General features: G+C 37.0%; 1 protein-coding gene across 5 annotated transcripts; it reads left to right on the top strand.

Annotated features, from left to right (window-relative positions):
- The first annotated feature begins 46580 nt into the window (after positions 1–46580).
- Positions 46581–132114, top strand: LOC131041574 (histone-lysine N-methyltransferase ASHR1). 5 transcript variants are annotated; one of them, XM_057974699.2, is made up of 13 exons: positions 46918–47053; positions 64788–65564; positions 71815–71910; positions 76788–76947; positions 78307–78465; positions 78664–78732; positions 78996–79125; positions 79262–79388; positions 80009–80084; positions 114140–114274; positions 114362–114655; positions 131335–131574; positions 131654–132114. In XM_057974699.2, the coding sequence occupies exons 2-13, from the start codon at positions 65527–65529 to the stop codon at positions 131723–131725; spliced, it is 1596 nt and encodes a 531-aa protein (XP_057830682.2). In that variant the 5' UTR covers positions 46918–47053; positions 64788–65526; the 3' UTR covers positions 131726–132114. The 5 variants fall into 5 exon arrangements, with proteins under 5 accessions (XP_057830681.1, XP_057830682.2, XP_057830683.1 ...); XM_057974700.2 differs by lacking the exon at positions 71815–71910; XM_057974698.2 differs by lacking the exons at positions 64788–65564; positions 71815–71910 and having other exon boundaries at positions 46581–47053.
- Positions 132115–144179: the final 12065 nt, after the last annotated feature.

Below are 144179 nucleotides of genomic sequence, written 5' to 3'. Positions count from 1 at the left end.
TAACGATGAACTGTTTGCCCATATGTAGTGAAGGAATCATATGGCGTCTTGAAGTTGTTGATGTATGCTTGGAACTCCAATTGGAGTTTATCTTTCTGTTTGAGCACATCATCACAGAATAGATGGGGTTGGCAGATTTTACTCAATAGTAATTTGCCCTCATCCATAGCAACACTTATATCCTTCTGTTGTTTCAGAAGTTGTGACCGAAGCTCATTCAATTTCTTAACTAAGGCAGTGTTGAGTGCCTTATCATGCTTCTTCTTGGCATTTGCTTCAGCAACTTCTTCCAGGCATTGTACCTGGTCTTCTACAATGGTACATAGAAGTTTAAGTTTAGACAAAGAGGAATTGGTACTAGGGAGGTTAGTACCGGGAATCAAACTAGTAAGGGTGTCAACCGCAGTTTGAATGACATTGTATTCCTTCTTCCTCCTCAATGCTTCCAATCTTTCCTGTGCAAGCTCTATACTTTGAAGCAGCTCCAATTCATCTGCAGATTGGAGATCAATAGGACTGGTAATGTCCACTGGTTTGGCTTGACCACCAGTTGCCTTGGGAGTCTTCGCTTGTTTGGATTTCTCTACTTCCTTCTCCTCTGTTGCTCTTTTCTTTTCTTCTTCTTGCTTCTTCTTCTTCTTGCTTCTTCTTTTTCTCCTCTTCTTTCTTTTTCTCCTCTTCTTTTCTCTTCTCCTCTTCTTTTCTCTTCTCTTCTTCTTGTTTCCTCTTGTCTTCCTCTTTCTTTTTCTCTTCCTCTTTCTCCACTTTCTCTTTGTCAACCTTTTCCTTGTCCTGTTTCTCCTTCTCTGCTTTTTCCTTGCCTCGTTTCTCCTTCTCTATGTTTTCCTTATCCTATTTCTCCTTCTTTGCTTTTTCCTTATCCTGTTTCTCCTTCTCTGTGTCTAGAGTGACATCCTCAACATCCAATGCATCTACATCAATAGTGCCAACTTGTTCTGTAACTCTTTCTCCTTCACCATCAAATACCTCATCCGATTTGGCTGAGGATAGGTCAGGTTCTTGTTCAGCCTTTATATTGGCCTCAGACACTTGATGTAATCTAACAGCACCTTTTGCATGTAGATGGGTGTCCTTCTCCACTTCAGAAGTTCTACCTTCAAGCAGCCTGAGTCTTCTGCTTCTCATGAAGAAGAGACCTTTATTCTTATCAATTATCTCAAACAATTCTGAATTAGAGGCATCGGGAAAGTATTGTGCAAAGACTTTCTCCCTCATTTCTTGTTCTTTCTTAATGGCAATGCGCCATTTATTGTCCAAAGAATTGTATAAAGAATCAGGTGTCACTGATCTTAACACACAAATATTTGATCATTTCTTGCTCTACTTCTTCTTTCTCATTATCAGAAAAATCATCAAAATATTTTGTTAAGTCATCAAGCACCTTCCTCTTAATATTCTTTAAAGTCCTCTAACAATGTGTCATTGGCTTATAAGAAGAGATGTCTATATTTACCAGTGTTGACATTGTAGGTGCATTACCGGTAGATTTTGCTCTCTTGCTTGTTTGCCTGGTCTTTTTAGGTTGTACTTCCAATTCAGTATCCTCTGACTCCGATGAGTTGTTTTTGGTCTTCCGCTTCCTTTCAAATACTTTAGCGGGAGCAACTTCCTGTTTCTTCTTGGTAGGTGACTACTTGGTCACTTTTGGACTTGCTAAGGTAACCGGTGTCGATACCAATGGCACTGCCTTGCCCTTTTTCAGTGTAGGATCTTCAACCAGCATTACCCTCTCCAAGTAGGTGTTGGTTCACTTTTTCTTAGCATCTAGAGGTGAGGCAAGTAGGGTAGAGGTATACCCATCCAACATGTCATACATCACTTCATACCCCATAGGTTCTACTGCTTCCTTTCTTGGCTCTTCCGGTTCCATTATGCATTCATCTACCTTTATGATAAAGCATATGTCATCTTCATATTTCTTTACAATATCTCCAAAAATCCTCATCCTCTGGCTCATTTTTCGCTTGAATTCATCAAAATATTTATTCAAAACCTCAGGATATCTGGTTCCCACCGCTTGGAGACTTTCCCTGATTTGCTTAGTGACTGATTGGTCAGCGGACCATTGAATATCACTTACTCCCAGGAAATAGCCTTGAAAGTAGAAAAATAGGCCGACCAAAAGTTGTCCAAACCTGAACCTTAGAGCATTGTCCTATTTGATGGACTTCGAGTTCAATAGCAGTTGTTTCTGCAAACAGGTACATAAATCAAAAGAGGCGTCTTCCTTAATCATTTTGTAGGTGACATTCACCGTAGCAGCAGGGACAAAGTTTATTATGCTGGCATAAAACACCCGATAGCCAATCACCATGCAAGCATACTTAACCAAATCATCTTTGATGGTGTTGACAGTCATTCCCCATTGGTCACTCAAAGAACCAGTGAGTTTTGTCATTTCAGTTTTAATGACCTTCCTTAGAGCTGGCACCTCTCCAATGTTACAGAAGCCAGTGACGGCATGAATTGCTTCCGGTGTGATATCATGCAACCTCTCGAGATACATTTTATCACCGTGCACTCTGCTCAAGTTGATGCGGATGTGATCTTCAATGAATTCTTCCATAAAATAAACAACATCGTGCAGTTTCTTCCTCTCAAGGATGTTATATTCAAGTTTGATTTTCTTGTCATCCCCACAGAACAGACCTAGCTGGGAATGGATTACTAGGGATCCTAGGTCTTTCAATTTACAATCAATATAACCTAAAATATCTTCCTCAACTATGACTCCATCAAGTATCTGGGATAGGGCATTGTATTTCATCTTCTTTTGAATAAAATCCATTGAGTCTACAGGCACACTAGAACTAGAGTGTGATGCAGAAGCCATGATTAAATGATAGACAAAAATTTTGATAAATACCTTCACACTTCAAAATTTAGGGTTTTGCAATGTCGCTCACAACACACCACTTTGGTTGCTAGATTACCGCTTGGTGTTCTTCACTTGATTGATTGAAAATGATCTCTGGATTCTTCTACAAGATTTTGAATTCACTTTGAATCGCTAGACGAATCGCTCTTGTCTCTCTGCACTTGAAAATTCTTTGCTCGAAAACAGATAAGTGAAAGTGATGACCAAAATCCTTTTAAACAGATTTTTCACCTACCATAATAAATGCTCCACTGCTAGGGTACAAACCCTAGTTTTGCCTTTTACCGCTTCAAAATCTTCTACCAATTGATAGGTAACATATACCGGTTAAGGTCTTTACCGATATAAACTGGGGGTTCAAATATTTCACCGATATGCTCCCCCTAAGCTTTTATGAAGCTCAGTTTGTCAGTTCGGAGACTTCCACACTAGGTGCAGAAACCGGTTCATCTTGTGACGCTTCTTCAGATTTCTTCTTCCATGTTTTATTCATTCCCGCTTGAATGGTTTCAACATCAATCTTCCCTTCTGGAGTGATCGGTATATCATCCGATAGGTTCTTTCTCATTCTGCAAGTTCTTGCAGTGTGTCTTGGTTTGTTGCAATGATAGCACACCATTCCAGGTGTTTTCCATGGTCCATTATTCATACTACCACTCTTCCTTCTGCATGTTGCAGTAGTGTGACCGCTACCATGATAGATTAAACAGGTTGCTCTCCAACCATTTGCCACTTGATACCCACCTGACCGATGGTCATAGGTATTATACTAAGAGGGGGGGTGAATTACTATACCAAAAATTGTTGTAAACAAACTCTTAAACAATTTAGCAGATAACCGGTACAACAAATTCACTAATAAACTGGTTAAGATAAATGCAAACCAAATAACAAACAAAGCATTCACCCATAAGAGCACAATCACCATAACACAAGATATTTGACGTGGAAACCCAAATGGGAAAAACCACGGTGAGCAGAAACTCACAAGTAACTATCTATAGAATAGAAACCAGACTGGTTAAGGTCAGACCGGTTAAGGTCATACAATGTTCTTCACCAGAACAGATTCTATTAGGAATCTAGATCTCTGTTAGGAGATAAGTCCTGTTAAAGACTACCTTGTGAGAGGATTTCAAATTCACAGTTGTGAACCACCTTGTTAGAGGATTTACAAAGGCTTTGCTAGGCCTACCCGGTTAAGGGTTTCAGACTTGTCGAAGATGTGAGTAATCAACAAGTGAGTGATCTAGATACTAGCATAGTATGCTTGGTTAGATCCTTGATAGCTCACTGCTAATGCATTTATGCATTACTTCAGTCTTCAATATCTCCACACTCTTACTCTTCACACAAACCTAATCTTCTATTCTATGATCGCACATACAAAACCCTCATCATCATATAAAACCCTAGACATGATGTCCTTATAAAGGAGTCTGATTTCATGTCAATCCAATAGGATTAAATTAAAAGTTCCTAGGTTTAGTGCATCTAGACACATTTGGTAACACGGCACAAAATCACCGCCAAAGTGTCGGTGGATGATAACTCATCACAGAAATACCATTTGGTAACTCATCACAGAGTAATACTGATTCATACAATTTTACCAATTACCAATTGTCAAAAATGAAGACTGGAAAAATGTTAACTAGCACTTTGTTCCTTCGTACCGCTTGAGATCCTCGAACCGCTTGAGGTCTTCAGTCAATTTGTGACCGGTAAACATCTTCCGCAAAACACCGATAGTCTAAAGACTATAATACATAATACCGGTTGGAACAATTACCGGTTGAGCATAACGCATACATTAAGAAAGTGTTCATAAAGAAAGTGTGTGTCCATTAATGACAATCACAACATCATCAAAATGCCAACACTATCCACAACCTCTTTTATTTCCTCTTGTGTGCAACTACAAGTGCCCGACAAAGCCAGGAGACCCAAAAAAGCTTCAAGAGCCTGGTACAGACTTGCTCCTAGATTTTGGACCTAATTTTCAGGGACCAAGGTGGTAGGGTGGCTCTATCCTAGGACCAAGGGGCTGGGGTGCCTTGGTCCTCATAATTCTACATCAATTTTCAATGATGCCACTCAGATAATCATAGGATCTAGATCTTTCGATAGCAGCTCAACCTTAGAGGACCAAGGCATTTGGCACCCTGGTCCTACCAAATTAACATTAGATTTCAATCATAGGTGCACAATCAAATTTCTTGCTCATTTTTGTGTCTATCACAACATTTTTTTATTATTTGTCAATCATTTATAACAAAAGTATTTACTTTCTTCATACCTTAGTCATATTTTTGCATCACTTCAACATATCTCTATAGTTCATTCAATTTCCATAGCAGCGAAGGAATAGAAGCCTTAGAAATGTCATTTAACTCTCCTTTACAAGAGTTAGTCAAATATGATCACCCCTCTAAGTGATTTTGTATTCCAATGTTGGTATGAAAGTGGATCTTGGTCTTATGTTCAACCTAGTTCCACTTTTCATACTATATATATACATATATACATACACATATATATACATATATGTATATGTATACGTATATATGTATATATATGTGTATATATATGTGTATGTATATATGTATATATGTATATGTACATATGTAAATCTACATATGTACATATACATATACATAGATATATTTCTATGTATATGTATATATGTATATGTATGTATATGTATATACATGTATATGTGTGTGTGTGTGTGTGTGTGTGTGTGTGTGTGTGTGTGTGTGTGTGTGTGTGTGTATACATGATCAGAAATAAGTCAGAGTATTCAATAAAATGAAATATTTAATATTTAATCAATTTTTGTCTTTATATAAATGTAAGATCCTTTCAATACTGGATTGTCTTTTCGACTTTCGATAAGGACATAAATGTAGTGGTTGTTCAGCTTCTTTGAAAGCTTATAAATAAGCTCAATTTGAATCCAATTGCAAGGAGTTGGAGAGTTATAGAGTTACAAAGTTATAGGCATACAACTCTTAGGATGAATTTGCAAAGCTATGACATGCATCTCGTCTATTGAGTTAGCCAATTTGTATCAGCTCTCATGAAGTCCATAGGCATACACTCCTTCACAAGATTGCCTAAATTGTACAGGCTCAGGCATACAACTCTCTTTTACAAAGTTTGCTCAAATTGGATAGATTCCAGGCATACAACTCTCTTTTACAGAGTTTGCCCAAATTGGATAGATTCAAGGGCACACAACTCTCTTTCACAGAGTTTGCCAAAAATTGTATGGTTCTTACATATTTTCAATGAAATGAAATTTTATATGATTTGTTATGTGTTTACAATACCACAAATTTTGCTTTGGGTATTGTCCTCTGAATTGACAAAATAATTTAGATCAATACGTCTATAATAATATCATGTTATGATTTATTTATTTAGTTATTTCCAATGCAAATTTGAATCTACATGACTTTCAATGCATAATGAACATGATATTTCTTTTTTTTTTTCTTTTCCAAATGCAATTTTAATGAAAATAATAATGTAGATTTTTATAATAGTAGTTTAAATGATTATGCAATATTAATTTTAAAAAGGTATATATATACACACACACACATGTGTGTGTGTGTATATATATATATATATAGATACACACACACACATATACACATATATATACATACATATATATGTATATATACATATACACACACATATATATACATATATACACATATATATGTATACACATATATACATATATACATTTACACATATATACATATACACATATACATATATGCACATATATACATATACACATTTACACATATATACATATACACATATATACATTTATACATATGCACATATATACATACATGTAATACATATGTATATGTATATGTGTATATATATGTATGTATATATACATACATGTAATACATATGTATATGTATATGTGTATATATATGTATGTATATATACATACATGTAATACATATGTATGTCTATGTATATATATATATATATATGTATGTATGTATGTATGTATGTATGATGTATGTATGTATGTATGTATGTGTATATATATATGTATGTATGTATATATATGTGTGTATACATGTATGTATGTATGTATATATGTATATACGTGTATGTATATATATGTATATATATACATACATATATATGTGTATACATGTATGTATGTATATATATGTGTATAAATGTATGTATATATACATATGTATGTATATACATGTACATATATATACATAGATATACATGTACACATATATATATACATAGATATACATGTACATAGATATGCATATACATAGATATGCATATACATATGTGTGTGTGTGCGTGCATGCACACCCACGCACATGCGCGCGCGCACACACACACATATACATACATGTGATATACATTTTTAAAAATAATATTGCATAATCATTTAAACTACTATTATAAAAATCTACATTATTATTTTCATTAAAATTGCACTTGGAAAAGAAAAAAAATAATGTTCATTATGAATTGAAAGTCGTGTAGATTCAAATTTGTATTGGAAATAACAAACAAATAAATCATAACATGATATTGTTATAGGTGAATATTGCATTAGTGTGTACATGAGCATGATGAAAGAAATCATTAACCTCATTAGGCATATGTATGATTGGTTGCATTTTAAAATAGATTAAATTCTCCATGTATGTTTGGAATATGATTCTAGGAAAGGGTACTGAATATGGGTAAATAGAGAAGGATAATCCTTTTTTTGAGAAAATTAGTTATTTTTAAGTGCTTTGGCCAAACCCATGTTCATTGAATTAGATGAATTAGCCCAACAAAATTTATTGATATTTATCTATGTCATATCCTAATAATAGGGCATTGCATTATCATGTTTTATATATGCCTGTAGATATATCAAGTTGCATCAAGGTTTTCACCCTGTCATTGTTTCTAGGTAGCTAGGCTCTTCGGGCAAGGTTGGGTTTTCTTCGAAGCATAAATAACTCCAAGGAAGCATTGCTTTGTGGTTGGACAGAAAAGCATCTGGGCAAAGTTCATATCCTCGACTTGCAAATGACCATGTGGGTTGATGGCAACCAAGGACATTGTTTATAAAAATTTATTTATCATTATTGTAATTTGTATTTATTGATTGATTATTGATGTATGCATGGCATGAAAGCCAATTTTGTAAAATTGAACTTCAGATCTATAAGTGTTATTATTTGGAATAAGCTCTTAAACTTTAACATTGTATTTTGTCATTTTATTAATTATAAAGTTAATTCTCTATTTCTCCTTAATTATGTGGAAAATGAGTAATTAATTAATTTGAGATATAATTAGGGTCTAGAACCTTATAGAAAATATATCCACTAGTGGATCTTATGCTATCAATATATCTAGCCCAATTTGAATCCTTAGATCCTCACATGCAAATAGAATGTCTATCCCCTATAAGATAACCATTATAACATGAAGAATACTCATAGATACCCTACAAATGTGTGAAGACGCTCATCACTGCATCTTAATGCACTTGTCCAAGATTATCAATAAATTAGCTAAGGACTTCCATTACTTAGGAATTTTTTTTTATCTTGTATAGACCATAATATACATCAAACTCTTGATTGCACTATAATATTGACCATAATATTCTCCATTATAACAAGAATACATAATGTCCGACAATATGGTATATTAAACCTCTTGAACATTGAGTTCACATATTTAATCTAGCCCAACCAAATTTTTATGCTCACTCTATCTCTTATGATCTCCATACTCAAGATGTACCTATTAGCCCCTAAGTCATTTATCTCAAATTGTGATGAAACTTGATACTTCAAATCACAAATCAAATATTTCCCAATGTTGAAAAATACTATATCATCAACATATTACACAATAACGAGAATACGATCATCATCCATCTTATTGTAGATATAACAATCTAATTTAGATCTCAAAAAAATTTAAACATAATATAAAACAATCAAACTTTTGATACCACATCCTAGGAGATTAAAATTAAGACCATAGAAATATTTCTTCAACTTACAAGCCAAAAGTTATTTACCTTTCTCATTATAGTGTCCCAGTTCTATTATATAAATTATTGGGAAATATACAAGTTCAATACCATAGATTGTCAAGATAAATCTATATCCAACAAACCAATCAAAAGATGAAATACAGGGTTTGGAAAACTAAAACATGAAAATCTAAAACTTATATGCAATTATGAAGATTAAGTTGCCTTCATGTGGTAAACCATGCTTGGATCCTTCTTCTTAATGATGCCAAAAAATAGCCTACATATCATTCTTAATAATGCATCATGTGAACTTATAATAGCAAAGAATAAAGAATAATATCACCATAAGATAGCAGCAATGCGGCACAAATAAACAACATAAGAACACCACATAACATAGGATTTACATAGAGAAACCCTTGCAACAAATAAAAAAACCAAGAAAAGAGGCCAAGTATGCATTATCAATAATAAATGTTATTGCAATACAATCACTTCCATTCTCCTCTTTACCTCCAACATAACAATACTTTTGTTCCTATGAGCAACCTCCTTATGCCTCCCACATTTCCTTATTCCTACATATTAAACTCTACATTCAATTGTTCCTCATTTCATATATTTTACATCCAAATAGCTATATTTATAGAATGGAAAGAGCTCCCAAACCACCAATAAAGGTGTCCAATTAATGATCTTCATTCTAAATGATCAAAACCCTTGGATTACCTATAAGGAAGCCAAAAGGACACCAATTTTGGTTCCAATACTTTCCCTCCAACTTGTGTGACCATTCTTGCAAGATAAGCATTACATTAAATGTAATGAATGACAAAATACTAGGAGACATGTGTTTCCTCTTCCAAGTTCCCATTTGGAGAAGCCCAAAGGTCACACATTCATCCACTTCCTAAGTCATTAATTATCTTGTTGTAGGCATCCACATGAGGGGAAAATAATATTAAATAATTGTGTTCACAACCCACTTAATTGTTGATAATGGAACCTATCATCCCTTATGAATGTATTAAAAATAATAGTGAGAATATATATTACAAAATATATTTTCCCAATACAACCTAAGTGCCTTAGGACACTTTCCAAGGATGTTGGTACCATTTCATAGGATCTACAAGGTAGATGGAACATTAATCCTAACACAAACCACTTCCTCTAAATCAACATGAAGGAATGTTGTCTTCACATATATCTACTTAGTCTCAAGATCACGTGCTATGGCAAGAGAATAAAAATTGTATGGATGAAAGGTACCAGTTTGGGCATGTGTTATTTTTCTCAAAGAAACCATCTCTTCATACATGACCACCTTCTGATACTCTACATCATCCATACCTATAGCCTCCTTTAGAGTCTTAGGCTCATCAATGTTAGTAATCAAAGCAAAAACACTTCTCCAATTAGAGGGAGTATACCTTTCTAGTCATTGTTTTTCAAGTGACCTTCCTCAAAGACTAAGGTGAAGGTTATATCTCTTCTTCAAAAATATATGAACTCTATTTTTATTTAGGTCCTTCATGGGCTTTAATTTCAACCTTCTCAATTTTTGGTTTTAGTTCAACCACATCTTTATTTTAATCCTTCTCTACTTGCAATACTATGAATGAAGACTTCATTTCTTTAAAGATAACACTTTTTCTATACAAAACTCTCTAATCCATAGGATCCCAAAGTTTGTATCCTTTCGCACCAACACCATACCCAATAAAGATACATTCTATAGCCTTGTTCTTTAATTTTGGTTGCTTCTCCCCAGGCATATGTGAATATGCCTCACAACCAAATACTTGAAGATGTCTCAATGAGAGATCTTTTAATGACCAAACCTCCACAAGTGTCTTATTAACAAGAGTTGATGTAGGAGACCTATTAATTAGGTAACAAGTTGCGACAATTTATTAAGCCCAAAACCTTTGTTCTAAGTGAACCCCACTCAACATACTTTTAGCCTTCTCCATCAACATCCTATTTATTTTGTATGCAACTCCATTCTATTGAGAGGTGTAAAAAGTTTTCTCACGTCTTTCCATCCCATCGTCCTTATAGAATCTATCAAAATCCACCAAACAAAACTCATCACATTATCACTCAAAATATTAATTTTCCTACAAGTCTAATTCTCTACAATAACTTTAAGCTCTTTAAAAGGATTGAAAACTTCATATTTAATTACAAGGAAATATACCCATGTCCTTCTACTATAATCATTAACGAAAGAAACATAATATATAAATGTGGAGGTCAAAAAGAAAATTAATAGGACCAAATACATCATAATAGATTAAATCCAACACCTTTGAAGATTTATAAGAGCTAGAGTAAAATCGAACACAATTTTTTTCATGTACATAAAATTCATAGAAATAAAATTTAAAATTAAAATTATTTAACCCGCCAACAAAGTTTTTATTTTTCAAAGTCCCTAAACCCTTTTCACCTATGTGACCCATACTTTGGTACCATAACATTGTTAGACTTGTGTGAATAATGTTGTCATTGATGTCAAACAAGTCTTCCAGTTCTATATTAGATAGTGCTTGCAGGCTTGGATATCAGTCCGGACATTATGGATATTATGGATGATATATGCAAAGGTGTTACAGTTATGTATGTGCAATTTAAGTGTTGCGGTTTTTGGTTAGAAGTTACTATGCAGCATGGACAGGTTTGTTTGATAATCTTTTTGAGATCCTATCGAGTTCTCATTGACCTCGGTATCCCAGAGTTAGGAATTATGGTTGATCCCAATACCAGTCATGTATCTTGGTGTCAACAGTTTGTAGCATTGGTATCTATCAGAAGTATCTCTTTGAGTTTTGTGACTGTAGTTTCCTTGGTACGTGAGAAGTCTACATTTTGGAGATATTGAGTGTGATCTTGTGGCGATAGGTCCACTCTCTTCGGTCCAGATGACCCTTGCCCTTTTTTTGGTAATCATGGTATACACATTAGTAATTGGAAGTATGCAAAGGAATTGTATAGAAGTGTTGTGGAGGTTGACATAAGCTTATTGGTAACATGTTGGGCTTGGCCAACAAACTATTTTGTATTTGTGCCCTCTGGTATATATACATGTTCATGTGTGATAGAAGTGTGACAAAGAGATGAGACATAGATGAGAAGATCGATCAAGTGTGATGTGCAAAAGATAGTTGGCAATGAAAGATGTAGTGTATGCGAGTGTTGCAAACAGTGAAGGAAGATAGTATTGCAGTAGTCCTTTACCAGATTTGTGGTGGAACAGTAGTGCAGAGATCTCTAACCGGATCTTTTGTAAAGTCTGAGTTTTGAATTTGACCTTAAAATTGGAACTGATCTCATGCATTTGTAGATGCAAACTTTCTCAGTTCAACCCTTTCTATTGCAGTGAGCATTCTGACAGTTAGCCATTTTTGTCTTTTTGTATCTGCAGTGAGCAGTCTGGTAGTGAGTTGTTTTGTAATCTAGTAGCGAGCCACCTGTTTGTAAGCTCAACTATAGCTAGTTATATTTTCTTGAGAGATAACACTCTTTGTGGTTTTTCTCATTTTGGGTTTTCCATGTACAAATTTTTGGTGTTCATCTTGTGGTTATGGTGTTCTTGTTTGATCTGTATTAACTGTTTTACTTCAGTCAAGTTAGTCTGATGTTTTGAGGATAGATTCAATTGGTAAAAAAGTTTATTTCTTTTAGATTAAGTAGGAATATCGATTCACCCCCACTCTCAATATTTCAGTGCTTTCAACCTAATCAACAAGCATTACCTTCTTTGTTGACAACTAATCTCCAAAGCATGAGAACTCTTAGGTACCCAAAAAACATGACCTCAAAATTAAATACAACACACATCTTTGTTGTTGGTTCCATTGGTTAAAGTAAATATTTTGTATATATCTTTACTATAAGAATTGGAGAACTATTACATTGAGCTATGCATGCATTTTAATGCCTCGCAAAGGAACCTTGGAGGATAAGAGAAAAATACAAATAAAATGCATGGAAATAATATTTTTGAAGTAATAAAGTGTCATCATGCATAACATATACAATTATAACACTCAAACCTTACGATAAGATCAAACTATCGATAATAGACAACACACATGTGGAAGACTAATGTAGGAGCATCCCCGGTCTATAAGCAATCTTGCATCAACCAAAAATATTTCCTTTCAGTTTAGTTCTTGTTCAGTTCAATGTGCAGTTTTTTGTGTTCTTACCGATAGTTGCTTGCTTTTCATTACAGATCCTATTTTTTGGTTTCCAGGCTGGTTCATGTGCTTAATTCTAGATTTTTAGTCCATTTGGATTCTTTTCCAGCTAGTTATCGCTCTCGGTTGACTGTTTCTGGGTTCTGGGACAATTCTTGTGCTTACTGGCTAACTTTCCTTCATTACTGGAGTGGTTCTTGGCATGTGGATCTATTTGGGGTCTTTTCTGATGTTCTTGGGCATGTGGCCGACCTTCCTACTGATCCGATCTTCTTGGTTGTTACTTTTCGGAAGGATTTCTTTCATTCTTAGGGCCGACCTAGTTGCACGTTTCATTTTCCTGCATTGGTAAATGTAATCTTTTGAGGCTGACCCGAATATGTTCCGAAGGGTATATATATGGCACTATGTAATCATTTGTGAGACAGAGGAAGTAGAAATTAGAATAAGGATTGAAATTAGTAATTAGTGATCTGGTTGATTCTGAGAGTCCCAGTTGGATTGTATCTGTCTTGTAGCCTGCATGTAACCGGTTAACAACCGGATGTTCTAAGATGATTGTATGATGATAAATGGTTGATTTCTGGAAGTTATAAGGCAATAACATGATCTATTTCTATAATCTTTCTATGTTTTCTTGTTGCTTTCATTGTGTTACTCTTGTTGCATAAGCTGGTTAATTCTCTTTTGAGGGTTTTACTAGTTATGGCTGCATCAAAGGCCAAACACCTAAAACTAAAAATGAACAAGGGGATAGGTTTCCCTAAACTTAGGAAAATATACAGGAGGTGATTAGGACCATTCAAAACCACCTATGGAGTCACAAGACTTGAATTGATAAACAAGACCAACTACTAGGTCCTAGGTGTCATTTATGAGCTTCGACAAAACCCTAGTTGCAAACAAATGCCCCCAACACCATCTAAACACAAAAAAAACCTAATCAAACCACCTCTAAGGTTTCCCTAAAGTTTCTACCTTTTCAATGCATCCTCTTCGGACTAAATGACATTGGATAATTTTTGGGTACCCGCACAAGTGTCCAAGGATAGTTTTTAGGAACCACACAAGTGTCCAATGATAGTTTTTGGGAATATACAAAATGTATTAAGAGGAAACTAGCATGTTTTGAGGATATTTTCATGATGCACAAGTGTTTATAACTTGCATAGGTGTCCTTGGGAAGTGCTAACATCCTTTCAAATGTGAATTTGCGTTGTCGTCCTCTAAGACGTACATTCGTCCAGACCAATGAGCTTTCTAGTCTAGATCAAGTTAACATTTGGTGTCTTCGGGGAGGAAGTGGTTTGGGAAGAAACTTCACAAGCCTTAGCATAATGTCTTCACTGAAATTCTCTCACACAATGATTCCTTTTATTTTTAGCCTAGACTTGTGAAGGTTGGGGATCAATGGACACAAGCTTCTTCTCTTCCTTTAAAGGAGGAGGAACAAGAGAAGCCCTATTAGGTTGATACATAAGATATGCTAAGCACTTTCCTTTGTAAGATGTAGGAGGTGGAACTGAGGCATATATGGGAGGAATGGAAGGAGTAGGAAGAATACTAGGTCCATTATAGGGAGGAGGAATATCCATAGGTATAGGATCTCTAGACTTACTCAAGGACAAGATCATCTCATTTTTCCATTTCTCATAAGATAAGAAAAGGATGTCACTTCAAGGCTTAAGAGGTTAAATTTATTGAGGCCAAAATTAATCAAGGGTGAAATTACCACACTTCACCATGGGATGGTAAAGGCTATGATTAATTATTATGATGGTGTTGTTGTTATATGGAGCCTAATCAAACTCGAAGGTTAAATTTTCCCTACTTGTATTGGTGTAATTTCCTCCCTGATTATTTGATGGGGGTTTGGCGACAACATCCCCAAGTTGGTGTCAAGGGGCAGCGCCCCTTGCAGGGTCCAGGGGCAGTGCCCCTAGCAAGGTTCAAACAACTTTTATTATTTTATAAAAGCATCGGGTGTTATTTTTCTATTGGCTGACATATTGTAACCCCAATTTTTGTAACCAACATAAGTCTTGTTAAAACGGATGAGGCTTAGGCTTTTTTAGATAATTTTGTAGCATTTTTGTAGTAGTATTGAGTTGCAAGGGATTCCTGGTTGTAGTTGGTTCGATTTGCTGGATAATAATATTGGCTCTCTGTTTGGTGGTTGTAGCCCAAGTTTGGGTGAACCACGTTAAATATTGTCTCTTCGTTGTTATTATTTCTATGTTTTTCATTCCTTTATTTAATATTTATCTACATATAATTGGTATTTTCTGCATGTAATTCCTAACAAGTGCCATTATGAGGGAATTTTAAACATTTATGGACTGTAGAAGGAATAGATTTCCTGGAAGAGAGCCAAGGATGTCCCAACTTCACACGAAATTGATTTTATGTAGGAATGATAGAAAAAGTCACATCTAAGCACTTAGTACCAACCTTAATAGGGAGAGTAATAGAACCAATAGTAGGTCAAGAGAAACCATCATACACCTTGACCATAACATCATATTTATCATATGTAACTTGATGCAATTGTACAGATATTCTTCGGTAATCACATTCACCATACACATTGGATCAATGAGCACTCCTAGTGAGAGTTTGTCTTTGATCTTTGCAATGGTATACAATGGTCCATCAAGTGCAATAATAGTCTCACTGGGATAAAAAAAAATGCTCAAATCTTTAGGAGGTATAGTTTTATCCACAAGATTTGCAACATTATTAGAATCCATACCAAGGTCATTGGGAGAAAAGGCAAGAGACTCTAACTCAACAACATTAGTAGAGTGAGAAGGCAAAGGATTGGTGAAGATTTGGAGGTTTTGATTAGGAGCTACAAACTTGTTTCCCTTGTCATTCACACCAGCTATAGATATGATATTGTTATCAATACAATTTTGAATCTTACTACTTAATGTATAGCATTTCTCAGTATCATGACTAGGTTGATGGTGATATTGACAAAAGTCTTTGGGATCTTGGTAAGATGGCAAAGGTTTATAAGTATCAATTGGATTTTAATGGGAGGAAGTTTTGACACATTAGAATTTATCAACCTCAACATTATACTATGTAAAGACTTAGAAAGAGGAGTAAATTTTTTTTAAAGTATTTGGATAAAGGGACCACATTTGATGTCATGACTGCCACTTGAGTGTTGATGTTATCATTTATCTTGGTGTAACCCTTGTTTGGTTTAGACTTCACAAATGATTGTTGAGCACCTTCATTATTATCAACTAGAGCTATTGAAGGAGATGATTCAAATTGACTCACTTGAAGCTGATAATTATGAAGCACTGCACACAATTGCATAAAGGAAGTAACTCAAAAAATAGAAGTTTATCGCTAATGTCTTTTTTGTAAATTAGCAATAAAAATTATTTGAACATCATAATCAACCACTTGATAAGAAATTTGAGAATGAAAATGTGTATATCTACCAATAAGATCAATCACTTTTTTTTAACTCCTTGCATACAATGAATCAAATTAGTCAAAATAATTTTAGAACCAATATTATTTTGAAATTGTTGAATTAAAGAATTAGCCAGTTGTTGAAATTATGTAATAGAATAAGGAGACAAAGAACAATACCATTGCAAAGCTTTGTCCCTAAAATTTTATGTAAATAATTTAGCCACGAGTCTTTGATCATGAGAAATATCACTACACAAAGTTTAAAATGTCCTCACATGAGTCAAGGGGTCACCTTTTCCATTGTATAACTCCAATTGAGGGACTTTCATATGTTTAGGCAGAACCAAATAGACAATATCATCGGATAATGGGCTTGCTACATCAAATGTGGGCACATTAAACTTGGACCGAATAATGAAAAACAATTGTTGTTGTAGAGATGTAATAATTTGGGCTAGATTATTGATGGTTGCTTTGGTGGATGGATTGAAATTGGACACGTTGGATTATGATGGAAGAGTAACATTGTTATATGTAGGTGGAGGTTTAGAATAAGGAGGTGGAAAATTATGGTATGTTGGTATGGGAGATGATTGGGATACAAATGGAAGACTCACAAAAGGAGGTATGCAAGAATATTGATTAACAAGATTGCTCACATGACTAACATGTGTAGGATTAACATTTTGTATGGAAGTAGCCACGATAGAAGATATAAATGTAGGAACACTATGAATCAATAGGAATCTCTTCAATAATGGATGGAAAAAGCCCTACCATCATGAGTGAGTGTTAAGACTACAAGGACCTCAGTGGCTAAATGAAACCTGAATGAAATGATTGGCTCGAATAGTGGGTTCAGAGAAACCAAGAACTTCAACACAAATTTTGATTGGCATAATATTAGTATCAACAATATGAACAAGGCCACAAAACAAATCAGCACCAATTTTATCACTTTACACCATTCTTTTTAATCCTTCAATCAAAGGGATTGCCTCACTTTTTGAGTATTGTTGACTCATCTATTGTTGAAGATTTTCAAATTCATTGTCAATCTTCTCCAATTGATCAATAGTAACCCTATTTAGTGATTCATCCACGTCATGAGAATTATGAAGAGAATGAGGATAAATGATGTCATTTATTGGATTAGAGGATGCATCAACATTCTCATGGAATGAGTGATCTAATTGAGGCTCCATACCCATAGTGATTAAACCTTGGGAATACTTAATTCTAAAACTTCTTCTCACAAGATTATTATATGTACGACTAATGGTAACGAAACTCATGCATAAATGAGGGAAATTTGAATGCACCAATTGAAAACTATGATTAAGCAATGTAACTTGTTGTAACAATGATTGGTTTGTCAATTAATGAAGCAATTCGAATTGTGTTTTTGAATGATAAATGTCTTTAGATCATAACATAACTATCACAATAATCAAATCTGAAAATACACTTGAAAAAATATGCAACCCACAAGTTAATTTTAGAATGATAAATTAAAGTTTTTGTGAATTTAACCTCTAAATTTATGAAATTCAATGTAAAATAACAATTATGAGTGCAAATTTGAATATTAAAATGCATACAAGATCATATCTAAGATAATAAATGTAATGTATGAAAAATGAGAATTAAGGTTTAAGATAATAAAACCACTAAATAGCCCAATTAACACACATACATTGAAACATGGTTGAACCCAATAGATCTAGGCTCAATCCTAATATGAAAGAGATCGAGATTCTAATTGGATTCAACTAGGTTAGGGTTGTGATTAGTCCTTTTTCTTAAGTTGAATTGGATTGATTGTGAAATTAGGGCAAAATAATGAAATATTGAAGTAATCTAACATAAACAGTAAGCTACAGATATCCCACCGAGCCACAAACTTAGATCTAGAAAAAAATATGTGTCAGACTTGTTCCTAGAAGTTCAACCTGATTTTTTTAGGACCAAGTAGTACAAATTCACCTTGGTCCTCTGAATTTTCTAGCGTTGAAAGCTGACCTATTCATCACTATCGACGCTACTAAATTTATCGAGTACAACTTCGCACCTATTTCTTGCACACCAAAAGAAAGGGAAATATGTTGGGAAAAGGGTTTTGCCTTAGGTCAAACCCTAGTTTTGGAATTAATCATGAAATTGAATTGATAAATTTAATGAAAGACTAAATTAAAGTACTTTCCTTTTGATGGAAAGACTTAATCTGAAATGTAATGCCAAAAACCACAATGTTTAACTTGATGAAGTTTTAATTATATTAACATAAAGAAATTGGGGTTTTATATGGGATGTCTTCATAAAATATTGATCATGAATGCCATCTTCAATGCTTGAACTTGACTTCACTTCTGCTCCAATGCTTGATGAATGACTGATTGCTTGCTCACTTGAATTTTTTAGAGTGTAATTGAGATCTTAGAAATCATTAGTTTTTAAAATGAGAGGGGTAGACCTCCTTTTATACTTGACCGTCAAAAATCAAATTGAATTTTTGCAATAGGTTGACACGGGATACAAATTCTCACTCATTCATGATGATCATTGAGGGGGTGAAATTTGGGGCCCAATTAAGAGGCCCAAGGCGTGGTACACCTTGGTCCTGATTTGGGACTAGGGTGTGGTACGTGTCGGTCTTGGAAATCACGACTCCAAATTGGGGGTGGAATTGGGAAATTGATGAAAATGTGGAATAGGTAAGTGGTGTGAGAAAAATCAGCATTGCAATCAAGCCTTGGAAGTCAAAACACCAAAATGAGACCTAGGTGAGGACAAAATTGCAAACAAGTACAATTTAGGATGCTACAACACCATTCTTTTCAACCCTTCAATTAAGGGGATTGCCTTAGTATCCGAGTATTGTTGACAATATTCAAACTCATTATCAATCTTCTCCAATTGGTCAATAATAACCCTATTTAGTGATTCATCCTCACCATGAGAAGTATAAGGTGAATGGGGACATGTGATCATTTTTTGGATTAGAGGAAGCACCAACATTCACATGGAAAATGTTAGTCAACCGAGGCTCCATATCCTTAGTGTTTAAACCTTGGGAAGCCCCGAGTCTATAACTTCTTGTCATTGGAATATTGTATGTAGGACTAAGGGTAACAAAATCATACACAGAGAGGAAAAATTGAATGCTAATAATTGAAACTATGATTAAACAATGCAATGCCTTTGTAAAATGATTGATTAACCAATGAATTGAAAATGTGAATTATGATATTAAATATTTGATGTATCTAAATCTGAACATAAAATGTCATAACAATCAGGTCTAAAAACACAAATACAAAATTATGCAACCCACAAGTCAATTTAGAAGAGCAAATTAGGGTTTTTATGAAAGTGCCCTCTAAATTTATGTAATTAAATTGCATATATGATCTATAAGTGTAAATATTAATGTTTAAGTGCATACAATCATATTTGAGATAATAAATCATAAATAAGCATGCAAGAAGTCAGGTTCACCAAAATGTTTTGGTGGTAAAATTAGGGTTTCACTGATTAAGATAATAAAACCACCAATCTTACCTAGTTAACCATCACATTAAAAGAGGGACAAATCTAATAGATCTAGCCACAATTCAATTAGGAAAAGGGCTGAGGTGTTGATTAGATTTTCTTGTTTGTTTACCACCCCCTTTTAGTTGAAATTGAATTTGTATTGTGAATTTTAGAGCTAAGCAATAGATAATTGAAGTGAATAAAAAATAACAAAGTGCAACAAACATCAGACAAAGCCACAAACAAGGATCTGGGCGGAAGAAGAGGATCAAAACCTATTACTAAAAGTTCTGGTTGAATTGTCGAGATTGTGGTGGTAGGTCGCCCTGGTCTTGTAACTATCTAATAGGCAAATGGGATCTTTTCCAGATCAAGGAGATGCACTAGAGACGCTGTCAGAAGATCGGGAAATTTTTTTGAGACCGTGGTGGTAGGTCACCCTATTCCTTCGCTTTTTTCTCCTTCAAAATATGAACCTATTCATCATCTTCAATTATGTCAGAATCTTTGATCCCAACTCATGAGTCAATTTTATGCACACAAAAAGAGAGAAAAATGGGTTTTAGATAGGGGTTTGCTTTAGGTCAAACCCCGATTTAAGAATTAACCTTGAAATTGAAATCATTTAATTGTAATGAAAATAAAATTGAATTGCAACCAGATGCTTTCCTTTTGAGGGAAAGGCTAAATTTGAAAATGAATGCCTATAATTGAAGTTTATACCTTGACGAAGCTTGCTTGAATCCTCACACAAGGGTTTTAGGATGTCATGTAGAATGTCTTCATAGAAGTTTGATCTTGGATTCCATCTTTAATTGTTGAACTTGAATTCACTTCTACTTCAATGCTTGATGGACGTTTGATTGCTTGCTCACTTGAATGAAAGAGTGTAATTGAGATCTTAGGTTTCATTCTTAGGTTTTGTTAGGTTTCAAATGAGAGGGGTAGGTCTCCTTTTATATTTTTTTTTTAATAAAAGGGGTAAAAACTTTATTGAAACTCATAAAAGACAATTACAGAGAAAGCACCAAGCCCCAGGCTCGGTTAGAAAGAATAATAAAAAATAACCCAAGCTCATAATTATCAATATCTCCCACAAAGATGCTCTCTAAATCCTGACAATAATCAGGAGCAAGATTCTCCCAACCCTCAACCTTCCAATCCCCTCCATTCTCAGAAGCCCACTTGGCCAGACAGTCAACAACCCTATTCCATTCACGTGGAATATGGACAAAAGAAACCTACTCCATCCTAGAACTAGTATAAAGAATTTGCTGAACAACTAAGGCAATCTGCCAGTTCACATCAGATACCTTTTGTCTCAATTAACAAATTGATAATAACCTATGAATCTGATTCATAGATAACCTTACCCTACCCCAAAGCAAAGGCTCATTCAAGGCCATAAAGAATAGTAAGCCCCTCCATCAAATTGTTAGCCTGTTGCTCCTTATGAATAGAAAAGAAGAAAACAAACTTACCCAACCAATCTTTGCCCATGCCACCGATCCCAACATATCTAGGATTACCACATGAGGAACCATAAGTATTAATCTTCAAAAAATCCTCAAGAGGAGGCATCCATCTATCCTCCCTAAGAACCTTCTTCTTTGCACATCTGCCTCTTCTAACACAAGCCGAAGCCATAAACAATCCCTGAATACCCAATCTACTCACAATATCTGCATCCCCTCTATTCATAGGGAACATCACCTCACACTTCGCTTCCACTATCTCCTGGATCATTCCCACAACTTTGTGCCAAACCTGTGGACACAAAAGCTTTACACCCCTGAAGATCCTACAGTTCCTCTCCAACCAGATCTGCCATAATATGCAAGTAAGCCCAATACACCACATAATTTGGAGAAAAAGGAGTCAAGGTAGGAGCCTTACCCAAACTGATCTAGAATTCCACCAGGGAAGAAGCATGAACACAAATGTGTTTCCAAACATCCCACTAAAAATGCCAAAGTTGAAGGGAACAAGTGTTAGGGTTTCAAGCAGATCCGAAGCAAATATGAACTAACAATTATATGCAGATTTAAATACAAAAGATAAAGGAATAAAACAAGACATAGATAACACGGAGATTTAACGTGGTTCACCCAGAATGGGTTACGTCCACCATACACAGTCGTCCAATCTTTCAAGTATTATCCAACAAAAATAGTACATCAACCTACAATGCCTTAAGCATCCCAGCCGCTTATAACATGTGTTTTTAGGGCAACAAACAAAGTCGGCCTTTTTAGGGTTTTATTACAATGTCAGTTTCATCAACAAAAAATGACAAAAAAAATTTCTCGGGGGCTACCACCCCTGAACCCCCATAGCGGGCTTCGCCCGCTTTGGGGGTTGCCGCCCCCAAAACCCCGCAACATGCTTCACCCGCTTTCTCGGGGCCCAACCCGACCCTGGACCCCGGTGAGAATACATGCTGAGTATATAGTACTTTGCTGATCAATCACCACATATCAACAATCTCCCACTTGGAGACTGATACTAGATGACACCAATGTACTTGCAGCATCCGCTGGATAAAACACTAGGACTCAACTGGTATAAATTCCACAATTATAAATCAAGAAGACCAAAAGAAACTGATGAAGAAATCAACTTCTCCTGTGGAATTGCCTTCATGAACATATCGGCAGGATTCTCACTTGTGTGAATCTTCTCAAGCCGTAACTGACCCTCCTCCAAAACAGTCTGGATGAAGTGGTACTTGAGCTGAATGTGCTTTGTCCTTGAATGAAAAGCAGAGTTCTTCGCAAGATGAATGGCACTCTGGCTATCAGTATACAATGGGCTATCCTCTTGTGTCTGACCCAATTCCTCCATAAAACATTGCAACCAAATCATCTCCTTGCTGGCTTCAGTAGCAGCAACATACTCAGCTTCAGTGGTTGAAAGTGCAACAACCTTTTGCAGCCTAGAAATCCAACTGACTGCAGTTCCCCCTAGAGTAAAAACATACCCTATAGTACTCCTCCATGAATCAATATCACCCACCAGATTAGAGTCAACAAATCCACTCAGAGCAGCATTAGATCCTTTGAAACATAATGCCTTCGTAGTAGTTCCTTTCAAATATCAAAGAATCCATTTCACAACATTCCAATGTTCCATACCCGGATTACTCATAAACTTGCTCACAACTCCCACTGCATGTGCAATGTCTGGCCTTGTGCATACCATTGCATACATCAAACTACCAACAGCTGATGAATACGGGATGTTAGACATTTTATTTACCTCTTCCTATGCCTTTGGACACATCTCCTTGGTCAATTTGAAATGACTAGCCAAAGATGAACTGACTGCTTTTGCATCTTGCATGTTAAATCTTTTCAACACCTTCTTTATATACTCACTTTGGGACAAATTCAAGGTTCTATTTTTCCTATCCCGTGTAATCCTCATACCGAGAATTTGCTTAGCTGCACCCAAATCCTTCATAGCAAATGACCTGGCTAATTTCTGTTTAAGATCATTTATATGTTGCATGTTAGACCCAGCAACAAGCATGTCATCAACATAAAGCAACAGGATAATATAACCTTCTCATTGAATATAATATCTCTACTTCTAATTATTCTCTTATTTTCAAAATCCCATAACCGATAGCCATATTCATCTATCCCATAGTCAATGAAGGTACATTTCTGAGATTTAGCATCAAGCTTGGTTATGTTTTCTTTATCAACATGGACAAAAGCTTCACAACCAAAAGTTTTCAGAAAAGAATAATTTACCTTTTTACCAGTCCATGCCTCCTCTGGAATACCACCATCCAAAGGGGTTGAAGGTCCTCTATTTATCAAATAGACAACAGTATGTACAACATCTGCCAAAAATGTAAGGGCAATCCTGCATGCAATCTCATGCTCCTCGCGCGTTCCATGATAGTCCTATTCATTCTCTCTGACACACCATTTTCCTGTGGAGTTCCTGGAACTATCTTCTGCTTTCGAATCCCATTTAAGGAGCAGTAATTTTCAAATGCTTTTCTGCAATACTCACCTCCATTATCCGATCTGAGACACTTCAACTTTTTTCCTGTCTCATTCTCAACCAAAGCTTTCCATTTCTTAAAAGTTTCAAACACATCTGATTTTTTGTTTTAGGAAATATACCCATGTTTTTTCTGGTTGAGTCATCAATAAAAATAACATAATAACAAGAGCCACCAAGAGATGATACCTGAGCTGGTCCCCATACATCTGAATGCACAAGCTCTTACTTCTCACTCTTCTTCTCTTTCCCAACCTTGAGAAATTTGACTCTTTTCTGTTTACCATAAACACAGTTTTCATAGAACTCTAAATCAATCTTCTTTAGTCCTAGCAATAGATTTTTGGAGTGAAGGATTTTCATCCCTTTCTCACTCATGTGCCCAAGCCTATGGTGCCACATTATTGAATCTGTTCTTGCAACATCTATTATTGTTATCCCTGCAGTAACTTTATCTGTAGCAGCTAAGGTAGAGTAAGTGTTACCAGTACACAGATATAATGTGCCTACCTTCGCACCTTTAGCTACTACTAATGATCCTTTAGTGACCTTCCAGATACTATCTAAGAAGGTAACTATGCAACCTTCACTACCTAGTTGCCCTGCAGAAATTAAATTTCTTCTTAAATTAGGAACATGTCTTACCTCCTACAGAAACCAATCATTTCCATTCTGCAACTTGATCTTTATCTTTCCTTTTCCAACAATTTGACAGGACTCATCATCACCCAAATATACCTATCCAAAATCACCTTGAACATAATCTAGAAAATATTTTCTATGGGGTGTAGCATGAAATGAAACCCCAGAATCTATTGCCCAGGAATCATTAACATTATCCAAACATAAGATTAAAGCATCTTGTAAAGTATTACTTTCAATATTAGCTTCCTTACTGTCATTTTCATTTTTGTCTCCTTCTTTGTTTTTCCGAGACCAACAGTCTTTCTTTAGATGACCAGGCTTTCCGCAGTACTAGCAATCTTTCTTTCCTTTCTTTGACTTTTCTCGTGACTTCTCATTCCAAGGGCCTTTTCCTCTTTCCTTTGATCTTCCTATGTTCTCCACATTCAAAACACTACTTGATGATGTTGGATTCTCACCTGTGCTTTTCCTTCGCATTTCCTCGCTTAGGATAACACCAACAATATCATCAAATACCAAAGTATTTTTTTCAGAGACAAAGTTACTTACAGCCATAACCAAGCTATTCCAACTTTCTAGCAAAGAACATAAAATCAAGAGAGCCCTAACCTCTTCTGCAAAAGTAATTTTTATTAAAGACAATTGACTGGTAATTGTATTAAATTCATTTAAGTGCTCCACTACAGATCCTCCCTCACTCATTTTCAAATTAAACAAATGCTTCATAAGAAATACCTTATTCGAAGCCGAGGGTTTCTCATACAACTTAGCCAATGTTGCCATCAAATCTACAACCGTTTTTGCTTCTATTATATTGAAAGCTACAGACGGTGCAAGGCACAATCGAATGGATCCCAGTGCCTTTCTATCTAAAATGTCCCATTCTTCATCTGACATTGTGGTCGCTTTCTTTGCCTTTCCTTCTAATGGCCGCCACAAATCCTTTTGATACAGGTAATCCTCCATCTGCATTTTCCATAACTGATAGTTCTAGCCGTTAAACTTTTCAACCTTGAATTTGGAATCCTCCATTACTCCCACTCAAATCTGAGAGTCTTGCCAATTTACAGAAAACCTTGCTCTAATACCAATTGTTAGGGTTTCAAGCAGATCCGAAGCAAATATGAACTAACAATTATATGCAAATTTAAATACAAAAGATAAAGGAATAAAACAGGACATAGATAACATAAAGATTTAACGTGGTTCACCTAGAATGGGTTACGTCCACCATACACCGTCGTCCAATCTTTCTTATTATCCAACAAAAATAGTACATCAACCTACAATGCCTTAAGCATCCCAGCCGCTTATAACATGCGTTTTTAGGGCAACAAACAAAGTTGGCCTTTTTAGGGTTTTATTACAATGTCGGTTTTCATCAACAAAAATGGCAAAAAAAAATTTCTCGAGGGCTACCGCCCCTAAAACCCCGTAGCGGGCTTCGCCCTCTTTGGGGGCTGCCGCCCCCAAACCCCCGCAGCAGGCTTCGCCCGCTTTCCTAGGGCCCGGCCTGACCCCAGACCCCGACAAGAATACGTGCTGAGTGTACAGTACTTTGCTGATCAGTCGCCACATATCAACAACAAGGGCACCTAAAAAACAAGTGTGAAGAATCCTCCTCACTAGTGTCGCACAGAACACACATAGAGGGTCCTTGGAAGACGCACTTGTAAATATCATCCAAAGTTAAATGTTTGTTCATAGCCAAAGTCCAAACAATGCAATTATACTTTGGCCAAGAAAATTTGTTCCAAATAAATTTTTATCACTGAACCTCCACCCCATTCAGCTGTTGACTCATCAATTTCTGATATCCACTAGCAACAGTAAAAGTGTCTTTAGGATTCGGCAGCCAAGCCAATATATCCTTCTCCTTGAGGGAACTACAATACCTATGAGACAAAATGTCATGTAGCTCTTCACGATCTTCCTTCCTACCAATCGCAGGTCACTCACTAGGGGCCTTCCATCTAGCCACCTCTAGCTGCCCATTCTGAGAGAAGAATTTGAAGTCACTCGCTCTTGACCATCCAACCTCCAGAAAGTGCTAGCATAAATGTATCAATTAAGATATTGGGAGATAATGGGAGGGGAGCCATCTCAGGAGTCTGACCAAAAGAGGGCCTCCTCTCCCTTCTTACAAATCTAAAAAAGATCTTCCTTAATCAAAGCAACTCCCTTCTTAAGCATGCTCCAAGTCACTGAACCCTTCCCAATAAGAGGGTACCTTGGGATATCTTCCTTTGGAATTCCTGACGAATACTTGTGGCCCAAAATTCTGGCCTAGACCTGATCTTGTTCCACACACCACCTCTAGTACAACTTTGTCGCCAATGCCAACCCAGATAGAGTAGATTGCATTAGTCCTAAGCCTCCAAACTGCTTCAGGCTACACACAACCTCCTACCTAACAAGGCTCCACTTCGAAGAAGACAAGTTGTTTTCCCAAAGGAACTATTCTGCCAAGGCATCCAACTCCTTAACAAAGCCCACAGGGGCCACCTGGATCAAGCATTTGTAAATAGGAAGAGCCTACACCACTGACTTGAGTAACTTGACTCGCTCAACAAAACATAACTACCTGTGAGTCTAATGACTCACCTTCAAGCGAAACTTATCAATGATATACTAGACCAAGATTCCCTAGGAAGATTGCCTGAAGAGATGGGGATACCTAGGTACTTCAAGGGAAGAGCACCAATCTGAAACCTTAAAATATGAGCAATCCTCACCTGAATAGGCTTTGGGATATTGGAGAAGAAAATGGAAGATTTATCTTTGTTAATCAATTGACCAGAAACAACCAGACAGACATCCAAAACCTTACACAAGTTCGTGGCCTCTCTAATCTTTGCCAGTCCCATTAGAGTAGTGTCATCCACAAATTGAAAGTGAGACTACAGAGCAATACCATTTCCCCATCTTCACCCATGGATAAGACCCCTCTCCACACTATTCTTCATCAATCTCCCCAGTTGTTTCGCAAGTAAAATAAACAAATAAGGGGAAAGAGGGTCTCCCTACCGCAGACCTCTAGAAGCATCAAACAGTTTCATGGGCTCACCATTGATCAAGACTGAAAAAGAGGTAGAAGTGACAAAACTCACAACCCATTGGATCCAATCCTCCGCAAACCCAAAGGTGCCAAGAACTTTCTGAAGAAAGGACCACCTTACTCTGTCATAGACCTTTGCCATATCAAGTTTAATGAACATAACCTTATCCTTGGAAGTTGTCATTGAATGGATAGTATTATTAGCAATGACCACCCCATCCAAAATTTGTCGACCTTCCACAAAACCACTCTGCTCCTCTGAAATGAGATACTTAAGCCACTCCTTCAATCTATTAGCTAGCAGCTTGGAGATAACTTTATAGATGACATTGCAAAGAGCTATTGGTCGGAACTGACTTAACCGATCAACACAATCACACTTGGGGATAAGTACCAGAAAAGTAGAGTTCAAGGCACAAAGCATTTGTTGGTTTCTTTGGGATTCTCATAGCATCTCCAATAAGTCTATCTTTATAATATCCCAGAATTCTTGAAAAAATTCAATGGCGAAACCATCTGGACCTGGAGCTTTCCCTTTCTTCATTTGAAAAACAATCCTTTCCATCTCATTAAGAGTGATATCGCCCATAAGATTCTCATTCATCTCCCTAGTGACCAAATCAAGGATGCAAGAGAGGACCTGAGCCTCCTCATCCAAACCCCCCTGGGACTCCTCCCTAAAAAGAAAAGCAAAATACTAAACGGACTCTCTAGAGATATCATGCAAATAATCCAACTGCTCACCCCTATCATTAAACAGAACAAAAAAATTAAATTGCCATGCCTTCTGGCTTTCACAGACTGAAAGAAAAAAGTGGTATTTTTATCTCCTTGCAGCCATTCGATCCTCACCCTTTGATTCCAATAAATTTCCTCCCAGAGTTCGCATTCCTCTAGATTCTTCATCGCCTTAGCTTCCTCTTCGGTTAAAGCCTCTGACAAACCAGACTCTCTTATTTTCCTAGTGATGCCATCCAAATCTGATTGGGCAATGACTTTAGCATGAAAGATGTTACCAAAACACTGGCGGTTCCAACATTTAAGTTGATACTTAACATACTGCAACAGTTTGGCAAAGGTGTGCATAGCAGTGTTGAAGGCAGGTTTGCCCTTCCTCCACCACTCCGCCACATAATCATGCAAAGAGGGATCCCGCAGCCACATAAGCTGAAATTTGAAGGATGGAGATTGAGAGATCCGAGTAGATTAGGTAGAAAGCTTAATTGGCCAATGATCCAACCCTTGCCAATCCAAAATCTCATAACTAGTAGACCAACCACCACCAACCTAGAAACGAGAAACCATAAAGTGATCAAGCCTCTCTGTAATACAATTCTCCCCGATCCTCTGATTATTCCAAGTAAATTGACCATTGTTGGGTTTGATGTCCACAAGGTTTAAAGACAACATATTATCATGCAACATCAGAGTAGAAGGCTCCAACCGCATTATACCCCCTTTCTTTTCCTCCAACTCCACTTTTGCATTAAGTCCACAGCCAAAATCCACGGGTGGAAGGGTACCATGATATGAATAAAGGTGATGTGAGTCTACAAGATCTACTTGCCTTGAAGGTCAGTAATATATGGCCTCCTTTTATACTTGACTGCCTGAAAACTATTTGAATTTTTGGGGCAAGTCGATGCGAGACCTAAATTCTTAGCCACTTGAAGTGACCATTATGAGGACCAGGGCACTTTGGCACCATGGTCTTGAGAATCAGGACTCAACTTTGGGGAAAAGACAAGAGAGAAGGTGAAAATACAGGTTTGTGAAGGGTGTGAGAAAAATCAAAGCAGTCATCGAGAATTGAAAGACAAAACACCAAGGTGAGGTCTAGGTGAGGACATAATTGTATGTTGATACAATTTATGATGCTACAACAAGATCACCATGAAACAATCCAACACATCATTGGTCTAAGATGATCACAGAACATATATCAAAACAAGGCATAAGATATACACTCAAGGTAATATACGGCAACAAAATAAAGTATCTAGAATAAGATCAAAGCACCGCAAAATAATCCATAATCAACTTTAAATGGCACAACCTATTGATATGTGGTGACTGATCAGCAAAGTACTATACACTCAGCATGTATTCTCGCTAGGGTCCAGGGTTGGGCCGGGCCCTGGGAAAGCGGGCGAAGCCCGTTGTGGGGGTTTGGGGGTGGCAGCCCCCGAGAAAAAAAATTTGTCATTTTTTTGTTGATGAAAACCAACATTGTAATAAAACCCTAAAAAGGTCGACTTTGTTTGTTGCCCTAAAAACGCATGTTATAAGCGACTGGGATGCTTAAGGCATTGTAAGGTTGATGTACTATTTTTGTTGGATAATAAGAAAGATTGGACGACTGTGTATGGTGGACGTAACCCATTCTAGGTGAACCACGTTAAATCTCTATGTTATTTGTGTCCTGTTTTATTTCTTTATCTTTTGTATTTAAATCTGCATATAATTATTAGTTAATATTTGCTTCAGATCTACTTGAAACCCTAACACAACCATAGGCACACAACCAAAATTACATCAGAATCAAGAATCCAAAAGAGAAAATCGGAGGGGCGTTACATGTATCTAACTAAAAAAAGGTGCCAATCTAAACACTCTTAGTAAAAATTATAGCTCTTCTGACCATCTTGAACCCTCCATTTGATAAAATAACTTACACACTTGGATCATTTAGTTTACTTATAGAAAGTACCTATTTTATGCCAAACTGGGGATATGTAGTACACCATTGATTTTCTTCACTCGTTCATTAGAGAATCAAATCAAGACTTTACCATGGGCAACATCTTTAGATAAGAATCATCTCCTAGATGCACGTTCCAACCATCATATTCTTTATATTTTGTAAATTGATCTTGATGTGAGGTCATGTGGAAAGAGGCACTAGATTCTATCATCATCATCATCATCATCATCATCATCATCATCATCATCATCATCATCATCATCATCAACATCATCATCATCAACATCATCATCATCATCATCATCATCATCATCATCATCATCATCATCATCATCATCATCATCATCATCATCATCTTCGTCATCATCTTTGTCATCATTGTCGTCATCATCATCATCGTCATCGTCATCGTCGTCATCATCATCATCGTCGTCGTCATCGTCATCGTCATCGTCATCGTCATCGTCATCGTCATCGTCATCGTCATCGTCATCGTCATCGTCATCGTCATCGTTGTCGTCGTCATCGTCGTCGTCGTCGTCATCATCATCATCATCACCACCATCATCATCATCGTCGTCATCATCATCATTGTCATCATCATCGTTGTCATCATCATCATTGTCATCGTCATCATCATCATCGTCATCGTCATCATCATCGCCATCATCGTCATCATTGTCGTCATCGTCGTCATCATCATCATTGTCTCATCATCGTCATCATCATCATCGTCGTCGTCGTCATCGTCGTCGTCGTCATCGTCATCGTCATCGTCATCATCGTCATCGTCATCTTCATCATCGTCATCATCATCATCATCATCATCATCATCATCATCATCATCATCATCATCATCATCATCATCATCATCATCATCATCATCATCATCATCATCGTCGTCGTCGTCATCATCATTATTTACCTTTTTCTTTCTTCTTCTTATTGTCCTTATACCATCTTCTTATATGTCTATCATCATCATCATCATCATCATCATCATTTACCTTTTTCTTTCTTCTTCTTATTGTCCTTATACCATCTTCTTATATTTCTATATTTTCATAGTTCAAACATTTCTCCTTGAACTTACTGAGGGGTTTAAATCTCCCATGATATTGGGATCTAGATTTACATCATCATCATCATCATCATCATCATTTACCTTTTTCTTTCTTCTTCTTATTGTCCTTATACCATCTTCTTATATGTCTATTTTTTCATAGTTTGAACATTTCTCCTTGAACTTACTAAGGGGTTCAAATCTCCCATGATATTAGGATCTAGATTTATCTTTGTTGCTTTCATTCTTCTTTACTTTTTCTTTAAATCTTCCATAAACAATTAAAACCTCCTTAGCTAAATCACAAGTCTCCCTTTTCATTTATTCTAAAAGAAAAGATGCAACAACTTCATCCATCTTGAACTTGTTGGCAATGCTCCCAATGCTCATAACAAGGTGGTCCAATGAATATGAAAAAAGAACACAATAAATTCATACACCAATCCTCCTCAATTTTCACTCTCGTAGAATGAAACTAGGTAACTACCATATTGAATGCATTTAGTTGTTTAGCCACAGACCCACCATCATTCATCCTGAGTGCATACAAATTCTTTCTCAATCTTATTCACCAAAGATTTGTCCTCGTAAATTTTTTCCAAGCTTTGGTTTTGTATACACCTAAAAATGGTCTGAAGATAATTAATTAAATAAGTAATTATTTAATTAATCCCCCTTCCTAATTTAATTAAATTCATTAGGCAATTCGATTAAATTTATCCCTTTCATCTACTTATTAATAAATCTAAGGATTTATTTAATAGGTTCATTTCCATGGTCTCCTTTGATTAATTAATTAAAATTAATTAATCTTCTCCCCCCCCCCTTCAAATCAATTCTTCTAATCCTCTAATTAATCAAAACAAATCAATTTATGAGTTGTTGAGAATTAATTAGTCTTTTCCTATTATTTGAATTTTTAAATTCAAATTATCCACATGCCTCCTAACTTCTAACCACCTAACCTAACCATCCCTCTAACCTAACCCATTCCACCTAACCTTGGGTTTGCCTAACCCTATCCTATCTTGCACATCCTAACCTTCTTATCCTAACCTCCTATGGTGTGGATATTTTCTTCTTGAGACACATGGCACTTTGGCCACATGTCTCCTCTCTTGGACACTTTCCCTTTTATGAGCAAAGCTCCTTAACACTTGTCACCCCAGAGATGACAAGTGTCTCTTCCTCCAACCTCTTCTCCAACCTCCTCCAATTTCACCTTTGATATCTTCAGACTCAATCTTGACCGTTGATTCCTACCACCTCACCCCTGGCCTAGGAAATCCTATAAATATCCCCCATTTTGGAGCATAAAAGATCCCATCTCATTTCATCTTATGCATTGTTATTATAGGCAGATCCCATCTCATTATCAATTTAGGCATTGTTACTATAGGCATATCATTTGAGCATTGTTGTTATAAGCAATTGCATCTTAGATTTAGTTTAATTTGATCAATTTCTAGCATAATTGTTGAATCATGTAGCTTAATCAATCTTTTTTCTAGCTTAATTGCATCATCATCATAGCTTAATCATGCATATCATTAGCTTAATTAGTCTCTTGGATCAATCTAGCATAATCAATCTCATCTTTGCATATCATTATCATTTCAAATCCTCTGTCTAGGTGTAGTCAAGTCACTGGTATTTCTTATCCAGATCTGAGAGCAAATCCATACTCGCATCTCTTAGGAGGCGATAGGTTGCTTTGTCATGGTTCATCTTTGTTTGCTTATTATTTTCTAACCATGCTTGTAATGATCTATTGAGTGTTTTGTGTTGCAACTGCAGGTATCACACTTCACAGGCACGACATTTTGGCGCCCACCATGGGGCCGGAAAGCTCATTTTTGGCCTCTTAGCATCATCAAATTTCCAATTTAGTAGGTTTATGGCCGGGTTTGATTCAGAATTTTGTACGAGTTCCCTTTGTGCCTTGTACGAGTTCCTTTGTGTCTTTGTACAAGCAGAGAGAATTGTCGTACGATCGAGTGAGAATTGTCGTACAAAATTATGCTTCTGTGTTTTCAAAACAGATTGCATTTTAGGGTTTTCATGCTTCAATTTGGTTATTACTAATGCTAACCCTAGTTTGTTTGTGAGTTTTTCGGCAGCCTAACTGGTTTTTGTAGGACGATTGTCAAAGATTACGCTTGTCAAAGCTTCATTTCATCCAAACATCATGACTACTAATGTGTCTATTTTGCTGGTTGCCTAGGAGGACTCAACCAAACTTTATGTCTTCTTTAAACTTTCTAGGCATACTTATTTTTGCTAAAGGGAATGAATAATCATGTATCATGTGTTTTGATGATAGGCAAGTATGCTCTCACCTTTCTTAGGTGATCAGAAAGCTAGACTCATCCTTTGCTTTCATTAGTGCATATCTTTAGTGGGCATGCCCTCCCGAGGAGCTAATAACTCTAAGACATTAAGGCCGGTGAGATGGGAACGACCCAAGTGGGAACGGCTAACGCCAAGTACTCCAACCCACTATAAAATAAACGTGATTTGATGAAAATCAAGTCAACGACAGTGCTCGGGAATAGCTCTCCTTCGTACCTTCGGGTATATCAAACCTTGGTTTTCAAGGTTGGGAGACCTCTTAATTGAGTTTATACCCCGATGCGCCAAACTGATCCCTTACTAGTTCCAATTAAATTAGAAGCTACCTGATTCACCTCCGAAAGGGAGATAATCTTTGTGCAAGAGAGATAATAACTCTCCCAAGACACTTGCCATATCGTGCCCCCATTAGCGTTTGGAGTCAGATAATACGGCGTTGAGAATCCATTGTGTGAGACTCAGCGATCGTATTCTGATTAGCTATTGGATGTGTACCTAAGCTTGCAAGCAAAGGTTTTCTCTCTCAGCCAACTTCCTTAGGTAGCGTAATGTGCTTGAGGTCACTTATCATATCGCATATTTTCTGTATCTTCATACCTAAAACATAAAATCAAACCTTTAAAATTGGAAAATAGAAGCAAAACATCAAACTTCAATAATCAAAATTCTGCCAAATAAACATTTTTGCCTTTGTTTCGTTCTCTAGCGTATGAGTTTATTATTTTGTCGTATGAGGTATCTACTTTGTCGTATGGTCCAGTGAGAATTGTCGTACGAGCTAGTTTAGCAGAAAAATTGGTGTCATCTTTTATCGTCCGGTCTAGTGAGAATTATCATTCGAGCCAGTTTAGCAGGGAATTTTTTGCCATCATTTGTCATCTGGTTCTATGAGAAAGCTCGTATGAGTTTATGTCTTTTGTCATGCGAAAATTTTAATTTGTCGTATGAGCCTATATAAATTGTCGTTCAGGGTTGTGTAATCTGTCGTACGAATTTATGTCTCTGTCTGTCCATAACTCTCTTCTTGCATGTCTTTTTCAGATCTGTCATATTTGCTTGGTCAGTTTACAGTGAGCATAAACTCCTATCATCTGTCATTTTGTGCTTAGATTGTCTCTTTTTTTGCTTGGTCAAGTTATCATATGTCAAATTGGATGCTAGAAATAGACACCTCAAGATTTTCAAGTATTCACATTCAACAAGTTCAAGATCTAAACGTCTTAAAGTGCATCATCACCCTCTTTGATAAACTGATCACTCAAAACATAGTTTCTCATCAGGATTTATCATCCTCTATCACGAAACTACAATGTTTGGTCAGGATAACCTTGTCCCACATCATAGGATATATCATTCCTATTGGACTTGGTTTTTATCAAATCATCATCATTGCACTCCAAAACTAAAGATCGAAAAACTTGCAAACTTTTAAATACTTGAATCACCTTTTTGTGTCATATCACTTTATCACATTTACATTGACAGTTGATCACTTATCAAAACAACTTTTGGACAATCGAATCCTAGCACAATATCTAACACACGTGTATGCTCATTTTAACTAGGGCTCAGAGACAAAAAATTGCAGAAACAGAAAGAGAAACATTGAAAATAATTGAAGATCATAGCAACATGGAATACCAAAGAAAAATACAAGAAGAAAACATGACAAGCCAACATATCAAAGCAATCAAACAAGTCCAAAATCCAAATCCAACTATGTCAAAATCTCACAAGGATTCAAATACATCTCCGAAGAAATGTGGCTCTTTTATGCAACTCTTAAAGAGATCCCTAAGGGATTTTGTTGAGGAAGATCAAAATCATGCACCTATGTCTAGCAATGGTTCATCCCCCCATAAGCAAATTGACTCTCCAAAGGCATCTATTCCTACACCTCTTGAAAACTTGCAAGAGTCTTCCATAGCATCCTCACCAAACAATATACCCATCAAACCTATTTCAAAGGATCATATTCAAAGTTTATCTCCTTCATATCCAAGCATTGATTCCTTGCAACATCCCCATAACGCTCCCTTGCAAATTGAAGTCCTCATTCATAGAACGCTCGTTAAACGTGTCCTAATAGATGGTGGAGCTGGCTTAAACATTTGCTCATTGAGTCTTGTCCGTGCTCTAGGTTATTCAGAAGATGCATTTGATCCCCGAAAAAAGATCACCATCAAAGCATATAATGAAGAAGAACGTTCCTCTAAAGGAATTGTGGTATTACCCATCGAAGTGGGACCTTTGCAGAAAGACACAACATGCCAAGTTTTTGACTTGGACTTACCATAAAACCTACTCTTGGGAAGACCATGGATACATGACATACAGGCTATTCCATCAACATGTCATTAGTGCCTAAAATATCCATACAATGGGCAGGAAATCATGATCTTAGCAGACTCAAATCCATTGCAGTGCTATAGTAATCTGAAATCAGCTCAAGAGGTCATTGTTTCACATAACAGAGAGGCAACATCTTCAAGCACACAATCCAAAGAACAATCATTTGCCTCAAATTTGTTAAACATGGAAAAACAAATGCAACTAAAAGATCGAGGTAACGAAGAATATTTGCTATCATGGAAAAACAAACAAGAGCAACTTCAAATTGAAAGGGATGAAGAAGATGTAGGAGTCGATATAGTTCACACTTATGCAGGACAAACGTTAGGAACTAGCCCACTTGAATCATAATCATATTCGGTTGACTTGGACTTAATTGAGGACAATCAGGAGCTACTTGCGAAAGGTCATTATGACGAGAGTATCGTTCTAGACATGGAAATACATACTGAAAGCCTTGACATCTCTATCATGACCCCTAACATCTTTGACATAATTCAACATGAGGATCCTTTATCCTTAATCCCTCCTGAACCTATGGATTGGGAAAATGAAGGACATACTGCCATTGATACCTTTCCTAATGACCATGCCATATCCTTATATCTTAATGCAATTGAACAAACAACAACTTTCACCAGGGATTTCACTAACGTATCTTCGAGTCAAGTGGGTGACAAATCTCCTAGTCGCAAAAGCGAAAATCAAGAAAACAATATTAGGTCTATGTTGAAAACCATTTCTTGGCAACATTAGATCAAGAAAAAGTAAAAACAAAGGACGCATCTAATGGTGAAAACCTCCTTGAGGCGCCGAAAGATGGGATATTTGACACCTTACCTGAATTCTATCAAAAGAGGTCATCTATCCTAATGGAACCAGCAGAGACAATTAACATTGGCACAACTAATCTAATCCAACAACTTCTCTATCAGAACTAGCAAGGCAACAATATATGCAATTATTCAAATGAAGACAAATCAATTTTGCCTGGTCATATGCAGACATTCCAGGGATCGATCCAGATCTTATAATACATCACCCGAATATCAGTCCAGGAACAGGCATCAATAATAGAACACAACATGGATCGGGAGCATGCATTCTTTTCATCACACCACAAGGTCATACAATTCCAAAAGCATACAAATTAAGCTTTCCATGCACCAATAATACAACAAAATATGAAGTTTTGGTTACAGACATCAAAATGGCTATAGAATGGAACATTACACAACTTCAAGTCTTTGGAGACTCTCAGCTCATCATCAATCAAATCAATGGCGATTATCAAACAAAGGACAAAAAGTTAATGCCTTGTAAAAAGATGGTTGATGATATCAAGAAATACTTTGTAGAAATAACTTTTCAGCAGATTCCAAGGAATGACAACAAAGCAGCAGATGCCATGGCTACACTTGCTTCTCTCCTTGAGACATAGGAAAATCAACAATGTTATGAATTCCTGGTGGAAGAGTTGTTTTACCCTGCTCATAATTGTCCTGATTCCCAAACTATCTGTCACCTTGTTGGGCATGATTCCTCCCGCTATGGGCAAACTTATACATACCTGAAAGATAATATCCTCCCTCCTGACTTATCAAAAAATCAAAAGAGAAACTTTATTCGCCAATCCTCCCATTTTACTCTTGTCGCAGATACCCTATTTAAACGAGGTCTAGACGGTACTCTTTTAAGATGTCTCAAACAAGAAGAATATGAGAAGGCCTTACATGAAGTCCATAACGACATTTGTGGCACTCATTCAAGTGGTCTTACCCTTTTGAAAAAACTCATACGCTTGGGCTATTATTGGCCAACTATGGAACGAGATTCTTTTCAGGGAGCTAGAACATGAAAACAATGTCAGATACATGGGAATTTGATTCATGTACCAGCACAAGAACTTCATGCTTTGGCAACATCTTGGCCTTTCTGCCAATGGGGTCTTGATCTAGTAGGAAAGATAAATCCTTCTTCATCTAATGGTCACAAATTCATCCTTGTAGCTATAGAATATTTCACAAAATGGATTGAGACAATACCTCTCACAAATATCATAGGAAAACAAATTGTTGCATTTATCTTGAACTACATCATCTGTCGCTATGAAATACCCATGACCATTATCACTGATAACGGGCGATCGTTCAAGAATCAGGATGTACAAGAACTATGTGAGAAATTCAAGATCCAACATAGATTTTCCACACCCTACTATCCACAAGGGAATGAGCAAGCAGAAGCATCAAACAAAACTATTTTAAAAATCCTCCAAAAGGCAGTGAATGATGCTAGAAGATATTGGCATATTCAATTGAACCCTGCTCTATGGGCCTAGCGTACTAGTATCTGCACACCAACATGTGCCACACCTTTCTCTCTTGTTTATGGATCAAAAGCAATACTGCCAATAGAAGTAGAGATACCTTCTCTACGAGTATCATTAAAAGGTCTTAACCCAGATGAAGAACAATGAGTATCTAGATTGCAGGAGTTAGAATTGATCCATGAACGAAGACAAAATGCCTTTGATCATTTAAAGGTATATCAACAAAGAATGTGTCAGAGTTATAATCACAAGGTCAAACCACGAGTCTTTCAAGTTGGGGAACTAGTACTAAAGGAAAATCCATGAAACCAGGCAGATCGAGAAAAGAAAGGAAAGTTCGAACCAAACTGGTTAGGTCTGTTTGTGATCACAACAATATTTGGGTCAGGAGCATATCAGTTATCAACACAGGATGGGATCAGCTCGACGAACCCATCAATAGCATGCATCTAAAGAATTTTTATGTTTGAAAAAGCAAGAAATCCAAAAACTGTGAAAAAATAGAAAAATAAAAAACAGTGAAAAAGCAGAAAAAATAAAAAATAGTGAAAAAGCAGAAAAATAAAAAATAGTGAAAAAGCAGAAAAATAAAAAACAGTGAAAAAGCAGAAAAAAAAGGTGAAAAAGTAGAAAAATCCAAAAAAAGGGAAAAAGCAGAAAAATCCCAAAACAGTGAAAAAGCAGAAAATCCCCAAAAAATCAAATATGAGAAAAAGTGCAATAAAAACAGATGGTGAAAACCTGGTAAACAGGCGCTATCTGTCCGCTAGCTCTTCCATCTATTAGTTCATGCATCCTTCCGCTTGCATTCATTCAGCATTGTTCATATCCATAATAAAGCCTTGTACATACTCAGGCATCTCAGGTGGCTCCTCGCCATGGTTTGGATCATTGGGTACATCATAATGAATTTGTTTCTAGGCTTGGGGCAAAATCCTGCACCTAGCTGGGGGCAAATTTTTTTATCATTTTGAGCTTAATCAAATAGGTAGAACAATAGTCAAGCAACCCTTATCAAGCAAAAACTGACACACATCCAACGTTGAACACGAAATCAAATTATCAACCATCAAACTATCACAAAGTCAGTCTAAGCACATGAATGATATCTTTTGGATAACGATTTTAGCATGATTGTTCAACTTTTCTATCTTGATTTTCACTATCATGATTTCTGAGTGACTCCAGGATGTCTCTGACTAGAGGAACAAGGAAGGAACATGATATTTTTCTTGTCTGTTGTCTGTAAATTAATCATTAATATGTGCAAATTTGTCTCAGGATATGATCATCGGAGTATCATCGAAGATATTTTTGATTTGCGTATTGAAATGGTTAATACTGCCTGTTTTACGCAAGCAACACTTAGGTCATCTTGGTTCAATTATACCTCGATGCTTGTGCTAACTTGCCATATCAAAATCCAAGAAAGTCGTGCTCAGGTCATCATGGTTTAATTATACCATTGATGTTTGCACTCACTTCCCACATTTAAAAAGCTCGATGATGACAAAACACAATAACCCAGTGACTAGTTTGGTCGTAGCTTTGCACTTCATTTGCATTGGCACTTGCATTTAGCTTGCATTTCATTCTTGCATGGGATCTCGCATGCTCATTTTATCCAAGGTTAAATCTATCGCAAGAATCATCAAGGCATCATCATGAGTGTATACGCAATCAGAATGATGACTCATCTCTCTCTAGATATTATTGACCCAGCGAAAATCTTAGATTCCCCCCCTCAACAGAACCAACATCAACATATCTAAATCTTCCTGCAACTTGATATCAACAAACTGTCATTTCTTTACCCAAACAACCTTATCAATTCTATGAATCAATCGCATCTAAATCGATCTTATCATGTCTTATACAGGATGTATCTTTCCTGGAATCAGACGTTCTGATCATGTCTTATACAAGATATATCGTTCCTAAAACTAGATGCTTTGATCATCTTTGTCTTATACAGGAGGTGTCATTCCTGAAACCAGACTAAATTTCGATCTTATCAATCTAATCAATCAAGCTTTATCAATAATAAAAAACCACATCACCGTGATCGTAGAACTCGCATTTTCATCAACCACAGTTGCAGAAATCAAATAATTTCTAATCGGGATATCAATTTCGCAAAGATCCAAAAACTCCAAAGGTCAATTATCTCAATTGATCTCTTGAGGGGGCATCGTCATATCGCAATTTATCAATAAATAGCTGGGGCATCCTATCGAATTAATATCGTCATCAAAATGAGATTATTCTTTGAATCAATGTGTCGTCACACCTCGCTTCAAAGAGGGGCAAAATGTATACACCTAAAAATGCTCTGAAGATAATTAATTAAATAAGTAATTATTTAATTAATCCCCCTTCCTAATTTAATTAAATTCATTAGGCAATTCGATTAAATTTATCCCTTTCATCTACTTATTAATAAATCTAAGGATTTATTTAATAGGTTCATTTCCATGGTCTCCTTTGATTAATTAATCTCCCCCCCTTTCAAATCAATTCTTCTATTCCTCTAATTAATCAAAACAAATCAATTTATGAGTTGTTGAGAATTAATTAGTCTTTTCCTATTATTTGAATTTTTAAATTCAAATTACCCACATGCCTCCTGGCTTCTAACAACCTAACCTAACCATCCATCTAACCTAACCCATTCCACCTAACCTTGGGTTTGCCTAACCCTATCCTATCTTTCACATCCTAACCTCCTTATCCTAACCTCCTATGGTGTGGATATTTTCTTCTTGAGACACATGGCACTTTGGCCACATGTCTCCTCTCTTGGACACTTGCCCTTTTATGAGCAAAGCTCCTTAACACTTGTCACCACAGAGATGACAAGTGTCTCTTCCTCCAACCTCTTCTCCAACCTCCTCCAATTTCACCTTTGATATCTTCAGACTCAATCTTGACCGTTGATTCCTACCACCTCACCCCTGCCCTTGGAAATCCTATAAATATCCCCCATTTTGGAGCACAAAAGTTCCCATCTCATTTCATCTTATGCATTGTTATTATAGGTAGATCCCATCTCATTATCAATTTAGGCATTGTTACTATAGGCATACCATTTGAGCATTGTTGTTATAAGCAATTGCATCTTAGATTTAGTTTAATTTGATCATTTTCTAGCATAATTGTTGAATCATGTAGCTTAATCAATCTCTTTTCTACCTTAATTGCATCATCATCATAACTTAATCATGCATATCATTAGCTTAATTAGTCTCTTGGATCAATCTAGCATAATCAATCTCATCTTTGCATACCATTATCATTTCAAATCCTTTGTCTAGGTGTAGTCAAGTCACTGGGATTGCTTATCCAGATCTGAGAGAAAATCCATACTCGCATCTCTTAGGAGGCGATAGGGTGCTTTGTCATGGTTCATCTTTGTTTGCTTATTATTTGCTAACCATTATTGTAATGATCTATTGAGTGTTTTGTGTTGTAGCTGCAGGTATCACACTTCACAAGCACAACAGGTTCTAATACTAAAAGAAAGGAAGTAGGGAATGTGGAAATGCTTCCTACACTAATATTCTAAGGAGAGCGTTGTGCAAATTTTTAATATTTTAACAATTACACAAAGAATAAACATATTTAAATAATAAATAAATAATATATACCACAACATGGATGCATGTGGTGAAAATATTTCTAGGAAAAAAACCCCACACTCCAATATAACTCAATTTATTATTCAGTAAACCACAACTACAATATACTTGTAGATAAAGCCTTCATAAGAGTATCACCAACTAGAGATCTTAAGTAATTTTTATAGCTTAACAGTATCTATAAAACTCTACATTCAACTTCCATCTCAAGTTCCTAATATAGAGGAGATATGCAATTATAAATCATCAATTAGTAATTAGAAACCCATTAGCTAAAACCAACCAAAAGTGGTGCCCAAAATTGTCCCCAATAAAAGAAGCCTTATGATGTATCATAATATGCATCATAAGTTGTTAAATAGGTGTAACTCCCTTTATAGCTCTTTTTTGCATCCAACAACCTTTTTACATTTCTTGTGCAATTTTTTTGAGGCCATAACTTTTGATCTTGTGGGTCAATTGGGTCTATTTTTCCTAAATTAAAGTACTCAAAGAGATCCACACAATAGGAACCCCATAGGTAGTGCCAAGCAACCAAGAATATTTATTTTGGCAAAAAATCAACTCTATAGCCCAAAAATTATTTTTAAAAATTTATTTTAAAAACACACTTTTTGTAATCGTAACATTAGGAACAAGATTGAGACACCTTTCCTAACATCAATTATATGTAATCTCTTGCAGTGCATATGAAGGTCCTTTCATTGAAAATACATCTGCACATGTTTAAAGTACCATGTTGAGATATTATTGCTGCAATGATGTTTGCACAACCTTGCTCATTGCTAATTCTTATTTGTTTTTTTGTGCAAGTGCTTTCGGAAGGATCACAACAATCACAAAGTTTTGTGTGTAGGAAATGATATTGCAATATCATTTACAAATGTCAAAGTTGTTTTAGCCTTTAACAAATAGTATAGAATTTGAAGTAGTGATTGTTGACATGTAGTCTCCACCATTGTAGTTTTGTTTGAAAGCACCATATTTACCAGACACTTGACATATGAGTATAATTTTAGAAATGTTGAGTGGTGTGATGTCATGAGTGGTTGAGTTTTGCATGGGTTTAATTGCGTACTTGAAAGTACACAATTAACATCTTACCAAAATATCTTTACCTTGTTCCAACCACTGTAATGAGTATGACTTTTGGCTTTTGGTTCAATTAATCTTGGGTTTAAGTTGAGTCCAAAGTGTAAGAGAGACCATCCACTCCTGTCAATTGACCTTTAACCCTCCTTAATCTATTGGTGAACCCTTATTTTACTTATTTATAATAAATCCTTGGCCTTAAATGCGAAGTTGAGTTTTAGGATTGTTGACTTGTGGTTTTGAGACCTAATAATTATGAAGCATTTTTTGTAAACACATATCTTGGATTTGTTTATTATTTGACTTATTGCATATATTCCTTTGACATACATGATTCATACAGTTTCACATCCACACCAAAGTGAGGGCAACATATAAAGGATAAAAGTGCACATCCTACACTTTTACTCCATTTCACACCTAGTTTGGACAATCATAAATACATTATCATAATGCTCAATTTATATTAGTTGGCATATAAATTGACCTGAGCCCCGAATTTATCAACCAACTAACCACTTCAATTCGAAATGGTCTAGATTGATTATTCCTTACAATATTCCCTCACCCAAGAATATATCAATGGTATAACTTTTTCTCCCTTTTAAAATCTAGTTTTGTTACTCCTTGAGTCAACCTTTCAATAATTTGATCATTAACCTGTTAGCTTGCATGCTAAAACTTATCAATTTGAGCATCTAGATCTTATATTTATACATATTCCTATGTGATCAATATTTGTTATGTAAAAACAACCCGTTAATGGGACCTTGGGGGCTAATCCCAAATCAGATAAAGGGGAGGTCATATGGGAGCCACCTAGCAATGAATGGATAAAAATAAATTTTGATGGGGCTTCTAGAGGAAACTCGAGAATCTCAGGTGTGGGGGTAGTGACGAGGAATGACAAAGGATCTATCCTCTTCAAAGGAGCACGTCGTCTGCAGGATGGTACAAATAATGAAGCGGAGGCCCAAGTGACACTTCTGGCAACTGAGTTGTCCTTAAACATGAAAGTCCAATAGTTGCATCTAGAAGGAGACTCCCAGGTGATCATCAATGCAATTACTAAAGGCAACACTCCATCCTGGAAATTATCTCATTGGGTGGTGATCATCCGAGAGAAACTCAAATCTTTTGAGGAATTTCGGGTCTCCCATGTCAGGCGAGGTGCAAATGCAGTGGCAGATCTACTCTCCAACATTGGCTGCGACATGAATAGTCAAATGGCTAAGTGGTGGAAGGGAGATGGCATATTGTGGAAGTGGTCTTAAATGTAGTCCTAGAAACATGAAGCCAACAATATGCACGCAAGGAAGCCCGAAATGACAAGTACATCTTGTTTGCTGGCGTTTGCAATAAAAGTGGTAGTTGCCTATTGCAAACAATACGTTTTGGAGATGATGGCGGAGTGCAACAAATCTGTTGTGAAATTTTATTTCCTTTATGCTATCACGCTTGCATTTATTACCTGTCTCAAATGACGACAGGGGAATTTAATTCCTTTTGATTTGTGAGCTGGTGGCTAAGTTTGTATTTAGTGTGATTGTTAAATGGTTATATGTCATTTGTATTGTAGAGGCTGGAGTAAATAATTTGTGCAGGTCTAATGGAAGCAAACTTCACGCTGCGAACTGAGAAGAAGTTGGTGCCATTCATGGGGATAGTATCGGAGAAGAGGATGCAGGGGCTTTTCAAGTACAGAGAGGAGAAATTGTGGAGTGCGGCGTGCCTTATGCTAGGAGAGGAGGTGTCGCACATCCATTTTCGCTATCGGACGAACATGGAGGTTTATTCCTTGATTTTGGCATGGGCATGCGAGTTTGAGCCGGAGGTGGAAAAAATAAGATTCACTCTGACAAAATTGATTGATGGGGAGTACCTAATCAACCTCGACTCCATTCTGGAGTGGGTAGTGCCTCGAATAGGCATTCACATTAGGGAAGGAGATTACAAGGAGGAGCTGCTGCCGTTTGTTTGAGGACCGGAAAATGACATAAAGGAACAATGTCGTGAACGGGCTCGCATTGGGTGGGAAGCCATGAAGCTTTGTGTAAAACTAGATGGAGGTCGAGAGAGATCTGCGAGATAGGTTCGAGGAAGGGCGAGTGGTTCAATTGCTAGCAAGTCTGGATGGAGACCCAGATTTTGGATGCTTGGAATGCATTCTGAAGATGAAAAGCGAAGCTGCAAAGGGCAAAGCTATGACTGACATGGTGGACGGGGAGAAGGAGAACCAGAGCGAGAGCGAGTGAGTGGCCATGGGGCCATTGATTTTCCACACTTTTCCAATATACTTTTTTTATTAGATGTTTTAGTCATGTCTGTAACATTTGGTGCATAGATGCACATGACTGGTTCCTTCTTTGTTTTGCTTTCGAATGGTTTTAGAGTAGGTTATGACTGTGAATATTTTGGGCCGATGTTTACATCTTTTAACTTGGCCTTTGGATGATGTTGGCTGTAAACTTTTATTTCTGAATTAATATACTACAAAATTACCGATCAAAAAAATAAAATATTTGTTATGTAATTAGAAAATAATGTCATCTCTCATATGATAAAGCATTTGCATCATCACTACGACATTACATTAATGCAAGATCAACAAATCCTTCATCAACAATACATTGTTTGCTTGGCATGTCTTCAATTTTGTATCATTGATAAAGGAGCTTAAATTGTTATCAAGGAAGTCAACAATTCTTCCATCTAATAATATGCCTCTATACTTTTTAGCACAACACCTAGTTTAGAAACATGTACCAAAGATATGAATGCATATCTCATCAATAAAAAATGAATATAACTTAGTAGATTACAATACACAATATAAAAGTATCCTTGAACTAGATCACATGAACAATGTAATTCATCATCAAATTCCCTATTCTAATCATCCATCATAATTAAACAATTAAATTTGTTAACTTAATCTATAATATCTTTTTATTGCTTAACAAATTTAATAGGACGATGTATTTTTATTTTCCCTCCGTAAGCTTCTAGTCCTAGAAACACACAAAACCGAAGAGACTTAGAAAAACAAAACGAGAAAAAAAAAACCCTAGAAACACACAAAACCAAAAGAGACTTAGAAAAACAAAATGAGAAAAAAAAAACCCTAGAAACACACAAAACCAAAAGAGACTTAGAAAAACAAAATGAGAAAAAAAAAACCCTACATTCTCAACACTATGCTGAAATGTGAGCCCTAAAATGTACTTTAAACCTTGGGCCTCTAAACCTTATTTTCTTGAGAACGCCTTCAACAAATTTGGAGCAACGCTTCGCTTGAGCTTCCATGGTGTATTGAATACATTTAGTCCCAAGTCCAGGAGGCGAGGTGTACACTGCATTTTCAATCTCCGCGCCGAAAGTAGAGATGTTGGAGAGGGTTTCGGAGCTCTCCATTGACAATCACCATATCTTATCTCCTGCAAGTGAAGAAGCCGTGAAAGAAAACACAACGCAGTTGGATCAATCCTCGGGCCATCGTAACTCCGTGAATGTAAATAATAATAAGTTGAAGAAAAAGAAAAAGAAAAAGAAAACAGGTACCCAAGAAAAAATATTGCCTTCACAGAAGCTGGTGGAAACAAACTTTCCATGGAAAGTCGTCAACCGCCCCGGCCGAGGGCGCTGTGCCGTTGCTTCCAGGTATCCTTAATTGTTGTTCACGATTTGAATTGAATTTTGCAATTTTCTGATAAATATAGGTCTTAAAAAACTGGGTGGAGTTTCTGTTGAGGAAGGATGGGATTTTAGCTTATGAAACTTTACTTATTTTTGGTTATCTTCAACGATTAGGTTTCCAATTACAAATGCCTTCAGAACCCGCTGGCAAAAGCCAAATGTGAGGTCCCTGCAAATATGAAGGACTAAATAGCTTTTCCTTGTGATGAATTGAGATGAATTGGAAGTTTGTGTTTCCTGCTCTGTCGCGAGGTCAATTCAGAGCGTTTGAAATATGAATGATAGGTATATAGGGTAAATAAAACAAACTTGTTTATGTGCTTCGATAAGAGGGGTTTTATTTGCTAAATTGGGTGTCTGGCTAGGTCGTATTCTAAACATAGTCTTTAACTTAATATATGAATAATTGCATATAATTGTATTATAAAGAGGAAAAGATGGTATTTGGGGGATGGCTTGGCCATTCTCAAGATACCTTGGCATGTGAGTTCTAAGTCCGGGAACAAGAGAGCATTGCACTTTTACGTACATATCTATTATTTCAGCAGAGAGAGTTCAATTATCTAAAGAACAAAGCAGATTTATGTCATCTCTTAGTTTGTAATAGCTGTTATTTATTTGTTAATGCAAGTTAATCTGATTGTTACTCCATTTGGCATGTGCGAATGTTTGAATTTGCTAGGTTGATAGGTTAGGCTGTCTTCAGTTATGCAACTTGAGCTGGACTGCATAAAATGGCAGTGAAGTGGGTTTACGGTTTGGCATGGAAGCTCTAGAAATTTGTTGCATGACTGAGAGTAAGTCTTGCAATTGCAGAGAGCTATGAGAGACATTAATTGGTATCGGAGAAGGATTTAAAAGTTGTTGCGAGTTTTTGTTTTTCCACAGTTGTTTGTGGGTAGAAAAACAACGAGGTTTAGTTTTCAAGGAAATGTTTGAATAGCATTGGCTATTGACTGTAGATGGGATCTTGAAAATGATGGAGGGGATGGTAGTGAAGAAGAACAATCTCAAGATGAATAAGAAGATTGTTTCTTAAAAGCTCTTAGGAGGATTTTCAGAGGAACCAAGCTGGATGTTCCTATTGGATATTTTGTCATTGATGTCAAAGGTTTGTTGAAAAGAGAACTGGAATGAAATACTAGTCAAGCTGCTGATTATTCATCAGATTTTCATCAGCTATTTAGTTACTTGCTTGAGCTACTTAGTTGTGTACTTGAGCTACTAGTAAGTCAGGGGGAGTAACATTATTTCAAAGCAGTTTTGGTTTTAGTTTGGTTGTAGATAGAGTTGCCATCAATGACAAAGCAAGAGTTTGTTGGATATTTTGTCATTGATGTCAAAGGTTTGTTGAAAAGAGAATTGGAATGAAATACTAGTCAAGTTGCTGATTATTCATCAGATTTTCATCAGCTATTTAGTTACTTGCTTGAGCTGGTTGATTGTGTACTTGAGCTACTAGTAAGTCAGGGGGAGCAACATTATTCCAAAGCACTTTTGGTTTTAGTTTGGTTGCAGATAGAGTTGCCATCAATGACAAAGCAGGAGTTTGTTGGATATTTTGTCATTGATGTCAAAGGTTTGTTGAAAAGAGAATTAGAATGAAATACTAGTCAAGCTGTTGATTATTCATTAGATTTTCATTAGCTATTTTGTTGCTTCAGCTGGTTGCTCACTTGCTTGAGCTACTTGGTAACCTAGTTGAGCTACTTGGTTAATTGGATGAGCTACTTGGTTGTGTGCTTGAGCTGCTTGGTTGCCTGGTTGAGCTTCTTGGTCGTGTGCTTGAATTGCTTGGGTCTGCTTGAGCTGTTTGCTTGTCCGCTTCACTTGCTTGCCTGTCTACTTTCTTGTGCCAAGCCAAAACTATTTGCCACGTCATCCTTTGAAGGTTGGCTCTTCAAAACAGTTGATAAAAAGAGGCAAAATTACTTTTATTATGGGCTGTGATAGTTCTGAAAATGGGGGCTAGGCGTAGTATGCCTTCATATCATATTTTTTCAACGCTTTAGTGGACTGTATCAGAATTTAATAATAGGCGTTTTTGTTGGAAATGTTTTCTTTAATTTTTTTATCCTCACTTAGGTGCGATGAGCTGTAGAGTTTAACGACGTATGAAAGTGGGGCGGCTTTTTGTTCTTGTAAAGTTTCAGAGCTTTATGAACCAAACATGGTATTCACTGATTCCATGTATGCGTGGAAGGATGAAGATTCTCGTGGGCTTCAAGCCTTTTGTAACAACAAAGATTCTTTTTGAATTATACATGAGATTGTGAATGGGGAGGTCGATGTTTTCTATCATCTCTATTTGAAGACGTGTTCTTCTTCTTATCGGGTTTTTACTTGGGAGACGACTTTTGTTATATATATATATATATATATATATATGGTATTCGCTGATTCAACACTATTTTTTATCTATCGCGCTTTTGAGTTTATGCTATGAAAATGTGTTTATTGGCATCTGCAATTCTATTTTGGAGATTTTATTTTACTGCGGGTACGGTGTGAGTTTAGTGTGACACTACTTTGTTTTGTGGGTGGAATAATTTGCGGGAGATAAAAGAAAAGGATGTTATATCATTTTTCTCTATATAGAGTCTTCATGGAGAATATGCGTGATATCAATAAAAATATGGGTTAATTGGTACATAAGATTATCATACTCCGTGTGTGATGGTCTGCTTGATGTTGCTTAAAAGGTGGTTGAGTGTATGATGTTTGAAGTGCTTAGAGGATTTTGAAAAACTTTTTTTTTAAGTTTTGCATTTGATGTTAAAACTGAAGTAGGTGCTTCAGTTGGATGGAGTTTGTGCTTCTAGGAGGGTTGGTGCTCTTATTGAGTTGGACGGAGTTTGTGCTCCTATTTCAAAAGGGGACATTACAAAGAGTATGGTTACAACGCAGCAACTTCCAGTTGTCTGCAACAACACAAATTTACTTCAGCAATTACTGTTTTTATCTTTGTTAGCAACATGGACTCACTTTTGTAGCATCTTGCAAGTCACTTCAGCAGCAAACCTGTGAGTAACTTCACTAGCACCATGAACTCACTTTGATTGCACTTCAACTTTTTTAGCAACTATTACAGCTTCTGCAACTCAATGTTAACTATGTTTGGCTGAGATAACTTTTGTTGACATAGATCTCTATGGACACTTAGCAGTTTGTCAAAGTTTTACCATGATTTTAGTTGGGATCAAGTATAACAGTTAGATAAGAATGAACAATAGATCATCTTGGCAGTTACAGCCCAACAAGAAACAAAAAGGCCTTTATTTTGGGCAGCCAAATCATGCATCTTGATGGGATTGATCCCTCAAGTTACCTTGTGGCATTTAGGACAGCTGAATAGACCAAAATTATCTCTGCAGATTTCAAACATGGTGTCATGTCCCCATCCTTAACCTAATAATCAGGTTCATAAACATATTAATAATAAATAGATTATCATACCTATTCATATTAATATTACATTATTGCTAATATAAGGATTGCATCATGAATTCTGTAATCACCATTGTAGGGATCAGTCACATACATCCATGTCAAGCAGATGTTCACTATTAAGACAATCACCATGAAGATATACTGACATTATAAGAACCAATCGATCATAAAGCATCAACATAAGAACACTTATATTCAATGACAACATTACCAGTGTCTGTTCTGCCATAACTCAGTATCATGTTAAGTATCGACCAGAACTAGGGAAGACCGATAATCAAGTATTGATAGCCCACGAAGATGTAACGATTATCTCTGAGACATCAAGCATTATATGATACAGATTGGTGATTGATCAAGGCATATACAGTGAAGGGAAACAATGATATTGTTAATGAACAACGATTATGATAATATCAATTGTGAACAATATTGATGATGGATAGAGATTCTCTTTACCAAGGATGATGTAATATACAAACCGAATATGATTACAAGTAGATCGATTAAGTCATCCAAGCAAGAGATACTCTCAATAAGATTATTCAAACATCTCAACAAATATTGGACAACCATATATAGTGAAGGGAAACAATGATTATGTTAATATCAATTGTGAACAATATTCATGATGGATAGAGATTCTCTTTACCAAGGATGATGTAATATACAAACCGAATATGATTACAAGTAGATCAATTAAGGCATCCAAGCAAGACATATTCTCAATAAGTTTATTCAAACATCTTGACAAATATTGGACAAGCAGCAATTAATGCCAAACATTGATCTTAATCATGGAGGACAGTGTCCTGTAGAAATTCCAACTATTAATCAATAATCAAGAATATTGATTATGATAAGTGGCGGCAATTACACCAGTAATACAATCGATCATTGTTACAAGATTGATGTTAAGCATTGCAGATGACAGGGGCTGGTCATAAAGACAACGGTTATGCTAATCAATATCATTTATACATAAACCCGACTTAAGAAGAAGGACGATTAGTAGGAGTTGTGTCTCATCAAACATGAAGAGGTGCAATCCTTTGCAAATATAAGAAGGCAATTGATCTCATTCTGGAAGGCATCGATTAGAGCTGGAAGAGCAAATGGATCAAAGACCAATCTGGAATAAAAAAATATTAAGCATTCGGCATTTTATGCAGCAGTCCATTTCTGAACACATTTGTGGTATGCATTATGGTTCATAAGTATAAGCTGCTAATTTAGGTAATATAAATAAGATGAATGATAAATAAATATAATCATCCATTAAATGGAGTAATAATAAATATATGTTTATTTTATATGCATATTTATAGACCCAAGTTCTTAACCAGTTCTGATTCTTTGCCTAAGGAGGGTTATTACATAGGTAATTGGTAAAAACTGAAATAGATTAAATGAATGATCGAAAACTCATTTATAGAGTTACAAGAGATCGATGTTTCTATTAAGAATCAAACGATAACAGAAACAAAATTAGAAACTCCTAATATTTACAATATCATACGATATTGACCATTAAATAAATAACTAAAGATATTATTCTAATACTCTCCCTTAATGGTCAATCTGTCTACTACACCAAGTAGCCTCCTAAACTTAACAAACTTATCCGGATGTAGGGACTTGGTGAGGATATCTACAGTCTGGTCCTTAGTAGGAACATACTAAAAATCCATGGATCCATCTTCAACCAACTTGCGGATAAAGTGACAATGAAGCTCAACATGCTTGGTTCGCTCACGGAGACTAGATTTTTGGTGAGTTTAAGCACCCCTTGATTGTCACGGAAGAGGAGTGTAAGGCTTGCTTGAGACATCTGGATGTCTGAAAGCATCCTTTGAAGCCAAACCACCTCACAAGCTGCTTTGATTTTTCCTCGATATTCAACTTCGATCGACATACCTAGATGTGGACTTTTTGTCATCAACAGAGCTTGCCCAATTCGAATCTGTAAAATCGATGAGTTTGGGATCTTTGGTCCGCCCATAAAGGATACCAAAGTCTGAAGTGCCCTTGACATAGCATAGGATCTGCCTTGCTGCAGCCCAATGATCTGATGTAGGAGTTGTCATGGAGCGGGATATGTAACTCACTGCATAGCTCATATTAGGTCTAGTGGAGGTGAGATATATTAAACTGCCCACGAGTTGCCTAAAATCAGATTCATTCTCAACTGGAGAATCGGATTTGGCTGACAACTTCAGGCTTTTCTCCGTAGGTGTAGATGCAGGTTTGCAGTCCTGCATTTGAAACTTGTTTAGCAGAGCCTTGACATATTTGGACTAAGAGATGAAGATGCCATGAGACTGTTGCCAAACCTCAACACCTAGGCAATAGTGTAGAAGCCCAAGGTCGGTCATGTCAAAAGACTAGCATAAATTCTGCTTGATTCCTTGATTCAAAGATGTCGAACTGCTAGTGATGATCAGATCGTCAACTTAAATAACCAGCATGGTGATATCACTGCCAGTAGTCTTGACATATAAATTTGAGTTAGAAGGACTCTAGTAACCCTGATCTATTAGGTACTTCTCAATTTTCATGTACCATGCTCAAGGACCCTGTTTCAAGCCATAAAGTGCTTTCACTAGTTTGAGTATCTGGTGTTTTTTTCCAGCAACCTTGAATCTAGGAGGTTGCATCATGTAGACCTCTTCTTGTAACTCACCATTCAGGAAAGCACTCCTGATGTCCATCTGATGGACCTTCCAGCCACACTGAGCTGCCATGGCTAGGAATAATCTAATGGTGCTCATCTTTGCTGTCGGAGAAAAGGTCTCCTCGTAATTAATTCCTTCACACTAAGAGAAGCCCTTGGCAACGAGACAAGCCTTGTATTTATCCAAAGTACCATCTACCTTGTATTTGACCTTATAGACCCATTTGCATCCAAAGGGTTTCTTCCTTGGAGGAAGATCTGACAGAACTTAATTGTTATTTTTCAGCAAGCTCTGTGCTCAGTTGCCATAGCTTGTTCCCACTCGGGTATCCCTTTCGTCTTTGTGTATGTCTGAGGTTCATACACACTGTGAATGTTGGCCATGAGAGCAAAATTGACATGATCAAGATGTTTGCTCGTCCTCCGAGCGGTTCTACCCTCGATGAGCTCATCATCATGAAGATCAACAATTGTCTTAGCCCACCATTTAAGCCGAAGAGTAGAAGTGCCAACAACAGATGCAGGAGGTGCAACAGGATTAGGTTCATCAAACAAAAGATCGAAGGAATCTTGAGGAAAGTCAGGTGGTGCAGCTACATTTCTAGGTGATCCTGCAGGAATTGAAACAACTGGAGCTCTCCCATCAGGTGGGCCTAATGGAAGACGGACACCCAAGTCTTGAGCCTTAAAAGGCTGATCCACTGAATCCACAATTGGAGGAGAGAGCTGAAATGGCCCTCTTTCCTCATCAAAAACCACATCACAACTGAAGATGAGACTATCTGTGCAGCTGCGTTTCTAGGTGATCTTGCAGGAATTGAAACAACTGGAGCCCTCCCATCAGGTGGGCCTAATGGAAGACGGACACCCAAGTCTTTAGCCTTGAAAGGCTGATCCTCTGAATCCACAATTGGAGGAGAGAGCTGAAATGACCCTCTTTCCTCATCAAAAACCACATCACGACTGAAGATGAGACTATCTGTCTCGAATGTCAACCAGTTGGTAGGCTTTGTGACTATCACTATAGCCGATGAGCATGAGCTTTTGACTCTTGGCATCCAACTTGGTGCATTTCGCATCAGGGATCCAAACAAAAGCAATGGAGCCAAAAAACTTGAGATGACTGATTCTGGGCTTGGGGCCTGACCAAGCCTCTTTCAGAGTCTTCTTCTTCACAACCATTGTAGGAGACCGATTCAGAAGATAGACTGCAGTGTTAACTACTTTATCCCAAAACTTCTTCAGAACACTCTTGTGTTCAAGCATAGACCGGGCCATTTTGGTAATCGTGCGGTTTCTCCGCTCAACAACACCGTTTTGCTAAGGGGTGTAAGGTGTAGTGAGTTGGCGCTTGATGCCATGTTCACAGAAATGGGAGAAGGCAGAAGAACAAAATTCTCCCCCATTATCAGACTAAAGAGTAACAATATGTTGACTAGACTCTTTTTCTACTAATGCTTTGAACTTTTGAAACACAACAAATACCTTTGATTTCTGATGAAGGAAATACACCCACATTTATTGATTGAAATCATCAGCAAAAAGTAAAAAATACCTGGACCCAAAAACAGGAGTAGCCATAGGTCCATAGATATTAGCATGGACCAGTTGTAGTACCTTAGAAGCTCTCCAGGAGTCGCCATCCGAAAATAGAGTCCGATGCTGCTTCCCAGCCTGACATGGTCCACAAACTTCGAGGTTCTGGGTTTGGATCTTTGGCAGTCCGATGACAAGATCTTCTCGTACAAGCTGAGAAAGATAGTGCACATTTAAGTGCCCATAATGCTGATGCCAGAGTGTACTAACAGAGGAGCGCTTGGCTGCCATGGCAAGCTCTTGATAATCACCAGAATCAACTAGTTTGAAAAGACCATGATCCTCAAGACCCATGGCAACTGTAGACTGAGTCTCCCAATCAATGATATTGCACTGATGTGAATTGAAGGTCATGTCGAGCCAAGGAGAATGTCTCAAAATTTGATTGATTGAGAGAAGGTTGAGTTCCATTCTTGGAACATAGTACACATTGAGGAAAATTAATTTCCTCCCTCCAGACTGAATTTGTACATTGCCCTTTCCAACAACAGTGTACTCTTCCCCCCCTCCAAAAATAATTGAATTTGAGTAAGGCTGAAAATCAGTGAACCAATCCCAATGATGAGTGAAGTGGTGTGAGGCACCTGAATCTATATACTAGGTAGAGGATGTGACATGGTCTGCAGGTCTTTAGCCATGGAGGCGTAAAAGACAGACTCATTTTGCTCAGTGTGTTTCACTACATTTGCTTTAGGTTGTGAACCACTTTGTTTGGCCTGTGCAGCCAAGCGTTTACGACACTCGAGTTTCATATGACCAAATTTATGGCAGTAATTGCACTAAACACTTTTCTTCTTCGAGCCTTCTGATGACGGAGCAGAGTTCTTTTGCTAAGAAGACTAAGATTTGCCTTTATCCTTATGAAAGGATTTGGCTGCAAATGCTTGTTTTGTAGAGGATGAGCTTGTACTGCTACCGAATTGCTGCTTCCATCGGTCAACGAACTTTAGATCAACACCAGTTGAGGTGATGTTGAGTGTTTTGACAAAATGCTCGTAGGACTCTGGCAAACTTTTCAAGGTTATGACGACCATGTCCTCTTCCTCCATATTCCACTCGATTGCTTCTAATTGGTCACGGATGTCCTTGATCCGATTGAGATGCTTCTGAAGGGATTTTCTCTCATCCATGACAATAAAGAGCATATTTTTCAAAAAGAAGGTTTTGCTCTTATTTGACGTCTCATGCAGTGTCTTGAGATGCTCCCATATCTTGGCAGCTGTTTTGCCGGAAGGTATCGGAGGAAGCTGATCGTTGATCATTGAGAGATTGATGAGCATGACAGCTTCACAATTTTGTTCATCAAACTTTGTCTGATTAGGATCGGCTGCAGTGGGATGGGGGACCTTTTCAAGGACCAACTGATCGATGACACGATGCTAAAAATTGTGAACATCGGTTGCTTCTAGGTATTGTAGTTTCTGTCGTTGAATTTTTGACTCCCCTCGAGCAGAATATTCGTCAAAGATTCCATTTTTTGAAAACTGAGGTCAAAGATGGTTGATTGAAAGATAACACGAATATCGAGGCAAGAGTTGTTCAATGCGTGAACGCGACGCTTTAAGAATGAAACTGAGGTAGAAAGCTCGTATTGATTTCGAGGTAGAACTGCGAATTTTTCGGGCACAAATCCCAATGTATGGATTGTTGATGACCCAAATTTTTTTGACAAGAACCTAGAAGAGGTTTGAAAAATCGAGAAAAACCCACTTAGAAGATGGATTTTCTGCAAACCCTAGCGACTGGAAAGAAATTCAGAGGGTTTTTAAAAAACCCTAGCCGACTAGCAAGAACAAAAATTGGCAAATCATCCAAAAAATTTCTTGAAATGCGGATGCCCTAGCCGTTGGAAAACACAGATTTTTTTTTGAAAATAACCCTTGGCGCAGCCGCGAAAGACAAAAATTGCGATGCAAGCAGGTCGAAGAAGACGCAGATGGTCGTCATGCGCACACAGTGGCGCAAAGTTGTGAATAGGCGTCACACAAAAAGGAATTGCAGATTGCACGAACAAAGAAATCACATAGGTAGAAAAAAATCGCCCGTGCACAATCACTCATGACAAACCCAGACTGCGCTACCACGAAATCCACAAAAACGTGAAATAAAGGTCGTCGCGTGGGCTGTGTGAGAGCCGAATACAGGCACGAAATGCACAAAATAAAGAATGCGGGCGAAAGAAAGAAATCCGCACGACGAATCCTAGCCGCATAGGTCGCAGGGTAGCTTAGTAGGCATGGGCATGAACATAGGAAAGAGCCATGCGCGGGAAAAAACAAGACACAAGATCCAGGAAAGAAAGACTTAAAAACCTAGAATAATTTTGAAAATTTCCACTAATTGGAAATTTGGGTTATAAAATTTTCAAAAAAAATTCTCCTAGGCTTTGATACCATATTACACAAGGAATTGGTAAAAACTGAAATAGATTAAATGAATGATTGAAAGATCATTTATAAAGTTACAGGAGATTGATGTTTCTATTAAGAAACAAACGATAACAGGAACAAAATTAGAAACTCCTAATATTTACAATATCATACAATATTGACCATTAAATAAATTATTAAATTATATTATTCTAATAAGGGGTGTGGTGCTGTTAGGGAGAGGCAGAGTAAAATCATCTCAGAAATAGATGATCCCCAAGGGTGAATGGAATCAAGATCCTGAAATCTGGGTTGTAGTATGAGCCCCAAGGGTGAATGGATTGATGATCCTGAAATCTGGGCTGTATTATGAGCCCCAAGGTTGTATGAATTGATGTTCCTGAAATCTGGGCTGCATTATGGAGATGGTGTCATCACGCCCTAGACAACCAAATTCCCCGACCAAGGTTAGGAATTAGAAGGGGTTAAGGTTAGGGCTTTAATAAGGACAGTATCAAGTTATACTTTGAGCAACCCTAGTTATATGATATGTAATTAATGTAACTTAGTAAGTAGTAATGTATGTTGCCCTTTGGGAATTAACAACCTATTAATAGGGTACATTACACATGGGCAGCGAATGAGCAGATAGTCTTTTATAGAAGTAAAATTGGCTCTAATTCATGGGAAATAAAGAGATTATTGGCACAAGAGAAGTTGAAACAATCAGGTAGTTCATGCGAGAAAATGCCAACCATTCTTAATAGGAGTCATTGAGGAAGAAGAGAAAAAACATAAGCAGAAAGAAAATCATCATAGAGTGTTTGTCCAGTCAAAGAACAAAGCAGATTTATGTCATCTCTTAGTTTGTAATAGCTAGGGTTTTTTTTCCCAACAAGTTTGTAAGCCATCAAAGGCTGATTTTTTCATATTAATGCAAGTTAATCTGATTATTATTTCATCTGGCATGTGCGAATTTTGTTTGGTTTGTTAGGCTGCTAGGTTAGGTTGTCTTTAGTTAAACACCCATATCAATAATCTTGTGCCCTCTAGGGAGCTCAATCTATATCACTTTATTGTGTGTCCTTTGATGTTGGTTGACCAATGAATATTTGTGTTGTGATCCCATTCCTCAATCCTTTTCACCCTATAATTTTTCATTCAAAAGATTTCCTTCCTCTCAAGGGTATGATTAAGATCTTCCACTAAACTTGCTTCTTTAGATCTTAATTCTTATGACATCTTGTGCATAACAATTTCTTTTTCCACATTTTCAAGGTCAGCTTCCACTTTTATCATATGCACAAAATTATCTCCAATGATCTCCTTGTTCCACTTGTGTGCCTCCACCTTGACATGACACCATTTTTTTGGAGGATGAATTGTGTACATTACTTAATGTCTATCCTCCACCACTTAATGAGCTTGTCTCCAAATTTGAGGATTTCAAATCACAAAAATATCTCCAACAACCTCCTTATTCCACTTGTGTGCCTCCACCTTGACATGTGCCTCCACCTTGACATGAAGAATTGTTTACATCCCTTAATGTCTATCCTCCATCACTTAATGTGCTTTTCTCCAAATTTGAGGATTTCAAATCACATAACCTCCATTTTGAATGGGATCCCTTTGGGCTTAGGGTCACACAAAATATCCAACACACTAGCCAATTATCCAAACTTGCAAACAGTAGAATTTTTTGTTGAGAATGTTGCCTAGTTTAGTGCTCACTTAGAGCATATCAGATACCTATCCAATGTGACAATTAGGTCCCTAAACTCTTCCTTAGGTGTTATTCTCACAATACTTGTTGTGAGGCCTTCCATAATCTCTCTTTTAGCTTTGAAGGCCTTTGTGTAGAAATATTGGGGGGTTGATGTAGTATGTTGAGATACCTATGTCCTTCAATATAAAATCAATGGGATGGGTAGTGCAGAGGCTCTAAAGTAGTGTTGGGTGCCTCCCCTCCAGTAATCTCCTTGCTATCACATACAACATTGCATCATTAGACACAATTTGGACCACATTTTGTACACCAACCTTTAAGACAACCTCCTCTAACGTTGGACTCACATTATCAGCATTCTTTAGTTTGTTAGAGTCGTCGAAGGACCTCAAGAACACCATTTGACCATTTACACTGTTAAGTTACTAGACAGTTGTCGAGTGTATGATTGCTTCAATTTTTCTACCCATTTGATAATGCAGTGCTGTTGTATCCATTTTGGTTCTGAAATTTCTTTTACTCTTCCACAATTATCTCTATAGTTGCCTGCCTTTGTTTTTTTGGAGCAACAATTCACTGAAGTTATGTAGACAAGGTGCCTTGAACCCTTGCTCTGCAATAGCTGAAGTCTTCCAATATGGTCTTCTTGCTATGTCGAATAGTGAAAAATTTCACACAAGCCGTGCTTGCAATCACAGTTCTCCTTGTTCCAATGTACACCTTTAAGTGAAGATTTCAAGCTTGGCATGTTCTGTGTAAAGAGAAATCCATTTGGTTGCATTCAGTTGGAATTTGATGAAGTGGATGTGTTGCAATTCCATGGACTATGAGGGAGCCTACAATCACTCTCTTTTTCGGCCTTTGTCTCCCACACCATGTTGGGATTCATCACTGTTGCAATGGCTGCAGCTGGCCTCAAATTTTCCATTTATTTTGCTCTATCAAAGTGAGGTCCAATTTTCATCTCCTGCGCCTTTGACACAACCTTTAGATATAACTTGATGTTGCAATCAAGAATGCATGCAAGGTGGGATGTAAGGCACTTGATGCCTCCACTCAACTTCAATGATCATCCCATCTATCAAAGTGAGGTCCATTTTCATCTCCTGCACCTTTGACACAACCTTTAGATATAATTTGATGTTGCAATCAAGATTCCATGCAAGGTGGGATTTAAGGCACTTGATGCCTCCACTCAACTTCAATGATCATCCCAAAATCAGATTTGGTATACCATACTTCCAAGTGGCATCCCCTATTGCAAATCTTTGGCTTCCACTTCTACTTCCCAATACCATTGGATACTAAGTACAAACTCTGGCATTGAAAAGAAAACCAAATTTAATTGCCAGACACTCTAGCATTAAAAAAATGAAGAAACCTGACTTTGAAAAACTTAAAGAGACAAATTTTATTGTTGCAAAGGCCTAGCCAGTTTAGATTTATTTGAATGCATGTGAAACATGGATGTACGCATAAAGACATCATTTCTAAATGCTTGGAAGAATTTACAAATGTAAAACAAATTTAAAAAAGCTGGTGAAAAAAGCTAGTTAAAAATAACATACTCGAATGATTGTTGAAAATCTTGCTTCAACAATAGCCTAAAATCCCCACAAAAAGAGATCAAAGGCAATTTGTAATTTTTCTCAACATTAAAATATCATATCTGAAAGTAAATTTATTATTCAATTACAAAATTCCATCAAAATCATCAAAACAGTGGATGTAGAACAATGAATTTTGAAACCCAAATTGCTCCAAGACAATAGAAACTGAAAATTATTATTAATTTCAGAATTTTTTACAGAAATAAAGGTCTGTTACAGATATTTTCCATGTGCAACAACTTGTGCAACAATTTCTAAGCTGCAGCAATTAGTTTCCTTTGCTTATGTTGGAGATATCTTTTCTCTCTTTCACTAAGATTCATCAAGTTAATAAATCCTTCAAGCTGGCTAGATCAGTGCTCTGATACCACTATAGTGTCATTAAAACCATTAAATTTCAGTTATGAGAATAATATTTTTCATTCGACCATAAATCTCATCAAGTAATACAAACAATGAATGCAAAAAACAATGAAATTGTTGCCAGAAATTTATAGAAGCTTCACAAACTGGATTTATTAATAATTTTAGTATTCGTTACAGGTTTCAGGTCTGATACAAATTATTTTCATTGGCAGCAAATTCTTTAACAAATCCAAATCTCCTAATTCAAACTCACACAAAATAAGACAACCTCACTGAGTGCAAGGCACCCGAAAAGCCCAAAATGCACTGTAAATCATCCAAACTTGCACAGTTGGATCTTTGTGCCTAGAAGAGGGTATGTACAGCCAAAAAAAAGCAAATGACATCTACTTCTACAGCAAACTCAATAACTAAACCAAAGCTCAAACCTGGAACACTGAAAACTACTACAACAAACCCTGTGGATGAATGCACTGAAAAATGCTGCAAATGCAAACTCCTGCACAAATGTAACCCTTGGATGAGATTACTTGCTGTAATCTACGGCCTCTCGTCCTCAGATCACCTGAAACCTATGGGCATCTTGTCCACAAGCCTCCGGCTCCAATGGTTTACCTGCCACTAAAGAAACACAAGCAACAAGCTTCGTGAGAACAAATGATGCAATGCAATAATGTCTAAATGATATATTTCCTATTCAATTATAAAAAATGGCCCAAGAGGGGCGTCCAAGATTCGAAAGCCTTGCATGTAGGAGCCTCATCAATTAGTGGCCAAAAATAACCCTTGACAACTTTCATTGCCAATCAGCTCTGATGGTTACAAAAACACAATCAATGACAGGATTCTGTGTTTCCACAACCGTTCAAAAGAATCCACAAATTCTCCATGCCAAAAGAGCAATTTACTATTTATTTCCTTATTTGATTTAATGTTTATTTGTGCAAAATATGGAAATTGCATCGGAACAAATAAAATATTAAATTAATCAATTATTGTTCTAAAGCTATCTTGTGGCCCTGACTTACTATTTCTGGACAGTGGAAACTTACTGTTTTTAGTAAGTGCTCTTTTTGGAAAAAGAGACATGACACAATTGGTTGGTATGTGAGTGAGAAAGGAGGGTGTGAAGGGCTTGAAAATGAATAAATCCTGCACTTTGCTTAGACCACGGGCCAAGTTTTTGGCAAAGACTCAACAAGCCCCTCATGGTTATTTATTGTGAGTTTCAGACAAAAAACTGTTGGAACTCACCTGCTAGTAAGTGGGCTAGTTTCTTGGCACTTGCTGTCAATTGCAGACAGAAAAATGCTAAAACTCACTTGTGAGTAAGTGGGCTAGTTTCTTGATGTACACAATGACAAGTGTACCTTGTAAGTTTTAAAATCACGTATTCAATAATCATAAGATGATTTATATTTAATTAATCAAAGTTACAAACAATAGAGCCAAAGTAAGAGTTGAGAATCACAACTATGAAGCGCATCATTATGCCAAAATAAGAAATGTTGGATTCATAATTACATTGAGCAGCAAGCTCAAAAAATCAGTCATCATTCGATGGAAACCTTGAAATTTGGTTATTATCACTGGGAGAACTAGACTTATTTGTCTTGTGCAACAAGACCCCAACCAATACTAGCTGCACATCCTAGTTCCCAACTCCTAAGGTCTTAGGCATCAGTTGAGATCTAAAAGTGGAATGCTGCATCCTTACATTTTCTTGAACAATCAATTGCCCTAAGGATTTAAGTCTTTTCCTTTCATGTTGATATAACTATAACAATGATGAGCCGGTGGTGTCTCATTAGCCAATAGGCTATATTATGTGAGGAACTTTGACCAGAAAGTTGTCTCATGCCTGAAAACAATTTTTGACTACCCGATAAACCATTTTCAAGTCGCCAGTTTAGTCATTGAATAAATAATTATTGGCTGATTATGTGAGAAGCTTTGACCGGAAAGTTGTCTCATGCCTGAACAATTTTTGACTACCTGATAAACCATTTTCAAGTCGCCAGTTTAGTCATCGAATAAATAATATAAAATTAAATGTATCTGAAAGAAATGTGCACCCATCGAAAACTTTTTCCCCTCTGTGGATTTGATGTTTCTTAGCAAGAGTAATGGCATGCAGGTAAGATGTATTCCTCTTTCTTACGTAAGGCATCCTAGTCTTCCGTTCAGCCAGACATGAATGGTGTCCAGGCTTTAGTTATGGCATACCACATTTCCATGCTACCAGTAATTAATGGCATGTAGGCCCTGTCCGCTGAGACTATCGGATGGCTACAAATCTCTCTGATCGCAACTTGCATTCTCTGTAAGGCTTCTTCTTCATAGACGAAGTTGGGTAGTTTATAAATAAATACAAATAAACTTTCATGCTGCCACGTAACTTGTGTAGGTGGGTGCAGTAAAAGAAACTGTAATTTATTAATATAGAGCTACTGTGGAAATGTAATTAAACATAGGTAGCTTTATGGCCAAAGATGTGCTATTGAATTTTTTTTCTCACAACTGTAAATTTAGTTGAGCAGTTGAAACATTCCTCCTCTGACAACTCAAAGCTCGCAGTTAATATTCTCCTTCAAAAGCTGCTAAAATCTTGTCTCAAGCTGAAGATTGTAGGGGCTCTGGAACCCTGACTTTGTGAATAGATTAAAGTAGCAGCTGCTTTGGTATGGTTTTGTAATATTTTCCTCCAAACCTTGCCCATTTTTTCTCAAAGGCATCGTTGACAGCATAACTCAATTTTTGCAGGATCTTGAGGTAAGTAACCTACGATGGTTTGAGTGGTTTTTTAAAGTGGGGAGTCTGTACACGGTTGACAATTTTGTTTGTATCTGTTTAATAAATGGCATTGGTTCTCTGGTTTTATCTATGGCTATATTTTTAGATATATATTTTGTTCATTGTGAATAGATTGAAGCAGCATCTGTAGGGAAATTGGTCTTGGGACACCTCATTTTAGGCACGCAATCTGTAATGACTGACTACAGATCCCTGCTTCTATATGTCTGCAAATCTGCCATTTTAGCATTGAAACCTACTATTTCTTTTGATGAAAGATGAAAAACCTTCTGTTTTAGGATTTTAATCACAAACTTAGCTACAGATGACAAGTATTCACCATAGAAATACATACAAAGCTTGAAGCCTATTGTTTTAGGGCTGTTCTCACTAAAAGCTGCCCAAAACTGCCTGCAAACATGTTTGCTTTTTGAAACCCTAACCACTATTTCAAACAAGAAAAGCTGTTGTTGTTCTTTATTGATGAAAACCCTAGGTGTGAAGGTGTTTTTGTTTTGTTTTTGCAAAGGATAAAGAATCCACCATGAAGATGGCTGGAAATCTACCAAAGTTTGCGATGATATCCTTCAAAATCAACAAGAGCTAGAATAATACCTGCCAAGAATGCTTTGAAGGAGATAAGTGAACCTTTTTGCATCGGAAAACAATGAGAATGAAGGAAGAGGGCGGGCCAAAAAGAGCACATATTAATTAAAGCTCTCATAATTCCATTGCGATCTCTGCCATGCAGATGTCCTTATATGAATAAACATCTGAACAATACATTCTAAATGCGGTTTTTTAGTGAAATGGAAAATCTCTTATTATTTTCAGATTCAGATTTTGCTGCTGTTATAAAAAAGGACACATTAATTACAGCTGTCATAATTTCATTGCAATCTCTGCCATGTAGATGCCCTTATATAAATAAATATCTGAACACTACATTCTAAACATGGACTCTTTATAGTGAAATGTAAAATCTCTGTTATTTTCAGATTAAAATTTTGTAGCTGCTATAATCTCAAAGAGATCACAGTTGAAATCGGCAAATGTAAAAAAACCAAATGTAATACTAATAATTCATCTTATGAAAAATTGGGAAATACAGGTTTTAACATAGATTGCTGACAAGGGATAAAGAATCCGGTTTTTCAAATGGAGAAAACCCAAAATTCTGGTTTTGGGGTCTGTCGATATGCACAGTCACATATGGCGTTCTACCGCTAAACTGCTGGCCCCCCTTGGGTTCAGGATCTGATGAGTATCTGAACTGGCCTTCCAATGAGAATCACATTTGCGGTTTTTTAGTGAAATGAAAAATCTCTTATTATTTTCAGATTCAGATTTTGCTGCTGTTATAAAAAAGAACACATATTAATTACAGCTCTCATAATTTCATTGCAATCTCTTTCATGCAGATGCCCTTATATAAATGAATATCGGAACGCTACATTCTAAACACGGACCATTTTTAGTGAAATAGGAAATCTCTATTATTTTCAGATTAAAATTTTGTAGCTGCTATAATCTCAAAGAGTTCACAGTTGAAATCGGCAAATATAAAAAAACCAAATGCAATACTGATAATTCATCTTATGAAAAATTCAGAAATACAGGTTTAAATATAGATTGCTGACAAGGGATAAAGAATCCAGTTTTTCAAATGGAGAAAACCCAAAATTCTGGTGTTGGGGTCTGTTGATATGCACAGTCACATACGGCGTTCTACCACTAAGCTGCTGGCCCTCCTTGGGTTCAGGATCTGATGAGTATCTGAACTGGCCTTCCAATGAGAATCACATCTGGGTTTGGGGTCCCTAAACATTTCTATTACCGTATCTGGCATCATGATTACTTTCATTTTGTGCACGAGGGCTTTCTTCCAGTAAACTCTTTGCTTCTTTCTCTCCATATAAGGCTTAGCATTAACTGCAGTTTGTTGCCTTTATTTTTATAGACTTCGATGGCAGTTTCAACACAACCATTTTGTAAAAAATAGTGATCATTATATTCTGAGGCATTTAGGTTTATAGTCTCCTTTGTATTGTCTATGGTTGTAAAATCTCCGTGTCCAAAAAAGGTCATGTTTTGTATACTTGGAAATAATCTACAGTTATTAAATCTGTCTATTGTTAAATCATTTCAATCTGTGCACTGGTTGAATCTGCTAGTAATTCCCTTAAGTCCATAGAAGGGTTTGTGGCTTGCCATTTTTTTTTGTGTTAACTGCAATTAGGTCTACAGTTTATCATTTTGTTTGTTTTGTTCATGGTTCGTAATGTGTGAGAAAAGCAATGGTTTTATTATTATTTTTATTATTCACGATCTATAATCACTGTATTGTTTGTGTGTCCTATTCGAGAAATCCCTTAGCCCCAATATAGACAGCAGAAAAATTATAAATTTGGCTAACAGTTTATTAAATATATGCAGAACACTTAGATGTGACTAAAGATTTATTAAATATACACACACTGCTTAAATGTGGCTAAGAATTATTAAATATATGCATAATGCTTACAATATAAACACAAGTGTGCTTAAATTATAAACATGGTTTTGGGTTGGCTATATCCATTGGGTAAATCATTTTTTAAATCTATTGAAAATATCCTTTGCTAAATGTATTGAGGTTTTTTATTAAATTTGTTGAGGGCATCATTTGTTATCGATTGAGATTGTCTTATTGTATTGTGTATGATAATGATAATAATTACACTAGGACCTATATGAGTCACTTCGCTAAGATAAATCTGGAAATTAATAGCTTTTTGTTTAAACATTACAGAAATGGTTCGTACCAAGCAAACAGCCCAAAAGTCAGTAGCAGGGTATGCCCATTACCTGAGGGTTAAAAAGGATCCTCAATCACCTGTCAAGCCGGTTTTGGATGACGCCCCTTTTTAAGTGAAACAAGTCCCAGAAGAAAGTGTTGTAATACCTTCTGAGAAGAATATCCCTGAAAAAGAAAATGAGCTTGAGTTGGAATATTCACCTATAAGGCCAATAGTAATCAATTCTGAAGAATCCAAAGAGTATACTCCTCTAAGTGAGATTGAATCGGAAGGATATACCCCATTAAGTCCTAATGAGTCGGAAGAATCCACTCACCTGACTCCTTCCGATGAGTGATGTAACGTGTTACAACACTTCAATAAAAATGTCTTTCCTTCTATTACCGAATAAGGATGTAATCCCTTCTACTATAAAATAAAGATGTAATCTCTTCTATTATCAAATAAAGATGTCCTCTATTGTATTTTGAGTTAAAAATTGTGTATTTCTTAATGATATCTATATATATACTTTGAACCTAACTTATATAGTAAATGGGAAAGAAGTAGAATGAAATTATTTGATATCGTTATATTTTAAATTTATATTGTTTTCCTTAAATATTCAATAGGAGTATTAAACTCTCTAGTTGTTTTATAAGGCTATAAGATAGGGAATATTATAAAAGTTACGAAAGATGTAACATTGCAAATATGTCTCTTATCGCTAAGAATTATCAATATCTCCCTGTTGCAGAATTAATAAATAGAAATGGCCTCAAGAACCCCAAGGGCGGGGTCAAGTAATGGGAACGAAAGGTTAGATCAAATTCTTGATCTGCTCAATCAGCAAAGTGCAAGGATGAATGATCTCGAACAAGAGGTTCGAAGGGTCGGAGAAGTCCGACAGGAAGCCCCAAGGGTTGAGGAGCAACTCGACAACCAAGCCAGAATAGAAGAAGAGCTGGCAAAGGATTTGAAAAGGATAGCCCCACCAAAGTTTGATGGAAAAACAATTGGCGATGGTGCAGAAGCATGGGTAATTGAAATGGAGAAATATTTTGGTCTTCGCAACATGTCAAATGAAACCAAGGCAGTTTGGGCTGCTTATCAGTTGTCTGGTGAAGCTGCTACTTGGTGGGACAATGAAAAGTCAGAAAAGAAACTACAACCAAGAAAGATCACTTGGGATTTGTTTTTACAATCCTTCAGGAAAAGGTGGCTTCCACAATTATTCTTCGACAAGAAGATGACAGAATTTCAAAACCTTACTCAAGGTAGTATGATGGTAACACAGTACTGGGAGAAATTTACTAATCTCCTTAAGTATGTTACGCAATACCAGATGGATGAAAGGTTCCGCATTCGGAAGTTCATTTTGGGTTTAAGAACCCATATAGGAGTGGAGGTGGATATCCATAATCCATTAACTATGGTGGAGGTATTTGAAAAGGCGACTAAGCAAGAGTAGAAGTTACAACAGTTGGGGAACCTCCGAAAGAATGAGAACAACCGACCGAATTTTGGGAATAGAAATTTCCAAAGGAATCACAATAGCAACAATCGGCAGATAAGAAATCTTAAGAGGGGACCCAATACCCAGGAAAAAGGAAGAGCAAATCAGGATGGAAATAAGAAAGCAAACAATAACACCAATGCTCGACAGAATATGGACAGAGGAAGGTCAGGTGGCCATCCTGGTCCTAGGGATGGGTGTTATAATTGTGGAGGGAGTCATTACGCCTCCAATTGTCCACAACGTACCCCAGCACAGAGAGGATCATATCAGCAAGGAGCCCCTCAACATCAGATTCACGCTGCTGTCGACAATCGTCAAGCTGATTTCCATACTGAACCATCCATGAATTTGATGTTGAGGGGCTCCTTGCTGATATGATCCTCTCTGTGCTGGGGTACGTTGTGGACAATTGGAGGCGTAATGACTCCCTCCACAATTATAACACCCATCCCTGGGACCAGGATGGCCACCTAACCTTCCTCTGTCCATATTCTGTCGAGCATTGGTGTTATTGTTTGCTTTCTTATTTCCATCCTGATTTGCTCTTCCTTTTTCCTGGGTGTTGGGTCCCCTCTTAAGATTTCTTATCTGCCGATTGTTGCTATTGTGATTCTTTTGGAAATTTCTATTCCCAAAATTCGGTTAGTTGTTCTTATTCTTTCGGAGGTTCCCCAACTGCTGTAACTTCTGCTCTTGCTTAGTCGCCTTTTCAAATACCTCCACCATAGTTAATGGATTATGGATATCCACCTCCGCTCCTATATGGGTTCTTAAACCCAAAATGAACTTCCGAATGCAGAACCTTTCATCCATCTGGTATTGCGGAGCATACTTAAGGAGATTAGTAAATTTATCCCAGTACTGTGTTACCGTCATACTACCTTGAGTAAGGTTTTGAAATTCTGTCATCTTCTTGTCGAAGAATAATTGTGGAAGCCACCTTTTCCTGAAGGATTGTAAAAACAAATCCCAAGTGATCTCTCTTGGTTGTAGTTTCCTTTCTGACTTTTCATTGTCCCACCAAGTAGCAGCTTCACCAGACAACTGATAAGCAGCCCAAACTGCCTTGGTTTCATTTGACATGTTGCGGAGACCAAAATATTTCTCCATTTCAATTACCCATGCTTCTGCACCATCGCCAATTGTTTTTCCATCAAACTTTGGCGGGGCTATCATTTTCAAATCCTTTGCCAGCTCTTCTTCTATTCTGGCTTGGTTGTCGGGTTGCTCCTCAACCCTTGGGGCTTCCTGTTGGACTTCTCCAACCCTTCGAACCTCTTGTTCGAGATCATTCATCCTTGCACTTTGCTGATTGAGCAGATCAAGAATTTGATCTAACCTTTCGTTCCCATTACTTGACCCCGCCCTTGGGGTTCTTGAGGCCATTTCTATTTATTAATTCTGCAACAGGGAGATATTGATAATTCTTAGCGATAAGAGACATATTTGCAATGTTACGTCTTTCGTAACTTTTATAATATTCCCTATCTTATAGCCTTATAAAACAACTAGAGAGTTTAATACTCCTATTGAATATTTAAGGAAAACAATATAAATTTAAAATATAACGATATCAAATAATTTCATTCTACTTCTTTCCCATTTACTATATAAGTTAGGTTCAAAGTATATATATAGATATCATTAAGAAATACACAATTTTTAACTCAAAATACAATAGAGGACATCTTTATTTGGTAATAGAAGAGATTACATCTTTATTTTATAGTAGAAGGGATTACATCCTTATTCGGTAATAGAAGGAAAGACATTTTTATTGAGGTGTTGTAACACGTTACATCACTCATCGGAAGGAGTTCGGGGAGTGGATTATTCCGACTCATTAGGACTTAATGGGGTATATCCTTCCAATTCAGCCCGACTTAGAGGAGTATACTCTTTGGATTCTTCAGAACTGATTACTATTGGCCTTATAGGTGAATATTCCAACTCAGGCTCATTTTCTTTTTCAGGGATATTCTTCTCAGAAGGTATTACAACACTTTCTTCTGGGACTTGTTTCACTTAAAAAGGAGCGTCATCCAAAACCGGCTTGACAGGTGATTGAGGATCCTTTTTAACCCTCAGGTAATGGGCATACCCTGCTACTGACTTTTGGGCTGTTTGCTTGGTACGAACCATTTCTGTAATGTTTAAACAAAAAGCTATTAATTTCCAGATTTATCTTAGCGAAGTGACTCATAGGTCCTAGTGTTATAAACCTAGGCTCTGATACCAAAAATGTAAAGACGTCAATCTAGGATCTAACCCTAAACTACTCTTTATTAATAAATAAACTTAAAATTTCAATCTCTAAGCATATTTTATACAAGATATAAGCAAACATCGAATATATCATAATAATGCACAAGAATAATACAATATCCAATACTAAGAAGTTCTTATTTCCTACTTAGGCTTCCAAATTGCCTTAAGAATATACAAGAAGATGCATCCGTCGATCTTTAATCTGAGTCGCTTCCTTTTGTCTTTTGAACGCAGACGAGAACAAGAATCAGGCGCTTTTTCTGCCCAACCTTGAAGCTTACGCTTCCCTGGAATTCTTGGTCAATCAAGAATACCCGACCCTGCACGAATTGGTTTAACCAAAGAATTCAAAAGCAAGAGGGAATCTGGTGCATGCCTAGATAATATATGCATTTTCATTTTTCCTCCTTCATTCTAAGAAACAAGCATTCGCTATCATACTAGGATGTGGTAGAGAGCGTAAATAAGGAATTTCCATCTTTTTCTACGGATAATTCTAACAATAACTCGGTCGAGTATATGGCATGCACAACAAAGTAATAGTTGGAAAAAGCAACTATTCTCCCTAAAACATCCACATTCGGCACCCGTCCTGAAAGGTAAATTTTCTAACTCAAGCTTAACCCTAGCTTGATTCCCTCAAACACAAATTCCATTGAGAATACAATCTTTCTTTTAAAACAAAAATAGAGATATCATTTTTCCTTACTATTCATTACTTGTCTAATATATCTATCGAAGACAATCTTTCATATTTTGGAAAACGACAAACTTTTATAAGCAATAATCTTAAAATCAATCTTTCGACTAAATAAGACATGTATGAAATTAATCTCATATATAACCTAAAGTACGCAAACACATTCTTAAAATAGAATTAGAACTAATTATTTTTATGCAAAATACGATATTAACAACATCTTTTCTCTAAATTCTTTTCTTCTATTCCACAATGGTTTACAAAGCATTTCAAATAAGATAATAATAATTGCTACCCATTTGGACGTACATACCTATTATCTAAACTTCCATTTCTACACATTTTATACCAAATATAACAAATAAAATAAAACATAAACAAAGGATTCTAACCTCTTGGAAACTTAGAGTGGTTTGTAAGATTTTGAGCTTGTCGTTCTTTCGTCAAATGATTCCACGCCTTGATCGCAAGTCTCTCCCTCTCCAACTATCCTTACCTCTATATCCAACTATCTCTCTATCCAACTATTCTTACCTCTATATCCAACTATCTCTATTGTTCAATCTCTACGAAATTAGCCAAATATCTTCTCCTTTCTCCAACTATTCTCGCCTTCCCTTCAAGAAATTATCGCTCTTCTAATCTTGTGTGAGAAAGAATGAAATAATGTGTGTGTTTATACGTCTATTTATTCTAATCTTCAGCTACGTTTGCTGCTATCCTTTGGGCCTTATTTACTGTTCCATTATTTCTATTGTCATGTTTATTAGTTGGTTGTAACTTTAATCTCCATGCATGTCTTTAAATTAAATGCAACCCTCGTTTTGTGGCAAGCTCGAGTCTTTTTATTGTTTAAAACTTGCAATGGTTTCAGTTGGAGCTTTGATTGCTGCTTGAGTCGATGCTTAACATGGATCATGGAGGCGTTTATATTAACTGCCGACTTCTCAGCTTATCCACCGTGGATCGGGTTTGCATGCCAAGTTTAAATCAATTTAAGTTCTTTTTATATGTGTCGATCAAGGTAGATATCGTGGCTTATGTGTTTTACACATTATTTATGTTTTAATAGGAGTGGTGGTAGTCGGTGGTATTTCCCTTAAACTACGCCTACCTTTAAACAACTTACCTTTAATTTGCCTCCCACCGTATTTGACCTGCGTTAAAAGTTTTGACAGCGGCTACCGTGGGTGGAGGAAGTCTGCTAACAAGCCGACCAAAACGGCTCAAACTTCGGCTTCAAACGGTCGACTACCTTTTCAACCCGCCACCTTTATTAACATGTTAATAAAACAATAATATATATACATTGCGTTTAATTCTTAAATGTTTAAAAAGAAAACCTAATTAAAACATTTAAGATATTTAATAAATTAATTATACATATATATATTTATAATGCCCGATTTCTTTTGTAAAAATGTTTTAAAAATAAAGATGATATATATATATAATCCTTAAATCATGAACAAGAATATTTGAGACATGATATTTCAATTTGAAAATAAAAATTATCTTAATCACTTTTAAAATAAGACAAATTATAAAACAATTATCGAAATTTCATGCATACAAATTCCATATAATTGAAAACACATCAATCATAAATGAAATTATATTTGCATTCTCTTTTTCTAGAACATTAAATCATCTTAATAAAGAACATTAAGTCGATAAATTTCATAACTCTAAATAGCAAACTAATTTTCACTTTTATAGACGAAATCAATGTAACGATTACTAATTACTCACATCATTTTGTTTCTAATACAAAATCATACATTGAAGAAGTCACAAATGCACAAACAAACTTTTCTACTCTGGTGTGTGAGAGATTCCTTTTTCCATCGAAGTCGTTTAGTTAAAAGCAATTCTACCTGATTCGTGTTCTCGCCTTCGACCTCCTTCACCTCATCCTGCATTACTTGCACTCAAAAATTTATCAGTATTGACAAACCCAAAAGAATATTAAATGTCGAATTTCATATCAATTGCAGGAGTAAAAAGCATACTATATTTCCTCATACTAGATTATGAATGATCTAATCTATTTTAAATTTCAAAATCACATTACATCTTTAAATTGCACATTATTAAATAAAATGATTCGTGACATGAGGGCATCATTTATTATTGATTGAGATTGTCTTATTGTATTGTGTATAATAATAATAATAATTATACTGATAACTTAACAATAATGTTATTGATTATAGGGTTTTCCAAATATTTTTTGCTAATATAAAGCTCGACTAGAAAAGATGTAATAGCAATGGGTTGAATAAACACATATGGGATGTCAGTGACAAATGTGACTTGAGAGAAGCTTCTGGGAAAAAAATGTGTTTAATTGTATAAGTAAATGAATTTATTAATGCCATATTTTGATATATGATCTTGGATCGTACACTTGTTTTTCACATCTTGAGACGATTTTATGGTTAAGGGACTCTTTTCCTTTGGAATGATCATTGGTAAATTGGAATTGGAGATATTCAGGAGTGCTGCTGTAGAATCCTTAGCTATTGGTAAAGAGGTGTTTTTTATTGATAAGTGTTTGGTCCTCAAACAACCTATGATCTTCAATTTCATTCTCAGCAGTGGCAGAGCTAACTTTCAGTACATTGATTGTATTCCTTGATGGTTTTGGCTTGTACTTTGTAAAGAAAATCATGAAGTTGTTATCCTCAGTAAGTTTGCTGCAAGAAAGTAAGCTTATACATTATTTAAGTAAACTCAAAGAGAAATATTGCAGCTGACCAACTGCAGTCAAAGCCATCATCAGCTGAGGTAAGCCCACAGGCAAAGTATCTCCCTTGTTTCACTTCAAAGAGTAAAATATCTTCCCATAAGTCCTACGGAATTTCTCTAGGCCTTGTCTTTGCATTCATTGTTCAGTTCCAGGAGAAGCTATAGAAATGGGGCATATTCAAGCCCACGTTGCCTCTCTGCTCTTCTTATTCTATACCTCTTTTGCCTCCACTGTTTTGATTTTAGATTTGTATGTGATACCATATAAACTTGGCAGGTTGGCTGTGCCAATGATAAGTGTTGGGAATTTGACACGGGGAGGGAATGGAAAGACACCCATGACCAAGTTCCTTGGTTTGCACTTTGTAGAAGTTGGGATTTCTCCTCTAATTCTCAAGAGGGTAAGAATTAGGCAGTATTATAAAAATCTACACGAACTACCCTTCTAACCTTGTATAATTACACTAGAGGACCACCTTCAAAAATTTTGCAGACACAAGTTAAGATCACTTGGTACTCTGTTGTTCACATATAGTTAGACTATCACGGATGAACACAAGTTCAGATCACTTGGTAGTCTGTTTTTCAATAAAATTGTAGATTGCTTTTGAGAAGTCAATTGGTGAACATCAAATGTATTAAAATATAACACTTACTTTATTTAGTTTTAAAATCAATTTAAGAAACATGTTGTGAATATTTTTCAATTTTTAATAACCATGTATCCCTTCAAATTTCCTATATTAATTTCATTCTTAGCTTTAATGATCTTTGAGAATATCGAATGAGATTGTTATAATTTATTTGTCAAGTTTATTTCAAATATATATTTTTAATTTTGAGATCTGAGATCAAGAAGTCAATAAATACTATGTTAGGATCTTTAATGAAATTCTTGGCTTCTCTATCAACTCAATTTCCAATTTTTAATAACCATGTATTCCTTAAAATTTCCTATATTAATTTCATTCTTAGGTTTAATGATCTTTGAGAATATTGAATGAGATTGTTTTAATTTATTTGGTAAATTTATTTCAAATATATACTTTTTTTTAATTTGAGATTTGAAATCAGGAAGACAATAAATATTTTGTTATTTTATTTAAGAAAATTCTTGGCTTCTCTATTGACCCAATTTTCAATTTTTAACAACCATGTATCCCTTCAAATTTCCAATATTAATGTCATTCTTAGCTTTGATGATCTTTGAGAATATTGAATGAGATTGTTTTAATTTATTTGTTAAATTTATTTCAGCTATATTTTCTAATTTTGAGATCTAAGATTAGGAAGTCAATAAATATTTTGTTAGGATCTTTAATAAAACATTCTTGGCTTCTCTATCGACTCGATGCTATTTTCAAATTTATAAAACATTTTATATAAATTACAATCGTCGTAACCTTTGCACCCTCTTTTGGTGCAAATGCTAGTATACATTCATCTGATACTGAATCCATGAGACATCCACATGACCCTCATCTTTTGTCAACTAATTTACCTTGGAATAATCTATATTCAAGATGGTGGTCCTCAATTTGGTGCCACTGGGAGGCATATAAAATGCACTTCTTTGACCACCTTTGATATAACCCTTTTTGAAATAAGAAATTTGAGTAACATGTGAATGATTGCCACTAGAAAAGAAGGATTTTCCATTGACATCATCTGCCTCCTCTCGAGCTTGTGTGTTGACCATATCTACAGCCGGATTGGAAGATGAACCTACAACTAGTCCTTCCCCTTTGGATGCACTTCACTCACCTAAAAAGCTGGAACCTGCAGGGGATGTGGAATTGTGGATGTGCCTAGAAGTTTTAGAAGGAAGGTCACAATGAAATGGAGATACCTCCATTATACAAACTAATAAATTCATCCTTCCTCTCAAGTGTTTGCTCTGTACAAACCACGACCCCTTTGCAAGGTATATGTAGAACATGTGCATTGACTCTAATAATTCTGCTCTCTCTCAAGGGGGCAAATATTACACCTCCAATGACAACTCCCCCTGAATTATGTGGTTTTTTTACAGCTAAGGTGGTGGTGAGCTGTTGCAAAGGAGTCCTCTTGTTGCAGGCTGCTTGGCATATTTGCTCAGCCTCTGGGAAGGCCTGTCAAACTTCAAAGCACATGCAACTGAACTTTCAGTTTTTATAGCTTCTTCACTTTCTTCTTCCACCTCTTCATTTGCACTACCCATTTTCTCCATTATCTCGAATTCTGATCATTGTTACTTGGGTAACTTCTTATGTTGGTGCTGCAAAAACACAAAAATATAGACAAAAAGCAACTAGATATATTAAACTACTGATTTTTAAATTTTAGCCCCATTTAAAGTGCCCAGTCTAAAAAAAATTGAAAACGGCATTTAGGGCAAGTTTTAAAAGAAAACAACAATTTTTTTAACACAATTCAGAGGCATACAAACAAAAATATTTTTTTAATCTATCCTAAAAATTTAAAAATAAAACAGTACATAGCAATTTTAAGGGAATTGCAAAAAAGCAAAATCAAAATATCAGCAATTTCTTCTCGTCTTAAATCTAAACAAAAACCCAGAATGTCTTTGCAAAGGAAAACATTAACAAATTTAAAGCTTATTCATTTTATTATCTTCATTATATGTGGTATGATTAGAGTGATTAAAATGTGTTTTAAAGTTATGTGAGTTAATTTGGGTAACTAGTGGTAAGACTGTTAACTAGTTTTGAAATCTTTGTTTATTGAAACTAGATGGTGTACGTAAGGTGACACTAGATGGTGTAGCTATTCTTTGATTGTACTGATGTCAAATGATTTTTGGATGAGTATGTATGTTTTGAGTGGCTAGATGATCTAACTCTTATCACTCATATTGTTTTTGTATGTGATCTACTTTTTAACTCAGAATAATGCTTCTGTATCTGCTTCATTCAGTATTGAAATGACATAATTCTGGGTGGGATGTTATTCCCATACAAATTTTGTTGCATTAAAATCTTGTATCTGGAGACTGATGACCACATTGATGACACGAGCCTTTATTGCAAGGGACAGATTTTCAGTCTTTTTTATTGCTTGTGAATTTGTATCTTATTGATGTTGTGGGTTGTGCAGAAACATCAAGGCAGGAGAGGTGGTTGTTGCAGAGCGGGCTGTGGCCTTTATGCCACGTGCACACTATCATTCAGCAATTTGTCATTCTTGCTGTTGTGATTTCGTCAAAAACTCTGATGGAGTTAAATGCAGCTCATGTCAGAATGTAGTTCACTGTAAGGTACCATTAGACTAGACAAGTTTATTTAGTGTTATAGTCATAAGTTCTGTAAACTAGCGAAGGCTGCAATCAGCAAGGAAAACGGGTTAAAAGTCCATACCATGAATCTTTGAAAGTTTCCAGAAATTGCATTGGATCCCTAAAATGCAGTTGGCTGCGTCTGTGAATGCTCTTGTTCAATTGGCAGAGTACTTCATGGACATCTCAATGCTTCAAAACAACGAGATGAATTTTGTCACAATATATGCTTTGCTTGAAAAGCATGAGATTATTTTGTCACAAGATGTTTCTTTCTTGCATTTGTGATGCCCTCTGTGCACTACCTGCAAATGAGCATGTGGACATGCCTCATTCTACATGCTCATTCTAAGGAGGGTGACAATTAAGAAAAGGTCTTAATGAGAATTGACCCATTGTATTGTTGCTTAAGTCTCTTGGGATAATAGATTTGTTAGGATAAGGTTTACTTCAGAATGGGACCTAAGCAAGAACAAGAAATAATCTCTCTATGTGTATTTTCTTCGTGTATAGCACTTATCTTACACAATTGTTGTGTAATCTTTGTTTCCTATGCCTATATATGTATATTCTAAGTTGGCAGTTTGGGTATGGGATTGGGGTTCAGGTATGCCAGCATGAGTCCAAGTTAAAATGCAGGCATCATACTGAAATTCTTCAAAGGCACACCCTCTTTACTTGGTCGGTCTATTTTTATTAAAATGTATACTAAAGAATGTGTTCAACTTCATTTTCTTAAAACATAGCGGATAGCCACATTTCTGGTATTCATACAGATTTCCTCTTTCTCTGTTTTGTAGTAGCTGTAATATCTTTCAGATAGTGTAGGAGATTGTAAGTTTTGTTGAGTCTCTTTTTAAGAATTTAAGTAATATGCCTGTGTTGTATTTCCTAGTTTTCAACAAAGTGAAGAAATGTAAATGTCCTTACAGATCAAGCCAGCTTTGTCATAAAAAAAGTATGGTGTTTGTCAATAAAAGCTTTAGGGTTTTAATTTATTTTAATATAACACAGCATTATTGCAAAAATAATCTCATTCCCATTTGAAGACTTAAGAAAAATTGTTATCTCAAAAATTTAAGCTTGGACACTTTTTTTTGGGTGGCCATGGATTCCCCTGAGTTCAGTTGGGCAACCTGGGTGCACCTCTGCTCCTATTTCGTTTGGTGATGGGATCAAAAATAGCAGAACCTGGTAATATAGTATTAAATGAACTAACCTGGATAATTTATTTCTTTTGGCAAACAGGAAAATTCTTTTTTAATTCTGCTATATGAATTGCTGCTGTGCTACATCTCTTCAGTGTATGCTTATGATCCATTTTTCATATATTTGGTGCAGACATGTGAAGAGAAGGCATTGCCGCAGCATAGAAAGTGGTGTTCAGTTTACAAAGAGATTAATAGGATAGCCAAAGAATCTGATTGTGATCAAGATCTAGTGCATTTTGTGCTGTCACTTTTTTCAAAGAAATACTCAGATCCAGGCAACAATAGAAAGGTCAGCTTTTGAATTTATTCTTTTTAGAAGGAAAGAAACAATTTGTAGTAATCTTGTACATTAAATCTACAGCTCATTGAAGAATGCTAATGTTTTGTAAAATTTTATTCTGTTATAAAAATATTGATTATACTAATATAACTATTTGCTTTTCAGTTTTAAATCTGGTCAAAGTTTAACTTTTATTTTCAAACTCAGGTAGTTGGAGTTGAAAGCATCAATGTTGGAGGTAAGGTAGAAGATGGCATCATTAACTCATGTTTTCAGGTGCATTTTCAAATGCCTTACTCTTGTGTCTTTTTAGCTTGTATATTGCTGCCTTTTGTTTTCAATTATATTCTTTGTGGAGATGTGAATTTCTGTTTTCTGAAAGTCTACTCAAGAGTTTTGTTAATTAGTTGGGCTTCTGCTGTCAACTTTTAATCCTAACGACTTATTTGTTATTTCCATAGTACTTGAAAATTTGAGTGATATGTAATTAGATTTACACGTACAAAGTGTAGTGCTGTTCCTAACATTGCCAGTCCCAGGATGCATTAGGCCTGCAAACCCATCAAAGCAAAATGCCAAAAGCATGGAGGAATTCTGTACAAAAAGCTTGTCAAGCTCTGCAAATAGTGATCATGAACGAGTGTGAAGGTGACTTGGACTGCAGTGTAGGTGAGTCTGCCATGATGTTGGGAATTTTGGAGCCACATCTGGCAATTACAGAGATACATGTACAAATTACATGTTTTTAAAGTTTTATTTATTTTTTCTGAAGAGCCAAACTAACAAACTTTGCCATTAATACCAGGGGAACTTGAGTGGTTGGCTGCTTTGGTCAATACAAATGCTCATGGAATGGGTGCTCAGGGACTTCGGAACACTGATGTTGCTCTTGGTATTTTTCCATTTGTGTCCATGTTAAACCATTCATGCAGGTCAGTTTGAACCTTTCTTTTTTTTTAAATACATCTATGGAGTTAGTTGTAATGTTGTTTGCTTCAAGAGAATTATAGATGGTGATAATTGTTCAGGAGGGGCAGATTAAACTTCATTTAATTGAATAATTGCCTTTTCTGAACATTAATTTGTTTTTTGGGAGCCAGAAGTTCGCTTAGTTCTTTCCAGACATATGTTTTAACCTCAAATGAATAGAAAGGAAACAATATCTGTCTGAGTTATGAGCATACCTTTTCTTTTTGGTTGATATGTATTACATTCTATTCATTGGTGAGTTTTTTTGTGATTCATGTATCTCATATAATTTATAAATAAAGGAACAATAATGGTGTTAGCATTTGATCAAAATAGAAATTGGGAAATATATCATGTAGATAAATGACTTGGGGGAACACATAACGGCACCTCTGACATGATATATCTAAAAATCCTTACTTTCACGTGGAAGTATTGAGGAATGTAGTGATGGACATCATGAAAGGGCATATTTTGTTATCGTCTTCAGTGAAGCAAAATCATCATTTTGTTCTTGCAGTCACAAATGTAAATGTATATAAAATAATATGAAGGGTTACATTTATTGTGCTGAAATTTTCAGGCCTAATTGCTGCTTTGCTTCTGAAGGAAATGTAATGTTTGTCAGAGCAATCCAAGATATTTCAACAGATAACGAGGTCTGTTTTTACACATCAAAATCCCTTATTTTTCATAGCATAAATTTTTGGGCTAAATCGTTATTTGTGTGATTTCTCTAATTTGCAAGCTGGTTAACACAATGGCATGTCTGTAAAATGGTATTTTGATCCTCATCAATAAATTCATCTGTCCTTGTGTTAAGAATATTCTGAGTTGCAGTCTATTCTAGGTTTTTTTTTTTATCAGTAACTTGTGGGAAGAGGGCCCACACCCTTTTATTAAAACATAATGGATTCCAAATTACAATCAACCTGTCACACAGGGATCAAAGAAACAGATAAAAAGGAAGAATACCCTAAAAGAAACTGCAACATAGAGCAAGAATAACTAAGAGAATAAGAACAGCTATAGACAGACAGCCAAAGGCTTATAACCAGAACAAACTAATTTCTTTTAGCATTCTGAGAGGAGAGAGCATCCATAGTCCACTGAGATCCCCTCCTCAAAAGCTTCCCTGCGGTCGATGGGAAGTTTTTTGGCCTCAGACTTCCTCCCTTTCTTCTTCTTCGAAGCCTCACAAACAGGTTTGGATTTACTTCTCACCATTTTAGCAATCCCGCATTTCCGAGAAGGAGCCAACACTATATCATGATCAAAGCAATCAGGATTGAAGTCATCCAAATCCTCCATAAAAGGAAAGGTGCCTTCAGACTGAAACCCATCCTTCTCCACCTCAGAAGGAATCTCATTCTCATTTTCTTGAACCAGAATGATAGGAAGAGGGAAAGGCACCAAAGGCTGCACTGGATCAGACCCCGACTCAGTATGGGGATCCATAAACTTGCCATGATTTTGCCAAACGAAATCAGCATCTGGAGAACTAGACTTCTTACACCAATTTTTTAAGGCTGATGTGCCTAGTGCCATGAGTACACTGGAGAGAGCAGGGCTCAACTTTGTGGCCTAAACTGTTACAGTGAAAACATCTAAAAGGAAGCCCTTCATAGTTTAAATACCGAGTCATGAACCATGAGAAGAATGAATCTGGATGGAATGAGAAAGAGATTTTGAGAGCTCTACCAAAACACAAACCCTGTAATACCTGTGTGAAGAGTTTGCCTCCTCAGTGTCCAACTTCACAAAGGTGCCCACCTGATTGATCAAATTACAAATAAGATTTGCATTCCACATAACCAAGGGCAGATTGTAAAGTCTGATTTTAGCAGCAGCTGGGTCAAAGAAAGGAGTCCACGGAGAAGAAAAAATGCTTGAATGTCCAAAAAACCATGGACCATTCTGAATCACAAAGTTACAGTCAGTAGCTGATTTGAAAGAGAACAGGAAAAATCTGAAATCCAAAGGTTTGATTGTAGGAGGGGTTAGCTCACTCCATGTTGATTTAGCCCAATCCAGAACCACCTCCGCATAAACCTCAGAACCAACTATCGAGCCCCAATGTCCTCATAAATCTCATTGATACCATCATCTGAGAGGAAAAAATCCGCCAGCTTCTCTGTGAACAACACCTTTGAGTCCCCAATGGAAAATGAGGAGCTGCTAGTCTGGGTAACATGCTCCTTAGAGGGAGAGGAAGGCTGGATCTGCAGTGACTTAGGAGGGGAAGGGCTAGAGTTAGCTTGACGGATCTGCTCCAAGCAAAAAGCGTTGCACTCATGAAACAGATTTGCCCTATTTTTGCAAGACACTAGGGTTTCTGCACTCACCATACCTTGGTCCAACCCAGTTTCTTTTGCCACACCATGATTTGATCCTTAAGGATCAAAAACAAATAAGGAGGTGGGCCTGTCCGGCCTTGAAGCGTTGATGCTGCTCCAGACTGGAGCTAGTATTGTTTTTCGCTTTGCCTGTCTCAGCGTGGCCTCCCCCCTTCCTGGTTCTACCGATCTTCTTTCTCTTCGCTTTGATCCTTCACACCATTTTTCTGCTATATCTCGTCTGCTCCCGCATCCACAAAACCTGCTCTGCAACCCTTCGCCACTCCAGGACTACTTTCACACATGCTCGCTTTGTTATATGATTTGAGGTGGTGGTTGCTTTGATAGCGTTAATACTCACACAATAGGCTGCTTTCATAGTAGTCTATTCTAGATTTTACAGCTTTGTTGTTTGGACAATTTTTTTCCTATAAATCTTCCTAAAAAGTCTTTGGGTTAAAATTTTGGTTTGAAGAGATGCTTTGCATGTTGTGATATATTTATATAATTTCAATTTTTCAAATCATAAGAGAGGACTGCTGGAATTTTCTTGTTGAAACATTGATCTTTTGAGCTTACTAGCAATGATTTTTATTTTTTTAATAGTTCTGATTTGGTTATTGTCTGCTACTAAATGTATAAGGAGACACACGAATGTTGGGATATATTTGCCATCAACCTTTTAAATTCATTTAATTAATTACTCCTTATGTTGTTTGTAATTCACCCATAAGGGCATGGAGGGTTTCACAGATAGTGGTAATTAATATTTTATTGGTATGGTAAATATGTTTGTACTGGCCTCAGTAATTGTTTATTTACGAATAGGGAGTTACTCAGTTATTTTCACTAGACATGCATCACAATAACAATCAAATGCTAAAGTTGAACAGTCTAGGTGTCCACCTTGAGAATCAACTAATTTGGAATGTTATTACATCTGTCATAAGTTATAGGATTATTTATGACAGCTATGACATCAGTCATATGATTATATGATGACTATGACAGCATATATGACAAAATCTTTGTTATTTTCATCCCTAGGTGCCCATGCATGAAAGATGCTGTAAGAGCCTCTGTAAGAAGTCATAATGAACTGCAGAATGATGATTACACTACAAAATCTGATTTGCAGTTGATTTAAGCTTCCTAAATTGCTGTCCACCTCTAGTTTTGTAACAATGAAATTGTTTTTATATATTAAACAAGAGCTTAACCCAAATTATCAACATGTCAAAGGTTCAGACCAACATCACTATTGGCTATCCTGATCTTTCTCTATTCTTGTTGCACATGCTTCCTCAAGTAATCAGTTATTCTGCCTCATTAATGACCTTACAGATATGAAGAGTGCAAGGAAGAAAGCAAGGTGGGAACCCCCTCATTCAGATTTTACAAAATGGAACTTTGATGGGGTTTCGAGGGGTAATCCATGAACAGCTGGGGCTGGCTGCCTTCTATAAGATCACCTTTGGTTTATTCCAAAGGTGACTGATGACAAGGCTGAACCTATTGCCTTTGCAGAATGACTTTACTTAGCTCTAAGAAATGCAAAAGAGAATGGTGGAAGGGATCTCAAAACTAATCATTGAAGCCAAAGAAGCAAAAATCGTGAAAAAATTGCTATTTTTTGCAAATATCCAGAATTGGTAGTCTTGCTGATTTTTTCCCCCAAAATATGGCGATTTTTTTCTAAAGCATTGAGTTGCAATTTTGAAAAGATTTTTGATGTCAATACACATTTAAACCAATATAAAATTGTGAAAAGAAATCCATTTAAATCACAAGAAAACCTTAGACACAATTTGCACACTTTTTTTGGCCTTGAAATTTGACGCTTTCAAACTTCTGGTGGAAGTTGCACAATCGTGCAATTGATTTTAGGAGTCTCAGTTGCTTGCGAAAACGAATAGCTACATTTTCAATTTTTTTTTCGTTTTTTATATTTACTTTTTTATTATTCTTTTATAAAAATTTAATATATGCCTTTTAAGTTTTAATATTAGAGATTATAGTTTAAAAAAAATAAAAAAATAAAAAAATGCATAAGAATGATAAGCTCTGCTCTGATTAGCGAAAATGCGAAAAAAGTTTTATAAACAAAAAAAGAAGCCCCCTTTCCCGGGAGTGCCAATACGACGAACAAACAGTCAAGGCATCTTTCGGCAGAGTGTTTCTAACCATCTTCTGGCGTCGAGGGCGTGCTGTATTCCTGTAACCCCCCTTGACATGCATCAAATTCCAAAATCCCCCAGCTAGGGTTCCATGGCAAAACAAATACCTCGAAAGATGGCTTTAAATCTACTCTGGGGCAATCCCAAACAATGGTAACCCAACCGCAATGGGTCTTCGAGAATGGAGGTTGGGTGGACAAACGCAGAAACCAATATAACCAGCAGAAGGATGCTGCTGATCAAAGGCCGATAGCTATCTCTCCAGCAATGGATGGATGGCAAATATTTCGCTCTAGGAAGAATATAAGGCGTTTCTTGGAATAGGGCAATTCCCTTCTCCCCAATTTAGGCTTCCCAAAATACAGAAGAAGAGGGCCCCTAAAACATAACATAAAGCAGCAAGGATTGAAGGAAAATGCACCTAGGGCTCGAAAATATTATCCACATAAAGGTGAGCATTATCCAGCAACGGAGCAAATTGTATCCTACTAGGTAAGATTAGGGTTTTTCCCTTGTGCAAAGAGTGTTAGTGCCCACCACAAACCTGCAGATAGGAAAGAGCTCTATCAAGTTAGCTACGGATCTAATTCAACCTATCTAGGACTGATACAACAATTTGGGAATCATTGGCAAAATGGAGTGGACAGAATCAACGTCTCCAAAGCATGATTGAATGGTGGGAAGCCAAATTCCTCGGTGAGGTAAGTATTTCTACCTTAGACAATGTCTTATTTATTATCTGCAAAAACAAGGAGGTTAAGCAGGAAATTTTATATGGTAATATTAAATTTTTTAAAGGTTATTGTTTCTATTGTATGGAATGGTTCCCCAACTTCAACCCTCTCACATTCAAACCAAAACTTTTCCCTAAATGGGTAAACCTAATTCCTCCCAGTAGAATACCATTTCCTGCAAATTCTAGAAACAATTGGCAACAAAATGGGAACATTTCTTGGTTGTGAAGGCCTAGCTAGGGATGATAAATCAAAACCCTATCGAAATCCTCTTAAACCTAGATACCAAGATCAAATAGCTTAATCATCTGGATCTTGTAATAGAGCGAGGCAATTGGACTATAAAACTGTCCTATTATGGGTATATAGATGAAACGGATATCATCCTCAAAACCAGATACAAACCTAGTAGCAATATTAAGAAAAACAATCTCTCTTCTCCAAAACAAGATGTGATAATCAAATTTAATATGCAGATTGGTGGGTTCTGCATAGAACGCAAAGGATTAGAGCAACAGAGGTCATCCATGGAAACCCCTCAAACTAATCTAACCCTAGGTTATTCAGAAGCAAAAGCCAAGTCCTTGTCACCCAACAAAGAAACCCTCAAGCAAGTTTTGCATGATACAGAGAATTTTAGGGCAAAGGTTGAGGAACAGATTGACATTTTGGATCAATCAGAGGAGGATAAGATCCGGGGACACACAAATAATGATCCTGAGGAGATTAAGGCAAACAATTTTACAAATAACATCTTAGACTCCATGGCACCTAATCCCCAAGAGGTTCCCCCAGAACCGGAAGTAGTCTATGAGATGATAGGCCTAAATCAAGAGGAGTCTGGAGATCTAGAAGAAGTAGCTGCAGAAAAGCAACTTCTAATCCAAAAGATGTTAGAAATCATGGATTCTGAGGATGATAACGTTGTGATAGAGTCAGAGGAAAAGAAATCAGAAGCAGATCGTGAAGTTATTATTAAAAACTTGGAACAGATTGAAAATGTAGAGGATGGTAAACCTTTGAATATGGAGGTGAGCAAGGAGGAACTCAAACTGGGCATTATGCAAAATTGCCAAAGTAAAGACTGCCCAGACTGCAAAAGACGCCAAAAGAAGAGGCAGAAAATCACTAAGTGAATTAAGAATGAGAGATGGTCTGGCAGAAGACCAAGTTAAGTTGACCACTTTCTTTAATGCAGGCAAGGGGAAGTTCCTTCCCAATGAGCAATGAAACTAATCACATGGAATGTTAGGGGCATGAAAGCCCCTAACAAACAACACATTATTAAGCGCAATATCTTCTCGTGGAGTCAGAAATTATATTACTTCAAGAAACAAAAGAATCCAGGCTCTTCAAGAAGAAACTGGGATCTTGGAAGATGGAATCAGTTCGGGCTGAAGGTGCTTCAGGGGGTCTTGGAGTAGTCTGGGATCCTAGAAAAGTATCCTTTGAAATACTAGGCAGTAACAAAAATTGGATTGGAGGGCTAGTTAGAAGTTTTCAAAGCAATTTAACCTTGCTGTTAGTTAAGATCTATGGCCCTATTCAAACTGAAAAGGAGGAATTATGGATTGAACTGGAAGGTCTCTTCAGCCAATACACAGATAGTTACTTTATTTTAGGAGGAGACTTCAATGCCATAATGAATTTAGCTGAAAATAGAGGAGGTGTTAGAAAGGAACCCCAATCCCTTAAGACTTCAGGCACTGGGTAAATCAAAACAATTTGTTGGAAATTAAGGCTAACAATGGAAACTTTACTTGAAACAATAGAAGATCAGGTTTTAGCCACATAGCAGAGAAACTTGACAAATTCTTCTTTAAGGGCAATATGACAAACTTCCCCTTCAATTTGCACTCAAGCATCCTCCCAAACTTTGGTTCAGGTCACTTCCGTGTTCAACTAGTAATAGAAGAGGACATAAGGCCTTTTAGATGTCCTTTTAAATTTGAAAAAATGTGGATGATGGATGAAAACTTCCTAAATAACATAGAACAATGGTGGAATGAGGAACAATTCTTAGGGTCAAAACTGTTCTGTTTTATCTCAAAACTAAGGACCATTAAGAGGAAGCGACTACAATGGAATAATGATCACTTCGGGAATATCTTTGAATCTAAAGAGAGATTAGAAAAAGAAATGGAAGATCTAAATGTAAAAGTATTAAAGGAAGGCATGGATCGAAATAGCTATCAGAGGGAGAAAGAATTATTGGGCAGATATCAGGACATCCTCGCCAAAGAAACAGAAATCCAGAGAAACATGGTTACAACAAGGTGATAACAATACAAATTTTTTTTCACGATAGCACCAAACAAAGAAGAAACATTAATAGAATTAAAGATGCAGAAGGGAATATAATTGTAGATCCTAAGGCAATAGCCAAAGAGGTTGTTAAGTTCTTTAAAAACATCCTAAACAATTGGGGCTCGTTAAACTTGAGAGGTCAATCCGTTCTGTTGGAGAATATTACTAAACTTGTATTTGAAGATCAAAACCAGATGCTAAACAACAAATTCACTGAGATAGAAATTCTGATAGCCCTAAATCAAGTGCATCTGGATAAATCCTCTGGACCAGATGGCTTCCCAACATGTTTTTTTCAAAAATGTTGGCATATTCTGGGCAATGAACTGGTAGAGGCTTTAGAGGCTGCTAGGAACTTGGGAAGATTCTTAAAGAAAATTAACAATACCTTCATTACTTTAATTCCTAAAAAAGAATAGGCAGAGGATTTTGATGAGCAGGCCGATCTCACTCTGCAATACGATCTATAAAATACTCACTAAAACATTGGAAAATAGGCTCAAGACAATTTTACCAATCATTATAGCTGATGAACAGACATGCTTTGTCTTGGGAAGATCTTTCTTTGATGGAATCATCATAGCACAATAGTAATACATTCCATCCAACAAAATCTTAACCCTGGAATGTTGATTAAATTCGATATCAAGAAGGCTTATGATAAAGTTGATTGGAGGTTTCTTTGTAAATGCCTAGAAGCACTTGGATTCTCAAAACAATGGATCAATCTGATCTATGAGTGCATTTCCAGCCTAAAAATCTCAATTCTTGTCAATGGAATCCTAGAAGGCTTCTTTGATATGTCCAGGGGTCTTAGACAAGGAGATCCAATATCTCCCTTCCTTTTCATTATCATGGTAGAGGCCCTAGGCAGATCCATCTCGAAGGCTCTTAGCAATCGCCAACTAAAAGGTATTAGAGTAACTAATGGTATAGATCCCATTTACCCATCAGCAATTCGCTGATGAAACCATGTTGATGGGAGAAGCTAGTAAGCAAGAAGCAAGGATGTTTAGGGAAATATTATCTATTTATTCCAAAGCATCATGGCAATTGGTTAATAATAATAAATCAGAAATCTTCTTCTTTAATTCTACCCCCAAAATAGAGTGAGAAATCTGCAACATCTTCGGATACAGAAAAGGAACACTTCCTAGTAAATATCTTGGACGACCCTTAGATAAGGGTTAGAGGAGCAAAAATTCATGGGACCATATATTAACCAAGATAGACAAGAAACTTGAATCGTGGAAGAACAAATGGCTATCCTTAGCTGGGAGAGTCGCAATGTTAAAAATAGTACTATTGGTGGTACCCATTTACTAGATGTCTTGTCTCCCTCTACCTAAAGGAATAAATGAAAAACTCAACAAGAAAATGAAAAATTTCTACTAGAAAGGGTCGTCTGATCAAAGGAAACATGCTCTGATTGCTTGGGACAGAATTTATAGACCAATCAAAGGAGGAGGAAATGGATTGAAGAATCTAAATATGCAGAACAAAGCTCTAGGAGCCAAACTAATCTGGAAAATGTATAAGGAACCAAATCTCAAATGGGTTAAAATCCCAAAATTAAAATACCTTGCCAATAACGATCCGTTAAGAATATTTAGGATTGCCTTCCCTCCTAAAGGCTCGAGGATTTGGAATTTCCTTCTAGACTGTAGGGACACTATTCTGGAAAAGTTGACCTGGGATGTTGCTAAGGGAGATGAAGCCTTATTTTGGGAGGATTCTTGGGGAGGCTACCTTGCGTTTGATAATCTAATAAACAATAACCTAGTTAAAGAAAGGTTGAAGACTCAATGGGGGATATTTGTCAAGGATTATGTGGAATTCCGCAAGGGGGACCCATTTCTAGGATGGGAATGCAAATCTCTGGATAACCTTAACCTCCCTAGGCAAGACAGACTCTTTCAGGAAACTGTTAGAAAGCAAAAAGCTCTCATTTTGACCAGATGGACTTGTATGGGTTGGATCCAAAACGGGCTCCTATGGTGTGAAGGAAGGGTACACTCTTCTTCATAGTAGACTACAACACCCCACCACCAATTTACCGATTAAGCTTTGTTGGAGTAACCAATGTTTGCCCAAAGTAGGTGTTTTTAACTGGGCAGCCTTGCAAAAGAGGATTCTAACAGCAGATTGGTTCACTAAATTAGGATTTGAGGCTCCTACAAGGTGCCCCTTATGTGAAAATGATGAAGAAATAGTCAACCATCTTCTACCGAACTGCCAATTCAGCAATAGATGTTGGAATTGGTTATGTAACAAACTAGGATGGTCCACAGGTATTCATCATGACCTATTGAGTTGGTTTTAGAGCTGGCCAACACCGGATTACAAAGGAATATATAGTTTATTATGGACTATATCACCATCTATTGTGATATGGGAAATTTGGAAGGAAAGGAACGAGAGAATCTTCAAAGCTAAATGTATGAGCGTGGATCAACTAACTTACAAGATAGAGTTAGCTATAGTTGAAGTCACAAATAGCAGGCTACTCTTGCAACAAAAGAAGGAAGTGGTCCTAACAAGATGGGATGAAATAACCAGAAACAAATGGCAGGGACTAAAAATTCCACCTTTCATAGGCAACGATATCGGGGGCAATCCTAGTAGAAGGAATCAAGTTAAGTGGACACCCCCTCAGAATGGTTGGTATAAGCTAAACTTTGATGGTGCATCTAGAGGTAATCCGGGTGTGGCAGGGATAGGGTGCATTATTCACCACTAGAATGGGAGAGACATAGCTAGCCTAAACAAGCCCATTGGAGTAGAAACTAATAACATGGCATAAATACAAGCCCTTGGTGAAGGCTTGGCTATTGCATGAGACTACAAATAAAGAAATTAGAAATAGGAGGTTCGGCCATAATCATTAATGCCCTAAGGATGGGCTCTACCCCTAATTGGAAATTGAATAGCCAATTAGAGAGAGCTCTTGACTTACTGAAATCCTTTGAAGAATACTTAGTAAATCACATTTTCAGAGAAGGTAATAACAAAGCAGATCATCTGGCAAACTTGGGCGGTAATGGGAACTCGAATATTAAATTTCCAACTTTACCCCATTTAGCCACCTTGGGTACTAACTTGAAAGTATTTCTTGTATATTCATCCTAGGATTGGAATTCTCAGTTTATATATTCATAAGATAAATATAAACAAATTCATGTACATATAGAAATTGACATTCTCTCTTATTTACCTTTATAAATATATTGTTATTACATTTTTTCAAGAACAAATTTCAGACGGAGCTCGGGCCCTAATTGGGGTCGACTGGGCTTAGTTGGCTTGGGGGAAAGTTTAATATGAGCTGGCTTCCAGGTCGGACTATGAGTCTGCTAAGCTTAGCGCCATAATAGTTCTTAATGGGTTAGTGGAATGCTAATTATTATTTGTTGTGTGAACTTGCCATTCACTATGAGTCTGCTTATGATGATTTTGCAAGATGTTGATTATCCACAATCTCTTCTAGTTATTAATTGCTATTTATAGATGTTTATGGTAGTTTTTCCTATTCGGTTTCCTTTCGTCTCTTAGCGTGTTTGTGAATTACTTTAGCCTTAATTCTGTGCAATGGAGTCCACCATCTCTCTTCTTCCATAAGATGACAGCAGGATGATGGCCTTTAGGGGTAGAGTTAAGCAAGAGAGATGGTGTAGAATTCTTAATGAGCTTGATGATTTGGCTCTTCGGGCTGTGAAAGAGAATATGGGGGAAGATACTATCAATTATGATTTTAGGTTTAGGGTTAATTGCAATATCCTTGCAACCTTTGTAGCTATTCTTTTGGTTACGAATGTTCCAAAAGAAGAGGAAATTCAGCTATGTCATGAGGTATTTAGAGGAAATTTGCTGAAGGGTTTAGAGCTAGCAATGCAGAATGTTGATGGTAATCTTATGATCGCCTATTTGGAGGATTATGAGAATGATAATCTTGAGGCCTGAACTAGGGAGGTGGAGGTTGTTAGATGCCCGATTCTAGTCATCAAGGATGTGAATTCCTTCGATGAAAGGGAGCCTGCCATTGCCAAAAATATCAACTTCCTTCTAAAATGGCTGGATCTGAAGCTTGCCTCGAGCACAAAATGGTGGAAGGACTACATGGAAGAGGAAGGTTTTGAACCTCATCAAGAATTTCTAGATATTGATGTAGAAAGGTTCCAAGTTCTGCCTCCTGTGGTGATTAGGGCTTTCCATCTCTGAGGTGGGACAGACAAAGCTGAAAAAGTTTCCAAAAGGAAACTGGTGTCTTCCACGACCAATATAGAATCTTCCAACACTGCAACAAGAAGGCACCCCCCTCATGGAGACTGCGTTTATCTGGTCATGAGCTTGATGAAATAAGGGTTCTCTAGTTTAGGCTTTGTAGGCTTTGTAGGTTCTAGGTCTCCTCTACGTTTTAGATATGAAAATATTTTTGTTTAGGTTGCTTCTAACCCTTACGTGGAATTTTCAAATTTATCCACTCTATATAGCTAGGGCAATTCTACTTGCTTTAAAAACTTTATACAGATGGTTTTGGTACAATATGTATATGCCCTACGGGGTAAATTTTGACTTGATATATCAGAATGGTATTTTATTAGTTTTTGGATTCCTCTCAGATTGGCGATGTGAAGAAAGATTACTATAATACAAAATTATCCTTTTGAAGTTTATGTAGTTTTATATCAGTTGATGTTTGGATATTTATGCTCCCTTTAAGAAATTTCTGTCGAATTGTCAGCATTTGTTCTGTTGGAGCTCAAATTTGTAGTAATCAATTCTGGCCAACTAACAAAATGAACCTTCAAGGTTACAATTCCCTTCTCTTCAAGTTTTGCTATACCTTGGCAGGTGTACCATTCATATAAGCAGATTATTGATCTTCTTTTATCTCCTTTGTTTTATCCCTCACTGGCATAAGGTGAGAAATATGTAACTGAATTAAATTCTATTTCCTATGCTAACTCCTACAATTTGAATCTGAAGCAATGAAAGTAATTGGTATTGAAATAAGATTTGATCAGTGCCTTCTCTCTTATTGGTTACAGAGTCAAATGAATTTCTTTCCTTATATTTTCCTGATTAGACAATTTTTAACTTCACACCTGATGTGAAACTGTCAATTGCTTATCTCCTTATACTTGATGGTTTGATTTTACTATAATAATTACCATGCATGCATTTAATCTTTCCTTGAAAGAAGCAAACACAATAATCATTCAAGAATAGAAATACCTCCTTGATCAATCTACACAATCCTGGATATAGCAGAGTGAAATAATAAAATAAACACAATTCACAGGAAATATTCAAATATTCTTTGATTACTGTAATCAAAATAATAAGTTAAACTTTGAAAGAAGTCCACGGTATTCTTCACACAATTGATAGGAAAAGCCTAGTGCTTGTATTGTATTCTGATAATAAAAGTTTTTCTTATGTCCTATACAAAAACAAATAATAGTCCTTTTATAAGGATAGACCACCCAAACTTTGAAACATGTCTTTTAGTAAAAGAGCATAGCCTAATCAAACGACTTAATTAGTCTTACAAGTCTTTCAATTTCTTAATAAAAACAAATTGACAACTCCTAAGTGATCTATGTAAACTTGTCCCTTATAAGTCTCAATGTTTGAGATGAAGTCTCTCATAGTGTACTCCTTCCTGTATAGCCGGTTCATTATGATCTTCATATTGTCTAACATATGCCCTTCATCATTTATATCGTCCAGTGTTTTGGGAAGCTCTTTCGCCAGAATCTCCTTCCATTGCTGGCGTGGAATGAGTGAACCATCATCGCCATTTAGGACAGCTGGAAGGCTCTCTGTATCTTCTTTGTCTAATCTGTCCATGTCTTCCATGAGCTCTTCTTGATATTCTTGGTGCTTAGCCAACAACCTCTTAGTCTCCCGTGAATCAATAGAAGAAGTAGGATCCTGTGATTTTAGTTCATCAATTTTCTCCTGTATTCTTCCTGCAAGTCTGAGATGTTCCTTGTGAGCAATAAAAGTACTTCCAATAATCATTAGCATTAGATAACATTTCTTGGAACCGGTGAGTGACTAATCCTGCCATCATGTTATATATAGTTTTAATCTGCTGCAAGTCTCTTTCTTTAGCCTTCCTTTTGAGCTTCTCTGCCTCCTCCACAAGCTGTTCATGCTCAAAGGAGAATCCTTCTTTTCTTGTGATTGATTTTATCTTTTCTTCAAGTTGTAACCGGAGCTCCTCTGATCTCTCATATTTAGCTCTGTAAGTATCCCTTTCCTTGACCACATGCTCCATTTGTACTTTGTTGAATTGTGCCACATTCACATTTAAATTTGCTGTATCCATGGGGTCGGTTTCCCCAACTCTTTGAACCATAATATGACCAAATACTTTATTAGTCTCTACAAGTGTGGGCATTTTCTTCCTTGGGTATAAGGCCCTTGCAACAATGTCTTTTTGTTTGGATCAAAACCAGAGCCTGAGTATATCCTGTCAATGTCCTTGGGCAACATCTTTTTGGTGTCAGGATCTCTTACAAATCTATCAAATAGTATAGTCGAGCTCATGTTCCATCCTGGCACAATGATGACACCATCCTGCAGTAGTTGCCTTCCTTTGGTAGGGGTCATAGTATTTATCTGTGTCCACATCATTTTGAAGCTTTTCTAACAAATCATTCTCATTCTCAGATGTGATTTCTTTAACCTGTTGCCTAAGTGACCTCCCTCTGTATTTGTATAAGAATGTTCTAAATTCTTGGGATTGAACAAATTTGTCATCTGAAACAAACTTTTCACAGGCCAATTGCCTAATATCATCCTTTTCATCAACAACAGAAGGCTCATTTACAATTATTCTTTCTTCTGGAATAGAAACATAGTCCTGTTCATGAGTATCATCTATGTCACTTTGCATTGTAGGAGTGTGCTGTGGTGACAGATGCATGAGAGGAGTTAGAACTTGTACACTTTTTCCCAAAGGTCGCCTTGCATCCCTTTTCAAAGCATGTGAAGGGACTCCTTCAATAATCTCATCTATATGAACAATTTTCTCATTCAGTTGAGCATTAGGATCTTCAATGCCTAATAAAGCATCAGAGCCTCCCAGATTATGACTTTTCTTCCATTCTTCAGCTTTAGTGATCTTATCGCATGCCTCCAATTTCTCAATACTTTTTAATTCATCCATATTTCGGATAATATCATCCTGTTCTAGTGGCAAATGCTCATAAGAGCGTAATTTTTGGGATTGCTTAGCCCAGATGATAAATCCTTTAGGATCAAAACATGTTTGAGGTTCTCCTTGTGATAAACCATAATAAGCCAACTTGGCTCCAAGAAGATCATATCCTTTGGTAGAAGACACAGTAAATTCTCCAAAACACAAGCACCCGGGCAAGAGAGATTGTTTTCCTTGTGATAAACCTAATAAGCCAACTTGGCTCCAAGAAGATCATATCCTTTGGTAGAAGACACAGTAAATTCTCCAAAACACAAGCACCCGGGCATGAGAGATTGTTTTCCATGTACTCATAAGTGTGTAAAGCTTGATGTAGCTAATTGTCTCACAATCTCTAGATATGCAATCCTGTTTGGTACTATTCTAGGAAGCAAGAGAGGAGCACTTTCAAATCCATAGACTCTTATTTTAGTGTAATCCTTAAAGGCTTACCAATCCCCCCAATTATGATTGATTATTTGCCTTTCATCATACTCTTTTTGCCTAAGGAATTTCTGAATTTCCAGTGTAAGTGTGTAATTACATGAACGACCCAAAAGCTGACATAAGGGTTTAACAAAATACTCCTCGGAGTACAAATATCGTGACCCAAGGTACCTGCTGTCCCATATGGGAGTCCACATTTGCACAGGTTTTCTCACACCTTGTCTATCATATTCCATGATCCTGAAATTATCATTCCACAAATTCATTCCTTGTCCGACATACAAAAGCATGTGCATTAGCATAGAATAATGTTTGAAATGAATCTCACTGGGGTTGTTTTTTATCCTTTCCAAACTGTGATTTATATGATCCGTTATTTGTGAAACATAGTCGAATGATCTAGCATCATGTGTTTGAACATCTGCAGCTAATATCATGGGCACCACATCCATGAGTGGATTTGCTTCCATAACTAAAATTTGATAGACAAAGTAGTAGGTATATCTGAAGTACTTCTCAAACAGTGTTCCACGGGGACGCGTCCCCCCCCTTTTTGGGTGCGTCTCCCTGTCAGAAACGTCTCGGGGACGGGGGGACGGGGATGTGACATCCCCCACCGTCCTGCCACCGCCACCCAAGCGCCGCCGGGACGTGGAGACGTGGAGACGTCTCCTTGGGAGACGTCTGGGCGTCTCCAAGAGAGACATGGAGACGCCTCCACATCTCCTTGGGAGACGTTTGGGCGTCTCCCTGTCCTTCGAGAGACGTGCAGACGTCTCTCCAAGGACGGGGAGACGCCCAGACGTCTCCTGTTGCCCCTCATATATGCAATGTTTAAAATTAAATTTTTTTAAAAAAGTGACTTTTTAAGTTTTTTGAGGGTTAAGGGGTAACTCTAATTGGACGTGGGCCGATAGAAAAATAACACCCGACGCCTTTAGATAATAATAAAGGCTGCCCCTTGACCCCGCAAGGGGCGATGCCCCTTGACCCCAACTTGGGGGTGCTGCCCCCAAACCCTCGTTGAAAAATATAGGGGGAAACCGCACTGATAGAAGTAGGGAAAATCTAACCTCCGAGTCTGATTAGGCTCCATATAACAACACAACTTAGAAATCTTGGTATTTAGATTTAGTATTTCAAATTTCCTAGAGTCTCATTTGAAATGTAATTCTTACTCTGTAATACTGTCATACATCTTTTCAAAACTAGTTTTTCAAGTACTATATGTATATGTATAACTATATCAGCACCACCACCCCGCCACCCCCCCCGCCGCCGTCCCCCTGCCGTCCCCAAACTTAGGCCCTTGGTCCCCCCGTCCCGTCAACGTGTCCCCCCCGTCCCCCCGTCCCCCCATCCCCAACGCCCGTGGAACACTGTTCTCAAACAACTCTACGTCAAAGATCTCATTGAACAATTTGAGATTACTTTCATCTCTGGGCCTATGGGCCAACAATCTCCATCTTTTGTATACTTCCTCAAGCCTAACATATTCATTGGATAGAAGGGTCGCATCGATCGGCTCATCAAGAGAGATCCAAGTCAAATACTCTAGAAATGTAATCCCTGGTTATGGGTAGCAATGGCTGCCTGACATCATCATAAATGGTCCTAGTTTTTGGCTTATAATTTTCGGCTAGCAGTATCATCAGATCAACATTTACAAAATCATTAGGGATTGCTAATTTCCCTATGCTATACACCCATGGGTTAGATATTGGCTCTGTGTTTCTTCTTGTAATGATACAAGAACAGTTCATATCCTCTCACAGGTGTCCATATGTCTCCTAGGTCTTCAAACCTATCACGTAATTTCTCCATGTCAGGGTTTAATTGGGCTGACCTTTTGGATTTTGGACTGGATTTTGGGAATTGGTCTATTAAATCTTGATTCAAATGTCGACCCTCTTTCTTTTGCTTTTTTGGTTTCTATTTTTGGTGCCTTTTCTTTCTGTTTTCTCACCCTAGGTTTCTTTGAAGGGCCTTCCATTGTTCCAAAAGAAAGCAAACAGTCAAATATACTCAACGCTTCTTTGATTTTGGTACTTGTATTCTCGAGACCAATTTTGAATTGCTGTTCTCGTCTAGTCCTTGATTGCCTTCGCCCTTGCTTTGGTAGCCTCCAAGATAACTTGCAATAGTAATTCATACACAGAGTCGACTTATAAATTTGAATCAGGAAGTTTGTGCTGTTTCAAAACGGTTATTTATTGCTTAAATTCAAAACTCGTGTGGATTTAACACCAAGTTGGCGTGACATTAATGTTTCTCCATCGGGAAGATTTGTGATGTCCTTTTGTCAACACCTATATTTCGGTATAAGATATTCTTTCGATGAGACATCCTTACCTTCCTCCAACATTCATTGTTATATCGATCCCCAATATTTCGATAAGACTTGAGACTTTTCTCACCGACAAATCACTTTCGGTGAAACCTCTTGTTTCGGTGAGACCTTCTGTGGCTATTGTAGACTCTTGGTGTCTTATTGATATCCATATTTCGGGGTAACCTACAACATGTCTTCTCGACAAGTTACTTTTCGGTGTGACACCGTTTGTCGGCAAGACCCTTTCTTCCCTGTCTCGATCTTTACTGTCACACTAAAGTTGTCATTTCGGTGTGACATACAACTTATCTCGCCGACGATCCTCTTTTCGGAGTGAAAACTTTCAACCTTTTCCGACAACCGCTTAGAGTATATCGCTGCAAGACCCATTTCACGCCTTTTGGTGTAACATCCCATTTCGCCAAGATCCCTTTTCGCTCTGGCAGATTATGAATGTCTTCCTGATATTATTGCTTTTTGCCAAGACTTGTGTGAGTTTCTCCAATGATCTCCTTTTGGTATGACTTCTTCTTTCGGCAAGACCTTTCAAGGCTGTGGTAGACTTTTGGTGTCTCACTGAAGTTTACACTTCGGTAAGACATATAATGTATCTTGCCGACATATGAGTTTTGTCACCATGACATTCCTCTTCGGTAAGACATAACTTATATCTCATTGGTCTTGATTTTCATGCCGATATAATCTTTTTTGTTAAGACTTATATGGAGTTTTGGCGAAATGTTATTAGGAGTGGTTTATCTCACTATTATGGAAACTTAATATAATTCATTTTCATTAGTGATCGAGCTATGGCTTGTTTGACTTTATCCAGATCATCCTAGGGCTAGAGAGTACATTGATTTATATATTTTTCATTAAGCAAAGGTCATATTGTAACTGGTTATTAGGCAGACGGCAATGAAAAGTAATTTGAATGCTTGGCAACAAGATAATGATTTAGGCATTAGGGTGAGCAAATAAGAGGAAAATTATGGATTTTGTAAAGATACCGGTGGGGAAGTAAAAATGTCCTCCAATTTTTATAAGGTGCTAACATGTTCATAACATTTTCAGTCCAAATTAATTTGTCGTGAAAGTGGCGTGCTTTTGAGCATATTGGTTAGTCATAGGAGGCATTAGACTCATTTATTTTATGACTATTGAGAAGTAAGAAATGGTTTCTGTTAGAATTATGAGCTTGTCCTTTATATTTCAATTCTGAGAAATGGTAGTGAAGTTGTCACAAGCCAATCCTCAAGCAGCAGAGTTTGTGTGTGTGTGTGTGTGTGTATATATATATTAAATTTTTTTTCGTTCTTGAGATTTAATCATGGCTATATATATGTAGATTATGCTCATCTTTAGCTAATAGTTCGTCAAGATTCTCTTGATAATGGGTTAAATGACCTAATTGTTATCTGAGAATAGTATCTCATTTCTGTTTCGGACTTTTAGACTGATAATTGAACCTCTCCTTGTTCGGTGAAATGTGTTTGCACGGTCAGGATGTTGGTTTTAGACGTCTGCAATCCCTTTTAGAGGTTGGTCTTTCAGACGACTTCAGTAAAACAAAATGTTTCTTCTTTATTTTTTGCACTAATCTACAAAGTTGTCACCTTGGGTAGAGCTAAGTTTATTTGTTGCTTTGTTTATGTCCTTTTTTAGTTTAGACTAGCTGCCAAGGCAGTGGAATGTTTTTGAGCATTCGGGAAAAATAAAGGAGGTAAAGTAGTCTCATTTATTTAATGTCTATTGAGGAGTCAGTAAAGGTCTCCTTTTAAAAATTGAGCATTTCTTTTTTGGAAAAATGGTAGTGTATAGATGTTAAAAGCAAATCTTCAAGCAGTTTATTTATAATTTGTGTCCAGTGTGTATTAGAATAGTATGGATGGCTCTGTTTGTAGTAGGGAAATGGTGCTGATTATGGATTTGGGTTAAGCTAATGCTACTAACCTGTGAATTCGAGATGTATGTTGAACTTGAAACAGGTTATCATGGGCTGATGAGGGAATTAGGAATCCAATTCGCTGCTGAGAAGTTATACAAATGATTCAGAGGCAGCTTGGAAGATTTGTTAGTATCTCGTATTATATATGGTGACCTGGTATATTGTAACCGGTTTGTATCATCTGGTTGGAGTTGTACTCACACTTGTTTCTAGGGATGGCAATATGCCGCCTTTGATGTAATTTTGCTTAGTCTTTAGGTTAATCTGAGGTACAACCAAAGGTTTTCTTCTTGGTTCTTTCTTGCCGGTATACTCTCTTGAACTAGGACTGTTGTAATCTTCTTCAATGATCAATAATATTATCTCGGCTACAACCCCTTATCTATAAAAAAAAATATAAAATATTAGAGTTTATAGTTTTTTATTTTTTGATAGATAAGGGTCCGTAGCTGAGATATATTATTTATTAATTGCGAGAAGTTTACAACAATCCTGGTTCAAGAGAGCATACCGGTAGGAAAGAACTAGGAAGAAAACCTCTGTTTGTAGTTCAGATAAACCTAAAACTATAAAAAATTACAAATCAGCATATTTCCGAACCCAGACACAAATGAGTGTATGAAACCAACCAGATGATATAAACTCAATACAATATGCCAAGCCACTCATACATTTGGTACAAGATGCTTGAGAGCAATAAATTGAATGCCTATATATTTCCTCGACCCATGATATCCTGTTCCCAAGTTCAAACTACAACTTGAATTCACAAGTTAGTGTAGCATTAGCAAATCCCAAATCCGTAATCAACACCTTTTCTTACTTCATAACAAAGCATCACATAATAATCTTATGGCAGCTGAGAAAAATTCATGAAATTTATTGCTTGAAGATTAGCTTTTTAGCTTCTATTCACTTTCCATCTAACCAGAACTGAAATTTAAAAGAAATGCATATCATTCTAAAAGTAACGATTTCTTACTCCTCAATAGACATGCATAAAAGGATGAGACTTGTTAAACCTACTGTCTCCCAAATTTTTCAAATAACATACCACTACCTTGATAGATAAATCTGAGCTAAAAAGGTAATGAACAAATCTATTACTAGACTTGGCTTTTCCCAAGTAGTCATCTTAGCAGATTAGTGCTTTAAAATTAAGTAGATTGTACACTAAATATACTGCTAATGTCGCCTAAATGACCAATGCTTATAAAGAAATGCATTCGTCTAAAACCAACTACCTTGACCAAGCAAAAATACTACCACCATATGATTATAAATTTATAAGGGTACAACCGTCTATCCATATGACTGAAACATAAATGAAATAATGTTCTCTATGTACATATTAGCCATTTCACTCATAATCAGGAGTATCTTGACATCCTGATAGTTAAAGAATATTTTAACATACATATTCATGTCATATGAAGCAGAAAAAACATAATACAGTAAAACCTTATATATCAGAGAGTATCAACTGGAACGACAATAAGCTCCTACTGTATCCATATTGAAATCGAGGTATTTACATCCCAATGTGAGGATATATCAAAAGCTCCAAAGAGATATAAAATATATCCTAGTTATGATATTAAGCTCTATATATAGGCCAGACCATACCATATAAATACAACATTAGCAGAAAACTAAAGGACCTTTAGAGAAAACAAAGATACAGGCCACAGTCAGAGCTAGAATAGTATCATAATAATATCTATATTAAGGTTTTGCAGTCTTTACATTTCATAAACAACATTTATAGTGACGAGGAAAGTCAAAATAGATGATTGCCACCTTCTTACCACCTCCTACTACTCTATATAACAGAGAAACAGGAAGCTACCTAGACGATAACGTCCTAGTCAGAGTAAAAAGCCCAGTCAGAGCAAAAGATCTAGATCAAAATGTCCTTGTAGAATACGGTGGATACACTCGAAATTCCACCGGAGGGTTGCTAAAAACTTCTAAATCATCTATCTAAAACTTGAGCTATAATCAACATTATCAACTTTGGCTAGGTCTGCTCTATTTCATAAAGCTGCAATCCAGGTGAATGTAATCTCCATGAGGGGCCATTTTCGTGGCCGCTGCAGAGGAGGATTCTGCTCTGTCCCTGGTGTCTGCCAGCTTCCTTTTGGGGGTCTTTTCAGCTTTCTCAAGCCCTCCTTGTAGGTGAGATGCCTAATAATCATAGGCAACAATATTTGAAACCTTCCCACTCCTATATCCAGGAATTCCTGGGGAGGTTCAAATCCTTCTCCCTTCATGTAGTCCACCCACCACTTAGTGCCCGTGGCTGGCTTCAGACTCAACCATTTTTGGAGAAAGTCTATGTTGCGGGCAATGCCAGGCTTCCTCTCCTCAAAGGTTTGTTATCCTTTATCACTAGAATAGGGCGCTTTACAGGCTCTTCCTCTTGACCACATGCTTCCCCGAGACCAGCCTCCTTATAATCTTCCAGAAAGGGAATCATCAAATTCTCATCAACATTCTGGACCGCTAATTCTAGACCTTTCAACAAATCACTTTTAAAGATTTATTTGCAGAGTTGGACTACTTCCATCTTAGGAATCTTCATCACCAGGAGAATTGCAGCAAATGTCGCAGGGATGTCGCAATTGACCCTGAACCTATAGTCGTAATTGATAAACTCTTCCCCCATGATCTCTGGATCGACACGATTTGCTAAATCATCTAGCTCATTCAAAATACTACACCACCTTTCATGCTTGACCCTACCCCTAAAATCCATCATCCTACTGTTCTTATCCAGAAGAAGAACAATCTATGACTCCATATTCTACACTATCTAAATAGACTCGCAAGCACTCGAAGTTAGATCAGGAATGCTAGAATGAGCTTCTACATTATTCTAATAAAGAAACAATTGGTACCTTTTAATGATTGCGAATGATCCAACTGCATGCACAATCGTTAAGGAGTACCTCGGCATGTGCGGACGGACTTCAAGTGGATGCTTAAACGACCTTTCTATGAATTCATAATTAACTGCCAGCTAGCCTTATAAATGCTAATATCGTGAGCCCACTTCTCATTTCCGCATAATCACCAACTAGTGACATCATCCGACTAAGCCCATCGGGTTCTCTCCATTAGATCAAGAGCTAAGAAATGAGTTTTTACTATTATCCTTACCACGATGAAAGCTATCATCGACATCCACCTTTAGGTCAAAATTCTAATCAGGCTGCATTTCGTATCCTTTTGAGATATTTTCCACCCATACCCCATTAGCTCCCTGATTGGCCAATCTGTCAGCTTTCTCATTCCCTTCTCTATAAATGTGGTTCACCATATATTCATCAAGTGATTTGAGAAGATCTATTGCTCTACCTAATTGGCCATTTCATTTCCAATTTGGAGTGGATCCAGTTCTTAGAGCATTTATAATTATGGCCAAGTCACCTTCTATTTCTAAATTTCTAATACTTAGCGTCTTGCTCAAAAAAAGACCTTCTATAAGAGCAAGAAATTCTGCCATGTTGTTAGTGTCCGTCCCAATGGGCTTACTAAGACTGGCTATCTCTGTACCATTCCAATTGTGAATAATACAACCTATACCTGCCGTCCCCGGGTTCCCTCTCGAAGCCCCATCAAAGTTCAATTTGAACCATCCATTCCTAGGGGGAGTCCATTTGATATGAGCCCTTTTATAGAGATTATTCTTGTTACCATCACCAATAAATGGTGGGATTTTCAATCCCTGCCATCTATTTCTAGTTTTCTCATCCCATCTAGTGAGTACTACCTCCTTCTGCTGAGAGAATAATCTGCTATTTACAGCTTCCACTATGGCTGCCTCAATTTTTAAAATCAGGTGATCCACTTCCAAGTATTTTGCCTTGAAGATTCTTCTATTCCTTTCCTTCCATAATTTCCATATCAGAATAGATGGTGCTATTGTCCATAATATGCTATAAATACCTTTATTCTTTTGTGTTGGCCAGCTTTGGAACTAACTTAGTAGCTTATCATGTATTGCCGTTGACCATTCTAATCTCTTACATAACCATTTCCAGCATATGTTGCTATAATGACAGTTTAACAAAAGGTGGACTACTGATTCTGCTTCCTTTTCACATAAGGAGCATCTTGATGGGCCCTCAAAACCAATTTTAGTAAACCAGTCTGCAGTGAGAATCCCTTTTTGGAGTGCTGCCCAGGTAAAGATACCTGCTTTGGGAAGGCATAGGTTACTCCAACAAAGATTGATTGGAATAGAGGTTTCCGGATGCTGTTGGTTTAATTTAATAAATTGTATCCTTAACACTGTAGTATCCATCAACTATTTAGGGACAATACCTATGTACTCTTCTAGTACAACCTTCTCTTACATAATAAATTTATTTATTGTATAGTCTCCAACTTATATTTCTTATCTTTATCTTCAGCTAGGAACGTACATCGTTTCTTTTCTACTACACACTCTTACCACTTTATATCTCTCTTTTTTGACTCAATATTCTCCCCTGCAAAATACCCATGTTTATTATTCTCTATAGGATCAACTATCTCCCAAGTAGTAGTCATTGTCCATTATCTAAAATGGGTGATGAGGGAGTAATGATTGACAAGTTGTTTCCATTATTATTTTCTGCCATCAACATAAAGGTGAGATTAGGGAGAGAATAAACAAGTGGGAAAATGAAGTGCCCAAAGAGTAGCCACTAATTAAGGAAACTGCAACAAATGAATCCCACAATTTTTTTTTAATGGCTCCATATGAAGGAATAAACAATGTGTTCTTATATTTGACTCAACTTTTGTGGATCCCACATCAACAAAAATGTCCAACTAAAAGATAGTTGTAGCAAGGACGAGCAGCTCCCAACAAAATGAAATCATAATTCGATAAGGAGAATGCCTAATAAAAGAAATGGAGGATGCAAATTTAATAGGCACATGGACCCCAACCAATAACTATTTAGCATTAGATGCAAAAAATAATATGCAGCATGGTTACATGTGTCCCAATTTGGAAGATATTTCAACTAGACACATGGACACCCATTAGAGAGCTATTGAAACTAGAATAGTGAGACAAAGAAATGAATCAAAGCAAAAAACATCTTGGAAGAACAAGTCACCAAGGAAAACTTGAAAACTTCACACCAAAATTAGAGTCAACCAAGGCACACAAATAGATAGAGAAGCTCAAATGTGCCTATTGCAAAAGGCCTAGCCATGATGAACATAAATGTTTGAAGAAACAAATAAATCACTTACATTCTAGAAAAGAATAATATCATTATTCTCGAGCCTAGCCATGATGTACATAAATGTTTGAAGAAACAAATAAATCACTTACATTCTAGAAAAGAATAATATCATTATTCTCGAGTCAATAAACTAAAGTTCACATCAGGGGTGTAACAAGGAAAAAGATAACAAGGGGAAAGGAAAGGGCAAGGCTCTTGTAATAGATGCTTCACAACTATCCACTTGGGTTTTTGATTCAGGTGCTTCACATTGCATGGCTTCATCTACCTTGTTCTATGCCTACTATTTTTATGGGTGACGACACTCCTATTGACGTGGGGATGATACATTTCATGGTGTTTTTTGTGTACCTCTTGTTGCGACACTTTCACACATTGCCCCATTGCAAATGGGGACCCCCACTTTTTCCTGCTTTCTAGGATAGTGGTAGAGTCTTTTGCTATTAGCCTTTTGTTTGAAGAAGTGCACTTTCTCAGGTGGCTAGGCAGTGATAGGGTTATTTCTCTCTCCTTAGGTTGTAATGAGGTCAGATTACTTTAATGGGTTCCTTCTCTCTCCTTAGGTTGGGATTAGGTTGTAATGAAGAAGGTTAGTTGGGCAAAATTTGACTATGGGAAAATTTCTTTTGCTCCTTGGCAAGAGCGACCTCACTTCCTTTGCTCTTCCATAGCATTTCAGTCACCTCCTTTGACCTCATAGAAGCAATATGTGAGATGGAGATAAGGTGTCAAGTCAAGTGTCAATGTGAGCATGATAAGCGAAGGAAGTTCAATAGATGCATCCCTTGGATGAAGTTTCACCAATCATGCGAGATTTCCTTGTCATTCAAGAGGTTTAATTGCGTTTGATTGAAGGGCAGGTTGCAAAGGCAAAACTTAGCTAAGTACGTGAAAATTTCCATTACCCATTGTCTGGAGCGAAGTCACTTCCTTTGCTCCTTGGTAGGAAGTTCGCTCACTTCCTTTGCCAATGGAAGAGAGCGACATGACTTCCTTTGCATGCACGAAGGTGATTTTAGTAAGTTGAATGATGGAGAACAAAATCTTAGGCATTTCTAATGCTTCACCTTGCATGGAACCTCACCTTTTCTCATTAGAAGGATTGAATTGAGGGAATAATACTGAAAGTGCAACCTTTGCTCACTTCCTTTGCCAATGGAAGGGAGCGAAGTGACTTCCTTTGCCATTGGAAGGGAGCGATGCCACTTCCTTTGCCAATGGAAGGGAGCAAAATGGCTTCCTAGGCATCCTATGATGATAATTTGATGAATCTTTGTGCATGGAGACTAAAACCTTAAGGCTTGAATTGGTGAGAAGGGTCAAATGGACGAATAAGTTTCAAAGAGCAAGTTGGATGGGTACTTCGCCCACTTCCTTTGCCAATGGAAGGGAGCAAACTTCCCTCACTTGCCTTCCACAAGGTCCAAAATGTCTTGAATCATGATATGATGCCTTTGTTTGAGCAATAAATTTGATTTTTTAACTAACACCTCAAGATTTGGCTAAGTATATGCAGCATCGCTCACTTCCTTTGCCAATGGAAGGGAGCGATGTCACTTCCTTTGCCACTAGCGGGAAGTTCACTCACTTCCATTGCCAATGGAAGAGAGCGACCTAACTCCTCTTGCATATTTGAAGATGATTTAATGAACATGAACGATGGAGAACAAGATCTTAGACATTTCTAATGCTTTACCTTGCATGAAACCTCACCTTTGCTCATTAGAAGGATTGAATGAATGGAATAGTGCTGAAAGTGCAAACTTTGCTCACTTCCTTTGCTAATGGAAGTGAGAGAAGTGACTTCCTTTGCCATTGGAAGGGAGCGATGCCACTTCCTTTGCCAATGGAAGGGAGCGAAGTGACTTCCTTTGCCATTGGAAGGGAGCGATACCACTTCCTTTGCCAATGGAAAGGAGCAACCTCCCTTTTAAATGCACCTATCAGACCTGAAACACAAAAAAAAAAATCAGAGATCATATCAAATTAAGAGGGTGTGTAAAAGTTATATATCATGTGTGTTTGATACCATATTTGTTTTGTTTTTCAGATGTGAGAGGATGATGATGCAAATTGCAAAGCAACACCTTGAAAGAATAAGAGGAGGATTGCAAGACCCACAACACCACGCAACTTCAAGGGGAAAACTTCATCGGCAAGCACAAGGGTATCAAGGATATTCAAGAACTTTCATGAAGAGGTCAAAGGGGTGTAAAGGACAAATCATGCAATTATCTCAAGGCAATATAAGCAAGCAAAGATGGAGGAATGACTAGACCATAATGATGCTTCCCATCATCATCACCACATTCAAGGAGCTTGAGATGTTGAGTATCAAGAGATATTGCTCAACATTCCTTCATGATAATGTATCAAATCTACAAGCAATTTGAGGTGTCATCCTAGCCATCATTCCACCAATCGGAGAGTTCTACATCAGCATGTCCGGATTCAATGAACCAAGCTCATCCATGGGGACACAAACTCCAATGTACCTACCCCCACTATCTATTGGTCAAATATTCAAGAGAAGACATGTGTCGAAATATTGTAATTATTTCATTGGCCAGAGGGAATTGTTTTAACAAACCCTAATTAGGGTTTTCATCTTGTAATCTTGGCTTTGATCTCAAATTGATTTGAGCTCTCTATATAAGGCTCAAACTTCTCATTTTTAAAGGTTAATAGCAGAAAATTAGTTAATAGCGAATAGCAAGTTAATAGTTAATGGTTAATAGAAAATAGGAGGTTAATAGTAGTTAGAAGTTAGATTAGAATAGGAGGAGGAATTTTTGCTAAGGCTTGTAAATGGAGATACTCTTTTCATTGAAGTCATGGTGAAATGTGTTATTTCAACAAGTCACATGGTTTCTACTTCTCATTTGCTTTCGTGTCGATTAGATTGAATGGAGGAATTTGTTGAATGTATTTGTGTGGAATCCATTTAGTCCATACCACTAGCCTCTCTCTGATTGTAAGTGTGCTTTGCGTGGTCAACTTGAATTATATGAGCTTAACTTCAATTGTTATATGTCCATTGTTTATGCATTAACTCGAATGGTAATCAATGTTGGATGGTAATGATTTGAACATCTTTGAATTATACCTTAAATGATTGCACTAAGCCTGTGTCAGATTGTTCAATTTGATGGTGAGACCTTGCCCAATAGGATTCCATCGAATCATTCACCCTTTCTTGCATTCTAGGCCTTAGAATAGAATTCCTAAACCTTTTCCCTTTTGTCCCTTTTTTTTTTTCCAATTCAAGATAGTTTAGGAAAGAAAGCATCACAAGATTGCAAATATCAGATGATCAAAGTTCCAGCAATTCTAGTATTCATGTTCAACGTAAGGCCTCTTGAAGGAACAACAATCACAATGGCCAACTGTGCTTATCCACACGTCATGACCCGACATTAGGAACCTTGGAGTCTTCCAATTGATCACAAAGTTTAGCATTTGGGAGGGCTTTGTTCAAGAGAGGATAAGATACTTTTGGGTATTTTATTTTTTGTTCGCATGTGCCTAGAAACACATCAACAGAATTGGTGCTAGAGGGAGGGGCATGATCGCGATGAATGCCTTAACAGTTGAACTCCAGATCATATCAGTTCATATTTGCGAGGAGTAATCTTATAGCTTTTTTTTCACTCCAAATCATATAGATCATAGATGCATAGTGATTCTACAATTTTAGTGGAGAGAGCAAAACATCAGTCTTGACTATATCTCTTTTCTTACTTAGTTCGCGATCCATTTTTGAATATTTTACTCATTCTAATTAGGTGAGTATTGTATTGCATGAGCGGTTTGACCAACTTAACTATTGCTATTTGTAGCCACACAACTACTATAGCATGGTTATAGTTTTGACTTTAGTTTGCTTTGCTAATGGTGTCCGACAAGGTCACATTCTTGGTAAGGATCCTGAAGAGAAGTTTGACAAAGGTAAGTTAGGAAGAGCTTCATAGATATTGGAGTTAGTGTATAGTTTCCTCAATAGGGCCAGACATGTCCCAACCTTCATTGATGACTTTTCCAAATATACACAGGTGCATTTTCTCAAACAAAAGTATGAGGTCTTTGAATATTTTAAGGAATTCAAATTTTTACAAAGAAACGGTGAGGAAAAACCATTAAAGTTTTGTGCTTTGACAATGATGGTGAATATGTCAACCATCATTTTGAACAAATTTGCACTTCAAAGGAGATTGATTTGCAACATTTAGTTCCATACAATCCTCAACAAAACAAAACAAAATGTCCTTCAAGGAAATGGCAAATTGTATGGTTCACTCCAGATCTTTTGAATTGTAGTATTGGGCAAAGGCCATTAATTGTGTTTTTTATATCTAGAATCACATTCGATCATTGATCCTTGAAGGGAGTCACTTTTTTGAAGCTTGAAGTGGTTGGAAACCATCATTCAAGTACTTCAGATTTTTTGGTTCTTCTACATGGGCTCACATTCTTGTAGAGAAATGCAAAGCCATGAGTTTGCAGAATAGGTGTTGTATATTTATAGGTTATCGAGATGGTGGTGCTGACTGCTGAGCATTATCTATTGCTCCACTTTACTATACGAGTTGTTCATAGAAAGGAGTGTTTGTTTTGAGGAGGGCTCTTCGATCATTACTCATATCACTTATCCACATCCTTGGAGTCACTTGCGTTAGATGACATATCTTTTGAAGATTTGGATCCACCTTGGCATATTCCTAATGATGAGGAGTCTTCTTCCTCTACTTTAGGTGTTGGGTGTGATGATGAGGATTCACCTCCTTCTCTCCTTATCATCATTAAGAGGTTGATGATTCTTCTTTATATTTTTCAACTTCAAGTCCACTTTGGGCTTGACAGACATTGCAAGTTGAAGGTGATTGGGTTGGGGATCCATCAAATGCTAGGTAGACTCATTCATAGTTTCAAGGGTCTTCATAGGTGTATATTGCTATTGCCTTTGATCCATAGTTTTCTCGAGTTTTTTGGTATTCATGTGTGGAATACAACTATGTAGGAGTATAGTTCTTTGTTTAGGAACCACACTTGGGATCTTGTCCCTCTTCCCAAGGGAAGGAAACTAGTTCAATGGAAGTGGATCTATTGGACGAAATTTGCAATAAATTGGTCAGTAGATTAGCATAAGGCATGGTTAGTTGAAAATGGTATTTTCTAGGTTTTTGGTGTTGATTAGTTTAAGACCTTTGCACCTATAGCCAAGATGAACTCCATCCAACTCACATCTGCTATCCTTGCAACACATAGATGGGAGGTTCACCAAATGGACTTGAAGAGTGCTTTTCTTTATGTAGACCTTGGAGAGGAGATATACAAGGAGTAGCCACAAGGTTTTGTCTAGGAATCTTTTTCTGGATTACAGACTCCAAAAATTTATCTATGGCTTGAATCAAGATGCTCAAGCTTGGCAAACCAAGATGGATTCCTTCCTTCTCACACTTGGGTTCTCTTATTGCCATTTGGATCCAAATGGTTACATTTTGTATTAGGATTGTTCACTCATTCTGGATTTCTATGTCGATGACGTATTGATCGTGGGGAGTTCCTCATCCACAATTGCAGCAGTGAAAATTGCCCTCCATGATAGCTTTTTGATGATTGTTTTGGACTTTTTGCATTATTTTCTAAGGATGAAGACATATTAGTCTACTTTCAGTATCACCATCACATAGACAAAGTATGCTCTAGATTTGCCCTCGAGGTTTCACATTGTTGATTGCAAGCCTGTTCTAACTCCCTTCCTTTTTGGAGTCAAACTTAAGGTTCAATGTTTTACATTTTTCATTGATGGCACTTTGTATTGATAGGTTGTTGAGATTCTCATATTCTTGACTCACACTAGACCTGACATTTCATATACTATGGGCATGGTCTCTCAATTCATGCAAGAATCCGATGAGTTGCACTGGAAAGCAGCCAATCAGATTGTTCACCACATTCAGGGTACTCACGATTTTGTGATTCACTTCATAGCAGACATTGATATCGGCTTGGTGGGCTACACAGATCTAGATCGGGCAAGTGATTCGTAGGATTTCAAGTCTATTTCAGTTTTAACTTCTCACTTAGTTTAGGTCATATTATTATTGGTCAAGCAAGAAGCAAAATGCTATTGCTCTATCTTATACTAATGCTGAACATCAAGGGGTTGTGAATGCCACTTTTGAGGCTATTTGGTTTCAAAATATTCTCGTTGAGTTTGGTTTTTCAGTTCAGAAACCATCAGTCATATTTGTGACAATGAGATTGTTATTCAGATCATATGAAACCTGATTTATAACCGAAGGACCAAGCATATTGAGGTCCACATGCACTAAATTTGGGAGCTCATTCATGGACAAGTCATAAATTTCCACTATTGCTTGATTGTTGGGGCTGCAGGTGGCTTCATCTTCTGGGGGGTTACCGAGTCCTTCCTTACTCTTGGGATCTTTTCTCTTCATATTTGGGGCAGGTGGGGGGAACTAGAGGGGGGCACCATTCTCTTTTTTTTTTGTGGGCAGGGGGGGGGGGAGGGATGGGTTGGGAGGGGTGGTGCTATTCACTCTTTTCTTTGGGGAGGGAAGGGGGGTGTTGGTGGGGGACTTCCTCTCTTTGTGGGGGATTTTTATGTACATTGGTAACTCATTAGGCTTCATTTGCTGGGACTCATTTCATTACCCACCTAAGTTATGCTTAAGGGGGGGTGTTAGTACAGTTTTTTATTTTTTATTGGGTATTTATTTTTCAATTATTTAGGGTTTTCCTACACTTTTTAATTAAGCTTTCTTAGGTTAATAAAGTGAATATTAGTGTGAGTGGTGAGGTGTCAGTGTCTTCCATGGGAGTTTCATTTATTTTTCTTCGATACATTTGGTGTACTCTCCCTATTAGTTGAATTTGCCATCTCCCCCCTCTTAGTCTATATATACTCACTCTCCTAGTGTCATGTTGTTATGCTTTACTAATTTTCTTGTGTCATGTCCCCATTCAAGATCGGAGACCAAATGAAGATGCAATCAACTCATAAAGATAGTATGTCTAAAATAACCCGATCGCTTAGAAGATGTGTAAAGTTGGCTTCAGGAGACAGTTGACTAAGCAAATAATCATGACATTTGGCTAAATGACAGCATGGATATTAACAGCAATTAACTTAAGCTTATCATTATTCTTCCAAATATGGACAGAATGCTAAGACTGCAAAAGACAAACGATGACGGAACTGTATGAAGCAGCACCACACATATACTGATCATCTTCACCTACAACAACGCAACCATAAGAGTATAGCGCCCAGTAGACATTCGATTTGTCCCATGCCTACATCGCATGATTGTATTGACAGTGATAAGCAAAAAGTATAATCGATTAATTAAGTGATTAGCCGATAATGGCATCAAGGGGTGCGATGAATAATTCTTGAAGAGGTACGATTTGCTTAACAAATTGATGTTATAAAGAGAGGTGATTGTGAAGAGGCATAAGACACGTCTTTGGATACAATCTATCATTTCGGTATTCCAAATATATAAGGCGGTTGAAGTTAGTCAATCAGGGCATTACGGAATTCAGATTTTTTTTCAACTTACAGGTTTATCAAGGATAGATCAGGGGAAAAGAACACACATTCAGTCCATACCAAAAGAGTACAGCATACCAGAAATATATCTCAGGAAAGGCCATATCGTGACGGACAGATTTAGATCATACCTGACCCACAGTCATTCTGGACTGGGCAGATTATGACTGTAACTAAATATCTATATTAGAAAAGATGTCCTATTGAAGGAAGCTGTTTATTAAAGCCCTTTTGACAAACTATAAATATTATTATCTCCAGACTTTATATGTCAGGATATATCACTTTAGCACGGAAATTATTTCCATCAGCTCATCATTCTATTATTCTGAGAAGATCATTTGTGGGGACATTACATCTTTTGCTTCTTGAGCATTTGCATTACTTTCTTGGAGACCTACTCTGTAATGTTATTTTGATTTCTTCAATCATCTGTATTTATTATAGTTTTAGAGTTTCTATTTCTCAGACTAGATCGTCAGTTATTATCTGTTTTCTAAATTCTAACATTAACGACTCTCCTCTAGTCTATATATGTGATACTGGCTAGCAGGAATATAGGAGTGCAGGGGGAAAACTCCCAATCTTGATTCAATGTTCGTTTGGATTAGGAATCAAATTGCCTCATTTTTATTGTAAATATTATAATATTGTAACTGAAGAGTGTTCAAATATAAGCAGCAGTTTGTATTTTGAATGTTTGGTTTTGTTTGGAATACCCCTTTAAAATCCAGATTCCTACATTTTCTATTCTTTTCATACTTTGCCATTTATGACTTTTTTGGTCAGTGAGGGCCTTGGTGCAACTCTCATTTAATTGATCAGAAAACAATAAAAAGCTACTCATTCTCTTGAACCCTTGAAGAAAGATTGTCCTGGCCTAAATTGTTCTGCACTGCAGAAAGTATACATAACTGTCATGATTGATTTGCATTTTGCATGCATCAACCCAGGAACTGAGAAATAGGTGATCTGTGCCATGTGCCTTAGGTGTTTTAAGGAACATTGTACACTATCTACTTTTGCCCCTTCCAATTACTGCAGTTGATTTCACAGATCGTGATTATCCTACAGTTATCCTTCATTTCGAATTTAAATCTGTTTTCTCGCAGTTTCTTTAATGTTGCTTGGCTCTTTCTCACTCTCTAGCTTATTTGCGAGACTAGCCCAAATTGATATGAAAACTTGATGGATTTTTGTCTTTATGATGAAAAGTATCCTCTTTCTTATCTTGTGGGTTCCAGAAATTTCCACTTGCAGTGATTGTTAGGGATGATTTTGGTGGGCTACAGCGAGTTAGGAAGTGGTCCTGAGGAAGGCTGCCATGCATCAGTTTCTCACATTTTTGAAGAAGTACAACAGTTGAATTCTGCCCTTTATCCGACTCTATATTCCATAGTCATCAATCTTGCCAGATCCCGATTTTTTGAACCAGACAGAATTGTCTCATTTGGTCCAGACTTTCCAATTCCTATAAAGATTTTACCTTTTTTTCTTTTAAAGTTTAGAATTTCCAAATTTTTTTGATCTCCTGAGCAAATCAATTTTTTCAAATTTGGTAATTATGGTATCTTCACAAATTTCCACTGTGGCAAGACCTTTCAGATTTGGTCTTGACAATACCTGTAGACTCACAAATGGCCATAATGCAAAGATTTTTTTTTATATCGAATGAACTACTACCTCGTTTTAGGGGAAGAACTTGAGCTTCTGATAATTACAATCTAGTCCACAGATTAAACATTTCCTGTACTATCCATAAATTTAAAAATTTATTTCTATGATTGGAATCAAAGGAATTTCCTAATTGAAACTTCTGACTTCCTCCCTTAAATCTCAAAGTTTCTATTAGGCAAATTAGCTGGTGGATGCTGATTGAATTTGTTGTTGAAGGTGAATTGTTTTTCACCTTAAAGTTTCAACTTTAGAAGTGAAAGGCTTATCTTCAAGCCCCGAAATGAGGTCTCTGATTTTTCTCTTTTCTGGATTCATGTCTTTAAATATTAATTTGCGGCTTTGTCTGGATTAAGTTCTAATGTCTCATGAAAAATGAGTTGTGTGGATTTGATTATGAGAAACATTGCAAAGCATGGATTATCTTCTCATGGTTGTGTCAAGACAACGTTTCTTTTTATTCAAACCTTGAATTGATATGCATGTGAATGTTCCATAAAATCTAGCATTAAATTTATTTGATATATACTGTAGACAAAAGTGAATATGGTTAGCCACATACTTTGTGGCTTTGGAAACATATGGATATTGACATAAAGCTCACCTCAGTGTTTTCACTATTCATAAAATTCTACAGGTTTTTTTGGAAATTTTTATTTAAGGGTGCCAAGGTGAGGGATAATTTTGATTGAAAATTTTCCTTAACTTTGTGATGAATTTGCAGCTTTGTGTCTCGTATATTAATTTGTATGAGCCCAGGAGCACTCGAAAGCATGAACTTTCAGTGACAAAACATTTTGATTGCAATTGTCAACGCTGCATGGAACCATTGGAATCATCTCTTGATCGCTTCTTGGAGGTATAGACTTCTTTATCTAATCATCTTTAAAAAATAAAATAAAATAAATTGATGTGTATGCCAATATCATTATATCCTTGATTACAGGGTTGTATGTGCAATGTCAAAGGCTGTGATGGTCTTTTACTGAAAAGAAGTTCCCTCGATGGTCATGTTTCGGGGGATGGCGAGTTAACACCATGGATATGTGATACATGTTCACGTGTTCTGGATCCGATGTCTTTTGATGCCGAAGGAAAACAAATTGCTGAAACACCTTGGGTTCTGGTGGGTAAAGCTGAAGAGCAGATGGCAATTGCTATGTCTGCATGCAGGGAGAGACACTTAAAGGATGCACGTGCACTTCTTGAGAAGTTTAATGTGGATTTCAGTGGAAAATTGGTAAGTTTTTTCATACTCTTAATCTAAATGCACTCCATTTTAATGCTTGTCATTTAGTTTTAATGTGTTGAGAATTGAGAAGTTACTGAAGTATGATGTATCGGCGGTGAATGCATGGTTAGCCTTTTTACTGTCTAAAATATCTTAAGAAATCACTGAGGGCCATAAAAAAAAATTGTCCTTCCATGCACTGTACATTTAGGATCCTTGGCACAATGGTGTTATTTCTTCTGGAGTACAGTCATCTTACATTTAAAAAAATGACCATTTTTTTTTTTTGATGTACTAAAGTTTAAAAGCAATATTTGTGATTTTATATTTTTGTTCTAGGCTAACGTGAGAAAATCCATTCATACTTTCCACTTATTGCCAAGGGTTGCAAAAGGCACTGGTAACACTACATGCAAAACATTTTCTGCTTATTTGCTTAGTATCATAGTTGGAAAGCTTAGGCTTGGCAGCCCAAAATTTTGACTCGGACTTGGGACTTGGTAAAACTTGATAAATTTTTTTTTTTAAAATTATGCCAAAGACACAGAAATTAATGCCTTTACAGAACACACAAGTCTATTCTAATCATAAATTTGTCATAATTCAGAGATTAGTATATTACATGTCATATGACCCTCAAATATTCAAAATTTGCAATTTAAAAAATTCAAAGTAAAAAAATACATTGTATTACTATAAATTAAAAATTAATTGTTTAGTTGCTATGTTACAGAATCATCAAAAAGTAGGCTGATTCTAGGTACAAAATGTCTTGAAATCAGAGTCTTCATGGAATCAGCATAAAATCAGGCAAGGTTTGGAATTTTTGTCTAAATCATTTACGAATTTTGCCGACTTCTTGACCTTTTCAAAACCCTAAACTACATTCCTTATTCTTAAAATTAAATGTTATTCTTATTCAGATGGAAAAAACCTTGAATTACATTACCCCATTTTGTCATAAGATGAAATTATGAATCAAAAAATAATAAGAACTTTTTGTTTTAGATGAAAACTATGAATTGAAAAATAATAGTTTGTCTCATGGCATTTTGTGAATAGAAATGAGTACTCTATAGCACTACTTGGTAGAGAGAAAAATAGGACTTGGGACCATCATTGACAAGTGTGCCCCAAAGATCAGTTAAGAGGGAAACACCTCTAGCCTTATGTTTCGTGGATGGAGTCGATCCAAACGGTTTCCAGAATTGGGGAGCAGTGAATCAGCATGAGGAGCAGCCACTTCATCAATTAATCAATCTCAATGTGGTTTCCCTTGACCAGAATCTAGAGACTGCTCTTGCCATTGCCCCTTAGCTCCTTATGCTCCATCAGTTCAGCGTATTGCCGCCAGATTCCAATCAGTTTGGACAGATGGATTGGAATCATGTGAGGATTGGAAATGACTTTCTTCAATGGTCCTTGTTTGATGGGGATCTGAATAAACAACACCAAAATAAGAATGATTAATTATATTTTTTGTGCTGGGAAGTATTGTATTATTAATTATATATATATTATAATATATATTAATTTTTGTTTAAAAAAATGGTGTCCAGGTATGGCGGATGGCCCCGGGTAGGGAAAAAATAATAAAAAAATTGAAAATTCCCAAATAAATGTTGACAGAGTATGATTCAGAGCATGGCAGAGTAATGGATTTGTTAGCCAGTATGGTTCTGGTTGTTCAGGGTTTGATCGACGTCAGTATATCAACATAAAGCTGCCTAACGGGGGAAATTTTTCAGATGCAAAGAGACCTTCGTTTCCTAATAATATACCGATCCATTCAGCTTCTCAGAAGTGTTGGCCTTTGAGAGATTTACGGCGGGGATCATCTGGTTTTTCAAGAGAAGACTATTCGAGAGGAGAAGGTTCTTCGTTTCCTAATAATATTCCTCTGAAGGCTCCTAGGTTTGTTTCACAGCCTAATTGTCTCCCACTGTATGCTAAGTGCTCGGAGTTTCCCAATCCTTCGAATAGAGGGCCCTTCAAGCCAAAGGTTCAATATGCTCCAATGATTTTTTTCAGAAGAGCAGAGCTGCCCGTTCGCGGAAAAGCACCCACCTTCATTATGACCATAGTAGTCGTAAGGTTGAAACCCTAAAAGTCTGGAAGAGGAAACAACCTTCTCGTACAGTGTTTCGGGAACCGCGCAATATTATCGAATGTTGGTAGAGGGAGTGATGAGGGCTGCTTAACTGTTACAATTCCCCAGGCTTCTTTACAAGATCAAGTCTCAGATCTCCGTGATCGGGCCCTCATAGGTAAGTTTTGGAACCACTCTTTTGATATCTCTTTTATTCGGTGCTGGGTTAAGGAAAACTGGAAAGGGGTGACTGATTTTTATTATATTGATAATGGTAATGGGTTCTTCATGATTATCTTTGTAAGTAAGAGCTTCAGAGATCGTGCCCATAAGTGCAAAGACCGGTCCTGTGAGGGTTTTGGTCTGTTTACAAGACCTTGGTCACCAAATTTCGACCCCAACTCTTTCTGTTATAAAATTTGCTCCATTCTGGATCTCTTTTCCTACATTACCCCTGGAATGTAGAGACTTAGAGATCGTTCAACTTTTTGCAAATCAGGTGGGCATTTTATCAGGCATGACCTTTTTCCATTTGAGCACACTGATCTCCCAATTAGAGTTTGTGTTCTATTGATGTGTCTAAGGCCCTTCCTTCGCAAATAAATGTCAATTGTATTTATGGATCTTGGGTTCAAGCTATGTCAATTGATGATTCAGTCTCTATTGATGAAATGGTGAACTTTTTGGGTCATTTTACTTTTGATTGTAAGTCTTCAGAGCCTCGAGACGTTAGGGTGTGTGAGGTCATGTCTCAGATCCGATGTTGTGTTCTCGTACTTCGTTTCAGCAGTTGGTCCCTCATAAGGCTTCTTTTGATCAGACGGTATCACCAGGGCTGCCTCTTTCAGATGTTGGGAAATCTTTATCTCAGTACTCTTATCCTGCCCATATTCAGTTGTGCTTTTCCTCATTCCTCAGGATGATTTGGGCATGGTTTCAGCCTTTTTGTTGCAAGGATGTGGTGCCACCAAATATTAGCAATTCTAGTAGGGATGCACATTTGCAGTCTTCGCTTAATAGCACCATCGGTGTTTAAATCTTCTTTTCATTAGATCACCTTATTGATGGCTAGTTGCTCAAAGCTTGTCAACAAATTATCGAGGAAATTCCTGATGAGTTTTTCTATCAACCTCAAACCTTGTTATGTGGTCGCCCAAATTCCTTTCCTTGCAAACAACTAACTCCCATTGAGTCATAAGAAGGGTCTATCTCCTCTCAATCTGTGGGGTTTTAGGGGGCATGGAGTCAAAACTCTGCACAGTCCCTCTTTCTCTTTGCCCCATTGCAGAATTCAAATCTCCTCGGACTCAGATCTCTCCAACGTGGCCATATCTCCCCCTTTGTGGTTGGATTGTGATAAACATTTTAATTCAGACTCTTCACAATCAGGTTTCTTCTCAACATGTAAATTCGGAGTCCCAGTCCTACCAATGTGCTCATGAAGTTTGTGACTCTCTCTCGCTGGTTTGTGTTGACCCAGGAAAACCTTTCATTTCAGAGATCCAAAAGATGGCAAAGGGTAATAGCCAAGACAGTTTGGAAGAAGAATCTTCTAATCCTGCTTCTATTCATCAAACAAAATTCAGTAAATCAGTGGTTAAACCCAAACCCAAAGGTAAAGTGGGGAGGCCACCGAAAAAGAAAAGACAAATCAAAAAAACCAAAGAGGAGGTGCAAGCTGGTATTCTTTTTTCTTTGGACAACAGATTAATCCCTAGGAGAGTGATACACTCTCCAGGCAAGCAATGAAAATTGTCTCGTGGAATGTTGGGGGTCTAAATGCCCCTAACAAAAGACACCTCATTAAATCTCAGATTGAGAATTCTGGGGCTGACATTGTCATGATTCAAGAAGCGAAATTTTCTGAAATTTCTGAACTTTAGCCATTTAAGGACTGGAAACAATGGAAGTATATTGCTTCTGCCCCTTTGGGAGTCTCGGGAGGCTTGGCAATTCATTGGAAGGATGTGAGTGTTCAGGTGGTTTCTTTAGTAGTGAAGGCAAATTACATCCTAGTTCAAGTTACCTGCTCCAATGTGGTTTTTCACCTGTGTGTTGTCTATGGCAAATTACATCCTAGTTCAAGTTGCTCCAATGTATTTTTTCACTTGTGTGCTGTCTATGGTCCGAACTCCACTATGGGAAAAACAATTTCTTTGGGACTCATTGTCTTCAAGTCTAGCTAATTGCCCTGATATGCCTTGTATCATAGGAGGTGATTTCAATTCGATTTTGTCCCTATTAGATAAGTCTGGTGGTAATTCTCCCCCTATTAGAATAATGTTGGACTTCAATGATTTTGTTAGTAATAATGGTCTCAGAGATCGCTGCCCTTCTAATGGTAATGTCACTTGGTCTAAGAAAAGAAAGGGTTTCCTTCATATAGATGAGAGATTAGATAGATTTTTTGTAAGTCCTACTTGTTGTTCATCCCTGATTTTTTGTTCATCCCTGATCTTACCCTTGATTGGGTTTGACCACTTTGCTCTTCAAATGGAAATTTTATTCGTCCCATTGGGTCACAGGGCTAGAAGATCTTGTAAATTTGAACACATTGTTTAGAGATGTAAACTTTCTTTCTTTACTTCGGAAGTGGTGGATAACATCTCCTTTCTTCCAAGGGTCCAGGATGTTTCAATTCTATAAAAAGTTGCAATGGACCAAAAATCAAATCAAAGTGTGGAATGCCTCAGTGTTTAAAATATATTTGCAGCTAAGGGGGATCTTGAAAGGGAAATTAAAATGCTTAATGATCATATCATTCAATTTGAGATTGATGACCAATCCTATGATCAGCAAAATGATTTAAATGGTAAACTTGAGGAAGTGTTAAAAAGAGAAGAAGTCTTTTGGAGGCCGAGATCCAGGGAATTATGGTTGCAAGTAGGGGATAGAAATACAAAGTACTTTCACGCTTAAGCAAAAATGAGGAGGTCCTCAAATATGATCCATCAGATCAAGAATGGCTTAGGGGTTGTTCTTAGTGACAAAACTTATACTCGGAATGAGGCAGTTGATTTCTTCTCTTCTTTGTTTTGATCTTCACTTGCCTTGGATGATGACACATTCAAAAACTCTTCAAGTATTGCAGCTTATCCCTAGTTTGGTTTCGGATCAAAACAATCTTGATCTTATGAAGCCCTTCACACAAGGAGAGATTAAAGAAATGGTCTTTTCCATGCATCCTGATAAAGCCCCAAGCCCAGATGGGTTCACAACATTGTTTTTCTAGAAATGCTGGGATTTTTTGGCATATAATGTTTGGAGAGTGGTTGAGGAATCGAGCAGAAATGGTAACATCCTGAAACAGTTTAATACAAACACTTATTGCCCTCATTCCTAAGGTTCCAAACCCCAATTCGTTTGCTGATTTCAGACCCATTTCTTTGTGTAACACAATTTACAAAATCATCACAAAAGCTATTGCGATAAGATTGATCAACATTTTTCCCATCATTGTTTCGCAAGAGCGGGGGTGGTTTTGTCCCTGGTAGGGAGACTTTCGAGGGGGCTTTGGTGGCTCATGAAGTCATTCATTCCGTTACTTTTTCAAAGGTGGAGGCTATGCTTATTAAGCTTGATATGGTAAAGGCTTATGACAGAGTTAGTTGGCACTTTTTGCACCAGGTTCTCAAATTTGAATTTTCAGCGAAGTGGAGCAAGTGGATAATTTCTTGTATTTTGGGAGCGAAATTTTCAGAAATAGTCAATGGTGCTCCTTCTGGTTTCTTTTTAGTTTCTTAGGGTGTTCGTCAAGAAGATCCCTTGGCCCCATCCCTCTTTATCATCATGGTGGAGGCTCTTAGTAGGATGATTAAAGCTCTTCATCAAGAGGGAGATTGGAAAGGGATCTCTATTCCTGATTCTTAGATTGTTGTGATTCATACCCTCTTTGCTAATGACACAATGTTGTTTGGGGAAGTATCGGCTCATGAAGCTTGCATCATTAAGCAAACCCTTGACACCTATTGTCAAGTTTTTGGCCAAAGAGTCGATGCTTCCAAGTCAAAAATATTTTTTCTCAATTGCTCAGCTCAGATTTCTAATAAGTTAGCAGGTGTTCTTGGTTACAAGCAGGACTCTTTGTCATGTGAGTATTTTGGTGTCCCTTTGTTTTCAGGTTATGATAAAGCTTCCTTTTGGTCTACCATACATTATGTCTGTTCTTCCAATGCCTATTAAAGTTAAAATGACATAGAGTCTACCATAAAGAATTTCCTTTGGAAAGGTAACAAAGATCCAAAGAATAAGATACATTTAATGGCTTGGGATAAAGTTTGTCATCCTAAATCTTGTGGGGGAGCAAGTATTCATAACACAATGTATACATGGGGAAAATCCTTTTCTAGACAAAAACCCAGAGAAACGAGACTCGCCCGAAATCGCCCAAACTCGGCGAGTCCGAGTCCGAGTCAGGCCAAACGAGTCCCAGGGGCTCGGACTCAGACTCGGACTCGGCCGAGTCTGGAGAGTAAACTCGCCAGACTCGCCGAGTTGGCGATTTTGGCTCAAAATCGCCAGACTCGCCGAGTCCTGAGCCCCAGACTCGGCTACTGGCTGGGTTAATAAAATGACAAAAAAAAAAACATTTTAAAAAGTTTTTTTAAAAAGTAATAAGTTATTTTGGAAGGGCGAAATTTGACATTTTGGTCTCTCCGTCAGGATTATTTTATGGAATATAACATTTAAGTAGTTATATTCCATATATACTGTCAGGATGTTTGAGAGTGGTTTCGGGCCTCCAGGAGTTATATTGCAAAATCTAGTTTTTGGAGGATTCTTCAGTTTTCCAGACTTAGTCAAATTTCAGGATCAGGACATTTCAGACTTAGCCAAATTTCAGGGCATTTGAAGATCAGGATGACATTCCAGACTTTATCACTCACCAACTTGACCTAGCTTGGACCTTCAAGAATGATACTCACTCACCAAGCAAGACCCAATTAGCAACAAGAGCAAAACCAGGCCCTAAGGAAGACTCTCAAAGAAACCCTAATTCAGACTTGTAATAAGTTTTTTTGGCCTCGCGGGGCACTGCCCCTCGACCTCGCCCTATATCGCGACAGGGAGCGCGCAAGGGGCGCTGCCCCTTGACCCCACCTTGGGGGCGCTGCCCCCAAACCCCTGTCGAAAAATATGGGGGAAATTGCGTCGATAGAAGTAGAGAAAATTTAACCTCCAAGTCTGACATTGATTGGATCGACTAGGTAGATATAGAGGTTGAGACTGTAACCATGGCAGAGGAGGAGCGGAGAGCACGAGCACAGACAGGAGATTCAGAGGCAGATAGTGACACGGATGTTCCTGATGTTGGTGAGCATGGCATGGTGTCACGAGGAGCGGCTATGGCAGTCGAATCATCCAGGACCTACCTTAGACGCCTTCGCAGGGGGCTGGGGCCGGAGGGTGCAGGCTCCTCCGAGCCATAGACTTGTAGTTGTATTTACCTTTGGTATTTGTATGAAACATTTGATGATGATCATATGATGACATGGATTTTTTATTCCATGAGTTTTGTAATATTGTATACATTTGACAATATTTATATATCTATGTTTGTTATTTTCTTCAGCTACAATTTGCGTTTATGCTAATGTGATTGATGTATACTTGTGTATGTAATCAAATGAGCCGAGTTTGATGATGTTATTGTGTCTTTAAGGTGTATTCAATAAAGGGTGTCTGAAACAAGTTTTAAATATTTAAAAATCTCTAAATTTCTTGAGTTTTTCACTATCCCGAGTCCAGACGAGTCTGGAGCTGAGACTGACGCCGAGTCCCGAGTCCGAGTCCGAGTTGGCCTTGCCGAGTCCGAGCCGAGTCCGAGTCCCGTTTCTTTGGTTTGAACATAGAAACTTGTCTTTGGGAGCTAAGCTTGTTTGGAAACTCCATTCAAACAATTACTTTATTTTGGCCTCTATTATCAAGGCTAAATATCTAGACTCAGATGTTCCGGAGAGGATTTTTACTTGCTTCGATCCTCCTTCTGGATCTCAAATGTGAATTTTTTTGATTAAGTGTGGGAAGTTGCTTCTTCCTAATTTATCCTGGCTGATTAATGATGGTAACACTGCACTTTTTGGGGAGGACTCATGGAACGGTTTTCCTCCATTAAATTGGCAAGATGGTCTTGAAGATATCAAAGTTTCTCTTAAAGCATCTTGGGGAACCTTTCAGATCTTACACGCAAATGGTATGGTGAAAGTTCAATGGAAAGACATTTCCTCTGTTACAGCTCCTCCTCAACAACAATATAGTCTTCTTCAAGAGCTTAAAAAAAGGGTCATTTGCTATAAAAACTCAAAAGATGAGTTAATATGGTTACCAGGTAATTTAGGCTCTTACTAGGTGAAGCAGGGGCATAAGGTTATTTCTGAGAATGAAGAACTTCAATACTCTTTGTTGGTTGATGCCGGACTTCAAAAATCTGGGGCATTTGCATGGCTTCCCATCAAAGGTCGCATTCTAACCAGTGACAAATTGGTGCATCTAGGATTAGCTCAACCATTCATATGTATCATGTGCAATGAATCTTTTGAGACTAGGGATCATTTGCTTCTAAATTGTGCCTTTGCTCAAAAATGTTGGCAATGGTTAATAAGCTCCATTGGTTTTCTCCTCTACAACCTGATGTTAAATCAGTCTGTGACTCATGGCCAAGTTTATGCAATGATTCTTTCGTTGCTAAGATTTGGGAGGTGGCACCAGCAATTCTTATTTGGAGCATATGGTGGGAGAGGAATAAAAGGATCTTTGGGAAAGAGTTTAATAACATAGAGGAAATCCTTCATAGAATAGAAGTTTCAATTTCTGAATCAATCAGGGCCTACACTACTAAGTTTTAGAAATTGAATTCTCAATTCACCTCCTGGGATAATGACATCTCAAAGGATTGGACACATTTGAAACTTCCTTTTAAAGGGAGTCTTATTTATAATTCAGGGAGAAAGGTTGATAGAAAAGAAATCAGATGGAAAGCACCTAAAGAATCCTACTTCAAACTGAACTTTGATGGAGCGTCAAAAGGGAATCCAAGTGTCTTTGGTGTTGGGTGTGTTGTTAGGGATAATATGGGATCTCTTGTCATTGCAGGATTGGCTAGAATTCCTGATGGCACAAATAATGTTACAGAAGCAATGGCTCTTGCATTTGGTATCAATCTGGCAATCCAAGTTAATTCAAAGAACCTCGTTATAGAAGGAGATTCAATGAATATTATTTCTTCCCTCAAAAGTTTGAGGCTCCAAACTAGAGAATTAACTATATTATCCAACAAGTCAAATTGTTATTGTTGCAGGTTGAGAATTATTCCATTAACCATTGTTATAGGGAGGATAATAAGATTGCAGATTTTCTGGCTAATCAAGGTTCTGAGCTACTGGAAGGGGAGAAAATTCTCACAGAAAAAGATCTGTCTTCCAACCATGCCTTTAAGATAAAAATGTTGGAGGACATTGGGGCTGTTTGACACCTTGGCCTTCAATTGCAGCTCGATCTTGCTTCTGCTTTTTGGTGTTAATCCTTCCCTTTTCTCCCCTGTTTTTTATCATATGGTTGTCTTGTCACCGTAATGTCACATTCTATGAGTGCCCACTGGGGTTGGATGTCATTGCTGCGGATGTTATTTGGATTTGTCACTTCACTTGTGTGGTGCATTGTGAGCTAGATTTGCCTGCCGCCTTTTCATTTTTCGTTGAGCCTTGTTGGAATCTTCTGTACATTCCGTGCCTTGTTAGTTCGTGCCCTCTCTGACCTCACTTGCCTCTGCGTTAGTTCGTGCCCTCTCTGACCTCACTTGCCTCTGCCTGTCCTTTGTCTCAGCTCTTATGTCTTTACATATGTTGTCACACGATTATTGGCCACATGGCTTGCTGCAATCTGGCTTGGCTCACATCTGGTGTACTCATTGTAGATTTCTTGCCATTGAATTTATTTCACGTGTCGATGGTCTTATTTCTTTCCCATTTCGCTGGCTTGTTTGTCACTTATGTGCAGTTGATCTTCACATTGGCGTTCAGAATTTCTCTGCAGGGTAAGTATTTTGTAGCACTGGTATATGGAGTTATTCCTCTTTTTTCTCTGCACTCAGCATTTGCAGTACCCTGTAACCTTGTGGAATCGACTCTTTGGCAAATTTTGGACGATGGTTGGTTGTTGGGCAACATATTTCTTCTTCCTACTGAGGCGGTCTCCAGGTTTGCCTCAGTCATTATGGATTTAACATGGTCTGAGAGCATTACTAAACTACTAATTGGTGCTTTTGTTCACCCCTCACTGTACATGTGGGAAGAAGTCTCTGCTGCTCTTGCATCTTCCAACATCTTTGCTGGGTCTCCACTGATTGGCGGATTTTTTATCAAAAGTGAAATCCTGGAGGAGTCAACTCATAGGGTGATTCTCATGTCCTTCATTAATGATTTGATGGCATCTTCAGCTGCTCCCTTCCATGATTGGATTTTGTCTAACAGATCGATTATTGGTGAGCCTTTATTCACAATTTCACTGTCTAAGTTTGATGCTATCTGGGAATTGATCACTTGTGCTTTGGTGGATCCTCATGGATATCCATCATCATTTCCTTTCCCTGCTGATTTAGTCTTCAGAAGAATCTTCTAATGGCTTGTAAACAAGGTTTCTCATGTTCATATTTTGCAATGTATCATGTATTGGGTCCTCTGGTTGTAGTCTTTCTTGGAGTGGTATGATCTTTTGTTGGGTATGGTCTAGTTTGGAGTAGTGAAGGTTGTTTTTCCCTCAATTTTGACCATGATCAGCTATCAGAATTATCTTGTCATATGTTCAGTTATGATCAATGGTTGATGTCTTCCCCTCCTTTTGGTTACATGTATTTATGAACTTATACTCTAATATATAATATTTCTGGCTTCGGCCTTTTGCTTTAAAAAATAATAATAATAATTTAATTTATACTTATTATGTCGTATTGTAATATTCAATTGTTATATGAAATCAGAAATAATTTCAAAAAATTATAATCAAAATAATTTAATAATTAATATTATTAAATATTTTAAAAAATTTAAACTATTATATGCTATATTACTAATTGTTTATTAAACATTATATAATTAAATTATAAATTAAGAATAATACAAAATTCAAAAATAATATATAATTAAATATTTAATTTTTAATAGATATACATGATTTTGTATATATTTTGTGCAGACATACCCAAATATACTCACCCACCCCCTTAAAATTAATTGTTGTATCGGCATTCTATACCCATGTACTTGTACCTGTTTCCATTTCGACTGGCAACTTAGTTTAATTGCTGATGATTGACATGTCATAAATAGTCAAAGACAATCTATACCCTCTACTTCCACCTCCTAGTGTAACTTTCAAGCCTTGATCTAGAAGTTAAGCCAATACCAACATGAGGATCGACTGTTTCCTCCAATATGTTTGTCTTCCTCCAATGTATCCAACTTTACTGCTGTGCTCTCCAATTCAACAAGCTCTTCATTACTGAGCACAATATCATTATGTGCTTCTTCAACTTGAGCAGTCCAATCAGGAAATGGATCGATGTCATTGAAGTTGATGGCATCACGAGGAGCCTCCACTTCTTTTGTTTAAAGGCAAAAGTTGTAGTGGATGAAGACAAGGTTGTGGAGATGCTCTTGGGTCAACTTGTTTCACTTCTTGTTGGGAATTCTCTTGAATATGCTCCAATTGTATTCAGAACTAGAAGCACTATAAAGGTAGGACAAAATATAGATTGCTAACATCTGAAGATTTTGTGTGTCAACATGATAATTTTGACCAACTCAGGACTCAGCAAAATACTTGGGAAGACATGGAAAATTATATATATTTATAATAATAAATTTAAATCAAATACAAATTATTTTTGAAATTCTTAGAAATCAATTAGTAAAATTGTTGAAAAAGCATAAAGCATTCTACTCCACAGGACCCTCTTCCCTGCCACTGCGCCCCCCCCGCCCCTCTCAACGCACTTAAAAAAAAAAAAAAGAAAAACATATTTTTTCAAATAATTTAGTATTCCTTATGCTACACAGCTTGTTTTTGGTGAGTATCTGCCAGAAACTCTGCAAAAAGTTTGAATTTTCATTACTTGTGAGTGAGGTGAGTTATTTTCAAATTTTAAAACTATCACTATGATTTAGAATCTAGATGATTCGTTGATGTCAAGTAGAGACTGCCAGAAAAGATCAAATAGCTCATCCTTTCATGCTATAAAATTCTAACTCATTATAAAAGAAAGTCAAATCAAATGCTGGAATTCATTTTTTAAAAGATGACACAATACTAATGTCATCATGTAATTCTGCTGATTTCGCAATTGATTATTTTAAAAATCAGTGCACAAATCCTCAAAAGAAGTTCTCTTTTGTCATTAAAGGCAAGAGTGCTGATCAGAAGCAGAAGAACTGAAAAAAAGATTGAACGACTGACAGACTATTTTTTGTCCTTTTGCTAAGAACAGTCATGCTGTATTTATTTTTTGAATGCACTTGATGTGTAATTTAACATGAAATATTTTATTTCATTTTCTAGCTGTTTAAAAAAAGGATTAAATGACTCTTTTTTGTACTTTTGCTAATAATAGTCATGCCATATTATGTTGGAATGCGCTTTATGTGTAATTTAACATGAAATATTTTATTTCATTTTCTAGCTGTTTAAAAAAAGGATTAAATGACTCTTTTTTGAACTTTTGCTAATAATAGTCATGCTATATTATGTTGGAATGCGCTTTATGTGTAATTTAACATGAAACATGTTTCATTTTCTAACTTTTTTTTTTGGTACTGATCTTGTGTTGTAAAAATAGTCTTTGGTAGAAGAAAATGTCTTATTGATGCATTTTGTTTGTTTGTTTGCGTTTTCTAGCAATTTGTAATGAGTTACATCATTCTGATTGCTGATGTTAGTGTCATTTGAAAGGATATGATTTTGAAGATGCATTTTTGTGATAATTACTTTTCTTGGTATTTACAATATTATTCATATGTTGAATACTGTATGTGTGTAATCTTTACAATCGAAAGGTTAACGAGTGTAAATTTTAGACATGTTTATGATCAATTGACCAAGCAGGCATCATCTAGTGCTTTTTCAAAGATTTCCTTGAATATCTAAGAGTCTAATGTACATGTATTGGTTTTAATAAGTGACTTTTGATGAAGGTTGAGTTTGGTTTGGCTCTCATATTTAGATGTTCTAGATTTAACTATGTGTTTTGATCAACAAGGAATGAGGGATGTAATCCATTGTATATCAATGATGTGTATGGATTTTGCTATTTTATGAGTTTGTTCCATGTCTTGTAAGAAAGCTAGATGTATATTTTGCTATAAAGATGCATTTTTGTTGCAGAAGATTTAGGAGGGTGTTTAATCTCATTCTCAGAATTGAGCATGTGGTTTATATCGGTAGTATGCATAGTATTATTCCAAGTGTCAAATTATTAATGCTAATCTTTCCTGCTCTGAATGATTGAGGATAATGATTTGTTGTCCATGGATAAACTTAATTTTGCATTCCTACCATCAACATTTGGGACAGGCATTCTTATGCCCCTTGGGATGGTGATTGACATCAAGAAATGGGCTGTGAGACTGGCAAGAAATTAATCATTGGAGAAATAACTACTCATAAAAAATAGTCATCAGAAAAATAACTTGAGTATTGAAAATCCCACAACAATAAGTGTTCAATAATACTATCCTACAGAAGCAGTTCATCCTCACTGGTACTTTCCAACCCACCAGCACCCCCTCCCACACAATAGTTATATTATTTTTTAAATGTTTGAATTCAAATGTGTGGGCAAAGCATTAGTGGAGTTGCTTGTAAAAAACATGGGATAAAACCAAGAACTCATATTGGGAAAGTAGCTTACCAAGGAAAAGACATCGGATTTGGGGGCCTTCTAAACATGATATTTATATCGTTTCTGAATGTTTGAATTCAAACATGGGGGTGAAGCATTAGAGAAGTTTCTTGTGAGAAAAATGGGGTAGAATCAAGAAACCCATTTTGGGAAAGTTTCTCCCTTAAAAAAAGACTCCAGATTTGGGTGCATTCCAAACATCCTTTCTTGGGGTCAACACATGGAGGATAGTTGCACCTCTTTCTTGAAATGGAAAATTCTGAAATAGAAGGAAAGCTTTGAGTCCTCTCAGAAAACCAAAATATTTGTAAATCTTGGTAAGAGAAGGGAGGTCTTTGCATTGAAGGAAAGGGATGGTTATCCATTCTATTCGAACACTCATAAATTCATTCCAATACACAGCATAGTTGTGGACATGTAAAAAATTGTGTCATCACCCTTGGGAAATTAAACAATTCTTCAAACATGGACATGTGAGTAATCTAATTTTTCGTTGTATGGAAATATGCAAAGAGTAGATGGACTCATGGTCATTGCTTGTTCTCTCCCTTCTCTTCTTAGCTCCACATTTTTATTTGAATTTGTGATTAGAATTTAGAGAAAGGAAAACATGAGAGCTCGTGGGAAACATTTGCGTCGAATTCATATGCCTTTTATTTATGGTGTGTGCATTCAGATTTCAGATTGATTGCATTCTTGTTTTGAATGATGTCTACTTGGTGTAGTGTTTGATCTTGGATAAATCCAAGTTCTATACCTGGAGAATGAAGAAGAGGGAACTGATTGTCTACTTCTACCTTCTAGCTTGGCATGTCATGTGAAGGAGATGTTTAAAGATATTGTTTGGCTAGCACATCTTTCCTTTAATGAGAACACAACTTCAATATCCCTCATTTAAACCACTCTTGGTAGACTGTAGGATGGAAGCTGAAGGTTGATTCTTTTGGAGGAATCTGCATCATAGATTGGCTTTCTTTGATTAAATTTTCATTACAGTCCATCTTGAGACATAGACTTGATTTCTGTATCTCCAATCTTACGAGGCAACATCTATATATTTTTGTATTTAATTTATAATAAAAAATGCAGATAATTGTGTTGTAGCTCTTCCCTTTCTTGATTGAAGCTTTAAATTTTCATTTGGAAAGGAAATTTGTCTGTATGTGATTTATAGACAGAAAAGAAAGGCTAAAACCCTATTTCCCTTCTCTGCCATGTTGGGCATATGTTGAAACTTGAAAGTATGTTTAAATTTCTTATATGAAAGCAGAAATTCTGGGTTTCTGTTCTTTTTCCACAGTGGGAGCTTTAATTTATTTATGGGATGGGAGTCCTTATTTATGCGTTTTGACATTCAAGGAAAAGTTTAAAGAATGTTTTCTTGAACTGAGGATAAAATGAGTGTAGTTAAATTATTAGTTGTATATTCAAAGATGCTTCAATTTTTTTTATTTTTTTGAGATTTGAGTTGCATGGGTTTTTATGTAACATTTGCCAGTAGGTTGAAGCAATGGTGATTACATATCACCGGGCATTTGTCTATATTTGAAATTGTGTTAGTAACATATTACCAACTGAATATACAGATGTAGGTGTGTGCACACATTTTCTTGCACGTGGGTGCGTGGATGTGTATGCATGTATGTCTTTATTTATGCATGTATATATGTACTTATGTAATGTGTGTGTGTGTGGGTGGGTGTATATGTGCGTATGTCTATGTATTTATGCGTGTATGTCTGTACTTATATAATGTGTGCCTGTGTGGATGTATATGTACATATGTCTATGTATTTATGCATGTATGTCTTTACTTATGTAATGTGTGTGTGTGAATGATATTTTTTGTTGTTCAGTAAATCTTTGCTGAGAAATATTTTTATTTGTATAAAATTTTAGATATTTTTTATATTTCATATTTTTCATTCCAAACTGAATCAATTGTTTCCAAAAATCCTGAACTTTCAAACCTTTTGCCTCCTTGAATCATAAACTCAGGCCATGTCAATTTGGATGAAAATTCTGATTAGTAAGCTAATATTAGAGGCTCTCCATATGATGCTCCATGCGATTAATAACTACTTCATTGGAATGGAAATTGAAAATCTGGTTGCGAACATTGAGCTGCTGAAGAAACCTTTTTTTTGCCGGACTTTGAAATTGGGAATGTTTTTATCATTAACTTTCTTTTGGAATAGATAAATGTTTTTTGAATCATTCACTCTGCCAAAATGCAAGCAAACTTCGTACTTCTGCTAATGTCCACAACATAATTGTTAAAATTCCATTTTCACATTAGGTTCCTTAGAACTACAAATATTCTTTTCTTTTAATGTATTTAGCAAATCTTTTTGTTATTTTTAATTTTTTTCTGATACATAACATTTTACGCCAGTTTTCACTAATGTTAAATGTTAGTGGTGGTACAACTGCAACTTCTGTACACCAAATAATTTATGTTCCTCAAAATCTGATGTGATTTTTGTTAAATAAACAAAAATCGTGTACAAGATGATGCACAAATGAATTAAAGTCAGTTTCCCTTGTTGAACATTCAACTTCCAACTCAAGACATTGTGTACTGCACCATTTCCTATTAATTGGACCACCTTAACTAATGCCACATTATCATAACTGCTGAAATTGAATACTGTTGGAGTAATGAGGAGTCAAAGCATTAACAATGTTGTTTTCTTTATTGAATTGCAGCATCATCTACACGTGCTTCTATTTGATTCCTTGACCCCATTGATGAATTGTCACCGGGCAGTAGGGGATGCAGAAGGTGGAGTAAGAGTATGTCGAAGAATTTTGAGTTGTTTGGAAAAGGTGTTACCTAATTCTTCCTTGGAACTTGCCAACTTCTACTTCTGCTTGGGGGAGATGTGTTTTGAACGTGCAGAAGCATCTGATATATCACCAGTTTTAGCTAAGCATTTCAAGAAACAGGTGAGATTTTTTCTGTAATTATAATTGATTTTTGTTTCTAAGTAGATATTGATTGCAAGGAATGCATCCCACTTAACAGGCCCATGAAGCTTTTCAGCATGTGCGACAAATACGGAAGATTTGCTTAGGGAAGTCAGATCTTCCAAACTAATAGAGCAATAATGGTGATCATGTACTAATGCAAATAGTTCGATCTTATATTGGTTTGGGTGTGTGCCATCCCAGACTGTATTTTTACAGGTTCTGAATAAGTTTGCATTTCATTAGCATTTTGTTGGATATCCTTCATAACTGAATATTTTTTGCTTCTATAAGTGGTCAATCAGAAGATTCTGTCTTTTTATGTTGGTTTGATAATTATTGCTATCCCAAAGAGTATATTTCTGGGAGAAAGTAGTTTTGACAGGATTATGTGAAAGATTATCATTGCAAGATATCTGAAGCAATCAACTTATAGCCATTCCTAATTAAAGCTGCCATACAATGGTGGACAAAAAATTTATCTTACAATTTTATGTATATTCAAAGTGATTATATATTTGTTCTTTTGAAACCTTCAACCTTACCATGAAGAATGAGATCCCAATCCCAGGTTTTAAGTTAGACTGTATAACAGTAAGCATATCTAGTGAGATCCTCCTGCTGTGAGATAATATGTGACTGGAATCTGGTTGTTTTCAAAATACTAGTCATTCTTTTTGTCATATGAAGTCTGTATGTCAAGGTCAAGGCTCTTTTTAGGAGTTTTAGAATAAAGGCAAGGCTGATCTTTTGGCTGTTCAAGAACTTAGCCAGTTCAGATAAATAACACGTCAACTGATTTTCATTCATCTGGTACCGATTCCCGAAGGCAAGTAGACCAGATGCAAGTGCCTTTTTCATTTATAATAATGTTCATAATATTGTCTTGAAAATAATGGTGGACCACTAGCCCCAAGATTTGCAAACTCTCGTTTTAGTATAGCAAGTGGATTGTGTAAAAGATTTACTTTGTTCTACGTGGTAACATTTAGCATGTGTTTAGCCATTATTATTAAACAATCTGCCATGCCCAGTGCTACGAGGTTTTAGATATATAATTGGGAAATTATATGCAAGAATGTCCTTAATAATGGTGGAAGCCTAACGTACCCCAACAAAGCAAGCCTGTGGCTTTAACTAGAACCTTTTGTTGGACCTCAACCACAATTGGCCAATTCATTACCTTCCTAATTGATTACAAAATGCCAATTTCATATCTTTTTATGACCATAAACTACAAGGGCTGGCGAGAGAGAAATCTCGTGTTCATTTATTGATTGATAATCATCTCAGTCGTTGGGTGTTGCTCCCAATTAAAGGGAACATCTTGTTAAGCATTTGGGTGATATCAAATTCCAAAGTTGCAGTTAAACAGAAACTACCGTTCTGTTGTAACCATAGTGAGTCAATGCCAAACAGCTCCTTCTTTGACACATTGATTATAGTTTATGCATTATGTGATCATACCATTATGTGCTATGTACTCACATTCTTTCGACCTAACATGGAGTGGGATTGAGATTTATTTTCTAAATTACCTTATCATTCAGTCTCTTATCTAGGAGCTTCTCTGCATGGAAGTACCTAGTTTCAATTTGCTGTGGGTAGATGTGTGGAAAACAGGGAGAAACAAAGGGAAGGGACGCTTATATGATTCTAAGACATTTTAAATGCTTATAGGTAATGGATGCATACATCAGTTCTGTACTGGAGTCCAAGACCAGAGCTTCATTTCAACCCAACATAAGGAGCATGTGGAGAGAAAAAAAGACATGAAATTGCAAAGCTCATAGATCTTGAAAAAGGAGTTTAAGGACCTTAAATTATTATCGAATGTGGAGCTTATTGTAACATGTGGCCTGTATTAGCCTCTTGGAGGATGTCAATTGGAGATGTTTAGCTTTAAGCCAACATTGAACAGTTTTGGTTTGCATGACAAGGAACGGCCAAAATATATGGATGCTGTGGCAACGCATTTTATTAGACGAGGTTGAAGATGTGACATTACTAACATCGATGTGAGAGCCCGCTAAGAGAGACTAGTCAATTATTTTAATGCAAATGTGGATTGGTTACTAACAATTTAAATGTTTAGTAGATCTATGGTTGTCAGCTTGAATATTTGTAATATGGTCAAGATAGTATCACATGTAATATCAACAAAGTTTGAAGTAAGCAACACTTTAAAATAACGTCAGAGACCAAGCTAAAGGATGCTCACTTGTGGTCTATACCTCTTCCCAAAGGTTAGCATATGTTCAATTGAGTCTAATAGCCAAGCTTATGCATTTGCTCAATCGAAGGAAACGTTTGCTTTCTCAATTTTTAAAACACATTGCTAACATGAAGAAAGTGTTCAACATAAATGGTTTATAAATTTGCACAATCTAAATTCTTAAGAAACAAACCTTCTAGAATGATTGCATTGGCTCCCTATAAAATAGAGATGGGAAAGTGGGGTGCAGTTGGAGTGGGGTATTTTGAGACAGAGCTGTATTGAGAAATGTTATCATGGATCTCAATGGGAATGTTGGGCATGATCATTCAAGCATGACTGTTAAAAATTTGAAGTCTTGGGTCCACACATTTGCTCATGTGCATTATGTCAAGGAAACAATCTTTAGTGCAAGCATCATTTGAAAATGCCTGGTTGATGATATCACTTTAGTTATTAAGATTTGGCTCAAGTATATCATTATAAGTACCCTCATTAATGGAATATGCAAGCACAACTTCGTCCTCAAGGCAAAGATACTGATGACAAAACCTAACTTTGTGAGACTAGAATATCTTTTGGATGGGTGTGGTAATTTGGATTGAGATAAAATAAAGAAAATAAATATTTGCTGCACTAAAGATAACTTTTACTTTAGTCACCAAAGCATTTAATCCTCTCGGAATTGATCTTCGTATGAACTCATAATAGCAAGAGAATACTAGATGGATGAGAGGTAACCCATTGCTTGAAACCTCTTCTAAACAACTACACGTCAACAATGAGCCGTTCGATAGCCTCAACAATAAGCTGATGCGAGGGGGGAATGTGGGTTGATAAATTTGTTGTATATGTGGCCTCCTTTTTTGGTTTGAAAACTGACTTACTTTAGTGCGTTGCTTATTAAAACTTGAAGTTGATTTTTGCTGAATTAGGATTCATGATCAATCTCTAGTATGCAATGTCTTTTCTTTATGTAATAATTGACCTTGAGTTACTATTATTTTTTTAAATTCGCATCAAGTACTTTCTCAATTGACCAAGCATATTTCATATAATTTTGAAGTGTTAAATTTTATCTTTTCTAACTACAATTGTGGGGAGGACTCTATGCCACCATTTATATGTTTACACTAGAAAGTGATAAGCTTCCAATGTTAGGGTCATTCTTGGACCTAAGCCTTAACCCTCGAGGGTTCATTTGTGATTATCCTACTTACATATCCTTCTTGGGAATCAGAGGCTTTGTAGTTCGTGCACTAATGATAGAATTCATCCTCTTTTCTTGTATGAGATATTTGTTCTCACTTTTAAATCGACTTCATTAAACTTGTGTTTTTAAATTAGTCCAATTACAATAGAATGACAACAATTGCATTTTAATTAAGTGTTGGATTCATACTAATCATTAGTATACACAAATTCATAATAGGTATCATATCATTCAATCAAACCTTGTGATCACATAGCAATTCACTCAAGCATACCTCATAATACATAAGGTTATTGTCTCATACACAAATAGTGATTGCATTAGGTGAATCTCATATATACACAGTGAGAATGATGCACACATATCTTATGTATATAGAGTGTGACTCATGCACCCACCACAAGCACAATGTGAATAAATTAAAAAATCACAATGTTCACATAAAGATCAACTAGTAAAATAGAAGAGAATGCAGCTTACTACATGCATCATTTTATTCTTTGTTCACAATCACATAAACATGTAAATAGATCTTATCTTAAAAAAATGTTGATGCATCCTATATTACTTTGCGGGTTCCAATGTTTTCAATCCATTGCCATCTATAATGATGGTACCTCATCCCACACTACTCCTTGTTAGTGATAACAAAGACATAATCGTAACAACATGCACAAAGTCTGAGATCATTTATACAAGAACACTAACACATATAATGACCATAGCAGTAGGAGGTAGATGCGACATAGTTGCATGCATCTTCTCATCACGATGTTTACTAACACATGCCCTTCTAGTGCATCCCAACCAGAAAAAGGAATGTAAGTGCATCCCATGCTACATCGTGGGCCCCAATAAGTCCTTTGCATTGGTTACGAGGATAGACAATCGTCCCATACTACTTATGCTCATCATTGGGTAAGGAGTAAGTGTAATAAATCACATCATATGTCTATTGTTAAGGTTCTCATAGCATGCTAAACCATCTAGTTGGTGGATTATGATGTCTATTGTACCTAGGATATCTTTGATAACCATGTCAACCTAACAAAGGGGTAGTATAAATATATAAAACCACATGGCTTTGGTATTATGCCAACTAATCCTTTTATAACTTGGGTAACCCTTGGCATGAGTCACCTCCATATTATTGGTGATAATTGAGTTGAATCAAAGATGCAACAAATAGTTCTAGGCATCCATCACTTGCATGGTATTGGTGACAACCAACTAACCACTTGTGTCACAGCATGGATAATAGCTCTTGGCTTATCACCTCTATGCTATTGGTGAAAGCCAATCGATCCTCAATATAGAACATAGCTATAGACATTCATCATCTACATGATACTAGTGACAACCAACTAACCACTCTTCTATTAGATTTGATATTGACATGTAGGGATCATATATTCAAGTCCACATAATCTACATATCACGGGGATTTACAAAATATTTACATAGGTTGTATATCTAACTAATTTACACATGATAAGTGGACCTAGGTATATGTTGCAATCAAGTGATTCATGAGTTTATAAATAGTCCTATAGGTTGGGGGTTAAATTTAACAAAAACTATAAGAATTACATTAGACCCATATGAGTTGCTCTTATATGCAAACATAAACATAAACAATAATATTTATAAGCAATCAAATTCCATTCAATTGTTTTTTATTAGTTTAAGCAACAAACTAGGGTGTTGACCCTTTACAACCAAAAGCACCAAAGGCAAAGAAACACAAGAAAAAAATAGGCTACATACAACATTACATAGGTCGTTAATAGACCATTTACAATGTTACCCAACCATTAATAGACCACTTACAGACTATAAATAACCCACATCAAAAGTGGGTAGGACTTTTGCCCACAACTCGAGGAAGAGTTTGGGAAGATGAGGAAGAAAGCCCTCTCCTCCATTGACTAACAACAGTCCAAGTAATACTATCATCTAGAACACCATTACAAGGGGAAGCATGAGGGGAAACACCCACATAGTCTTTTAGCACACAAGGTAGAAGGTGGAAGAGGAGGAACATTCTCCAACAAAGGTTGGAGCTAAACAGGAGCAACAAGTAGAGTAGGCAATGCACACCGGGCAGTAGGTTCTTCAATAGGGACTAAAAGGCATGCAAATGTCACATTTACAACAAGAGGCTTATCAACATCTAGGGAGGAGTCATCATCATATTGGGAAGAGTCATTAGATGAAAAATTAGAAACTTGGACAACCAAGTGATCACCATTAGCATCCTTCCATGATATAGCAACTCCTTTACCACATGAGAATAATTTCTGGCCAAGTGACCAATTGAGAAGCATTAATGACATTGAAAGGGGAGGCTCTCATCCATTGACTAAGTCCATGGCCTATCCCTAACCATGAAAACCACATCCCCAGGAAGAGGCACGAAGATGTCAATATCGATTAAAATGCATGCAAATCTAGAATGACCCATGAAGTAGTATTATCAACCTTCAAAAAGAGGTTGATAGAGTTCCCAATGGCCTCATAACAAAATCTCTCATAAAATTGTAGGGAAAGATTAGGAAGATGAACCCACACTAGATGTAGATTGAGTGATTTAGTAAGAGGGTTAAAGGAAGTTGCATAGGTTTTGACAGAGACTTTGCTCCCCAAGCCATAACTTGCTCAACACCAAATCATGATAATCAAAAGAAGTAAAAGAAGCAATGAACAAGCCCTTGGCACAAGGGAAGAGCTAAATATTACTATAAACTAAGGGCTTCCAAGAACCAACACCCAACAATGAAGATCTAGGAGAAAAGGCCAAAGACCAACGAATCTACACACAAACCTGCAACGTTGGTAGAAATCCTCATTTTTCACCACATCTTGGCAGCACACCACAATAGGGGAGGTATTGGCACAAAGAAGAGGACATGAGCAAAGCTTCAACCATTAGTAGAAGAAATAGGCCTTGAAGGGGGGACACCAACACCCACAACACCAACCCCAACAAAAGTCCCAAGAGTGGGTTGACCATTAGCAACAATAAGAGATTGAGACTCCACAAAATTCATAGAGGGCCAAAACCCCATGGGAAGCAACCACCATCACAGTAGGCATGGGTGCAACCCCACTAAGAGAAAACAGAGGGTCCACAGGCTTGAGTAGAGGGGAAAGCCCCTTAACAATTGTATATCCCCTCCTAGCAGTAGATGCACCTATAACAAAAGTCGTTATAGAATGTTGAGCAGGAGGAGTGAGAGTGTTCAATTCATTCAATTGTTATCTAGAATGCATTATTCATAAATACATTCGTTATTGGAAAATATCTAACCTTGTTTAGTAATAGTTTTTTGTTTACACATGGCATAGACAAACCTAAGCAATCTTGTTCCAAGCTCAGTCCAAAAGCAGACATGTAGCTATAACAAGTAGATCGTCCATAGGCAATACGACTGCCCATTGTTATGACCATTAGGTTCTATTATCCTAATATTTCATCATTATTATATGCAAGTTATCAAGTTCCCTTAACTCATTCATAGCCATTTAATGCAAATTCAGCCTTAGGTTGAAACATGCTAAGAAGAAAGGTCAGAAAAGTTTAGGAATAACCCAAACCTTAGGGTTATTTTCTAAACCCATCCCCTACATACTTGGGTCACAAGAGAATGTTTTGCCCAAGGATTTCTTATATGCTCGTTTCTCAACGAGATCAAAGTCGCATGTAGTTCTCCTCATCAAATCTCTCAAGGAACATAAATCTAGGTTCTTATGGTTTGGGGTTCTATAATTACCCAACTAAGTTTTCTCTAAGAGATAAAATAAAATGATAGCATAGAAAAAAAACCATAGAAGGGTTTAAGAGCAAGTAGTGTAACAATCACTATTTATCATTATCCAATTCTAAACAAACCTTGTCAAGTTTATTGATTAATTTAAAACCCCAATTTTTTGAGTTTTTATTTCATACCCCAACAAGGTTCATTTCATTGGTCTAACAATTAATAGAGCTTATGGTATGTAGAGAATTCCAATTCAATTCCCAACTAAGCAAACCTATATTGCAACACTTTCATCCAAGTACACAGAGATCCCAAATTAGACCTCATCTTCCTTTTTTATCTCTAATTCAACATGAACATCCCAAACCTCTTATAGGTTCATCTCCTTGACATAGAGGTTAGGTTGATTACTCATCAATAAATTCTCTTTGTTTGCACAATCCATGCTTATGAATGGGCCAAGCCACTATGTCAAAGTGGTGACATAAACACGGAGTTACATTATTGTAATCATAATCGCCACATCTAAAAGTTATATCCTAATGCAAAGCCATATAAGGTTTTTGTTGTCATTTTATGACACCCTTGGTCCATCAGTAAGAACTGATCAGATACGATCCATGGACCAGCGCTGCCCCAGTTCATCAAGGAGAAAAGCAGAAGAATTATGAAGTGTGAGGTGTTGCCTTGCCTGGAGGAAGTTCCTCCCTTGGCCTTTTCTTCCTTCCCCGAAACTTTGAGGTTCCGAAATTCCTTCTCTTTGCCTTCTCTTGTTTTTCTTCTCCAGAACTTCGGAACCCCGAGGTTTTGAAGTTCCTTCCCTTTGTTGCCTCTCCTTTCTTTTCGCGGGACTCCGGAACCCCGAGGTTCTGAAGCTCCTCCCTTTCTTTTCCCCTTCTCTTCTATTCCCCAAAATTCCAAAACCCCAAGGTTCCGAAGTTCCTTTCTCTTCTTCTTTGCTTCCTTGGAACTCCAGAACTTCGAGGTCCTGAAGTTCCCTCCTAGCCTTTCTTTCTTTCTTTCTCTGGAACCCCAAGGTCTCAAAGTTCCCTCCTAGCCTTTCTTCCTTTCTTTCTCCGGAACCTTGAGGTTCTGAAGTTCTCTTCATTTGCTTCCCTTTTTCTTTCTCAAAACTCCGGAACCCCGAGGTTCCTTCCTTAGCCCTTTTTTCAGTTCCCTGCTGCTCTCCTTTCTCCATCCCCGAAACCCCGAGGTTCTGAAGTTCCTTCCTTGTCTTCCCCACTTCAGGAACCCGAGTTTCTAAAGTCCTCAGACTTCTTTCCAACTGGCAACACTTCTGGATGGCATGATCAACACTCAAAGCTTTAAATGCTCTGACGACTTTTGTGACTTGTGCACCTTCTTTTGTGGAGCCATAGGGGTGGATTTAATGTTTTTGGTAGGATTTTCATCAAGAGAGGTACAGGGCCATGCTTGTTGTGGTAACTTATGTCATGTTTGCATGCTCTGACTTTGGAAGGTCAATCAATCCACCCTTCTCAAGGTTCATTTTCAGGGTATGGCTAGGTTGCTTGCATGTATAGAAGTCAAGTGCATGCACTTCCTTGCACTCTCAGACTGACATTTCCCAGCACACACAAGGGTCATGATCACTCTTGTAACCAGTTTTCTATATAAAGGTTGTTAAGCCTCATTGTAAGGGGTTCTCTCCCTGCTGACTTGAGCTATTCCATGCTCTTTCACTTCTCTTGTATTATTCTGCATTTTGCAACTGTAAGTTTGGCCATTGGCCTTCGAATGAATTGAAATTGCTATTCTTGTCTTTCTTCAACTTATGTATGTTGTGTATGTTTCCTTACCTTCATCATATGTGTATGTTTTGTGGCTCTTCTCTCATATATGTTGTGTTAATTTATTTATGAGTGTGACTTGTGGGAAACCTTCTCCCCTCTTAACATTCAGCGAATTCTAACCTCCATACATGCATTGGGGTCACTCATACAACTGAAGTTTGTGCATCTCCTGGGTATTTTAGTTGATTCTTTGTGTCATTTTGGGTAGGGAGAGAAACAAATCTCTTATCTTGGTGCATCACCTCCTTTCATTTTAAGCATTTCCCTCTTCCCTTTTCCTCTGCAAGTTGTTAAGATAGGCTTAGGAGTAAGTTTTGAAGTGTTGAGTTGGTTCAACACCTGCACCTGGATTGAGAAGGAAGTCAGCCTTCTCCGGAGACTCAACCCCATTCCGCAAAACCCTACACTTCGAGGTTGTTTTCATGTTTCACAAAGTTGATGAGTTGATGGCTCAGCAAGGGTGTAAGCTTTTGTGATAACAGTTTTTGGCACGCCCGATGGGACACAATTTTGACATACATGCTAAGGATCCAGTGTTGTTCTTAGTGTCTCAGCCTTTAGAGGCAGTTATTTCTCAAGCACTTGGCAACTCTGCTCAACAAGCCCAGTTTTTGTTCGTGACTAGTTCCTAACTCTGGGATCTTGGAACCCCCAGGTTCCCAAGTCATCGCAAGTTCGCAACTCCGGAAGTTCAGAACCCCCAGGTTCCCAAGTCATCGCAAGTTCGCAACTCCGGAAGTTCAGAACCCCCAAGTTCCGAAGTGCATAACTCCATAAGTCTGAAACCCCCAGGGTCCGAAGTGCTTAAGTTCAGAACTCCGGAACCCCGAGGTTCCAAAGTCTCTGCTCAACAAGTCCACTGCCTTTCACGACTTCTTGTTGATTTCATGCCCAAAATTCATACAAGGGCGTCTTCTAGAGGTAGTTTCCAATTCGAAGAGTGTTGGTAAACAAATTTGTCTTTCCTTATCTAATTAAATTAAAGCACTATGAAACACAGGAAAGCAAACAAATTCTCCTACCAAACAATTGGAAAATCATTTAATTGATTAACCTCTGAATTTAGGTACAGCTCCCTCTAGTAAATATTCATTCAGCTCCAAATTACATACAATCAATGGAATGCTTTTCACCAGAAAGCACTTAAAGGCAATTGCATACACCAGTCGATACAAAATGAATGCAAGTACTGATCCATATATAACCTTTTATATAAAGCCGACAGACTTCATACGAACACTAAAACAAAATGAAAAAGCTTTTAAAGATGAACTTAGCCAATAGTTTTCTTCACATATAGAAAGTATAACAGCCCCTTCCTCAAAATAGACTTACACAGAAATCAAACTTCGAAATCAAACACATAGATTTGAAACTGAAAATAGTTGTTAATAAGATTTCACATTCACAGATGATCATCTACTTCCTTCTTATACAAAATGTACTAAACTAGTCTTAAAGATAGTCTTTTTCAAAAACTTAGCCAACCCATTCAAAGTTATTACATCAGATACTTATAGGTCACCAAACCCAATAGTCTTTTAAACCAAAGTAAAATTAACTCATAAGAGTTAATGGAAATCAACCCTAACTGCAATAACCAAATTTTAAAGAAAATAACTAGGCTTGCTGGCAAACAACTGCCAGCAGCGCTAGTCATGCAATATGCTCTGTTTCGGTGTGATTGCTCGGGTTAGTGTCTTGAACATACACCATCACCGCCTTGGCTACGCTCCACTCTCGGTGTACTTTTGAAAACTCCTGGATTATCGTTACGTGCGACAAAATGATATGAATAACCCTCTGTTTCGAGAGCTCCTTCTTCCTCTTCACCATTTGCACTTTATCTCTGTGAGAATCCAGATGATCGAGGCAAACGGTGAGCATTGATTCCACCTTAGAGATCCTTGTAAAATCTTCCACAGATAAGGATTTCTCCATCTTGATCTGTCTGATGTGGCTGTCGAACTAGTTAATCATCTTCGTGGTGTCCTCCATAGTTTCACTGTCTTCCTTAAGTAATTGAACATCCACACGGCGTAAGTCCTTCTGCATGGTCGCCCTCAAGGCTGTTAATTCACCACGCAGGCTGGCTGACTCGTTATAACCCTGCTCAATAATCTGATTGCGCCACTCAATACTTTCCTTGCAAATGAACATGACATCTTCATTCAGACCTGACACTTGGTTTTCAGCAAGAAAGTTCATTAGCCCATAACGTTGAATATCCCGCATCTGCTTTGAAATCACAACCCATTTAGACTTTTCCTTCTGCCATGAGACCAAATCGGAGTCCAAGGCCTTGGTGACCTCATTGGCATCCTTGAAAATCTGGACTAAGTCGGTTATGTAATTGGTTGCCTAGCACATGATTGTGGTGAGCCATTCTGAGAAAACTTCGCCGATCATCTTGTTCCGTTGAACCTCATCCAGGAATTTTTAATTGCTAGGTGACTTTGGACTAAAAGGGCTTGAATGTTGGGATAATGGAAACGGGCTGTTCTGCAAAGCATGGATATACTGAGCCATTTGTGTTAAACTTTGTTTCAACTCAACCTTGTCCCTCTCATCCTTCCAGGTGCAGGAGATGATTCGTTTGGTGGAAGTCTCCAAGTGCTTAACATCCACGGCTCTGGTTCCGATTCCCAAATCTATTCGTTTAACAGCATAATCTACCTTTGAAGTCGTAGCAACATCTTTGTTAGGCTCGGGTCTAGCAATATCCGCAGTCCAATGCTTCGTATTTTCATCAAAGTCAATCATTGCCTCTGTTTTTAACTTTTTGGGCTTTGTAGACCTTCCCAGACATTTACTTACGGCGTCCTCCATTGATACTGAAATCGGAACTACATTCCTTTTCCTGGTGATGGAATCATTTAGCCATTTTGGTGCTAGGGTTAGCTCTTTTGAAGGCATGGATGGAAACCCTGCTGAGGATGGAGGCGTGGTATGGTCTATATGAGACTGGATCTCGAGTGTTCCTGAGTCTTGAAAAATAGTGTCTATGTCAATTGAAAGCTTGTCTGCTTCGGAAACAGGGGATGTCATCTTGCTCGGTGTTTCCTCTGGGTCCAGATCCAGAATGAGGTGAGAAACCGGCGGTTTGAAACCTTTCTTAGATCTCGATCTAGTAACTCGACCATCAACAAAAAGCTCAACCCCGATGTTAAGTTTCTCCTCCTTAATCCTTTCTTGTACTTTCCCTGCATCAGAAACGGGAATGTTGTACACAACAAAAAATTTATTTGCAGTACTCCTCTTCCCAATTTTGCTTCTTGAGCTGGTGGCTCGCGCTGGGTGAAAATGGCGACCCCTAAGCCAATTTTTTGTCCTTCAAATTACACCGAAAGTGCATGTTTGAACACTGTCGCCCATCTTCTTGTTCCAATCTATTTTCGGAAGAGGTTCATCATGAACCCATTTCATAAACTCGGAGTCAAGTGTGTCCTCATCATCACTGGTGACACCTGAGGTATCCATGGGTAACTTCATATCATGAATTTGCTTCAAAGTTAGTCTAGACCAACTCCTTCTCCGTACTTCAAATTCATCCCGACAACCCTCCCAATAATCTTCCAACT

The sequence above is a fragment of the Cryptomeria japonica genome, chromosome 8 (assembly GCF_030272615.1).
Source record: "Cryptomeria japonica chromosome 8, Sugi_1.0, whole genome shotgun sequence".
NCBI lineage: Eukaryota > Viridiplantae > Streptophyta > Pinopsida > Cupressales > Cupressaceae > Cryptomeria > Cryptomeria japonica.
Note: the sequence above shows the minus strand (reverse complement) of the source record. Positions and strands in the feature narration are given on the sequence as shown.

Coding starts and splice junctions, on each gene's coding strand:
- LOC131041574 (XM_057974698.2), top strand. CDS start 46,779: ATGTTGGAGAGGGTTTCGGAGCTCTCCATTGACAATCACCATATCTTA. Junction 47,054..76,787: donor CGCTGTGCCGTTGCTTCCAG/GTATCCTTAATT, acceptor TGGGTTGTGCAG/AAACATCAAGGCAGGAGAGG. Junction 131,575..131,653: donor CTAAGCATTTCAAGAAACAG/GTGAGATTTTTT, acceptor CCCACTTAACAG/GCCCATGAAGCTTTTCAGCA.